The sequence below is a fragment of the Bufo bufo genome, chromosome 3, assembly GCF_905171765.1.
Source record: "Bufo bufo chromosome 3, aBufBuf1.1, whole genome shotgun sequence".
Lineage (NCBI taxonomy): Eukaryota > Metazoa > Chordata > Amphibia > Anura > Bufonidae > Bufo > Bufo bufo.
The window spans coordinates 88,238,411-88,358,621 of record NC_053391.1 but is presented as its reverse complement, the minus strand read 5'-3'; the positions used below and the strand labels follow the sequence as shown (position 1 = coordinate 88,358,621).

Below are 120,211 nucleotides of genomic sequence, written 5' to 3'. Positions count from 1 at the left end.
GGCATTATGACAAATGCAAGCAAATCCAAGGGCAAAGCCAGTACAGATGAAACTCGAAAAATTAGAATATCGTGCAAAAGTTCATTTATTTCACGAATGAAAAAGGCATTAATGCAACTTAAAGGGATCCTGTCATCAGAAATGAGCCCTATAAGCTAAACATATGGCGATGTCCCTTGTAAAACACTGAATCCTAAAGTGAGTTTATCAAATGCCCCTGTGGCTCTATATTCATAACAAAGCGGTTTATATCACCTGTCAATCACTTCAAAATGTGTCCAAGGGGACGTCTCATGGTGAAAGGTGCCCGGCTGTTTAGGTGCCCAGCGCCGCCTTCTGAGCTGAAATCGCCGCCCTCCCTTTCATTCGATCCGTCTACCTCAGGTGACTAACCTTTCTTGTGCCCAGCCGTGCAGGAGCCCAGCACTATGTCTCCTCCTTTCATCAACGATAGATAGCCGTAATCTCGCGATGCGCGAGCTCGCGCATGCACAGTTCTTTCCATGAGGCTGATGCCAGCACAGGGAAGGAACACTATACCGGCACTGCGCATGCGCGAGCTCACGCATCGCGAGATTACGGCTATCTATCGCTGATAAAGGAGGAGACATAGGTGGTGCTGGGCTCCTTCACAGGCGGGCGTGGCTGGGCACGGCTGGGCACAAGGAAGGTTAGTCGCCTGAGGTAGGCGGATCGAATGAAAGGGAGGGCGGCGATTTCAGCTCAGAAGGCGGCGCTGGGCACCTAAACGAGATGGCTGCAGCCGGGCACCTTTTACCATGAGACGTCCCCTTGGGCACATTTGATTGACAGGTGATATAAACCGCTTTTTTATGAATATAGAGCCAAAGGGGCATTTGATAAACTCACTTTAGGATTCAGTGTTTTACAAGGGACATCGCTATATGTTTAGCTTATAGGGCTCATTTCTGATGACAGAATCCCTTTAAAATTAGAATATTGTGAAAAGGTTCAATATTCTAGGCTCAATGTGTCACACTCTAGTCAGCTAATTAATCCATACCCCCTGAGCAAAGGGGACCTGAGATTGTGACTTTGGGGTTTCATAAGCTGTAAGCCATCATCATCAAAATGATAACAAATAAAGGCTTGAAATATCTCGCTTTGCATGTAATGAGTCGATCTCATATGTTAGTTTCACCTTAAGTTGCATTACTGAAATAAATGAACTTTGCACAATATTCAAATTTTTTGAATTTCACCTGTATATAATGAGATGAGGATTCCTATTTTATTTTAATTTTATATTGCATAAAATGCATAAAAATTAAAATGCTTCATTTAAACATTATTTGTTCATGGGGGAGGGGGGGGGGGGCTTTAAAGAAGATTTCTGACAATGGACGTTTATCACCACTACAGTCAGGCAAGTTGCTGTGATATCTCAAAAGTGTTTCCATCAGGTGATGAGTTGTGACATCATAGGCTGGTTTCAGTCAGCTAACTGGCTGTGATGTCACAAGTATGTGTCAGACAGGGCAGTCACTGTGACATCATAACCGGTGTCGGGAAATTTCAGGTGTGAAAATGCCATCATTTGATCAGTTATGCCACTTTCACACAGTCAGTGTTCGGTCAGTGATTTCCATCAGTGATTGTGAGCCAAAACCAGGTGCGGGTCTAAACACAGAACAGGAGCAAATCCTTCCCTTATACCGTATCTGTGTGTAGCCTCCACTCCTGGTTTTGGTTCACACTCACGGATGGAAATCACTGACCAAACACTGACTGCTTGAAAGATGCCTTCATGACCCAATATTCGGGCAGATTATCAGGAATGAAAGTTCCTGCAAACGCTCGTTCCCAACATTCTGCCCATCTAAATGTGCTTCCTTCCCGACAATCGGCTTTAGCTCGCCCTGTATAAACCTGCCTTTAGGTTGCAATACACATTAGATTGGAAAGTTTTGAAAATATTACTACACAAATAAAAGTGCCATACTGTGAATAATACTACCCTAAAAATACTGTCTTATAGTAAAAACATAATACAGTAAACACATAACGATGCCAATATAATAGTTCCAATGTAAGTCTACTTTCACACTGGCGTTTCGGCTTTCCGTTTGCGAGATCCGTTCAGGGCTCTCACAAGCGGTCCAAAACAGATCAGTTTTGCCCTTAATGCATTCTGAATGGAAAAGGATCCGCTCAGAATGCATCAGCTTACCTCCGATCAGTCACCATTCCACTCTGGAGGTGGACACCAAAACGCTGAATGCAGCGTTTTTCTGTCCGCGATGTGGTGCAGAGAAAAATGGATCCATCCTGGCACACAATGGGGATGGATCAGTTTTCTCTGACACAATAGAAAACGGATCCGTGTTTATCAGTGTTTATGGTGTTTAGGACAGATCCGTCCTGGCTATAGAAGACATAATACAACCGGATCCGTTCATGACAGATGCATGCGGTTGTAATTATTATTATTGTAACGGAAGCGTTTTTGTAGATCCATGACGGATCCGCAAAAAAAGCTAGTGTGAAAGTAGCCTAACACCAAAGTCCAGTTCAATCTGCCAACGAGGAACTCTCCAGGCTAATTTTCTTTTTCCCCCATGACTATGATACAGTAATGTTTTTAGGCTCTTTCAAGATAAATAAAGCAGTACTGCTGTGTGAACATGTCGCCTGTACTGATGTGTGAGAACATGGAAATTAATTGGTCCCATGAGAAATCAGCTCTCTGCTGGCCAGATAACGGGAACCACGGTCACATTATTTGTCCAGTCCATAGACCTTAATTCGCACATTGCTTGTTTTTGTCCACTATAGTCAGAAAAGTCAGAAAACGACCAAAGGTCGCGGCTCGTCACTATTATCCTGAACTGTATGAATGGCCATCCAGCATTTCCAGAAGTATTGGGAGGATTTGTTAATGTTTTTATGCCACAATAGTGGTGAAAGAAAGTTGTAGATAGATTATGGCGCACACCATATTTGCACCATAATTTGTGACTTTTGAGTTTATCGCCACTTTTTAAAACTGTCAAGAAAAGGATAGGGCTTAGCGGGAGGGGAGTGGCCTTCCATAGCCCCCTCTCCCCCACATTTTCTATAATTTACACCAGAACCTGATGTGTTATAGATGAAATCTACTCCAGCTCTTAGATTTCAGGATAGCCAGAAGATGCACCAAATTTATTAAGAGGCCTGTGCCTCATAATACATTTGGAGCATCTTACCCCAGTGCACTTTTTATTAAGGCTGGCATAGAAAACGCAGCCATATATGTCTCCAGCTATGTCAAAATTACTGACCGCCCCAAAAAATGGCCAGGGCACAATTATTATGTGTGTTTTTTAATGGGTACTATTATTGTCTGGGAATCTGGACACATTAATACAAGTGGGAAACTGTAGGAAACGGAAATATTTAGCCACTTAGGATCTGTTCACACTGGCTTCCCTTTTTTAGGGACCCATGAAGAATGTGCAGTATTTCTACATCACATCTTGTATAAGAACTGTGTAGCTAGGAATCAAGATTTTACAATTGGTGCTCCAAAGCTTTAGTAGGATTAAAGTTATACTTTAAGACTTTGAAATATCAATGATCCTCTTAAACCTCACAAAAGAAAGAGTTGCCAAAACGTTAATCTCTCAGGGATTTATATAGATTATACTACTATAAGGTGATCATATAACATAAACATCTTTGATAGTCCCAAATCCTTTGAAGCTATAAGACTTCTACAAGCCATAAAATAGATACGGTAAGCAGCCCCCTAAAAAATATTTACTCCCTTCTAATGGTTCCCTTTTGTCACACTGGATGATTTATGATCATTAACCAAAATGTATTTAGGGAACAAATCTAATACCAGTATTAGGGGCTGTTCACGTCGCGTCTTGGCTGACCACTGAGCTCTCCATGTGTGAAATATGGTAGAATAACTGAAAACGGTATTCACGCCTGCTCCTCAGCCAGGAGCGGATTGGAAATTTAAAGTGGCCCTGGTAAAAAAAAAAATAAGAGTGTCCCCATGTTGTAGGTGGGTCCAAACCTAAAGAAGGTGGGGTAAGAGAAGTAGACGGGGCCAGCAATACTGTAATGCAGGACAAAATGCTGCCCCGGAAGAACCAAATACCACAGTGCAACATGAAAAATTAACCTAGTACAACCAGATACTACAGTGAAGCACAATATACTGCCCTAGCAGAACCAAATATTACAGTGCAGCACAAAATACTGCCTCTGAAAAGCCAAAAACCATGGTGAACCACAAAATACTACAGTCCATGTCACAGTATGAAACTATATCTTCATCATGAGGATGGCAATACAGCTAAATTCAGGAGGAGACGTGTGGCCACTGGCCAGGAGCACAAGATTCCTGAAGCCCCTACATTAATGCTGAGAGCAGCAGATCTTTATGTACCTGGCTGGAGGCCAAAAGGAGGACTTGGGTGGTCCCATGTGCATCAACCCACCGGGAAAATTCCCTGTGTGGTCTATGGCCAGTCAGTGGCGTAGCTATAGGGGTCGCAGCGGTCGCAATTGCGACCGGGCCCCTAAGTCAGGGGGGCCCACGGGGCCCCCCAGGAGAGACAGAGTCCCAGACCCAGTAAACAATGAAAGCGCTGCTTCAGAACTGTCTGCAGGCAGCGCTAGTGATTTACATACAATTCCGGCTAAGTTCACATAGTGGTGGGGGCAGAGGCAGAGCGTGTGTACGTGCAGGCACATTCAGGAGAGGGCGTGGCTCCGCTCCCGTTGTTAGTGTGTGGTAGAGTTGTGTGCCGGACATCGATGTGAAGCTGTGCATGCCTGCTGCAGGGAGTGAGTGAGGTGAGGCGGCGTGACCAGCAGAGCTCTTCAGAGCAATGGTGCTGGGTGGGAAGGAATGGGGACTGACTGGGAGATACCAGCACAGCAGCCAGCATGAGCAGAGGCTTGACTGTTGTGGAAGGGTCGGCCACTCCTGCTACAGGCTGGTAGGGCCAGGGGCCCAGGACCTAGTTGCTAGTAGTCTGTGTATAAACTAACCAGTTTCTACTGGTTTCCCCAGATTGTGATGGCTTGGGATGGGGCTGGGTTCTACTTGCACTGGGTGAGTGACACTGCTGTAATGTGGCTGTACAGCATGTCACCTCAGTTTGGGGGGTACACTGCCACTACCTTGCCTCCTGATGTATCCCCGTTTTAGACTTGACTTAAAGGGATTCTGTCACCTCTCCTAACTCAAAATCGGATTTTAAAGCAGTCATGCAGCACAGCTTACCTTGAATCGGCTGTGCTCTTCTATCTTGTAATCCGTCCAGTAGTTTAGGAGAAAAACGACTTTTAAGATTATTCAAATTAGCCCTGAAGGTGCCCAGAGGGGCGTTTTGTTCCCCTTAGTGTGCCCAGTAACGCCCCTCTTACAGTGCCCAAAACGCCTTCCTTCAGAATGCCTAACCGCCCACAGCCTCTCATCCCGCTCCTCCCCCTCCCTCACGGCCGAGCGGAGTCTCGCGCAGACGCAGTACCCACTGAGGGCTGCGCCAGTGCGATTTGCTGGAGACTGAGGGCAGGAGCTTCATCCTCATCACTGGGCATACGCCGAGTCCAGTGACGTCCGATGCTCGCTCTTCCCTCAGTCTCCTGCAGATCGCACTGGCGCAGCCCTCAGTGGGTACTGCGTCTGCGAAAGACTTCGCTAGGACGTGAGGGAGGGGGAGGAGAGGGATGAGAGGCTGTGGGCGGTTAGGGATTCTGAAGGAAGGTGATTGGGCACTGTAAGAGGGGCGTTACTGGGCACACAAAGGGGAACATAACGCCCCTCTGGGCACCTTCAGGGCTAATTTGAATAATCTTAAAAGTCGTTTTTCTCCTAAACTACTGGACGGATTACAAGATAGAAGAGCACAGCCGATTCAAAGTAAGTTGTGCGGCATGACTGCTTTAAAATCCGATTTTGAGTTAGGAGAGGTGACAGATTCCCTTTAAAGTGTCAACTACTGTACATTCACATAGCTGTGGTGCCACAGGCACGGCAGCGCCATAGCCATGTGAACGTAGCAGCCTAACCTTAAGTCAATTATCACTTTAAAGGGGTTGTCTCATCATAGACAATGGGGGCATATTGTCTTATAGGTGCGGCTCCCACCACTGGGACCCGCACCTATATCAAGAACGGGGCCTCGCAAGGTGGTGGCTGGAGGACTCCAGTCCGGCCATCACCAAGCCGGCTCCCCATAGAAGTGAATGGGAGCGTACCGCACATGACCGGCCACCGCTCCCATTCACTTCTACGAGCTCAACGGAAATAGACGAGCCAGCACTCGGCTATTTTCACCGGCCCCATAGAAAATGAATGGAGAGCAGCTGTACATGCACTTATTGCATTAAAATGTATTTTCTCGGTGAGATTTTAGTTCTGCCATTGGGCATGGTGGGCGTGCAGGGGTCTGGTGGTGTTAGAAAACGGTATTGAGGTAAGGGGGGCCCAAACTGAACTCTTGCACCAGGGCCCATGAGCCTATAGCTACGCCCCTGTGGCCAGTCCACCTATGTCCTCAGCGTATCCCTTCACATTAATGATATAAAAGGTGTCCAAACAATTAAACTTTGGACTCCATTTGACCGGCGCTCTGTCTAATTTTTTGGGGGAGCATGCAATAGCATAGTCTACCACACTATCGTATCTTGCAACAAGAAAAAATCTACATAGACAGAAAGCAGGTCAAATGGTGTCCGAAATAAAAGTCAATGAATCTGATGAGGGATATGTCTGAAAACTGTTTTTGATTTTTTAGACAAATCCCCCCAATAGAATGCTTAGTGGACAGCTGAGACAACGGCCGCTTATCTTGGTTAAAAAAAACTTTTATGCCCTCCATCAATTAAATAATTGTTGATACCACTTTCAGCAGTAATAAATACTACCACATAAACCCTTGCTCTGGTGTTGGAGTACAATGTGGTACAGAGGACTATCTGGCACTTTTATGGTTATACTATGGCTTCCCTGTGATGGGGAATTGTTGTTTGCTCTGTTATTGGTGGCACTGTGGCAGTGGTTGTATGGAGAATTAGCTGGCACTGTTATGGTTGCACAATCGCTTTCCTGTGATGGGCAACTGTTGTTTACTGTCTTGTTGGTGGTACAGTGGCTGAGGTAGTATAAATCTCTAGCTGCCACTGTTATGGTAGCACTATGGTTGTCCTTGTGATGAACTATTGTTTGCTTGGTTACTGAAGGCACTGTGTCTGTGGTGGTATAGATCTTTATTTGACAATGTTATGGTTGCATTATGGCTTTCCTATGATGAACTGTTGTTTGCTATGATATTGGGGACTCTGTGTCTGAGATACGATTAAGCTGTACCTGCCAATGTTTTTTGTGCGCTATGGCTACCTGATGATGGAGAACTGTTGCTCTCTTATGGCACTGTGGCTGTGATGGTATGGTTCCCTAGCTGGCACTGTTATGGTGGCCCTGCTGCTAAGACCTATGGGAATTCATCATAAGGACCCTATTTTATGATTGTACTGTAGCTGTTTAATAGTTTCGCTCTGTGTCTATGAGCCCTCACACATACACCCCAGAGCCAAAATCCTGACCATACCTAGTTAGTAGCACTAGATATGTACAATTATGTATGATGACATATACATCACACAACAACATGCAACCAATACAATGACAATGATAATATTATATACAAACATAGCAACAAAGGGGATAATAACACAAGGAAAAGATAATCCTGCCCACAGGGAGCTCACAATCTGGACAAATACATGGAAGGAAAACACATGGTAAAATCTGCTGAGAGTTTAACACAAGTCCAGAAACCTGAAGCTGAAGGTGAATCAGGTGCAAATCCGTGTGCTCAGGATTCTCCAGGGAGAGATGGAGACAACAGGATGTGAGTTCATATTCAGTCATTAAAAAGCTTGTTAGTCAAGAGGACATGCAATATAAGGTGCAAAATCTAACAAGTATAAATCACAGATTTACTTAAATACATAATAAATATTATCAGTATGTAGCCACATAACCTAGAGTGATACTTGTCAGTACATATGTTACACTTACTTACAGCTGCATTTATTTATAATGCATGGTAGGTCTAGATCCACAGTGATGGCTAACCTCCGGCACTCCAGCTGTGGTGAAACTACGACTCCCAGCATGCTCCATTCATTTCTATGTAGTTCTGAGAATGTAATGACCCGGAGTGCCATTACCTGTCACGATCAGTGTGGGGGGGGGGGGGGGGGACGACTCCACACTGAACACAGGAGGGAAGGGGAACAGTAACTGGGCCTGGAACCTAGGGAAGAAACAGGTCACCTCCTAGACAACCCTAATCCGAGCCCTAACACTCTATCAATATGAATAGACCCTGAAGGTAGGAATATTTATATGCAGGATACCTAGGCCTTCATATCCCTATAAGGCCCTGGAAAAGGTTAGGACCAGAGACAACACATTCCTCCCCAGATGGATAAATGGAAGTCTCTGTCTCAGGCCCAGATACAAACAACAGGAAATATAACAAACACAGCACTTAACTTCTGTAGAGACGGACAAGCAGGAACACCAGAGACAAACTCACACCAGCTCAGCCAAACCCAAATGAAGCTATCTACCACATAGTCAGAAGGGTGGGGTCAGACTATAAAGGGTTGATGTGATGAACACTGAGCAACAGCTGAGAAAAGGGAAGTGGTCATTAACTCTATCAACACTGAATCAAGAGAAATCAAGGAGGCTGTTAGAGTCCTCAACTGGAGGGATCTACAGAGAATTCGGGAGTCCACAATCCTGCTGATTTGAAATTCTAAATTACCGTCCACCATGACAGGAGAGGGAGGCAAGGAGGATGGCTCAACAGGTTCGACACATTTCTTCAATGACTTATGAAATACATAATTAATTTTCAGAGCCTGAGGAAGTTCAAGACAGAAGGCTACAGGATTAACAATGGCAGTGATCTTATATGGACCAATAAATCTTAGGCCCAACTTCCAAGAAGGTACCTTAAGCTTAATGTTTCTTGTGGACAGCCACACAGAATCACCCACTCTCAGGTCCGGACCATTCATACGTTGCCCATTTTTTTCAGGTTATTTTGAATTTTCCGCCAAATCGAAGACAAAGAAGAGGAAAATCATTATTCCTCAGGAATACCAGAAGTTTGAGAACCAGGAAATGTGCCAAACTGTGGATGGAATCCATATGCCCCCAAAAAACGTCAACTTATTAGTGGACTCCTGTCTACGGTTATTAATGGAAAACTCAGCTAACGACAAGAATGAAGACTACTCCTCCTGGTTCTCCGAAACAAAACATCTCAAGTAAGTCTCCAGATTCTGATTGGTGCGCTCAGTCTGTCCGTTCAACTGAGGATAAAAAGCAGAAGAAAAGGACAATTATACCCCCAGTCGAGTACAGGACGCTTTCCAGAATCTGGAAACAAATTGAGTCCCCCGATCAGACACCACATCAGAGGGAATGCCATGTAGTTTCACAATGTTATCGACAAACACCTGTGCAAGAGTTTTGGCATTAGGTAAAGCAGGCACTGCTATAAAATGCGCCATTTTGCTAAACCGATTAACTACCACCAGGATCACGTTCTTTTTCCGAAGAATTCGGTAAATCCGTGATAAAGTCCATGGACAAATGCGTCCAAGGTCTGGACGGGATGGGTAACGGAAGAAGAGATCCAGAAAGCCGAGTATGTGTCACCTTAGCATGAACACAGGTACAATAGGCTGACACATAGTCCTCAACACACTTACGCAGCCCCGGCCACCAAAATCTGCGCGAGATGAGATCGACAGTGGATCTACTCCCAGGGTGTCCTGCCAAGACAGTACAGTGATGTTCCTCAAATACCTTGCGATGTAAGTCTGAAGGAACAAACAATTTCCCTGGAGGACAAGAGTCTGGTGCATCCTCTTGGGCCTCCAACACCTTAGCCTCAAGATCAGGATATAGGGTAGATATGACTACCCCTTCAGACAAAACAGGACTAGGATCTTTAGAATCAACCCCCACCCCCCCCCCCAGGTAAGCTGTGCGACAAAGCATCCACCTTGACATTCTTAATCCCAGGGTGATAGGTGACAATAAAGTTAAATCTGGTGAAAAACAGCGACCATCTGGCCTGCCTTGGATTCAGTTGTTTAGCTGATTCAAGGTAAGCCAGATTTTTGTGATCAGTAATTACCATAATAGGATGAATTGCTCCTTCCAACCAATGGTCCCATTCTTCAAAAGCCAACTTAATGGCCAGCAAGTCCCTATTACCCACGTCATAATTTCTTTCAGCAGTCAAGAGTTTTTTAGAGAAAAAGCACATGGGCGCCATTTACTTGGTGAAGGACCTTGCGACAAAACTGTTCCCACCCCTACCTCGGAAGCGTCAACCTCTACAATGAATGGCTGAGACACGTCCAGTTGCACCATAATAGGGGCCGAAGCAAAACATCCCTTCCTAGTCATGTCTGTTAAAGGTTTAACCACAGTTGAATAGTTCAAGATGAATTTACGGTAGTAGTTGGTGAATCCCAAAAACCGCATAAGCGCTTTCAGATTTTTGGGTCGATCCCAGTCCATTACCACACAGACTTTCTCGGGATCCATATGAAAACCTCAGGGTGAGAGCAGGTAACCCAGGAATTGCACTTCCTGAACAGCAAAAACACATTTTTCCATCTTCGCATACAATTTATTCTCTCTTAGAATCTGTAACACCTGTCTCACATAATCCTTCTGAGTCTCCATGTCTGGAGAATAAATTAGTATGTCATCTAGATATACAACGACAAACCTCCCCACCAGATGATGGAAAATGTCATTGATAAAGTGTTGAAAAACCGCTGGAGCATTGTTTAACCCAAAAGGCATGACCAGGTTTTCAAAATGACCCTCAGGGGTATTAAATGCGGTCTTCCACTCATCCCCCTCCCTGATCCTTATTAGTTCATATGCCCCCCTCAGATCAAATTTAGAGAACACCTTGGCACCGACAATCTGACTAAGCAAATCCGGAATCAAAGAAAGGGGGTAAGGATCACGGACGGAAATACGGTTGAGCTCACGGAAGTCCAGACATGGTCTAAGGGTACCATCTTTTTTTTTTTTTACAAAGAACAACCCAGCAGCCACTTAGGATTTGGATGGTCTGATATGACCCTTCGCCAAGGTGTCGGAGATATACTCTCGCATAGCCTTTCTTTCGGGCTACGAAAGATTATACAACCAAGATTTGGGCAGTTTAGCTCCAGGAATAAGATTGATGGGACAATCATACTCCCGATGCAGGGGTAACTCCTGGTTACCACTCTCAGAAAACACATCAGAAAATTCGGAAATGAACAAGGATACAGTTTTAGTGGTGACCACAGAGAAAGACGCATTAAGTCCATGCAAAAATCACTCCAATCGGGAATCTGTCTTGCTTGCCAGTCGATAGTAGCGTTATGTTTGCTTAACCATGGTAAGCCCAAAACCATCGGAGCAGGCAGACCCTCCAACACATAACACGAGACAGATTCCTGATGAAAATCACCCACTCTTAAATGGATGTCATTAACACTTGCGACAGGCATTTTTGGGTAATAGGTGCAGAATCAATTGCAAAGACAGAAATGCTTTTCTCTAGTGCACTAGTAGTCAACCCATGAATACGAACAAACTGTCCATCAATCAGGTTAACCCCAGCCCCACTGTCGATAAATACCTCGATTTCCACAGTTTTGGACTCTAGCGCCACCTCGGCAGACAGGAGAAATCGGGTACTACCAGTAAATGACAAAAGTAAGTTTTCTTGCTCCCCACCCACACCACCAATAGTAATTTGGGGATTAAGCATTTTTTGTTTTGTTTACACCTTGACGGCGTAACCACAGGTGTCTCTACCATAAGTGTCAAGGGAAGCCACCACCTTATTTGACAGTACGTCCTGAGGGTGAGGACCCTAAGATCTCCCCCACAAGCGTCTTTACAGACGTACAGCTAATGGTTCTCATGACCTGTGCTGCTACATTATTCCCCATGTGGATTACAAATGACTCTACTACCCATGTAGATTACAAATGACTAGGTGCCTTGTGGATTACAACTAATGACATTGTTCCCATGGATTACAATTATTTCCCTTGGATTACAAATACATTTTATTGCACTTAAAGTGACAGTGTAATGCACTTTATCATCAAGAACAGATTATTTGCACTATTTGCATTATTAAAAATGTGATTCATATATTTGCACTAATGTTTTACCTTTTCAGCAACGTTTAAGAAATGTACCTATTATGCACTTATTGTCCAACTTATGCCTTTATATCAGGGGTCTCCAAACTTTTCAACAGGAGGGCCACATTGAAGATTTTACAAGTATTCGGGGGCCGGAAAAAAAAATCAGTTATGTATTAAATTAAATGTATATATTTTACATGGATCGTTTTTGTAATCAGCATGATATGACTGAGAACAAAAGAGAAAAAACTTTAGCAAAACAACGCAAAGACACCCGTGTCCCTATCAGCGGTGTCCCCATCAGCACAAAAATGTCCTCATCAGCACAGCAATGTCCCCATCAGCACAGCAATGTCCCCATCAGCACAGCAATGTCCCCATCAGCACAGCAATGTCCCCATCAGCACAGCAATGTCAGCATCAGCACAGCAATGTCAGCATCAGCACAGCAATGTCAGCATCAGCACAGCAATGTCAGCATCAGCACAACAATGTCCCCATCAGCACAGCAATGTCCCCATCAGCACAGCAATGTCAGCATCAGCACAACAATGTCCCCATCAGCACAGCAATGTCCCCATCAGCACAGCAATGTCCCCATCAGCACAGCAATGTCAGCATCAGCACAACAATGTCCCCATCAGCACAGCAATGTCCCCATCAGCACAGCAATGTCCCCATCAGCACAGCAATGTCCCCATCAGCACAGCAATGTCAGCATCAGCACAGCAATGTCAGCATCAGCACAACAATGTCCCCATCAGCACAGCAATGTCCCCATCAGCACAGCAATGTCAGCATCAGCACAGCAATGTCAGCATCAGCACAGCAATGTCCCCATCAGCCGTGTCACCCTTAAGCACAGCAATGTCCCCATCAACGATGTCCCCATCAGAACAGCAATGTCCCCATCAGCGGAGTCCCCATTAGCAGCTGATAGGGGCCACCACTGATGGGGACACTGCTGTTGGGGACGCGGCTGATGGGGACACCATTGATGGGGACACCCGTGTCCCTATCAGCGGTGTCCCCATCAGAACAGCAATGGCCAAATCAGAACAGCAATGTCCCCATCAGAAAAGCAATATTCCCATCAAAAAAACAATATTCCCATCAAAAAAACAATATTCCCATCAGAAAAACAATATTCCCATCATGGGGACACCCACTGATGGGGACGCTGCTGTTGGGGACATTGCTGTGCTGATGGGGACACCACTGATGGGGACGCTGCTGTTGGGGACATTGCTGTGCTGATGGGGACACCACTGATGGGGACACCATTGATGGGGACACCCGTGTCCCTATCAGCGTTGTCCCCATCAGCACAGCAATGTCCCCATCAGCGGTGTCCCCATCAGCACAGCAATGTCCCCATCAGCGGTGTCCCCATCAGCACAGCAATGTCCCCATCAGAACAGCAATGTCAGCATCAGCACAGCAATGTCCCCATTAATGATGTCCCCATCAGAACAGCAATGTCCCCATCAGCGGTGTCCCCATCAGCACAGCAATGTCCCCATCAGAACAGCAATGTCAGCATCAGCACAGCAATGTCCCCATTAATGATGTCCCCATCAGAACAGCAATGTCCCCATCAGCGGAGTCCCCATTAGCAGCTGATGGGGACACCACTGATGGGGACACTGCCTTTGGGGACGCGGTTGATGGGGACACCCGTGTCCCTATCAGTGGTGTCCCCATCAGAACAGCAATGTCCCCATCAGAATGGGGACGCTGATGGGGACATTGCTGTACTGATGGGGACACCATTGATGGGGACACCTTTGTCCCCATCAGCAGTGTGCCAATCAGCGGTGTCCTCAGCAATGTCCCCATCAGCACAGCAATGTTCACATCAGCAGTTTCCACATTTAGCAGCGTCCCCATCATTGCTGATGGGGACGCCGCTGTGCTGATGTGGAAACCGATGATGGGTCACCGCTGATGGGGATACCCATGTCCCCATCAGCGGTGTCCCCAGCAATGTCCCATCAGAACAGCAATGTCCCCATCAGCAGTGTCCACCGCAACATCCCCATCAGCACAGCAATGTCCCTGTCAGCGGTGTCCCCAGCAGCATGTGTCCCCATCACCGCTGATGGGGACACCTCTGATGGGGACATTGCTGTGCTGATGGGGACATCGATTATGGGGTTACCGCTGATGGGGACATTGCTATCCTGATGGGGACACCATTGATGTGGACACCCATGTCCCCATCAGCAGTGTGCCAAACAGCGGTGTCCCCAGCAATGTCCCCATCAGAACAGAATTGTCCCCATCAGCAGTGTGCCCATCATCGCTGATGGGGACACCTCTGATGGGGACATTGCTGTGCTGATGGGGACACCATTGATGGGGACACCCGTGTCCTCATCAACGGTGTCCCCATCAGAACAGCAATGTCCCCATCAGCACAGCAAAGTCCCCATCAGCAGTGTCCCCAGCAGCACAGCAATATCCCCATCAGTATGTGTCCTCAGCAGCTTGTGTCCCCATCAGCGCAGCACAGCAATGTCAGCGTTCCCCATTGTGTCCCCATCAGCGTTGTGCAACACTTGCCTCCGCTGTAGCCGGCTTCTGCTCCTCTTCTTTTTTTTTTCTTCTTGGACTCCTGAGTCCCGACTCCCGCCCGCTGCTACACACGTGGATTTGTTATTTCAAACAGCGGGCGGGAAGAGGGGAGGTGCCGCACCTGTGACGTCAGTGGTTGCCGGGACATCGGCGGTCCCAGCAGCCAATCAAAAAGCACAGCGTGACAGCATGGGCGGTTGTGCGGCTTTCGTTCCTGCAACCTGTCAGCTGCGGGCGGGCCGGATCGAACGCACAAGCGGGCCGGTTGTGGCCCGCGGGCCGGGGTTTGGAGACCCCTGCTTTATATTATTAGCCATATGGTCAGCACCTTACTTCATTGCTCACAATTAGTGATGAGCGGCAGGGGCAATATTCGAATTTGCAATATTTTGCAAATATTTAGGCGAAAATTCGTCATATATTCGCGAATTTGAGAATTCGCAGTTATTTTCTTGATTGCAAAAATCAGCAATGTAATATGCGCATATTGCGCGCCCAATACAGGCATGGGTCACTGTTGCTACATTTTTCAAGCTGCTAGAAGTTTCCTGAGACTGGAGAAAATGGTTGGCACAGCAGAACATTACAATAGCTTTATATTCAGATAGAGTGCTCCAATATATTTGCGATTGCGCAAATCGGCAATTAATGATGCACATATTTTTTGCGCAATACGTGCATCTTCACATTTTAACAGGTCTGACTACATATTACTGATTGGTGCACTAAGTATTGTCACACTACCTAACACCCTGCACTGGAACCTATCAGCTACACTATAACACTATCTAACCTACACTATCTCCCACTAACTATCTGTATTATATATATAAGCTATCTAACTATCTATCTAATGTAATTAAACAATAAAGTACAGAGCACAGCAATGACACTGCTGTCTTTCTCAGAACTCCATAAAACTACAGAAAATGGCTGCTGGGGAGGTTCTTATATAGTAAGGGATAGGCAACTTTCCTATTGGTTGCTAGGGATGTTGCTAAGCTCAGACAAAGACATTGCAGCCTTCTCATTGGCCCACAAGCAAGAAGGGAGGTTACTGATGAAAAAAGAATCTAGAATATTCAAAAATACGAATATATAGTACAATATTATAAATATTCGCGAATTCTCGAAGTGGCGATATTTACGATTAAAAATCGTGTGTCGAATATTCGTGCTGAATACTACTCACAATGGACTGCCTCTGAGTGCGTCTGGTACGTTCCAAGCGATATTTCACGAATATTCGCATGAATATTCGTCTTATATTCGTTGAAATCGAATATTCGTCATTTTTGTATTTATCGCGATTAATATGCGATTTAATCATTCGCCTATTGCGATTTTTAAGCTTAGAATTAGAAGTTATAAATTATAACTTCTAATTGCCTTATAACTTAATAATAAGGCAACTTTCCTATTCTTTAATCTTTAATCTTGTAGATCTACAGTTAACCTAAATATAGCGCTATATTCTATGTCTTTATATTAATAAAAGAATCAAGATAGCGAAGTATTCTTTATTCTACATGAACGAAGATAGCGAAGTATTCTACATCAACGAAGATAGCGAAGTATTCTACACTCTTGGCCAAAAGTTTTGAGAAAAGCACAAATATTAGTTTTCACAAAGTTTGCTGCTAAACTGCTTTTAGATCTTTGTTTTAGTTGTTTCTGTGATGTAGTGAAATATAATTACACGCACTTCATACGTTTCAAAGGCTTTTATCGACAATTACATGACATTTATGCAAAGAGTCAGTATTTGCAGTGTTGGCCCTTCTTTTTCATGACCTCTGCAATTCGACTGGGCATGCTCTCAATCAACTTCTGGGCCAATTCCTGACTGATAGCAACCCATGCTTTCATAATCACTTCTTGGAGTTTGTCAGAATTAGTGGGTTTTTGTTTGTCCACCCGCCTCTTGAGGATTGACCACAAGTTCTCAATGGGATTAAGATCTGGGGAGTTTCCAGGCCATGGACCCAAAATGTCAACGTTTTGGTCCCCGAGCCACTTAGTTATCACTTTTGCCTTATGTGCCGTACCGGTGCTCCATCGTGCTGGAAAATGCATTGTTCTTCACCAAACTGTTGCTGGATTGTTGGAAGAAGTTGCTGTTGGAGGGTGTTTTGGTACCATTCTTTATTCATGGCTGTGTTTTTGGGCAAAATTGTGAGTGAGCCCACTCCCTTGGATGAGAAGCAACCCCACACATGAATGGTCTCAGGATGCTTTACTGTTGGCATGACACAGGACTGATGGTAGCGCTCACCTTTTCTTCTCCGGACAAGCCTTTTTCCTGATGCCCCAAACAATCGGAAAGAGGCTTCATCGGAGAATATGACTTTGCCCCAGTCCTCAGCAGTCCATTCACCATATTTTCTGCAGAAGATCAATCTGTCCCTGATGTTTTTTTTGGAGAGAAGTGGCTTCTTTGCTGCCCTTCTTGACACCAGACTATCTTCCAAAAGTCTTCGCCCCACTGTGCGTGCAGATGCGCCCACACCTGCCTGCTGCCATTCCTGAGCAAGCTCTGCACTGGTGGCACTCCGATCCTGCAGCTGAATCCTCTTTAGGAGACGATCCTGGCGCTTGCTGGACTTTCTTGGGTGCCCTGAAGCCTTCTTAACAAGAATTGAAACTCTTTCCTTGAAGTTCTTGATGATCCTATAAATTGTTGATTGAGGTGCAATCTTAGTAGCCACAATATCCTTGCCTGTGAAGCCATTTTTATGCAACACAATGCCATGCAACACCATGGTTAACAATGGAAGAACAATGATTTCAAGCATCACCCTCCTTTTAACAGGTCAAGTCTGCCATTTTAACCCAATCAGCCTGACATAATGATCTCCAGCCTTGTGCTCATCAACATTCTCACCTGAGTAAACAAGACGATTACTGAAATGATCAGCAGGCCCTTTAATGAGAGCAATGAAATGCAGTGGAAAGGTTTTTTGGGGATTAAGTTAATTTTCATGGCAAATAAGGACTATGCAATTCATCTGATCACTCTTCATAACATTCTGGAGTATATGCAAATTGCTATTATAAAAACTTAAGCAGCAACTTTTCCAATTTCCAATATTTATGTAATTCTCAAAATTTTTGGCCACGACTGTCCAATGTAGAATACTTCGCTATCTTCGTTGATGTAGAATACTTCGCTATCTTCGTTCATGAAGAATACTTCGCTATATTCGTTCATGTAGAATCTACATCAACGAAGATAGCGAAGTATTCTACATCTTCCTCAATTTAAGTTATTTGACAACTACGTAATTATCGAGTAAGGCGATTTATCTCCCAATGTTTTTATGCTCCACAAAAGTTAGCATAACACCGTATTAAAGTTACTATCGCATTAAGCGATAATGACAACTACGTAATTATCGAGTAAGGCGATTTATCTCCCTATGTTTTCGATTACGATGAAAACGAATGAATATAACGAATGAATATAACACTACTCTATCTTCCTTAATTATTTCCAGCAATCCTAAACTTGCCTATACCGAGATGTTAGTTGGATCCGCAATGCGATCAATATTAGTTAATTTTCTCGCATTGCGATTACAACTTTTAGTCAACTCACCCTATAGGTTGGATTGATATCTGCGTTAATCCTGGCAATTCTAAGTTGTATTCGCAATGCGATTAATAATAATAGCAAATATTATCGTTATGCGATTTATTCAAGTTATATTATTCGCATTGCGATTGCAACTTGATTCTCAAATCCGACAGTACATTCTAGCATGAAGGCGTTCCCATGGTGATGGGGACGCTCCATGCGCACGGGAAGTAGATAGAGGCGGCAACGGGCACTGACTTGAGCGGGCAGTGAGCAGGAAATCATCTCTTAAAAGTACCGCCTTTTGAAAAGCTAGGGTAGCAATAAAAAAAAAAAAAAGAATATTTGAAATATCGAATATATAGCACTATATTCGAAATATTCGTGAATTAGCGAAGTGCCGATATTCGATAAAAATTTTTGCTATTCGAATATTCGCGCTCAACACTTCCAAGCACGTCCTATCTATTATTGCTCAATAATGTTTGCCTCTGAGTACAATTTGAACTAATGGTTCTAAACCAAGTGGTATTGTGCTAAGTTATGCTAGTACATGTAGAACTAATGGTTATAGACCAAGTGGTTATGTTCCAAGCAATCTAAACACCATTAAGGGTGATCAGCTGCTATTATCTCTGGAGTTGTAGGAGAAAATATTCCTCCTCCTAAATTACAGAATTATTGGAGTGTTTTAGGTTTGTGCACCAGGCATAGGAAAAATATTTGCTACCTGTTCTAATCATCAAGGTGACATAGCGTAAAACATAATTTGACCCTGTTGCCGGAAGGGACACCGGATAATGCTACCCTTCTATCTGCGGGCATTTTCATTGCACAGCGGTGGGTTATTGGAGTGAAGTCACCCCTGCGCTTTCTTTGGTGTTCATGGCCAGAATACACAGAGTTAGTCTGTAGTAATGGACGAACAACAGCCGGAACGTTTTGCTCACGATCAAATGTTCGCTAACCACGCGTTCGCGGCGGGCCCCATTCACTTTAATGGCAGGCGAACCTAAAAAACCTTTAGGTCATATTTGCAGCCACCAAATACTTACTAGAAGTGCACAAGTAGTCCCAAAACATGGACAGTGACTTACCAGAGGGGGATCAATGGCAAAAATTCCCACAAAAATTATGTCTTTTAATCAGGGGCCATTTTTATGCGTCTTAAAGGGAAACTCTCAAAAATGTGTCCTGCTGGAGCCTAGAAAAATTTAATTTTAGGCCACAGGAGTACAGGCCCAAAAAATTAGGCATTCACCTGACAGAAAAGAACAAGTGATTATGTTTCTGGAGGTACATTAGGTTGTCACTGGATAACAATTTTACTGTAGGCCAGTGGAGTATAGGCCCCAAAAATTAGGCATTCACCTGACAGACAAGAAAAAGTGATTATGTGGCTGGAGGTACATTAGACGGTCACTGGATAACAATTTTACTGTAGGCCAGTACAGGCCCCAAATATTAGGCATTCACCTGACAGAAAAGAACAAGTGATTATGTGGCTGGAGGTACATTAGGCGGTCAGTGGATAATAATTTTACTGTAGGCCAGTGGACTACATGCCCCAAAAATTAGGCATTCACCTGACAGAAAAGAACAAGTGATTATGTGGCTGGAGGTACATTAGGCAGTCACTGAATAACAATTTTACTGTAGGCCAGTGGACTACAGGCCCCAAAAATTAGGCATTCACCTGACAGAAAAGAACAAGTGATTATGTGGCTAGAGGTACATTAGGCGGCCACTGGAAAATAATTTTGCCATAGGCCGGTACAGGCCTAAAAAATTAGGCATTCACCTGACAGAAAAGAACAAGTGATTATGTGGCTGGAGGTATATTAGACGGTTAGAGGATAACTATTTTACTGTAGGCCAGTACAGGCCCCAAAGATTTGCCATTCACCTGACAGAAAAGGCCTTTTATGCCGCTGTATATAAATAAGACAAGGACCATTCTTTGTTCTGTGTGGTGGTGGATATGTGTGGGCTGACATGAGGAAATTCAACTACACGTAGTCGTCACAGGTGTTGAATTCCTCCGAGATCCATGCCTCATTCATTTTTAGAAATGTGAGGTAGTCTACACTCTCGGGAGCTAGGTGAGTGCGCTTATCGGTCACGATCCCCCTGATGCACTGAATGTTTTTTCGGATAGGACACTCAACGAGGGGCAAGCCAAGAGTTCCATGGAAAATTGTGCCAGCTCTGACCACAGGTCAAGCCTGCACACCCAGTAGTCCAGGGGTTCCTTGCTTCTCAGAGCATCCACATCGGCCGTTAACCCAATGTAGTCAGACACCTGTCGGTCAATGAGGCTGGAACCGGGGTGCTGCTGTCGATGGGTTGGCTGCAAGAATGATCTCATATCCGAAGTGACCAACACATCTTCAAACCACCCTCTTCTTGCAGGCACGGTAGGATTGGTACCCGCACCTGTTTCACTGTGGGAGGAAAGCCTTGGAAATGGTGCATTCTGAAAGCCGTCTGTGATGTTGATAACATGTCTGCCTTTTGGTGTTTGTACCGGGGGTCCCTCTTCAAATACTGGAGCATGAAGGCCCCCATTTGCACTAACTTGGAAGCAGTGGAGTGCCCTTGCTCTTGCTCCTCACCCATGTCATCCTCGGTCTCCTCCCTCCAGCCACAGACAACACCAGGGATCCCCGAAAAGTTTAAAGTCCCCCTCAAAGGCTGCTCTTCTTGCTTCTCCTCCTCCTCCCCCCAGCCACCATCCTCCTCTGACTCCTCTTCAGACTCCTGCTGACTTGTATCAGATGGAGTAGCCCCCCCGGGAATTCATGCGTCGCGCATGAGCAGCCACTGGCGCGGTGAAAAGAAACCAAGCTCCCCAGAACCTGTCCTGCTGCAGAGTTCGTACAGGTAGTCATTAACGGAGCAGCCTATCAAGCATATACAAGGTGGAGTTCCAGCATGTCGGGCTGTCACAAATCAGACGTCTGACGGGCAGGTGGTGTCATCAGCAAGGCAAGCCATGGCCGTGTAAGATCTTCTAAAATGGCCAGAGATTTTCCTGGCCTGCCGCAAGACGTCCTGGAGCCCGGGGTATTTGGCAACGAATCGCTGCACGACTAAGTTCAGGACGTGTGCCATGCACGGCACGTGTACTATTTTGCCCTGTTTCAGCGTGCTCAGCAGATTGGCACCATTGTCGCACACCACTTTACCAACTGCCAAATTGAGCGGGGTTAGCCACTGATCAGCCTGTGACCGCAGAGATGAAAGCAGTGCAGGACCAGTGTGGCTCTTGGCTTCCGGGCACAACAGCCACAGCACAGCATGGCAACGTCTCACCTGGCATGTCGAATAGGTTCTGGGGAGCTTGGGGTGCGCAGCGGAAGAGGCGGAAGCAGTGGAAAAGGAGGAGTCAGCTTTGGAGGAAACGGAGGATGGAGTAGGAGGAGGAGAAGAGGCCGGCCTGCATGCAATCCGTGGCGGTAACACCAAATCCACACGGGTGCCACGGGTTACATGCTTGACAGCCGTCAGAAGGTTTACCCAGTGGGCAGTAAAAGTTATGTACCTTCCCTGCCTGTGTTTTCTAGACCACGTGTCTGTGGTCAGATGTATCTTGGCACCGACACTGTGTGCCAGAGATATATTCACTTGCCGCTGAACTTGGCCATATAGCTCTGGGATGCCCTTCTGGGGAGAAATATTTCCTTCCGGGGACTTTCCATTGCGGTGTGCCAATGGCCACAAATTTTCTAAAGGCCTCTGAGTCCACCAGTTTATATGGCAGTAGTTGGCGGGCTAGCAGTTCTGACAAGCCAGCAGTCAGCCATTGGGCAAGAGGGTTATCCGGCGTCATCAACTTTTTACGCTCGTACATTTGGGCCATGGAAGCTTGCCTTCTGCCAGATGAACGCGACAACGGCACGTTGGTGGGCAAATGGGAGGAGAGAGGAGAAGGAGAAGAGGCAGGAGTCAGGACATGGAGCGCCGGGAGTGTGGCTTTGTGGGTTCTGATGACGTTGCTCACACTGGGCTTGGTGATGGGAGGCCAGGTGTCTTATTAAGGAGGTCGTCCCTATGTGAGTGTTGGGCTTACCGCGACTTATGCGTTGACAGCACAGGCTGCAGATGGCAACACTATTGTCAGCAGCTGACACGTAAAAAAAAAGCCCACACTGCGGAGCCATATGCTGGCGTCCTGGGAGCGCAAGATGTGACCGTGCATGGTGGATGGCTCGCTCCAGATACATTTGCAGTCTGTTTTTTGCCTCCTGTGCACTGCGAGTTCTGCCTGCTTCTCCTCCTTCTTTTCCCTATCTGCTTCTCCGTCTCTCCCTCTAAACTCCCCTCCTCTACCTCTCTTGTGGGCACCCACATGACGTCCATCGACACGTCATCATCCTCACCTTCACCACTACTGACATTAGAGATCTCTGAGTAGGCAGAAACAGCGGGGACCATCCTCCTTGGACTGATCTGGGTACTGTCGTCAGACCGCTGGGTGGCGGCCGTTGCTACCTCCTCTTTCTCATCAGATGCCAAGAATGGCTGCTCATCGGTAAGGTCTGGGAATGGATGGGAAAATAATTCCTCTGACTTGAGTGGAGGGGCTATGGTGGTGGTGGCTTTGGGGGTGCACACAGCAGAGAGTGAGGAGGGTGCAGAAACAGAGGATGAGGAGGGTGCAGAAGCGGAAGAACCACACGCACCTTCTCCAACGCCCCACTTAGGCTCCGGCTGGTGCACCTGCCCGACCCCTACCACCCCTGCGGAACGGCCTGCCTCTTCCTCTGCATGTCATTTTCAAAATGTCCCTGTGCCAAAGTCTCTAGAGAGGAGCAGTATTTGTGGAAGCAGGTATATCGCAGGCCTCAATCAGTATTTGGTGGAAGCTGGCATATCGAACCATTAATCAGTATTTTATGGAAGCAGGTGTATCGCAGGCCTCAATCAATATTTGGTGGAAGTAGGTATATCGCACCCCTCAATCAGTATTTTGTGGAAGCTGGTGTATCGCAGGCCTCAATCAGTATTTGGTGGAATCTGATATATCAATCCCCTTAATCAGTATTTTGTGGAAGCAGGTGTATCGCAGGCCTCAATCAATATTTGGTGGAAGCAGGTTTATCGCACCCCTCAATCAGTATTTTGTGGAAGCAGGTGTATCGCAGGCCTTAATCAGTATTTGGTGGAAGCTGGTATATCAAACCCCTTAATCAGTATTTTGTGGAAGCAGGTGTATCGCAGGCCTCAATCAATATTTGCTGGAAGCAGGTATATCAATCCCCTTAATCAGTATTTTGTGGAAGAAGGTATATCAAACCCCTTAATCAGTATTTTGTGGAAGCAGGTATATAGAACCCATTAATCAATTTTTGTTGGAAGCAGGTATATCGCACCCCTCAATCAGTATTTTGTGGAAGCAGATCTATAGAACCCCTTAATAAATATTTGGTGGAAGAAGGTATATCGCTCCCTTCAATCTGTATTTTGTGGAAACAGGTATATCAATTCCCTTAATCAGTATTTTGTGAAAGCTGGTGTATCGCAGGCCTCAATCAATATTTGGTGGAAGCAGGTATATCAATCCCCTTGAGAACCAACCAAAGGAAATGGGTCAATTAGGTACAAAAACACATATAATTCTGAAGTAATCAAAAAATAACATGATTTTATTGAGAATCACAAAAGGACATAATTGGCACAAGTCTCAAAAACACATTTAACACAGGTCACAATACATAAAAATATTAAAAACCAAAAGGACCGATGGTGGGCTGTGCACTTGCACTTTACAAATATATACCAACAGCCCACCATCGGTCCTCTTGGTTTTCAATATTTTTATGTATTGTGACCTGTGTTAAATGTGTTTTTGTGACTTGTGCCAATTATGTCCTTTTGTGATTCTCAATAAAATCATGTTATTTTTTGATTACTTCAGTATTATATGTGTTTTTGTACCTAATTGACCCATTTCCTTTGGTTGGTTCTCATGATATAGTTAGGGGTGGGTCCTGGACTTAGATTTTGGGCTACATATAGGTTTCTTATCAATCCCCAGTATTTTGTGGAAGCAGGTGTATCGCAGGCTTCAATCAATATTTGGTGGAAGCAGGTATATCAATCCCCTTAATCGGTATTTTGTGGAAGCAGATATATAGAACCCCATAATCAATATTTGGTGGAAGCAGGTATATCGCAACCCTCAATCTGTATTTTGTGGAAGCAGGTATATCAAACCCCTTTTTCAGCATTTTGTGGAAGCAGGTATTTCGCACCCCGCCCTCAATCAGTATTTTCTGGAAACAGGTATATCAAACCCCTTAATCAGTATTTTGCGGAAGCAGGTATATCGCACCCCTCAATCAGTATTTTGTGGAAGCAGGTATATCGCACTCCTCAATTTGTATTTTGTGGAAGCAGGTATATCAAACCCCTTAATCAGCATTTTGTGGAAACAGGTGTATCGCAGGCCTTAATCAGTATTTGGTGGAAGCTGGTATATCAAACCCCTTAATCAGTATTTTGTGGAAGCAGGTGTATCGCAGGCCTCAATCAATATTTGCTGGAAGCAGGTATATCAATCCTCTTAATCAGTATTTTGTGGAAGAAGGTATATCAAACCCCTTAATCAGTATTTTGTGGAAGCAGGTATACAGAACCCATTAATCAATATTTGGTGGAAGCAGTTATATCGCACCCCTCAATCAGTATTTTAGGGCACCAGGTATTTCAAACCCCTTAATCAGTATTTTGCGGAAGCGGGTATATCGCAGGCCTCAATCTGTATTTTGTGGAAGCAGGTATATCAAACTCCTTTTTCAGCATTTTGTGGAAGCAGATGTATTGCACCCCGCCCTCAATCAGTATTTTGTGGAAACAGGTATATCAAACCCCTTAATCAGTATTTTGCGGAAGCAGGTATATCGCACCCCTCAATCAGTATTTTGTGGAAGCAGGTATAACGCACCCCTCAATTTGTATTTTGTGGAAGCAGGTATATCAAACCCCTTAATCAGTATTTTGTGGAAGCAGGTATATCGCACCCCTTAATCAATATTTTGTGGTATTCTGCTTAACGTGGCCATATAGCTCTGGGATGCCCTTTTGGGAAAAATATTTCCTTCCGAGGACTTTCCATTGAGGTGTGCTAATGGCTACAAATTTTCTAAAGGCCTCCGAGTCCACCAGTTTATATGGCAGTAGTTGGCGGGCTAGCAGTTCTGACAAGCCAGCGATCAGCCTTTGGGCAAGAGGGTTATCTGGCGTCATCAACTTGAACTGCTCCGATGCCCAAGTCAGGGGGTCTACCTCGGTGAAAATGGGGATATGTCCGGGTTCAGCTTTGAACCCGGACAACCCCTTTAAGCAGCCCATGTCCTATCAAATTATTAATATGATTATTATCTGCTTGGATAATAGTAAAACTCTCTTGGTGAAATGCACAGAAGGAAGTCAGAGAGGTGACGTTATGTATTTGCAGCCTGCCTGCAGCAGTAGACTCTCTATGTACTGTATGTGCAACCTTTGTCCTCTCCAGTGAGGAGTTTACACAGTCAATAAATAGTCACGCAGAACGCCAGGTTTCCTTTAAAAGATTTATTACTGGTTTTTAAGAATACAGTGACACAGAAAAATTAGGAACAGCATACAAGTAATATATACGACGATATATACGACAAAGCATTGATTTCTATACTGTAAAGGCTACTGGCAAACAGTGCAGTTCTGTGCTATACACGTATATACTGTATGGCAAAGATGAAAAATACAATTACAGATTTATAAGCTAAGAATTCACAAAAAGACAGACTTTTTATATACAAATATAACATATATATTCTGAAAGAGATATTGAATGAAAGAAAACCTGTCACCATGAAAATGCTATGCAATACGAAGAGAGCATGTTATAGAGCAGGAGGAGTGGAGCAGATTGATATATAGTTTTATGGGAAAAGATTCAGCATAACTTATAATTTAGGGTACTTTCACACTAGCGTTTTTCTTTTCCAGCATAGAGTTCTGTCCTAGGGGCTCTATACCGGAAAAGAACTGATCAGTTTTATCCCCATGCATTCTGAATGGAGATCAATCCGTTCAGGATGCATCAGGAAGTCTGCAGTTCAGTCTCTTTAACTGTTTAGGATGGAGATAATACCGCAGCATGCTACGGTTTTATCTCCAGCCAAAAATCCGGAACACTTGCCGGAAAGACGGATCCGGCATTTCAATGCATTTGTAAGATGGATCAGGATCCTGATTAGTCTTACAAATGCCATCAGTTGGCATACGTTTTGACGGATCCGGCAGGCAGTTCCGGCGACGGAACTGCCTGCTGGATTCATCTGCCGCAAGTGTGAAAGTACCCTTATATAAATCTCTGCTCTTTCTGAGCTCAAGACGGCCCATTCAGCTATTATTAGTGATTAATAGCATTCTCTTCTTGAAGTTTTGCTGAATCTTTTCCTATAAAGCTATATATCAATCTGCTCAGGTCCTCCTGCTCTATAACATGCTGTCTGCAGACTGAACTGCGTTTATGGTGACAGGTCCTCTTAAAATTTTGCACATGCATAAAAAAATTATTTCATAAATATTACAATATATGTGCTTAAAGAGGTTTTCAGGGATTATAATATTGATCTAGATCATTAATATCAGATCGGCGGGGGTCTGACACCTGGCAACAGCGCCAACCAGCTGTTTGAAGAGAAGGCTGTCGACATCGCAGTGGTAAGCAGATGTAATTACAAGAAGCCGTCCCATTCACTTCTATGGGACAGCTCTGTAGTACACACTTGAATAGGAACGAGCCGCCCCATAGAAGTGAATGGGGCGGCTTCTTGTAATTACCGCTCACCGCTGCAATGTCAACGGCAAGCAGTTAAACAATGAAGGGAAGGCCGTGCTTGCACGGAACGCAGCCTTCTCTTCAACAAGCTGATTGGTGGGGGTCCCAGTTGATATTGAGGATAGGTCATCAATATTAAAATCCGGGAAAACTGCTGTAATTATCATATTTTTTGATTACTGGATAGTCATTGAAAGGTGAATAAATAACAATATAATGCAGACTCTGCTGCTATGTCTTTTATTTAATTTAATTTTTTCTAATCACAGGATCCTACAGTGAAATAATAGATTATAGTGCAGTGATTGTATTAGTGCCGATTATCAGGATTACCTATTTTCAATAAAAAATTGAATAACATGGAATAATGCAAGATGTGTATTACCTGGCCTACTATAATTAATTACTTCCTTTCCTTTATTCTTTACTCGTTCTCTAACAATAACTCTATTAGTTATCTCAAAAATCACCAAATCAGTGGAGACGGGTCATTCACATGGCAGCACGGGCCACCCACAGACCAGGGATTAGTTTGTTTATGATTTTAAGTAACTGAACTCTTTGCTCACTTCAGTATTTTTGTTTTTATTTACTTGAAATCTTTCAGTTTATTTTTCAAAGAGAGTCTGACCATTAACAGGGGCACATGCAGGATTATTACTTGGGGCTACATTCTTTTAACGCTTAAATAACACAGCCTATTTTGTCCCTTTTTCCATTTTTGATTTGTCGCCTTCCAATACCAAAAACATTTGCTTTTCCATTAATGTAGCCATATTATTTATTATTATTATTTACTATGATTATTATTTATTTGAACACACCATTAATTCCATGGCGCTGTACATCAAGAAGGGGTTACATATACGTAATATAACAATAATAAATACGATAAACATGAAACTAATACCAGACTGGTACAGAGGGGGAGAGGTCCCTGCCCACCGAGGGCTTACAATTTACAAGAAGTGCTTGTATTTTTGCAGGACAAGTTGTAATTTTTAATGCACTGAAAAATGTTTATTCATTTTATTTATTAAGAGATTTTTTTTTATTCGCATTATTTATTATGCAGTACAGATGACATGGCTTGTGTTTTTTTTGCAGGCTCAATTGCGTTTTTATTAATACTCTTTTGGGATACCTACAACTTTTCGATCACTTTTTATTCCTTTTTTTACAGAGGCAGATGAACACAAACAGCTGATTTACAGCTTACTCCTTAGGCTACTTAGGCTACTTTCACACTAGCGTTTTTTGTGGATCCGTCATCGAACTGCAAAAATGCTTTCGCTTTCAGATCCGGTTGTATTATGTCTTCTATAGCCATGACGGATCCGTCTTGAACTCCATTGAAAGTCAATGGGGGACGGATCTGTCCCTATTGACTTACATTGTGTGTCAGAACGGATCCGGTTGGCTCCGCTTTGTCAGGCGACTGCAGGCAGCGTTTTTGTATCCGCCTCCAGAGCGGAATGGTGACTGAATGGAGGCAAACTGATGCATTCTGAGCGGAATCTTTTTCATTCAGAATGCATTAGGGCAAAACTGATCCGTTTTGGACCGATTGTGAGAGCCCTGAAAGGATCTCACAAACGGAAAGCCAAAACGCTAGTGTGAAAGTAGCCTTATTTGGGGGCTAAGGGAGAAATCTGTCAATCAGTGGCAGGGGAATGGGGGGCACCTGCTGTCCATATAGGAATATGAACACATTTATTCTAATTTATTCTGAGGGTTAGCGGGCGCCTGCAATTCATAAAGGTATGTTAGGGCAAAACCCCTACTTCTATGATCTGCTGGGGTCCAAATCAGATAAAAGTACGAGTATACTCAGGAGAGATAAATGACACAGGCTCAAGGTTGTATCAGAATGATCTCTCTCATCTTTATTGGGCGGATACAAAATATTTATACCCTTTTTCTAGAACTCAAGCCAAACAGAGATATCGTCATTTTACGTAAGCATCACATGATTAATAATAACTTCTTTTTAATGCTTGCAAGTCAAGCACATTTAATTACAAAAAAACTTATCTTATCCTTTAGTTATTCATCCTTAAAAAGTATCTAGTACCAGTTGCACTCCCAGAACATCAGGCACACATAGTTCTGAGAACTAATAAGCAATTAACTTTCTTTGTCTTAAATACTCAGCCATTCTCAATTCTGACCTAAAATAAACCAGTAAGTAAAATGGAACCCAGGATACAAAATGAAGGTGCAATCCCTTGCAAGGTATATGAACACATTTATTAGAATTTATTCTGAAGGTGGGCTAGGGGAGAAATCTGTCAATCAGCAGCAGGGAAATTGGGGGCACCTGCAGTTCATGATTGCATCGGACATAATATAAAGGTACATGAACAGATTTGTCAGCACAGAACAGTGGACCTTAACATTACATTGTATTAAAATTGTGTAAGATTTCTAAGAAATCCAAGTGAACCCATTTAAAGAACAAAATTATATAACTGGATAGTTTGGTTTAGGAAACATTAATCAACAAATTGTTGGAATCTACTAACAGGGCTTTTTTTTTGTTGAGAATGAAATACGCCTAGAACAGTAGAAGTGTATAATGTACACTGCGTGCAGAATTATTAGGCAAATGAGTATTTTGACCACATCATCCTCTTTATGCATGTTGTCCTACTCCAAGCTGTATAGGCTCGAAAGCCTACTACCAATTAAGCATATTAGGTGATGTGCATCTCTGTAATGAGAAGGGGTGTGGTCTAATGACATCAACACCCTATATTAGGTGTGCATAATTATTAGGCAACTTCCTTTCCTTTGGCAAAATGGGTCAAAAGAAGGACTTGACAGGCTCAGAAAAGTCAAAAATAGTGAGATATCTTGCAGAGTGATGCAGCATTCTTAAAATTGCAAAGCTTCTGAAGCGTGATCATCGAACAATCAAGCGTTTCATTCAAAATAGTCAACAGGGTCGCAAGAAGCGTGTGGAAAAACCAAGGCGCAAAATAACTGCCCATGAACTGAGAAAAGTCAAGCGTGCAGCTGCCAAGATGCCACTTGCCACCAGTTTGGCCATATTTCAGAGCTGCAACATCACTGGAGTGCCCAAAAGCACAAGGTGTGCAATACTCAGAGACATGGCCAAGGTAAGAAAGGTTGAAAGACGACCACCACTGAACAAGACACACAAGCTGAAACGTCAAGACTGATTTTTCTAAGGTTTTATGGACTGATGAAATGAGAGTGAGTCTTGATGGGCCAGATGGATGGGCCCGTGGCTGGATTGGTAAAGGGCAGAGAGCTCCAGTCCGACTCAGACGCCAGCAAGGTGGAGGTGGAGTACTGGTTTGGGCTGGTATCATCAAAGATGAGCTTGTGGGGCCTTTTCGGGTTGAGGATGGAGTCAAGCTCAACTCCCAGTCCTACTGCCAGTTTCTGGAAGACACCTTCTTCAAGCAGTGGTACAGGAAGAAGTCTGCATCCTTCAAGAAAAACATGATTTTCATGCAGGACAATGCTCCATCACACACGTCCAAGTACTCCACAGCGTGGCTGGCAAGAAAGGGTATAAAAGAAGAAAATCTAATGACATGGCCTCCTTGTTCACCTGATCTGAACCCCATTGAGAACCTGTGGTCCATCATCAAATGTGAGATTTACAAGGAGGGAAAACAGTACACCTCTCTGAACAGTGTCTGGGAGGCTGTGGTTGCTGCTGCACGCAATGTTGATGGTGAACAGATCAAAACACTGACAGAATCCATGGATGGCAGGCTTTTGAGTGTCCTTGCAAAGAAAGGTGGCTATATTGGTCACTGATTTGTTTTTGTTTTGTTTTTGAATGTCAGAAATGTATATTTGGGAATGTTGAGATGTTATATTGGTTTCACTGGTAAAAATAAATAATTGAAATGGGTATATATTTGTTTTTTGTTAAGTTGCCTAATAATTATGCACAGTAATAGTCACCTGCACACACAGATATCCCCCTAAAATAGCTAAAACTAAAAACAAACTAAAAACTACTTCCAAAAATATTCAGCTTTGATATTAATGAGTTTTTTGGGTTCATTGAGAACATGGTTGTTGTTCAATAATAAAATGAATCCTCAAAAATACAACTTGCCTAATAATTCTGCACTCCCTGTACTCTAACTCCAGTTGCATTTCATCAGTATACATACGTGGACCTTTTCAGGCTATGCTGGAGTTATTCAGACAATCAATGTTCAAAATTCCAAAACTCATATGAGCTGGTGTAATAAGGCAATAGAGAAAGCTAAGTGCAAATATCATGTCTGCTGGAACAGGCATGTTAGGTTGCGTTCACATCTCCTTTTTGGAGATCCGGCAGCCTGATCCAGCACAAATACTGGCTGATGGCCAGACAAAAAGAAATGTTGCATGCAACGGTTTTTGTCTGGCCAAAACCCGGCATGTATGCCGGAAATCGTCCGGACCGCCACCGGAACTCATTGCAATCAATGGTGATCCAGAGGTGAAGTAGAAGTAGATCCGTGAGATCCGACAGGCTCCTCTGTGCCACAACAGCCTGCTGGATCTCCAAACGGAGATGTGATCGAGGCCTTAGGGTGGGTTCGCCGCACTAGCGTTACGGCATTCCACTATAGGTTCAGTTTAAAATGGAATATAACAAAATTTGCCTTTAAGAGGCATTCCGTTTTGATCTGTCATATTAGAAGTCTATGGGCAAGCATAACGGATCTGTCTGTCGACAGGACTTTTTTTTCCGTCCTGCATAACGGAAACCAGACGGATCTAAATGGAATGCCTCTTAAAGGCATCCAGGAATTCTGTTATATTCTGTTATAAACATAACCTATAACGCACAACATTTAACCCACAACATTCAGGTGCAGCCTGCCAAGCTACCCCAGCGCTGCAAGGCACCAGTGCTAACCACTGAGCCACCGTGCTGCCCATGTTTTTATTTCAATGTACCTGTATTACTAGTACTACCAATTTCCAGGTTTCCAAGATACGCCAGTCTCTAAATATAGTTTTATGGAAATTGATTCAACAAATCTTGTAATTTGTTCATTAAAATCTCTGTTCTTTCTGAGCTCACTTGCCCAAGTGGGTGGTTTCCCTTTGTAAGTGTGTATACACAGCTGTCACTGATAAGGCCGCCCACCTAGGCTACTGAGCTCAGAAAGAGCAGAGATTTCAATGAATAAATTACAATTTTTTTTTAATTCTTTCCCAAAAAAAAACTATATATCAATCTGCTCAGCTCCTCCTGCACTATAACATGCTGCCTGCAGACTGCACTACATTTACATGATGACAGGTACCCTTTAGCTGTTGTTTGCATTGCTGCAATCCAGTTAATTGTCCATGAGGTTTGGACCCATGCTTGATATTCTAGTGGGGTCCTTAGGATTCTAGTGACTTCCCTAAGGCCTCTTTCACACGAAGTGTGCGCTCTGTGGCCATATTGCGGACCGCATTTGCGGATCCACAATACACGGGCACCGTTCCGTGTGCATTCTGCATCACGGATGCGGACCCATTCACTTCAATGGGTCTGCAAATCCGGAGATGCGGAATGGTGCGGAACAAAAGCACAGAACGGAACCCTACGGAAGCACTATGGAGTGCTTCCGTGGGGTTTCGTCCCGTACTTCCATTCCGCAAAAAGATAGAACATGTCCTATCTTTTTGCGGAACGGCCGGATCGCGGACCAATTAAAGTGAATGGGTCCGCGATCCACTGCAGCTGCCTCACAGTGGGTGTTCGTGCATTGCGGCAGTACGGCCATGGGGCGCACACGTTCGTGTGCAAGAGGCCTAATACGAAACATGCAGTGCTTTGTCAGATCAAAATACCTTATGGTACAGATGGAAAAATTAAGTCTTATGGATACTGCTTGGTTTTGTAACAGGGCTTCCAGAGAAATAAAAATAAAACTATCTACTGTATCCATGTGGCTCCAATATTTTACCTCATTTGCATATTTTCCCCAAAGTGCACTGCTTGAGAAATAAGTCTCCATGTACCTCTGTGTCTCTTCAATGCCAAACAGTAACCAACCCCCAACCCCTCCCCAGGTTTAGAAGCAAATAAAAAATATCAGGATGTGCTCTATCGGACTCTATAGACTTCATACTGTACCCTAAGGGGTCATGCACACGGCCACATGTATTTTGTGGTCCGCAAAACACAGATCCACGAAAAAATACGGATGACGTCCATGTGACAGTTGTATTGCATCCGTTTTTTTTGCAGATCAATTGTAACAATGCCTATCCTTGTCCGCAAAACAGACAAGAATAGGACATGTTCTATCAGAGTAATTTCTGTTTTTTTGCAGACCCATTGAATTGAATGTGTCCGCATGTGGGCTGCAAAAAAAAAAAACGGAACAGACACGGACAAAAAAATACGGTTGTGTGCATAAGCCCTGAGTGTCATGAAATATGTGCATAATTTAGAACAAAATACTATTTCTGTAAATTGATTCAAGCAGAAAACAGAAGGTGACATAATTTAATTTGCTTCCTATTATCAGGGTAATCGTCATAGGATTTGAAGCCAGTCTTACAGGGTCCATAATGAGGTAGCGGTATGCATTACTATGTGGCCAGAGTAATTTAACGATGCAGCCTGACAACTCATATTACACAAAAGTAGTTGTACACTGACATAAAATACAAACGTCGTAGATATTCAAACATCTAAACATAAAGCATATTTTTTGTCGCAAAACACATTTTTACAATTGTTTGCAATACATTAAGCTTATGAAAAAGTTGTAGAATTTGGCACATAGTTCATCATTGAAAGTCCCTTATACAAGGCTGGAAGTGGTGACAGACGTGACATAATAGTGGACGGAGGCAGCTATAGTCCATCACACACATGATTTATTTTACACATTTAGCTGTTGAAAATTGACAGGATGCTATATAGAGACACGGCAGGGTTCCTTAAGCTTCTTTCCCAAGATAGTTCTGAATAGCGCTGAACCCCTTCAGTGCATTAGAAAGATTTTCACCACTCAGAATCTCCATCCCAGCAGTTGTATAAGGCTGGGTTCACACGAGCGTGTCCGGATTAGTTCCGGATGCGTCCCGGTGTGTTGCGGCAAACCCGCGCGAGTAGGAATGCAATTGCAGTCAGTTTTGACTGCGATTGCGTTCCGATGTTCAGTTTTTATCGTGCGTGTGCAATGTGTTTTGCACGCGCGTGATAAAAAACCGACTGTGGTACCCAGACCCGAACTTCTTCACAGAAGTTCAGGTTTGGGTTCGGTGTTGTGTAGATGTTATTATTTTCCCTTATAACATGGTTATAAGGGAAAATAATAGCATTCTGAAAACAGAATGCATAGTAAGTGATCAGTTGAGGGTTAAAAAAAATAAAAAAAATTAACTCACCTTCTCCGTTTGTTCGCGTAAGTCCCGGTCTCTTCTTTACTTCTCAAAAGATGAACTATGGGCTAAAGGACCTTTGGTGACGTCAGATCACATGCTCCAATCACATGGTCCATCACCGCGGTGATGGACCCTGTGATTGGAGCATGTGATCTGACGTCACCAAAGGTCCTTTAGCCCATAGTTCATCTTTTTAAAGAACTAAAGACCGGGAGAACTACGCGAACAAGAGGACAAGGTGAGTTAATTTTTTTTATTTTTTAACCCTCAATTGATCACCTACTAAGCATTCTGTATTCAGAATGCTATTATTTTCCCTTATAACCATGTTATAAGGGAAAATAATACAGTGTATAGACAGTCACCTAGCAACCGTGCGTGAAAATCGCACCGCATCCGCACTTGCTTGCGGATGCATGCGATTTTCACGCAACCCCATTCACTTCTATGGGGCCTGCGTTGCGTGAAAAACGCAGAATATAGAGCATGCTGCGATTTTCACGCAACGCATAAGTGATGCGTGAAAATCATCGCTCATCTGAACAGCCCCATTGAAATGAATGGGTCCAGATTCAGTGCGGGTGCAATGCGTTCACCTACCGCATTGCACCCGCGCGGAAATCTCGCCCGTGTGAACGCAGCCTTAAAAGAGTATTTCCATTTGGGACATTTATGGCATATCTATAGGATATGGCATAAATGTCTGATAGGTGCAGGTCCCATCTATAGGACCGGACCCACTCCTATCTCAAGAACATGGCCCCGAAGTGAATGATGAGCAAGCCGCAAATTCATGGCCACCTTATATTCACAGCAGTACAACTTCTGAAAATAGCCAAGTATTGGTTCAGCAGTCCCATAGCAGTGAATGGAGGGGTAGCCACACATGCACTCCTTGTTCTCCATTCACTGCTATTGGACTACCCAAAATGGCCAATTGCGCTAAATCAGCTATTATCGGAAGTCCCATAGCAGTGAATGGAGAGGAGTGAGGACACATGCAATGCTTGCATGGTGTACTCTCTAGTCACGATGGGGCCCTGTTCTTGAGATAGGAGAGTGTCCCAGAGGTGGGACCCACAACCCCCTATTGTTATGCCAGATGGGACAACCCCTTAAAAGCTCTATTAAAGGATTGTCATATCACAAACATAGAGGGCATATCATTAGGATATACCAGCAATGTTAATCTGTTTGAGTGCTATCATTGTAAAACCTCAACTGAAGTGTCCGTACCACTCTGTTTCCTGACGGGTACAGTATGCTTTTGCCAGGAGGCCGCATGGATAGACTTTATAGTCAATCACCATCACCATCTCTAAGACTGCAAGGAATCCTGTACTGACCAGACTTTGGTGCCATATCCTTTTTCTTTGTGGTGGAGATTCTGAGCAATGGAAATGTTTATGCCGTGTTGAAGAATGTTAGAATTTCTGAACATCATATTTCTTCATCAATGATATATTCAAATATATATCCACAATATGTCAGAATTCAACATCATATTTATCTGTATATCCTTTCTAACGGGGTTGACTTACATCTTCTTACCTCAAATTTTCCTTCATAATTAGTATACAATATTTTAAATTTAATAGAATCATTAGGTCATGGAAAACTTTCATGGGTTGTTGTCAGCACAACTTTTGACATGTCGTATATAGACAATAGAGAAGGCGTCAATAGTGTGGGTCATAGCACTGAGATCCAGACCAATCAACTAAGGATCGCAGGTGCTCCACTGAGCGCAGTGCCTCTTTGGTTCCTATGGTCCTACTAGGGAGAACATACTGTATGGTCTATACAGAAGTCTCCAAGTAAAGAACGCAGAGGCATCATAATGTTCAGTGATGAGCCACAGCTTCTGTAGTCAGTGGAGGCCTCGGCCCCCACACTGATGACAACTTCAGACTTGTCTCTATTACATTTCACAGTTTTACAGAACGAAGGTGAACACTTTTGTGGAACACTTTTTAGGCACTAAAGGATCTTGTACTGAAGAAGTGCGGTCAACACCTGTATGCAAAACTTATCAGGCTGGCAACTACAGTAATGGGGAAAAAAAATGTTGAGAAGACAAGAGGCTAGAATCAGTTCAAATAATGTATACACACTGAAGGTGTTAAAAGGGTTGTTCACCTCATTGATCCCCTGAAGATACATCCCAGGACCTCCAATGGTTTCTGCTTCCTGGTCACTCCTGACACAGGGAGTGGGTCCTCTCAGCCAATCACTGGCTGAGGGAGCAGGAAGTAGAGACTGGCGGGCTACCTGGAGAGCATTGGAATGGAAGCAATGGGGACATCGGAAAGCTCAGTATTTTATTTTTTAAAGGTGTTGTTTTTTTAATTTTTTAAGTTGCACTCCAGTCAGCTATATCTTTGGAAAAATCCATACTCATCTGCGCCCCTGCCCATCACTCTGTTTTAGCACTCTAGCTCATTTAACTGGTCTTCTGGTCCCCGTTCTGTAAACTTTCGTATGTCACGTGTGCCGTTGCACCAATAACTGTCTTCAGTGTCGATGTGTCCCCAAGGGGTACATCACTGTTAGGTCACGTGCTGCTTCAGGACATGTCACCACTGAGGCCAGTCATTGCTGCAGAAGCACAGATGGCCTTGTCTACATGGGGACAAGAAGACCAGTTCAGGGAGCCAAAATAGAGAAACGAGCAGCAGGTAAGTATAGATCTTTCCACATGTATAGCTGCCTGGCTGGTCAACCACTTTAAGCCATTCTGACCTCTAATGTGTGGCTGCGGCATCCAGAACTTTATGTCTATGTGGGGCAAAACCTGAGCACAGACCAATCTAAATATATACATTAAATAGTACCGGACCTTAGATTAAAAGAAGAAAACTGATGGCTAAGGGTGGGCATTCATGTTGATCTTTGCGGCACATTACATTACAGTAATTGTACAATCTGTGTAATAGATTCATTTTAGAGACGCATGATCCCATTGACTGTATAATATCCCAGAGGGCTAGGCTCTAAGAAGTGCTGTCAGTTTTTTTTTCTTTGAAAAAAAAGAATGTTTTTTCTTTACGGGATTGGTGGGAAACTTGGAAGGGATGGGCGGCATCATCCCCTACCTTCTCTCTGCAGGACGAATTCCTCCTCGGGATTGAATGCTCTCCCTAGAAACAAACACATCATGAAATTTCAGTAGATAGATAAGTATATCAGAAAGTTCAAAGCCTGAAATCCCCCTATTTGGGTGAAATTTTTCATCTCATCCTAGTTTTGTCTGATATTCTGATATTTATGGAAAAGGGAAGCTCTGAGGTGATGCTAAACTTGGGATACATACAGCATCAGACTGGGGTACTTAGGGCCCCCCAGTAAAATTCATTCTCGGGGGCCCACTATAAAGCTACATGCAAATACCACCTGATCACATAGCAGCAGGCAGCAATAAGATGGTCAATATTATTGATTATGGGGTCCGTGCAACAACTTTGAGAAGACAGGGCCCTGGCTGGCCTGCCTCTGTACCGAGAAGTCATCTCAGCTACCTAATGCATCTGTAATTACCCAGAGTGGCATTACCACTCCTACGCCCTGCTTCTATCTGTGTGTGCTAATATAATTTCATCTTGTGTATTTATTTTAGGTCCACTATAATGTGCATTCCTATTTCTAATGTAACTGTTATGTTCAAGTGTAATATGCCTGGTTCACCAGCAGGTGACAGCAAACCAGGCAGAGCTGTACTTAGCTAGAATGGAACCTTCCATTCCATTCTGACCCCCTCTGTGGAGGAGTGGGCGAGCCCCACTTCCTGCAGGAAGGGTGGGGGTGAGAGTTAGTGAGTTCCAGCTTACCCCCTGCCAAGGGAGGGTGTGCTGGGCACAACTCTGCTGGACGTGCCCAAGCTAAACCAAGCCAAGCCAGCGAGAGCACCCTCAGCTCTGTTGGTCATGGAGGCCACAGCTTAAACCTTCAGAAGCCAGGCGCATAGTTCCCTGGCATAACTTAAGAGTCAGACTACAGAGAGAAAGTGCAGCAGACAGAAGAAGCAGAGTTATACAGTCAGCCTGTCAGTACAGCAGAGCCAGAGAGAAACAGATGTAGCAGAGCAGTTTGACTGCCAGTTTCATACTAAAGACTGCTGGGTCCAAGATAAAGCTTGAAGATTGTTTCTGATGAACATTTATTCAAGTAAAGCTGCTGTTCAACTTCATCTCAAGGTCTGGACTCAAGTTATTTCTTCCAATCCCTCAATTATTCCCCCTATTTGTTTGCTTCTGAGCCAAAGCCTGGGGTCCAGCCGTATCCAGGTAGGAGCACCGTGACACTCACTTAACGTAAAGGGAAATTTTAGGCCACCCTATGCCACTCGGCCATTCCTACACCTGGGTACCCCATCCCTCTAATAGGGCTCCAGGGGGCGGCCCGTTGCACATCTATACTAATATAGTGGATAGTCTTTTACATCATTTACCCAGTTTTCATATGGATATAGGCTGGTTGAGATGCTGTGCATGGGGGCCCACCTGTTCCCTGTGGGCCAGTACAAGCCTGGATACATATTGTACATGCTTTTTTACCTTAAAGGGGTTGTCTCACTTCAGCAAGTGGCATTTATCATGTAGAGAAAGTTAATACAAGGCACTTACTAATGTATTGTGATTGTCCATATTGCCTCCTTTGCTGGCTGAATTCATTTCTCCATCAAGTTATACACTGCTCGTTTCCATGGTTATGACTACCATGCAATACATCAGCGGTGGTCATGCTTGCACACTATAGGAAAAAACGTCGACCTCTAAGGTGACCGGGACCATGGGAGCACACATAGGCTGGTGCTTTTCTTATAGTATGCAAGAATGGCCACCGCTGATAGATTTTAGGGTGGTAGTAACCATGCAAACGAGCAGTGTATAATGTGATGGAAAAATTTATCCAGCCAGCAAAGGAGGCAATATGGACAATCACACTACATTAGTAAGTGCCTTGCATTAACTTTCTCTACATAATAATTGCTATTTGCTGAAGTGACAAAACCCCTTTACACAGGATTTAATTGGCCACACAAAATATCTGTTGCATTTCTCTCGGAATTTACTGCAAATTTTGTTGTGGATTTGTAATACCCCAGAGTGGTATTATCATTCCTACACCCTGCTGCTGTCTCTAATGGGCTAACCATAATGTCATATGTGTATTTATTCTATGTCCTCTTACACTGTGCATTAATTGTTCTGCTATGTAACTGTCATTTGTTGTATTACATGCAATATGCCTGGTTCACCAGCAGGTGGCAGCGTATATCACAGAGAAATCTTTAGATAGAATGGAACTTACCATTCTAATCTCTCCCTTTTGGGCAGAAGTGGGCCAGTTCCATTTCCTACCAAGGGAGGGGCTGCAAGAAGTTTTCAAGCAGTCGCAGTCTAGTCTAGAGTTGGAAGGAATCTCCCTGACTCCTTACAGATTACCCAACAGAGTGTTGTGAAGGAGTCAATAGCCAATGGCACCCCACTCCAAAGGTACCTGAACAGCCCTAAAGTCCAGTGACCAGACTAAAGCCGAGTTTATCACAGCAGAGAGATAAAGCAGAATATTTAAGTTTGCCTGCCAGTTTATGCCAAAACCTGCTGGAGCCAAGAGAAACACCACTTCTTGTACGAATGCAAGTTGATTCAAGTAAAGCTGTTGAACTTTATAAAAGTCTGGACTTGACTATTTCTCCACCTCCACCATTACTCTCCCCTTTATTGCTTCGGAGCCTAACCTTGGGGAACGACGATATGCAGGTAGGAGCACCGTGACACACACAGAAAACTATTGAGGCCACGCCACACGACTTGGCATTGCGATAAACCTCGGACACAATCGGCCCTGGGGGGTGGCACATTGCAGATTTGTCACGGATTTCTCTCTATGATGGTGCAATACTCCAGAAGGACTACTGCAGCTAATTATTATGATAAAAGTTAATGCAATGTTATTAAGTGAAATGTTCTGATTTATTGTGTTATATTTTTCCTTAATACCAATGTATAGGCAACCGAATGGTTAAAATATTGGCAGACTGTTTAGGTTACCAGGGAAATGGACTTGGTCTGCCCCCTGGTTAGTGAGGAGACTAGTCTGAGCAGAGCAACGGAGAAGACATATGTGTGAAAGCTCCTGCTATCCAGGCCCAAGGTTAGAGAACCTTAGTCTCTCAGACCTTATCTGCCAAAGGAGCAACTCTACTACCAAGGTACCCCTGCGGGAGAGAGATAACAAGAACTTAATTGCATGCCAGTGGGAGCCAGGAAGTACTACAACTACCATCATTGTTGCTGCCTATAATCTGCTATTGGGAGAGGATTACACTGTGATATACACAGTCGAGTCACATTATTGTGACCACTTCCTACTTTTGATCTTGGCAGGGTGTAGTTCATGAAGGAAGTCATGTGTGGTGGCCTGGCTTGGTGGGTATATAAGGTGTGCGATTGGCTGTCTGCACACATATCTCTTGCTGCTGTCGTGATCACCTGCCGACCATGCATCTGTCATCCTGCCTTGCACCCAGCCAAACTGTTCATCATCAAGGGCACCCCAACTTCCACCAGGCAGGTTCCCCAACACAAGGTTGTGCCCCGAAGAAAAAAAGGGTGCGCCCATTTAGTCACTGCACAGCCCAGGGAGCAATGGGGTGGAGCAAGCTATCGTAAACTGTAAATACTACTACCACCATCATCGCCACTACTGCTCCTTGCATCCTAGCCTCCTCTTCGGGTCGCTGCAATTGCATAGGATTAAATCTGCTGTGAAAATTTGCAACATTAAGGCCCCTTTCACACGGGCGAGAGTTCCGTGCAGGTGCAATGCGTGAGGTGAATGCATTGCACCCGCGATGAATCCGGACCTATTCACTTCAATGGGCTGTGCAGATGAGCGGTGATTTTCACGCATCACTTGTGCGTTGCGTGAAAATCGCAGCGTGTTCTATATTCTGCGTTTTTCATGCAACGCAGGCCCTATAGAAATGAATGGGTCTGTGTGAAAATCGCAAGCATCCGCAGGCAAGTGCGGATGCAGTGCGATTTTCACACATGGTTGCTAGGAGATGATAGGGATGAAAGCAACCCCGGACCCCATTAAAGTGTATTCACTGTATTATTTTCCCTTATAACATGGTTATAAGTGAAAATAATAGCATTCTTAATACAGAATGCTTACTAAAATGTGGATTGACGGGTTAAAAAATAGAAAAAATTAACTCACCTTATCCAATTGATCACGCAGCTGGCATCGTCTTCTTGCTTCTTCTTTCAGGACCTGCAATTGCGCTCACCACGTGGTGAGCGCGGTGATGTCAGCGCAGGTCCTGGATATCTTCATTTAGCAGGAACTGTGCTGACGTCACCGCGCTCACCACGTGGTGAGCGCAATTACATCAAAGGTCCTTTAGAAGGTCCTGAAAGAAGAAGCAAGAAGATGATGCCAGCTGCACGATCAATTGGATGAGGTAAGTTAGGCCTCTTTCACACGAGCAAGTTTTCCGCGCGGGTACAATGCGTGAGGTGAACGGATTGCACCCGCCCTGAATCCGGACCTATTTATTTCTATGGGGCTGTGCACATGAGCTGTGATTTTCACGCATCACTTGTGCGTTGCATGAAAATCGCAGCAAGCTCTATATTGTGCGTTTTTCACGCAACGCAGGCACGATAGAAGTGAATGGGGCTGCATGAAAATCACAAGCATCCACAAACAAGTGCGTATGCGGTGCGATTTTCAAATCCGGAACGGCCGTGTGAAAGAGGCCTAATAGACTTCTGATTTAAATGTGCAGCGCAGGTCAATATCAGCACAGATATTTTTTCGCTAGCATATGGATCAGATTGTGTAACAACTCATTCATACTGCTGTAAATGCTGAGGGTTTTTATGCAGTTGTGGTGCAAAGGTTAGCACTATATCCGTCACGTAACAGGCCGACAACCCACTTCTTCTTTCAGTTAATAGCCAAACAATGACTCCCTCTAGGCCAGAAGATATGTGTCCAGGCACAAGCCACCACAATGGCAACTCTATGAACAGTACATAAGTCACATGCAGCACATAGACCAGAGTAGCAGAGACCAAGGAGTGAGAAGAAGTTTAAAGGAGCACTGCATGGGAACTGTTAATGGGGTATTGTATGGCACTATGTTATAAGGGTATTGTGTGACAATATGTGAATATTCTATTTACTATACCAATATAGAAACTCAAGCACTCCAGTAAATATAGTGATATCAAGATATATTTTTTATTTTTGGTTGGTTTTCTCTGCAGGCAACTCAAAGTGACAGTGTGACGTTTCGGTCTGTTACGACCTTTTTCAAACACAAGTTGCCAATGAAGAATTAATGATGAACAAGGAAAATTTATTGGGCTGGTAGGCATGTGTATCCACACCATGAAGGACGTATCGCCGATAGAATCCAGCTTCCTCAGGGAATCTACCGGCGATATGCGTGGGCTGTCACTTTCTTGACCCAGGACCACCTTGGAAGTCCTTTCATGCTTACTAAGTTCAGGTATTCGTTTTTTTTATGCCACATCATTATTTATCAAAAACCTATTGTGGATTTGTTAGCATATGTTTGGTGTAAATTGTCCGATGCTGCTATTTTGGACTACATACATTTTGCCCATATTTGTGGTTTTTGGTGGAAGCTGGGTAGGTGTCTGGTCTCATTTTGTACCAGCACTTGTCATATTGTATACAATTTTAATCATGTTTGTGTGTCTTTTGTAGCCTAATAAAATTTGTATACTGATTTTATATTTAGTGGATGTGCATTTTCTTGGAGTTTCTCTTGGGCCATGCGACCAGGTTTTGTTAACATAATTACCGACTCCATCACAACTGCAGCAGCTGGGGATTGGTTAGGTGGGTCTAAGTTCCTTTATTTTTTTTTACAGCATGTGGAGCCCCTGGAACAATTAAAAAATGTTTTACAGCATATGGAGCCCCTGGTCCAAATTGCATCAAATAATGAAGTTATGGTCTAATATACAGGTAGAAACCGTACAGATAGTTTAGTAAGGAGCAATTTTGTAAATTTATTAATGCACAATTAAGCATAAATTCCCCAGGTCAAAAAGAGGGACATTTAAGGATGAAAGAGGGACAGAGGGACTTTGGTCAAAAAGAGGGACTGTCCCTCCAAAAGAGGGACACTTAGGAGACTTGCATAGCACTCAGGGGCGTAACTACCATAGTGGCAGACCATGGGACTGCTATGGGGCCCAGGGCAAGAGGGGGCCCGTCTTAGTTGGGATTATCTCCTATTCATTTGGGGGTGAAAACTTTGTCAGGCTCTACCCTCTAAAGGAACAACTTTTAGCAAATAAGGACCCAAGGGTCACTAAAAGGGGTTTAGGCAGAAACCCTTCTGTCCTGTGGGGGGGGGGGGGGGGGGGGCTGGTTTGATCCTTGCTATGGGGCCCTTACTTCTCTATGTATAGCACTAGTAGATTAGTTCTCTACCCTTAGAGTAAAATGCACTAGTGTCATTAGAACAAGTTCCAAAAACAAACTCATGAAATCCTACTCATATCAAGGAAAACCTAGATCATTCACAGAGATTTCATGATCTTTGTTGTACTAGTACAGAGAGAAATATACTTTGGTGTATGCCAGACTTACTGGACTTCCTGTATAGATGGTTATTTCTGCTGCCAACCCACTTGATATGGAAGTCACATTAAAGTCCTGAAGAAGGCTGATTTTGTCTGGGAAAGTCCCAGCCAGTCTGCCAGCTCCAAGTTAGGGTAGAGGCTATATATCTGGGCACTGCATGACATAGCTGGGCACTGTGTGATGATGGGCACTGTGACATCCAAGCAGTATAGTGCTGTATGGGACTTGGAGAGTCGATTAAACAGGAGGTCATGACTGGAAGCAATCTAATACATCAGATCATAAGGACTTACTAGAGAGGTGGAGCGCTTGGTCCGGAAGCGCAGCTGCTTTTCAAATGATTCAGAGAATTCTTGTATAGAATTTGATCGCTTTTTCTGTCCCTTGCTCTCAGGCACTGAGGAATCAACTGAGAATAATTTGCTTAATTTGGAGTGGTTGTTGCTTTTGATGTCTTTATCCCCATGAGGGTCTTTGCATCCCTTCAAATATACAGGAGACGGTACTTTGGAAGAAGAGTGGAACCTGGCCACATGCATGGCAGAGAGCTGGGCCTGGAGAAAGAGAATGAAATTTCAGTAACCATAAAATAATGTAAATAAAGAGTATCATCCCTGTAGTAATCAATGTAGACACAAAGCTGCATCAAAAATGATAAAAAAGAAATAAAAAAAACACTGACAAATTTAAAAGTTTAGGAACACCAGGAAAACTTAATGTCATTGAGCTGAGATTGACTAGTGGTGCTTGGTCAAGGATCTCACAACCAAGATGGTGCCCCCTTTTTGGGGGTTCTGCAGCAGGGTTTATGATGAGGCAGGATCACAAATACTGGGAGGCATCTCCCCTTGCTGCAATACAGGCTGGCACTCATGGTTACAGTCATACAAAGGCTGGATGTCCTCCAGTGGTATGTTATTCCAAGCTCTTTCTACTTGGACCCGTAGTTTAGCCAAGGTGGTTGCTGGTTGCTGTGCATAGGAGATCCGTCGCCCCATCCGGTCATCAGAGTTCACAGGAGGGCTTGACAGCACCTACTGCCATCATGGATAGTGCAGAGACACACAGAACCAACACTAGGTGTCATGGTGTGGGGCGCCATTGCTCCCCCCCCCCCCACTCACAGAGCCCCTGGCAGACTGTTTCTTTGCACAATGCCCCCATCTGTTGCTAATGTCCCCTCCCCCAGAAATTGGACCCTTTGTGTCCCACTACCCTTCTAACACTGTATTGCCACATCATGTCTTCCCTACTCCTCTGCACTGCTTCTGTAGCCTGTGCGACTTTCTGTTCCCCTGTCCCTACTTCCCCCATAGAATCCTGCTAAGTAGTGTCTCCCCCTTGCCCCTATCCTCCCATAGAGCTCTGCCATGTAGTGCTAACCCTTACAGGATGCCCTGTCTGCTAAGAGACTTTTGTTTCTAGGTAAAATGCATTAAAGATACTATGGACTGACTTACTGCAGAATTTACACTAGACTATGGACTGACTGACTGCAGCATTTACACTAGACTATGGACTGACTGACTGCAGCATTTACACTAGACCATGGATTGACTGCAGCATTTACACTAGACCATGGACTGACTTCAGCATTTATACTAGACCATGGACTAACTGCAGCATTTACACTAGACCATGGACTGGCTGACTGCAGCATTTACACTAGACTATGTACTGACAGACTGCAGCATTCACACTAGACCATGGACTGACTGACTGCAGCATTTGCAATAAACTATAGACTGACTGCAGCATTTACACTAGACTATGTACTAACCACAGTATTTGCATTACACTATGGACTGACCGCAGCATTTACACTACACTATAGACTGACTGACCACAGCATTTACACTAGACTATGGACTGACTGCAGCATTTACACTAGACTATGGACTGACTCACCACAGCATTTACACTAGACTACGGACTGACCTCAGCATTTACACTAGACTATGTACTGACCGCAGTATTTGCATTACACTATGGACTGACCACAGCATTTACACTAAACTATAGACTGACTGCCTGCAGCATTTACACTAGACAATGTACTGACCATAGTATTTGCATTACACTATGTACTGACTGCAGCATTTACACTACACTATGGACTGACCACAGCATTTACACTAGACTATGGACTGACTGCAGAATTTACACTAGACTATGGACTGACTGAACACAGCATTTACACTAGACTATGTACTGACCGTAGTATTTGCATTACACTATGGACTGACCACAGCATTTACATTATACTATGTACTAACTTACTACAGCATTTACACTAGACTATGGACTGACCGCAGCATTTACACTAGACTATGGACTGACTGCAGCATTTGCACGAGACTATAGACTGACTCACCACAGCATTTACACTAGACTATGGACTGACCTCAGTATTTACAGTAAACTATGTACTGACCGCAGTATTTGCATTACACTATAAACTGACCACAGCATTTACATTATACTATGTACTGACTTACCGCAGCATTTACACTAGACTATGGACTGACCGACCACAGCGTTAAGGGTACGAACACACAGCGCGGCTGTAATTCATTCAGGTCGCGGTCACCTGGGGTCAAGAACCTTGCAGCCAAATAGGCCACAGATGCCTTTTATTTAACTAAAGAAGAGCGCATTGTATAGCCGGTCATCATTGTTAATGGCCATGTGGCACCTTCAATACCACGCATCCATTAACAATAAAGGCTGACTATAAAATACAGTCTTCATTAGTTAAACAAAAGGCAGCTGCAGCCTAACTGGATTGTATACAAAAATCATAGAGCCCCATAGCAAAATGTAGACTAGCCACCTCCAAAATGAATGCCAGTTTTTTGTTTTTTAAATATATTTTATTACATTTTCAAATAAACATATGGTACATTCAAGATAGCCAATGAGTTAAATGACAAATGTTTTAATACAACATTCCAGATACAGATAAACCATAACTCCAACCCTCAATAATAATCCCCAGTGTGTCCCCTTTATACTAATAATCCCCATTGTGTCCCCTTTATAGTAATAATGCCCACTCTACCCCCTTCATAGTAATAATTCCCATTGTGCCCACTCCACAGTAATAATGCCCATTGTGCCCCCTTAATAGTAGTAATGCTCACTGTGCTAGTAATGCTCTCTGTGCCCCCTCCATAGTAGAAATCCCCATTGTGTCCCCTTCACAGTAATAATGTCCACTGTGCACCCTTCACAGTAATAATGCCCTCTGTGCCCCATTCATTGTAGTAATGCCCTCTGGCTCTGTGCCCTCTCCATAGTAGAAATGCCCATTGTGCCCCCTTCACATTAGTAATGCCCTGTGTGTCCCCTCCATAGTAGTAATGCCCTCTGTGCCCCCTCCATAGTAATAAAGTCCTCTGTGCCCCCTCCATAGTAGTAATGCCCTCTGTGCCCCCTCATAGTAATAAACTCCTCTGTGCCACCTCCATAGTAATAAACTCCTCTGTGCCCCCTCCACAGTAATAAAGTCCTCTGTGCCCCCTTCACTGTAATAAAGCCCTCTGTGCCTCCTCTGTATTAAAAAAAAACTACTTATCTTGTCCCACTCCTGAAGCTTACATACCTCTCTTCCCTGCAGTCACAGATCGCTCTGCAGCACTGTGTAGGCGCTGCTTATGCAGATTTCTGGGCTTCAGGCCCGCCCACAAAGGCTGGCAGAGCGATCTGTGCCTGTAGGCTGAATGGTGGAGCGGGGAGAAGTCTTCCTGCTTCAACATTCTGTCTGCCGCTGGCCTGAAGGAGGGGAGGAGTGCTGGGAGCTGAGCGATGAGTGACAGGACCCAGCTTCCAGTGCCCCAGCAATGAGCACTTCCATCTGTATTGCTTCTGGCAGCCCCCTGAGAGCTGGAAACTGGAGCGGACTGCCCCCCCTTAGTACGGCACTGGCTATGGAGATTGTGGTGTGCTTGGGTAAAATCATGTCATCAAAATCATTTGGAGAGAATTCCAAAGTATTGTCTATCTTCCCTTCAGGAATCCTAGGAGTTGGTGGTAAGCTAGGTAATGTTTTTTGTCCAGTTTATACAGAGTGCATACGTCTGCAAAGGAGTAGTATTGTGATTTTTGCATTTCCTATAAATCTCTTAATGATTTAATGCCATTTATCTGCCACTTCAAGAACTGTTTATTCAAGAATCCTGCCAGGGAATTCCGGGTGTCTCCATGGGGAGAGAAAGGGTAAACGATACAGTTTTCTGGCAGCTTTCCAAGATGCCACTGTGTCCTTAAGGCTAGTTTCACACTAGCGGCAGGGGAGTCCGGCAGGCTGTTCCGGCAGGTGAACAGCCTGTCGGATCCGTCCTGCCACTAGTTCACGTGTGCCCCCGGACTGCTGCTCCGTCCCCATTGACTATAATGGGGGCGGAGTTCCGGCGACAGCGCTGTAGCGCATGGCGAGAGGCAGCCAGACTAAAAGTACGACATGCAGTACTGCCGAAACAGCCTCCCCTGCCGCTAATGTGACAGTACCCTTAGTAATACACTTTTTTTTAGATGTGTGGGAAAGGCTGAATATTTAGTGTGTAGTAGTGCATTAAGACTCCATGGCTGTATCAGTTGTGCCTCTAAGGTGAAATTGGAGAATTGGGATGGCCCCTTGATCCAGTGTATGCCATGTCTTAGCAAGCTGGCTACATTGTTGTAGCTGGCCAGCTAAGACCTGTCCTAGGTTGCTAATATAGCTAATATGTTTATACAGCTAGACCTGCCAATAACCTTAATACAGTTCCTATGTTTGTGTGTTAAAGACAAGGACAGAGTTATTTACAGTGACTTCATGTTTGGATGTCATATAACTGTTATATATTGTGTTCACAGACGCAGAAAAGATAATATGCCTTTAAGATTCATTATATGGATGTGAGGTGAGCTCAATGACACAGCAGAAACAACAGAAAGCATAGAGGTAAACTGTGGAGGCTGGGCAGGAGTCTAGACCAATCACAGCCAGCCTCACACACAGCAGGAGTTTTGACCAATCACAGCCAGCCTCACACACAGCCTGTGTGGGAAACTCCCCTAGCAGGAGCTGCTAGAAATCATTATTCACCAGAGAGAGAAGCTGAACAGACATTCACTCCACTAAGAGCTGTGTTTTATGGAAGCAGAAAAGCCAAAATAGGTATTTAAAACAGTTATATAATGTGCCTACTGTTAATATAGTGAACTGTATACTGAACCAGTTGTATGTGTGTTAACTTACAGTTCCACCAATTGCAAACTACAAATACCATACAAACAATTGCAACCATTCAAATTCCATATTGCAATCCAAATTGCATACAACCATACCAGATCATACTCACCCAATCTGCAAATAGTTACTGCTAACTGCATATTTCAAATTGCGACCAAATTCAGCAAGTGAACTATTAGTTAGACCTCAGCTATACCTCTCAGAGAGATAATAAAGTGCTTAAATAACTTAAAGTGAGAGTACAGATACTCAAGAGAGAAATATATCCACCATTTTATGTTGAATGACAAGATTGAACAGTTGAACCACCATCTTATGCATACCGCCATTTTATGAATCTTTATGCAACACGTGTTTTGTACATGGACTATCTGCTGCGGAGGCGGCAGTGTTATATATGTAGAAAAGTTGAAGTTAATGAAGAAGTTATTTCAAGCATTTGGTATGCTCTTTAAACCTACTATTTCCATAGAACGGCGCGAGAGGAATTACAGAGTAATAGACAGTCTGGTTAGACGAAACGTCAGAGAGATCAAAATTCTTCTCATGCCACAGCGCAAAAGGCACTTCATAGTGCTGCGCCTGCCACAGAGAAACTATTTACCCTCAGAGGGTGAAGTGATAGCGCTCCTCAACTTGCACAGTAAAGAGCGCATTAGAGCAGCGGAGCGCCAGCATATACCGCCACGCAGCAACTGCTCCCTGAGTGAGAAAACAAAGACACCTCAGCGGAGCTACCATAGAGGCCATAAAACATGTGCATTAGTCAAACTGCAGCCAACTCTTAAAGTGGCAGAACGGCAAAGGCAAAATAGTCAGAGAAAGAGCGCCAACCCTCCTGCAATCCCTAGAGAGAGAAAGAGATGCATGGTGGGAGGACAAAGTCCAGAGCTAGTGCCCGCACCTCTATCCACAGAGAGACCATGTACTGCAGCCAGCTAGTTTCCCGCCACTAAGTCCAAGGTCTGCAGCAGCGTATCCAAGCCAGTGCATCACAAGTTAGCACAAAGAATCACAAGTCAGCACAGAATATTGCAAGCAGTGTATCCAAGCCAGTGCATTGCAAGTCAGCACAAAGAATTGCAAGTCAGCACAGAACATCGCAAGCAGCATATCCAAGCCAGCGCATCGCAAGCATTGCAAGTCTGCACAGAGCATCGCAAGTCTGCACAGAGCATCGCCAGTCAGCGCAGAGCATCGCATCATATTAAGAAAAGGCACATATCCTTTAAGACTGACATTTGTTCCTGCTCTTCTGAATAAGCTTTCCTTTTATTACTTATCGATGCATATAGGCTTTGGCATAAAGAGAATTTTTTTTGTGTTCAGAAATAAGAGACTTTAAAGTAAAAACAAAGGACAGTTTGTAATATATGGATTTTAAAGTATTTAAAGTGAAAGTCATTTATTTCTGCATTTGTCAGTATTGCATTTAAAGTGAAAGGCATCTTATTATTTGTATTGATTGTAATAGCAAGTAAAATGTCTGAGCCTAGTATTACCATGCCACTGTTAGAGGATACAAAGATAGAGTAGAAGTTGAAGAGCAAGGGAACCTGTCTAAAGTAGAAGAGTCTGATGCAGCATTAGTCTTGCCTCAAATAAATATAGCCCAAACAGATGAACTAAGACGTTGATCACGTGCCAGGAAACCGACCTCAAAGATGCTGGAAAATTTCGAGCAAGAAGCAGCATTAAAAGAGAAAAAGTTTGCCCGGATGTATGATAGGTGGAAATCATACATTATAGACTTTCGTAGAAAGCTAAAGCAAGAAAGTATAAAAAGGAACTTGAGTGATATGGTAGAGATAGTAGAAGAATCTGAATCAGAGCTTATGGCAGCATATGTCAACCTGCGGTCGTTTATGACACCTTCCCAGGATATTGTAAGAAACATGGACACATGTACTGCAGTCACTTAAGATTTAGTAAAGCTCATGAGAGAACTTTCATCTGCAGCTAATTATGATGAAGTTAAAGCAAGAAGTAGAATGAATGAGCTTTTTATCTCAAGTGTGACTTCCTTCGCTAGCAGAAGTGCCACCCATATATCAGAGTCCTCAAATACTTTAACCAAAAGAAAGGAATTAGCTGAACTACTTGCTGTCAAGGGAGCAGAAATTTAAATGGAAGCTGCCATCGAGGCACAACGCTGTCAAATGGAAGCACAGCGCCATCAAATGGAAGCTGAAATGGATGTACAACGCCATCAGATGGAAGCTGAAATGGAGGCACAGCGCCATCAAATGGAAGCTGAAATGGAAGCACAGCCCCAACAGATGAAAAGTATGGAAAGGCAGAAAGAAGTTAAGATCATAGAAGGAGGAGGATATGAGTCCGGGTAGTCATAGGTTCAAATCTGTACTAAGTGAAGAAAAAGACTACTATTTTCCCTCTCCTTCCTCCTTCTCCTCACTCCAGCTACTCCATCTACTCAACACACACTCCCTCCTAGTAGGCCTGACCTGTGGTATATATATCCTAGTGCTATCCCCATCTAGTGGTGAATGTGGTGTAGTGCACCCTAGGAGCCTGTTAACAGAGATTTGAGAAGCAAAAATATAAAACTCAGCATAACATGTAATGCAAAATACAATACAACAATTTGGCAGTGCCCACGTTCACTAGTGTGACAGCAATGCCATTCCACATGTTCAAGGTCTAGAAGTACTGGACGACTATCTGGAAAACCACAGGATGCTAGCCAAGCTACCTGAAGAAGTGGCTTCTAGATGGAATCGCTATGTGACTGAACAGTTAGATCTAGGCAAGAACTTCCTAAGTTTTAAAGAGTTCTCTGAGTTCGTCAATAAGGAAGCACAGATAGAATGTAATCCAGTAACATCATCTTACGTCTTAAAATCCTTAGACGAAAGGCCTGCAAGAGAGATAACACGTGCAAGAGCAACTAGCTTTGCAACCAACGCAGCAGCTAAAGGTCCAGATACCTACAAGAGCAAGTTCGAAGTCACCACTGGGATCAGTAGAGAGACAGAACCGACAAATCTTCAGACTACCTTCAAATGTATGTTCTGTAGAGAGAACCACTCCATACACAAGTGCCAACAATTGAAGGAGAAGTCCCCAGAAGAAAAGAAAAAATTTGTACTGGATAACCAACTGTATTTCGGCTGTCTAAGAAAAGGCCATGTTACTAAGGAATGTAAGAAAAAAGCCACATGCAGCATTTGCAAAGGACGCCATCCTACACCACTACATGAAGAACGTCCAAAGAAAGATAAATCCTCAATACCTATAGATATTGAGGAAGGAAAGAAAGTATCGGTATTCTCTTGTAGAGTGAGGGAATGAGAAAGCAACGGCATATCAATGGTTGTACCTGTGTGCATTTCAAATCCTAAAAGGAGGAACAATAAGGTATATGCCTATGTGCTACTGAATGCCCAGAGTGATGCCACCTTCATTGACCAAGAAATCTGAAAAAAATTACAAGTGGCTACAGAACCAGTGAATCTCAAACTCGCCACAATGATGGGGAGAGACACATTAGTGAACAGTCAAAGGGTCAAAGGACTGAGAGTTAGAGGACTTCATTCAAACTTCACATTAGATCTACCTCCAGCTTATACAAAAGACAATATATCTCTAAGATCAAGATCACATACCTACCTGTGAAACAGCCAATGAATGGGAGCACATATTTGTCATATCTCATGAAATGTTCCCGCTGAAGGAGTTTGGTGTTGGACTGTTGAGAGGTTACGATTGCCCCGAAGCCTTGGTACCACGAAAGGTAATCACAGGAGGAAAGGGTGAACCCTATGCTGTTAAAACTGATCTAGGATGGGGTGTTGTTGGAGGAAAACAGCAGATCGCAAACTCAGGACAGGTGATAGGATTGTGTCATCGAATATCTGTCCAAGAGTTACCAACTGTAAGTCCAGCAAAAGTAATCAAGATACTTGAATCTGACTTTGCAGACATAAGTTCTAAAGAAAAGAGTGTATCCCAAGAAGACATAAAGTTCATAAACACTTTAGAGGAAAGTATTCAGCTGAATCAACAAGGTCATCTTGAAATGCCCTTACCTTTTAGAGAACGACCTCGTCTGCCAAATAACAGAAATCTTGCCCTAGCAAGATTGGAATGTTTGAAGAAAAAGATGGGAAGAGATCACAAATTCAAGCAGGATTATTTGAAAATAATGGAAGACATCCTCAAAGAAGGACATGCAGAGAAAGTTAATAACCAATCTAAAGAAGGAAAAGTTTGGTACATCCCACATCAAGGTGTGTACCACTCAAAGAAACCAGATAAGATTAGAGTAGTATATGATTGCTCAGCAAAGTACAATGGTGTTGCATTGAACGATCATCTACTAAAAGGACCAGATTTTACAAACAGTACTCTGCCTGGAGTACTTTGTAGATTCAGAAAGTATCCCGTAGCGGTCATGTGTGACATTGAAAAGATGTTCCACCAGTTTCATATGAAATATGAAGATAGAGACTTCCTGAGGTTTCTATGGTGGGAGGACGGAGATACAGATACAGAGCCAGCAGAATACAGAATGAAAGTACACTTGTTTGGAGAAGCATCATCTCCAGGTTGCGCCAATTATGGTATGAAGTACCTGGCTAATCAAAATGAAAAGGATTGCCCTTATGATGGTCTCATAGGTCTAGAGTCTACAGAATCTGCAATCAAACTAGTGAAAGAAAGCCAAGAGTTATGCGCAAGAGGAAACCTGTGCCTTCACAAATTCATCTCAAACAACAGAGAGGTACTGGAATCCATCAGTGACTCTAAACATGCAGCAACAATGAAGAATGTAGATCTCAATTATGATCATCTTCCAGTTCAGAAAGTACTTGGATTGGGATGGATTGTAGAGAACGACAAGTTCTTCTTTGAAGTATCTATTGAAGAGAAAGTTGCAACTAGACGAACCATTCTTTCCGCAGTGGCTTCTATATTTGATCCATTGGGATTCTTGGCCCCAGTAATCCTTAGAGCAAAAGAAATACTGCAAGAATTATGCAGACAGAAGTTAGGATGGGATGAGCCCATACCTGAAAATTTGAAGCCAAGGTGGGAGAGTTGGATAAGAGACTTGCAAAACTTGAGAGAAGTTCGGATACCCAGATGTTTTGTACCTCATGATTTCGGAAAGTACAAGAAAATAGAACTTCATCATTTTTCAGATGCCAGTAGTTATGGTTATGGTCAGTGCTCCTACATCAGAGTAATAGGAGAAGAAAAGATACACTGTGCCCTGGTTATGGGGAAGGCCAGAGTTGCACCTACCAGTATTCAGACAATACTAAGACTTGAACTGACAGCAGCTGTTTTAGCATCACTAAGCAAGTTTCTGAGAGAAGAATTGGAATTGAAAATAGATGAAGAATATTTTTGGACAGACTCACAAGTTGTCCTTGTTCATAAACAACGAAGCTTCCATATCTTTGTTGCCAACAGGGTTGAGAAAATTCGGGAAATAACAAATCCGGAACATTGGCATCACATTGACACAAAGCATAACCCAGCAGATCATGCTTCAAGAGGCCTGAATGTAACAGAATAAAAAAATTCTAACTGGTTCACCGGTCCAGAGTTCCTTTGTGAAAAGAAAATCACACCCAGTAAAGATTACACAGAATTGTCTATGGGTGTTCCAGAAGTAAAAGTTGTACAAACATTGAGCACTGCTGCCAAGTGTCAAGATGAAATACTTGAAAGACTAGCCAGATGTTCAAAATGGAATCCAGTCATAAACGTAGTAGCTCAAATTCAACATTTGGCAAAGGGAATCAGAAAGAAGGAATTGTTGAATGTAGAAGAAAGAATGAAAGCTGAAGAAACAGTCATAAGACTCATTCAACAGAGATTCTACAGTGAAGAGTTAAAGAGACTTAGGCTGGTTTCACACGGGCGTTGCGGGAAAAGATGTGGGTGCGTTGCAGGAACATGCGCGATTTTTCCACGCGAGTGCAAAGCATTGTAATACGTTTTGCACGCGCGTGAAAAAAACGGCAGGTGTTGTGTAGATTGTATTATTTTCCCATATAACATGGTTATGAGGGAAAATAATAGCATTCTTAATACAGAATGCATAGTACAATAGGGCTGGAGGGGTTAAAAAATTTTTTAAAAAAATTTAACTCACCTTAATCCACTTGTTCGCGCAGCCTGGCTTCTCTTCTGTCTTCATCTGTGAGGAAAAGGACCTGTAGTATCGTCACTGCGCTCATCACATGGTCCATAACATGATCCATCACCATGGTGATGGATCATGTGACTTACCATGTGATGATGAGCGCAGTGAAGCCACCACAGGTCCTTTTCCTACTGCACAGCAAAGGTGAAGACAGAAGAGAAGCCGGGCTGCGAGAACAAGTGGATTAAGGTGAGTTAAATTATTTTTTTATTTTTTTAACCCCTCCAGCCCTATTGTACTATGCATTCTGTTTTAAGAATGCTATTATTTTCCCTTATAACCATGTTATAAGGGAAAATAATAATGATCGGGTCCCCATCCCGATCTTCTCCTAGTAACCGTGCGTGAAAATCGCACCGCATCCTCACTTGCTTGCGGATGCTTGCGATTTTCACGCAGCCCCATTCACTTCTATGGGGCCTGCATTGCGTGAAAAACGCAAAAAAATAGAGCATGCTGCGATTTTCACGGAACGCACAAGTGATGCGTGAAAATCACCGCTCATGTGCACAGCCCCATAGAAGTGAATGGGTCCGGATTTAGTGCAGGTGCAATGCGTTCACCTCATGCATTGCACCCGCGTGTAAATCTCGCCAGTGTGAAAGAGGCCTTAGTCAAGAACCTAAAAGGCTTCCAAACAACCACCCATTGTACAAGCTTAATCTTGTTCTGCAGGATGGTATACTGAAGGTGGGAGGGAGACTGGAAAATGCATCGTTACCTAGCAGAGTGAAGCATCCAGCAATTCTACCCAAAAACTCTACATTCACAAGATTGATTATTGATCACTACCACAACATATCCTTGCATCAAGGAAGAAGCTTTACCCAAAGCTGTTTGAGAGAAGGTGGCTACTGGATTGTGAAAGGAAGCAAAGTTATAGCAAAGTAAATAAGTAAATGTGTAGTCTGCAGAAAGGCACGTAGACCTACCGAAGAGCAAAGAATGGTAGATTTACCGGCAGATCGTGTAAACCCATCACAACCATTTCTTTATAGCGGAATGGATTGTTTTGGCCCATTCATCACCAAGCAAAACCGCAAGCAGTACAAGAGATATGGACAAATATTTACATGTCTGAGTTCCAGAGCAATTCACCTGGAAATGTTAGAAGATAATTCAACTGACGCATTCATCAGCGCCTTACGATGTTTCATAGCCATTAGAGGTACCGTTAGAGAGCTAAGATCTGACCAAGGATCTAATTTTGTCGAAGCAAAGAATGAAAAAAGCTCTAAAAGAGATTGATAAAGAAAAAGTGACTGGGTATTTGCTAGAGAAACAGTGTGATTTTCACATGAATGCTCCACATACAAGCCATACAGGAGGAGTTTGGGAAAGACAAATCAGAACTGTAAGAAATGTGTTAAAGAGGACCTTTCACCGATTATTACACTATGAACTAACTATACAGACATGTAGAGCGGCGCCCGGGGATCTCACTGCACTTACTATTATCCCCGGGCGCCGCTCCGTTCTCTTGCTATGCTACCTGGTATCTCCGCTCACTAAGTTATAGTAGGCGGAGATTCCAGTCACTAAGTTATGGTAGGCGGAATCTGCCCTTGTTCTGCTCTAGCGCTGGCCAATCGCAGCGCAGAGCTCACAGCCTGGGAGGTTATTTTCTCCCAGGCTGTGAGCTCTGCAATGCGATTGGCCAGCGCTACAGAAGAACAAGGGCAGACTCCGCCTACCATAACTTAGTGAACGGAGATACCGGAGGACATAGCTGGAGAACGGAGCGGCGCCCAGGGATAATAGTAAGTGCAGTGAGATCCCTGGGCGCCGCTCTACATGTCTGTATAGTTAGTTCATAGTGTAATAATCGGTGAAAGGTCCTCTTTAACACATTTCTTACAGTTCTGATTTGTCTTTCCCAAACTCCTCCTGTATGGCTTGCATGTGGAGCATTCATGTGAAAAATCACACTGTTTCTCTAGCAAATACCTGTCCTAGGTTGCTAGTGTAGCTTATATGTGTATACAGTTAAACCTGCTAATAACCTTAATACAGTGCCTGTGTTTATGTGTTAAAGACAAAAGCAGTGATATCATATTTTGGATGTCATATAACTGTTATATTTTGTGTTCACAGAAGAAGATAAAGATAATATGCCTTTAAGATTCATTTCGTTATGTAAGGTAAGCTCAGTGACACAGCAGAAACAACAGAAAGTATAGTGTTAATCTGTTGTTGCTGGGTAGAAGTCTAGACCAATCACAGCCAGCTTCTCACACAGCAAGAGTTTTCACCTATCATAGCCAGCCTCACAGACAGCCTGTCTGGGAATTCCCCCAGCTTCTGCTGCTAGAATCATTATTCACCAGAGACAGGAGCTGAAGAAACATTCACTCCAATGAAAGCTGAGTTTTATGGGAACAGAGGCCAATATAGGTATTTAAAACAGTTATATAATGTTCATATTGTTAGTATTGTGATTAGAACTGTATACTAAACTAGATATATATGTGTTTACTTACAGTTCCACCAATTGCTAATACAATTGCTGACACAATTGCAAAGTACAAATTCAAATTGCCAGATACAAATTGCAAGTTTCAATTGCAACCATACCAGATCATACTCAACCAATCTGCAAATAGACACTGCTAACTGCATACTGCAAGTAAACTATTAGTTAGACCTCAGATATACCTCTCAGAGAGATCATAAAGTGCTTAAATAACTTAAAGTGAGAGTACAGATACTCAAGAGAGAAATATATCCACCATTTTATGTTGAATGACAAGATTGAACAGTTGAACCACCATCTTATGCATACCACCATTTTGTGATATCTTTTCAACACGTGTTATGTACATGGACTATCTGCTGCGGAGGCGGCAGTATTATATATAAAAGAAAAGATGAAGTTAATAAAGAAGTTATTTGAAGCATTTGGTTTGCTCTTTAAACCTACTGTTTCCATAGAATGGCGCTAGAGGAATTACAGAGTAATAGACAGTCTGGTTAGACTAAAAGTCAGAGATATCAAAACTCTTCTAATGCCACAGCGCAAAAGGCACTTCATAGTGCTGTGCCTGCCACAGGGTGAATGTTCTTTCTGTGGCAGCAGAGATCTTCATCACAGCGGCTCGGGGATATTAATGTCCAGGCTGTCTCGCGCTTCTTCGATGGAAGTGTAGGTTGTTGTGGTTCCATCCGCGTGGAAAAATTTCAACAGCGCTAGGTATAGGAGAGAAAATCTGATATGCCTTTCATTCAACTCCGAACATGTGATGGAGAATTCCTGCCTTCGTCTTTGCACCTTCGCTGAGTAGTCTCTGAAAATCAGGAGTCTTTGGCCGTTGATCTTCACCTCTGATTGTTTTTGTTTGTAAGATCACAGAATCGCTGTTTTATCTGTAAAGTCCAGGTACTTCACTATTACTGGCCTGGGGCGCCTAGCCAGTGCGCTTGAAACCTTCAAGTTATGATCTTTCCTGGCTCGTAGATCAGGTCTTGGTCTATGCGCCATTTGAACTTTACAACTGTTTGGTATCCCAGGCACCGCTGGTATATCACACTCACATATGTGTAGAAGATCTTGGGCAGGAATCGATTCTGGGATGCCAATGATCCGCAGGTTGTTCCTGCAAGATCGATTCTCAAGGTCATCTACCTTGTCTTTCAATAGTCTATTATACCGCAGCACTGAGTCTAGGTGAGTTTTCATTATGTGGCAGGAGCCTTCCAGTATCTGGACTCTGTGCTCGACTCCATCGAGTCTGACAATATGTTCAGCGGTGGTGGCTTGGAGCGTTTGCAGCGTCGACCCCACCGTAGTATTTTGTAGAAGCAGGAATATTGCAGCCCTCAATCCGTATTTGGTGGAAGCAGGTATATCAAATCCCTTAATCAGTATTTTGTGGAAGCAGGTATATCGTAGGCCCCAATTAATATTTGCTGGAAACAAGTATATCAAACACCTTAATCAGTATTTTGTGGAAGCAGGCATATCGCAGCCCTCAATCAGTATTTTGTGGAAGCAGGTATATCAAACCCCTTAATCAGTATTTTGTGGAAGCAGGTATCTCGCAGGCCTCAATCAATATTTGGTGGAAGCAGGTATATCAATCCCCTTAATCAGCATTTTGTGGAAGTAGGTATATTGCAGGCCTCAATCAATATTTGGTGAAAACAGGTATATCAAACCCCTTAATCAGTATTTTGTGGAAGATATATTGCAGCCCTCAATCAGTGTTTTGTGGAAGCAGGTATATCAAACCCCTTAATCAATATTTTGTGGAAGCAGGTATATCGCAGCCCTCAATCAATATTTGGTGGAAACAGGTATATCAAACCCCTTAATCAGTATTTTGTGGAAGCAGGTATATCGCAGTCCTCAATAAACATTTGGTGGAAGCAGGTATATCAATCTCCTTAATCAGAAATTTGTGGAAGCAGGTATATCGCAGCCCTCAATCAATATTTGGTGGAAACAGGTATATCAAACTCCTTAATCAGTATTTTGTGGAAGCAGGTATATCGCAGCCCTCAATCAGTATTTTGCGGAAGCAGGAATATCAAACCCCTTAATCAGTATTTTGTGGAAGCAGGTATATCGCAGGTCTCAATCAATATTTGCTGGAAACAGGTATATTGAACCCCTTAATCAGTATTTTGTGGAAGTAGGTATATCGAAGCCCTCAATCAATATTTTTTGGAATCAGGTATATCAATCCCCTAAATCTGTATTTTGAGGAAGTAGGTATATCGCAGCCCTTAATCAATATTTTGGGGAAACAGGTATATCAAACCCCTTAATCAGTATTTTGTGGAAGCAGGTATATCTCAGGCCTCAATCAATATTTGGTGGAAACAGGTATATAAAACCCCTTAATCAGTAATTTGTGGAAGCAGGTATATCGCAGGCGTCAATCAATATTTGGTGGAAGCAGGTATATCAAACTTTTTCATCAACATTTTTTGGAAGCAGGTATATCGCAGCCCTCAATCAGAATTTTGTGGAAGCACGTATATCAAACCCCTTAATCAGTATTTTGTGGAAGCAGGTATCTCGCAGGCCTCAATCAATATTTGGTGGAAGCAGGTAAATCAATCCCCTTAATCAGTCTTTTGTGGAAGCAGATATATTGCAGCCCTTAATCAGTATTTTGTGGAAGCAGGTATATCGCAGCCCTCAATCAGTATTTTGTGGAAGCAGGAATATCAAACCCCTTAATCAGTATTTTGTGGAAGCAGGTATATCGTAGGCCTTAATCAATATTTGTTGGAAACAGGTATATCGAACCCCTTTATCAGTATTTTGTGGAAGCAGGTATATCGCAGCCCTCAATCAGTATTTTGTGGAAGCAAGAATATCAAACCCCTTAATCAGTATTTTGTGGAAGCAGGTATATCGAAACCCTCAACCAATATTTTTTGGAAGCAGATGTATCAAACCCCTTAATCAGTATTTTGTGGAAGCAGGTATATCGCAGGCCTCAATCAATATTTTTTGAAATCAGGTATATCAATCCCCTAAATCAGTATTTTGTGGAAGCAGGTATATCGCAGCCCTCAATCAATATTTAGTGGAAACAGGTATATCAAACCCCTTAATCAGTATTTTGTGGAAGCAGGTATATCGCAGGCCTCAATCAATATTTGGTGGAAACAGGTATATCAAATTCCTTAATCAGTATTTTGTGGAAGCAGGTATATCATAGGCCTCAATCAATATTTGGTGGAAACAGGTATATCAAACCCCTTAATCAGTATTTTGTGGAAGCAGGTATATCGCAGGCCTCAATCAATATTTGGTGGAAGCAGGTATATCAAACTCTTTAATCAGTATTTTTTGGAAGCAGATATATTGCAGCCCTCAATCAGTGTTTTGTGGAAGCAGGTATATAGCAGGCCTCAATCAATATTTGGTGGAAACAGGTGTATAGAACCTCCTAATCAGTATTTTGTGGAAGCAGGTATATCGCAGGCCTCAATCAATATTTGGTGGAAACAGGTGTATAGAACCCTTTAATCAGTATTTTGTGGAAGCAGGTATATCGCAGTCCTCAATCAATATTTGGTGAAATCATGTATATCAATCCCCTAAATCAGTATTTTGTGGAAGTAGGTATATCGCAGCCCTTAATCAATATTTGGTGGAAACAGGTATATCAAACCCCTTAATCAGTATTTTGTGGAAGCAGGTATATCGCAGGCGTCAATCAATATTTGGTGGAAGCAGGTATATCAAACTCCTTAATCTGTATTTTGTGGAAGCAGGTATATCGCATGCCTCAATCAATATTTGGTGGAAACAGGTATATCAAACCCCTTAATCAGTATTTTGTGGAAGCAGGTATATGATAGGCTTTAATCATTATTTGGTGGAAGCAGGTATATCAATCCCCTTAATCAGCATTTTGTGGAAGCAGGTATATCGCAGCCCTCAATCAATATTTGGTGGAAACAGGTATATCAAACTTCTTAATCAGTATTTTGTGGAAGCAGGAATATCAAACCTCTTAATCAGTATTTTGTAGAAGCAGGTATATCGCAGGCCTCAATCAATATTTGCTGGAAACAGGTATATCGAACCCCTTAATCAGTATTTTGTGGAAGCATGTATATCGCAGCCTTCAATCAGTATTTTGTGGAAGCAGGAATATCAAATCCCTTAATCAGTATTTTGTGGACACAGGTATATCGAACCCCTCAATCAATATTTTTTGGAAGCAGGTGTATCAAGCCCCTTAATCAGTATTTTGTGGAAGCAGGTATATCGCAGGCCTCAATCAATATTTTTTTTTATCAGGTATATCAATCACCTAAATCAGCATTTTGTGGAAGCAGGTATATTGCAGGCCTCACTCAATATTTGGTGGAAACAGGTATATCAAACCCCTTAATCAGTATTTTGTGGAAGCAGGTATATCACAGGCCTCAATCAATATTTGGTGGAAACAGGTATATCAAACCCTTTAATCAGTATTTTGTGGAAGCACGTATATCGCAGGCCTCAATCAATATTTGGTGGAAGCAGGTATATCAAACTCCTTAATCAGTATTTTTTGGAAGCAGGTATATCGCAGCCCTCAATCAGTATTTTGTGGAAACAGGTATATCAAACCCATTAATGAATATTTTGTGGAAGCAGGTATATCGCAGGCCTCAATCAATATTTGGTGGAAAGGTATATCGAACCCCTTAATCAGTATTTTGTGGAAGCGGGTATATCGGAGTCTTCAGTTAGACCAACCTATAAGAAAAAACCCGTGAGTTGCACGAGTTCAGTTGCCGCGATGTTCCTTCCGGTGACGTCACTTCCGGGTAGCGGTAAAATTTCTCGCGGTCGGCGTGTCACGTGTTCAAATCACCACGGTTGGCATGCCACGTGTTCTGATGAGCTGGATCTTACAAAAATGGCGGATTCTTTGTGTGTTCCGTAATCCTTTAATATATTGGCCAATATAGTAGAAAATATGGGACTTATGGCTGCTCTCTCCCCATACGCGTTTCAGAGCTACCAGCTCCTCCTTCAGGAACATCGCGGAGGCTGAACTCGTGCAACTCATGCGCGCACCTACCACCCCGACGGCCGTAGAAAGACACAGGAAGACCGTACACAGGAGTGGTAACGTACCTATGTGAGATCTTTGTCTTCCAGGTTGTGATCCGGCCTCAATACGAGTTGAAGCTCCTATAGGGAGTATATACAGAAACTATTACCTACTTGTATTTACAACTATTCATACCTATTTCTTACCATAAGGGATCATCAATTACCTTACATCTAGAGTGACCAATATTGGGATTGTCCAACGACCTACATGAACTACTTTTTTGTGATTTTTATATATTTATTCTTGTTTTGCACTCTTTTTACATTTTTTATGAACTTTTATATGGCCTCTTTTTGATTATATGAACCTATATATGGACATATACTGACTAGATGAATTTTTATATGGACACAAATTAATACTTCTTTTTTTATATGGACACAAATTAATACCTTTTTATATGGACATAAATTAATATCCATTCATTATCTATTTATCTATTCCTTAAGGAGTGCGTACATCCTAATTTTCATCAAAATTTTAAATTTTAAAGAATAAACATAAAACTACATGTTAAATACCATCTGGTATTTTTTAAACAACCTTATTTTCATAACCTAATAAATATTATCCATAGACCCTATTTGCTGCGAGTGCCGTCCATTTATTCTATTTTTACTCCACTACCTCCGAAGCTTTGGGTTAGCTTTATCGGACTGAACACCGCCGCGATTCTACTACTAGAAGTGAGCCACCATAACTGTATATCCGACATTTAATTTATGACAAGGTGTGAGCCTCGTCATACATTAAGTGCCTCCTCCCATAGAGCAGGAGATATCAAGACTGGTGTAGAAAACACTGGTCCAGATAAATTTCCTCCATAAGGTTAATGTCCAGGAGTTCACATTCCACAGTTTAGAGGGCATCTGTCAGCGGTTTTGTACCTATGAAACTATCTGACATGTTGCATGTGCGTTTGGCAGCTGAAGGCATCTGTGTTGGTCCCATGTTCATATGTGCCCGCATTGCTAAGAAAGATGATGTTTTTAATATATGCAAATGAGCCTCTAGGAGCAACAGGGGCGTTGCCGTTACACCTAGAGGCTCTGCTCTCTCTGCAACTGCCGCGCCCCCTCTGCTTTGATTGACAGGGTCAAGTGTGATGATGTCATCCCAGAGGCTTATTTTCATATATTAAAACATCATTTTTTTCAGTATTTAAGAACATGGGACCAACACAGATGCCTTTAGTTGCCAAGTGCACATGCAACAGGTCAGACAGTGTCATAGGTACAAATCTGCTGACAGATGCCCTTTAACAACCTAGGATCTAAGCAATACCCTATAATCTCTAAACACACATCAGCAAAATCTTACTCCCATCCTTAAAAAAAACAGGCTGAACGATTTAAATTACATTGTAACAAATCAGGATGGACTTTCAGCTTCTGACGGTAAATAATGAATGTTTCATATCACTGACATTAGAGATCCTGAAACCGGAGAGGACCTGGAGCATACAGAGTATTAGAGAGTTGCATACCTTTTCATATGCAGTAAATTAAAGGGGTAAATCAAGGTTATGATAGGCTGTGAATGTTTGACCATAAAGGGGGTGGCCCTCCAGGACCCCCACAAAAGAAGACTTGTGACGCCAGCCTCTCCTCCTTTCGATGTTTTTGATCTATTTCATAATACACATAAAAAAACACAATGTTTCAGCGATATCCTAGCCTTTCTCAAGCACAGTCAAGGGGCAATTAAAGGGGCTTTCCAAACCCATGACTTTTTTTTACAAACAGTATAAAATAACATAAAGAGTAAGACTAGATGTCTGTGTTTAGGCTGATGGAGTTTGTGAAGTGAAATCCACAAGTGGATTCAAAAAGAGGAGAAGACTCTCATGTAATAATTGGCAAAACCCAAAAACGGCATCAGCGCCTTCTGATTCTCAGGAAGCTCCCAATCAAGCACAGCGCGGACCTTCTCAGGGTCCATGCGAAAACCAGAAGCGGAGAGAAGAAAACCAAGAAATTGAATCTCCGGAACCGCAAACACACATTTTTCCAGTTTAGCGTACAATTTATTCTCCCGCAGAATGAGCAAGACCTGACGTAGGTGGTCCCTATGAGTTTTGAAATCAGGAGAAAAAAATCAAAATGTCATCTAGATACACCAGTACAAAGTTCCCCATTAAATGATGAAAAATGCTGTTCACAAAATGTTGGAAGACGGCCGGAGCATTCATCAAACCAAAGGGCATAACCAAATTCTCGAAATGACCCTCAGGGGTATTGAAGGCCGTCTTCCATTCGTCCCCTTCCCTGACCCTGACTAGGTTGCATGCCCCTCTTAAATCCAACTTAGAAAAAACTTTAGCCCCAACAATCTGGTTAAACAGGTCCGGGATCAGAGGAAGTGGATATGGGTCACGAATTGTGATACAGTTCAGCTCCCTGAAATCCAGACAAGGTCCTAAAGAACCATCTTTTTTCTTAACAAAAAAAAACCCAGCGGCAACAGGTGACTTCGAGGGTCGGATGTGTCCCTTTCTCAGGCTCTCAGAGATATAAGTACGCATAGTGACTCTTTCAGGTTGGGAGAGATTGTATAAACGTGATTTTGGCAGCTTGGCACCTGGGATGAGATTAATAGGGCAATCGTACTCCCGGTGAGGGGGCAGCTCCTGGACACCACTCTCGGAAAACACATCCGAAAATTCAGAGAGAAAAGATGGTACATTGTACAAAAAAAGAGCAAGGATTTAACAAGGTAAAAAAATCTCATTTTATTGAATATAAATCACATAATCCTTACAGGTGAGACTCAAAAGGGACAGAACATGGAGACTGGGCCACAAAAGGGCTCTGCAATGTGGAGAATCACAATGGGGGATAATGTGACCATATACAGCAGGTGACAGACAATTAACAGAAGCTGTGAATATTGGAGTAGTTGCGGGTGCAAATGCTGTCCCCTAGTGTTGAACAACTACCTAGCTCTTATTCACAGCGTCCAAGCAATGGATGCTGTAGGGTATAATTGGACAGTGCAATACTACTCATAAAAATAGCATATAACAATAACTGTAAGCCACCCTAATCCAGATACCATGTTACCTACCCATGTTGCTGCTGAAAAATGGTGACACGGTTCCCCCACTGCATCAACCTCGACACGTGTTTCGCCACGTAGGCTTCGTCAGGAGGTACAAGAAAAGATGGTACAGTCTTGGTAGAAACCTCTGAAAGAGACGACGTGAGGCAATTCTCTCTGCAAAAGTCACTCCAACCATTTATTTGCCTTGCTTGACAATCAATGGTGGGGTTATGTTTAGTGAGACAGGGTAGCCCCAACACTAGAGGAATTGGTAATCCGCTTAGGACGAAACATGACATATCCTCAACATGAGCATCACCCACAGTCAAACGGATATTGTGAACTATGCCCTTTAACAATTTTTGAGAAAGTGGAGCGGAATCGATAGCAAAAACAGGTATATCCTTTTCCAAAGTGCATACCTGGAAACCATGTCTTATAGCAAATTGATTATCAATGAGATTGTCTGCTGCTCCACTATCTACAAAAATCTCACAAACAATATTCTTGCTATCTAGCGCCACCCTGGCAGGTAGGACAAAACGGGAACTACAAGCAAACGGCAAACCTTCAATTTCCGCATCAACCTTGCCAATAGTAGCAAATGGAAAGTTTTTAGAGTTTTTTTTTCTCTTTGTTTCCTTATTACCCTCAGAAAACTCCCTGAATCTCCTAGATGGGCAAACATTAGCCAAATGATTTATACCCTCACAACAGAAACAAACCCTCCTCTGAGAGCTGAATCCTCTACTATCAGAGGCAAGCAAACCCAGCTTGCATGGCCTCCTGCTCAGAGGGGATTGAGAGAGACTGAGGCCCCTGCACACTGAATGATACCGCCCCACTGTCCTTGGACTGAATATGACAGGAAGGAGTGGTCTCTCCTCTCTCTCTAAGACGCCTGTCAATACGAACAGCTAGAGACATGGCAGACTCCAACGAGGCTGGTCTCTCATCAAAAGCTAATGCATCTTTCAATCCCTCCGAAAGACCATTGCAAAATTGACTTCGGAGTGCAGCATCGTTCCAACCAGTATCAGCTGCCCATCTCCGAAATTCAGAACAATATATCTCTGCGGACTGTTTACCCAGGAATAAAAGACGCAGTTTAGATTCAGCCAGAGCAATACGATCCGGGTCATCATATATCTGCCCAAGGTCTACAAAAAATTCATCCATCGATCGGAGGGGCCGTGCCCCCACCGGCAGCGAAAAGGCCCAAGACTGAGCGTTATCCCTGAGCAGCGAGATGATGATCCCCACCCTCTGCTCCTCATCACCAGAGGAATGGGCAAGTAGGCGAAAATAGAGTTTGCAAGCCTCTCTAAAGCGAACAAAATTATCACTACTCCCGGAGAAGGTGTCAGGAATCGGGATCTTAGGCTCGGAACAAACTCCATGAACGCAAGCAGAACCGGTCACCTGAAACTGAGACACAGTTTTACGGAGATCTGCTACCTCCAGTGAAAGACTTTGCACGCAGTCAATCAAGGCTGAAACCGGATCCATGCTTAAGACGGTAATGGCGGTTTATAATGTCACGGATGATGTTGCAGATAGCTGGAAGTTATGGATAAACATCCAACTGGCTTGATCCCAAACTAAGGAGCATAAAGGTGACCCCTATAAAACCCTAAGAGCTCACCCTGACTGCTAAGCACATACAAGGGTCTCAGAGGTAGACGATTGCATGCCCTTGTACCTGGGCTGTGTGACACCTGAAAACCCTATAATAGTGAGGGGACACGACCACCGGCTCCCTGCATTTAATACGGAGGGAGTCAGGGTCACCTAGTATAAAGCCAGCAACGAAACACAATACATGAAAGTACTTATCTGAACAAGCAGTAACAGAAGTCTCCAGCAGTGAACAATTTCAATCCAGGAAGTAGTATAAACCGCAAAGTAAGGCAGTATGGGAGGGGATATAAAGGGAGGCAATTAGTGTAAATAGGTGACAGCTGGGAGAAGGAAAGGAGATGACAAAGTGAAACCAAAACAAAGAACATCATGCAAGAGGTACAGAAGAACGTCTGCCAGACCTTCTCAGAGAGCTGACAGTGACAACTACTTCATGGGGGGCAGTGTGGGGGCAAATTACTTCATGGGGGCAGTGTGGGGGCAAATTACTTAATGGGGCAGTGTGGGGGCAAATTACTTCATGGGGCAGTGTGGGGGCAAATTTCTTCATGGGGGGCAGTGTGGGGGCAAATTTCTTCATGGGGGGCCATGTGGTTCAAATTACTTCATGGGGGGGCAGTGTGGGGGCAAATTACTTTATGGGGGGCAGTGAGGGGGCAAATTACTTCATGGGGGACAAATTACTAGATTTGTCCCCCATGAGCAGTGTGGTGGAAAATTAATACTGTGTGGGCAAATTACTATATGGGGGCAGTGTGGGGGGCGTTGCTATTGGGGAGGCAATGTAGGGGCATTTCTATTACAGGGACATATTAGGGGACATTATTTTTGGGCACACTATACAGGGATTATTACCTAGAGCACAATATAGGTTGTTGTTATTATTATTACTGGAGGCACTCTAGCGGACATTATAATTGTTGTAGACACTATAGGGACCTTTGGGGTCATTTTTCAAACTGGTGTAAATTAGAACTGGTTTTGTTGCCCATAGCAACCAATCAGATTCTACCTTTCATTTTCACAGCTCCTTTGGAAAATAAAAGATGGAATCTGGTTGCTATAGGCAACTAAGACAGTTCTAATTTACACCAGTTTGGTAAATGACCCCAATTATGTCTACTGGGGTCATTATTTGTTCAGCAGTATAGTAACTGGGGCATTGGGGAGCATAACGGGCACAGCATTGGGGGTGGCAGTAGGATGACACTGTCGAGACACCAGGATGGGGAGGTTGATGGAAAAATTGAGAAATCGAACGTGTCTGTGTAACAAACTCTGCAGAGACGAGATGCGGCTGTAAGAATTTGTCATGGCGGTCTGGGTCAAACGGAGTAGAAGAGGAAAGAGAAAGTCTATATGACAAAAGATGTCACTGGATATAAGAGGTATGTGGTGCTGTATTCTGCTATATGCAGAGTTGGCTCACTACTGTGACCTGTGTCTCCTCCAAGTCATTTTTTATTATAATCATATGTATTTTAAATTTGGTAACTAAAAATGTAATTTGTAGATGTCACCTGTAGTCCTATGTAACAGCCCAGATAACATTGATAACTTTCTGTGTGCAGATAATGTAGTAGATGTTCCCTGCAGTCCTATGTAACACCCCACATAACACAATAATTCACTGTGTTATGTGGGGTGTTACATAGGACTGCAGGTAACATCTATTGACATCTGTACTCAGAGAGTTATGAGATGGCGGGGGTCTAACTCCTGGCACCCCCACCACTCAGCTGTTTGAGGAAACCGCAATGTTCCAGTGAGCGCCGCAGCCTCTTTGCTCCTTACCAAGCACAGCTCCTTACCAACACTTGGATGGGACTGAGCTACACCTAGGCCATGTGAGCAATGAATGTGACGTCATATGGCCTAGGAAGAGACTGTGGCACTCACGAAGCACCGCAGACTCTTCATACAGGAAAAAATTTAACTAAAATAGAGGGAGGGGCCCAAGTTGGGTAGACAGCCCAGGCCTATCATGCACTTAATCCGCCCCTGCCACTAGGGGGTGTGCCCCTGCCAGTCTTACACTAGCAGCACTGATTAAACAGAGTCAGACACACCCACTACTGATAACACCCAGCAGTACCTTTACTGCAGACTGCTGGCAAGTTATTTGTAAACTTCTAGCAGTAATAATACAGGAATGGCACAACATAGAGTCATAAGAATAGATGCTCCAGAATTGTTATGACATGGGGAATGCAAGTAGATACTAAAACAAACAGGAGAGGATAATCTACCAATTATCTGTCAAATATCTGCACAGTTTCTAAAACTACTCCTAAAGCATCTGTGTTTAGCACAGGGTGACGGATTTACAGCCTGAATATAGCACGGACGTGAAAAATGGATGCCTGGCATAACAATGCAGGAATCAATAGATAATTAGATGAACAAATGGGCTGCACGGTGGCTCAGTGGTTAGCACTGGTGCCTTGCAGAGCTGGGGTCCTAGGTTTGAATCCGACCAAGGACAAAATTTGTATAGAGTTTGTATGCTCTCCCTGTTTGCATGGGTTTTCTCCTACACTACAAAGACATACTGATAGGGAACTTAGATTGTGAGCCCCATAGGGGACAGCATGATGCTAATAGCTGTAAAGTGCTGCGGAATATAGTGGCGCTATATAAGTGCATAAAATGAATGAATGAATGAATAAAAAACACATCTTGCACATTCAGGTGAAGGAAACCTGAGGACTCATTCCCCTCAGTTTATGGTTTTCTCACTGCAGGTTTATTAGTCTATATAATCATCTCTGATCTCCTGGCGAGCCTGTGATAGACCAACAGCCAATCTGAGGAGGCAAAGGGGGAGGGAGGGGGCAGCAGTCTGAACCAATGATGAGACAGGGGGTGTGTCTCAGACTCCCTCAGACTCCCTATAGACACTGCAGACAAACTGTAGTCACAGATCACAGCTCTGTCCTAACAGCCAAGGAGCAAGATCAGAGGAAAACAAATAGCAGGAAGATATACCCTATAGGTAGTGACTTACATATCATGTTTGAACTCTTGGCTGGACAGTCACTTTAATGTCAGTAATGATCCAAATTTTACTTCAAGATATTTTTACTTAAATTATTTGAGGAATTTAAGTTGGTTAAAATTCCAAGGTATTTTTCTTTACGATATCTAATTTTTACACATAATATTAAAGGGGTTTTCCAGGACAATGTGGTACCTAAAGAAAAAAAAACACACTCACCTACTACCGGCTACCTTTTCTGCTCTGACAGCCTGTTGAAGGCTCCTACCAGTCCCTGAACTATGCGCAGCTGGAGTCCGTAACTGGTCTCAGTGTTGATGTGTCCCTAAGTGGCACATGACCCAGCAGTAAGTGACACTTGGGGAAACGTCAATGTCATGTGACCCTGCAGTGACATGCTGCTTGAGGACACATCACCACTTGGGCCAGTGAATTGCTGCAGCAGCACAGAGTGATAGGCAGCAAGTGAGTGTTTTTTTCTTTAGATGTCACATTGTCCTAGCCATATTACAAAATGGACTTTAACACTGGGCGTACATGCAGTGACCCAGTTATCACTTCAAGAGGGATTTATGACACTGTGTAATGCACTTTCCTTCATAAGGCTGTGTATAGAGGGATGGGGTTAATTGGCTAGCCTCTTAGATGTAGTTTCTGGGTGTGGATGAGCCCCACCCCACCTCTTTATCTGGAAAAGGCTGTAGCCAAAGTGGGGAGGAGGAGACTGGGATATACCAGCTGTGTGAGCCAGCAGAAAGAAAAGAGAAAAGTGTCTGTAACATGTGCCAGACCCTGAAGGAGAGAATAATTAAATTTACTAGTAGGTAGAGCAGCTATTACAAGGGACAGTGCATGGACAAAAAGACAGTGAATGTAAAACACGTGTCAGGCTATGGAATTCACTGCCATTTGGATTGGATTAGAAGCTTCAGGCACCCCTCCATACTTAGGAGACAAACTGGCCATCTGATAAAGGACTGCACTCTGCAGCCAGGTATTGTAGAAATACTGATACAAAAGAGAGAGAGAATTTTCACCCCTTTGGCCGGATTGGGAAGATTGCACAGTTTATCTGGAAAGGGATTCAGACATCATACTGTCCACTCCTAAATACAGCCTCAGAAAAATTTCATGCAAGGTTTAAGACTGTTTGTACTCTTGCATGTATGTGTATGTATCAACTGCCATGTTCTTTCAGTAAAGTTTTGTTTACTTGTCACACCAAGATCAGCCTCATCCTTTCTCTGTATCACCACCTGCACTATTACAGGGTTACACTACCAGGTATCTCAAGGGATCCCTGCCCTGCACACCAAAAACCAGTGACACCAAGGCCACATACCACCTACCACCAGGCAGGAGACCCCAAACCAGGGTGTGCCCCGAGGGGAAAAAAAATATGCGCCCACTCTTTACTGCATGGCCCAGTGTGGACCACCACTGTGAGTACTACTACCACCATTCTTTCCACCACTACTCTCTTCTCCTTTCCCCACTCTTTGTTTCTTCTGAGCTCATGGGCTCGCTTCATACACACCAAAGAAGCCAATGTAGCTACTATAATTTTCTGGCAAACAATGGTGCAGACCTGGTTGGTCCGGGCCCCTGTGTTATTGGCGGGTGAGCACCTATGCAGAGCCTTTCTCCAGGGGGGCACCACAAATGAGGTAAGGTGAGGTGATTGCTTCAGGCAGCACCAGGTAGGGGCAAGAGCGGAAGGGCCATGGGCAATGAGCGCTTTCATTGTGGAAACGTTCATCTCTACATATTCACCTTGAATGCTGCGACAGGGCACAGGAGCAATGTCCCCCTCGCCCACAGTTTCCTCTAATAGGCTTTAGTCCTAGTTCCTGTAGCCTATCAGAGGCCGGTGTCATCACTATCGCGCTGCCTGAGCGTTTCAGTTTTCGCCTCAGGCAGCAGAAAGGCTAGGTGCACCCCTGCCTTCCCCTGTGGAGAAACTAGATTGCTAGCAAATAAAGGCGTAAGGAGTTGACCTAGGGGTCCTGGAAAGGATCATAATAGTGGGGAAAAAATGACAGAACGTTCTGTTGGGTGTGGCAGAACATGACACCATAATGGAGGGATCCCTTTCAATCCTATATATACGCAACAGTGCCGGGGTCCAATATCATGCAAAGTGCTGGTCCCAATTTCATTAAAGGCCTTAGCATTGTTATTTGCCGTCATGATGCTAGGTTGACACTTTTGCCTGTAATTGATCAAAACTAATTTAAAAACTGGTGACGGTTTGTATCAGGTTCTTGTGTTCATCCACTGATCTCCATCCTAAAATGGAAACTGTCAGTTTGTAACCTATTAAAATAAATAAGATCTATCATTCTTTGTATATGACATATAAGCCTATCCCCACTAGCAATGCATGAGCTACAAAACCGATAATTTAGTCTCCTAATGTCGTTACCTAACAATACTTTTGATCTGCAGAATTATTTCATCCGTGAAAGCCAGTAAACCATCGCCCACATGAGACAATGGTATGACTTTAATCTGATAGATTGTATTCTCTTTCTTTAGGATGCAGAAGAATGAAGCGAGATCCCATTGGTGCTGTAAGTGGAGCACCGCAAGATTTGCAGATTATCCTCTTTACAGATGACACTACACTGTGGAGTGATAAAAATGCAGAATGTAATATTTGTTCTGAAGGATTTAGTACGCTGGGGACATGGCATTCTGTCATAATATCTCAGCGATATGGAAGCTTAATAGCACTAACACGGAGAATGCTTTCCAGAGGAAGATTAGTGAAGTGCTGCCTGATAATGTTGTCACGTTACGGGAATGTAACAAATGCAAATTTTGGACGGTGCATCTGGGTAATTATTGCAGTATCACAGTCACTAATCCCTTAAACTTCTCAGTTTGCAATCGAAAGCGACATGAAACAGACTGAGCACTTAGGTATCATTCATGTCTATTGGGGAAAAAAATCTGATTCAGTTTATAACAGACTTTGTGGATCTGTGTTAGAGTTTTTAGTTTTTTTCTTTTGCTTTATGTAAATACCTGTCACCTCTCCTGACTGATCTATTTTAGTAAGTACTCGTATTCCCTATAAAATAACAATTCTGGATCACCTATTCTTGGATAGTTGCATCTTTCTGTGTCTTGGTTATCCTGAATTTATGGGGGGGGGGGGGGGGTGTCCATATATAAATTGAAGAGTTTTTGGATAGCATGGAAATCAGTCAGATGGAGGCATGTACATTTATGTAGTAAACACAAAACTTGAATGTGCATATCTACATATGGGCTTTCAAAGGGGGGCGCTCACACTTGAACCGTTGCATAAGACCCATTCACAGGATACACAGTCTGATGCCTACAATTTACTCAGTATGAGGGCATGTAACTTATTGTTCCCTCAGTATATTTACATAGGAGGGTATATAGCTTAGGCTACTTTCACGCTGCGGTTCTTGTCCGCCGCCCGCCCCTCGGCATGTTTGCCGTGCTGCGGCCGGAAATACGGCCCGCTCCTATTATAGTGAATGGAGCCGGAGCAGACCTCCGGCTGCGCGGTGTACTTGCCATAGCACGGATCCGGCAGGCTGTTCTCCCGCCGGAACAGCCTGCTGGAAAAGGCTGCCGCAAGTGTGAAAGTAGCCTTAACGGTTACACTACAAGAGGCTCATATGCTTGGCGGTTGCACAGTACACATAACAGTTCTCCTAACTCCTAGTCTCCAAACCACATACACTTCATCTATACAGTCCACATTTACATAAGTGTTGGTCCCAAGGGGGGCCTCCCTGATACAGGAACAATTCTCAGCCACTAGGCCTCAAGTGCCCTGGCCTGGGGCCTCCACTCTGCAGTTGTCACATTTCCTTTGGAAAAATACTACATCTGCTGCTTCCGTGTTCCAAGGGGCTGACGCACAGACTAGGGCGTTGGCTTTTGTTCGGTATGGCAGCACTAGTAGCAGGGGCGGACTGGCCATAGACCCTACAAGGAAACTTCCCAGTGGGCCGATGCCTAGGGGGCCACCTAAACCTTCCCCACTGCCGCCAGCCATGGTAAGTGATGATCTGCTGCTCCCTTCCTGAACTCAAATATAATGCCATCCTGAGGCAACTGGAGTAGGAGGACAGAACGTGACAGCTTCTTGGGCAGTATTTTGCGGTGCACTGTGGTATTTGGCTCTGCTGGGGTGGTATTATGTGCCACAATATGGTATTGCTGGCCCCACCTATTTGTGTTGGCCCTGGCTTTCGCTAATTTGGACCCGACTACAAAATGTGGCCACTTTTAGTTTTTTCCAGAGCCACTTTAAGATTGCAGTCCTCCCCTGACTAGTTCTAATGCTTCTTCTCTCAAGGACCCAGCTTCTCATCTGGCAGTTTAGTCAAACTTATCTCTGATCATCGGTCATTACATCTGTAGCCATTGGCTGTAGCTTTCCCAAATGCAGGACATCGCCTCTCTCATCTGAAGACCATGACGGTTATTCCCTCAACTCCCTTTGCCCTTCTGGCAGATAAAAATTAGTTTAAGGATTTAAGTTGGTTGTTTACATAGGTAATGTTAGCCAAATCTTTTTTTGCCCATAAGTAGTGGATGTGGCTTTACTTCGCATTTGAATTTGAGAGCGCCACTCAGCTAGCTAACTACCAAGCGGCTTGTGGCTGGCTCTTTCTCCACTTGCAGCAATACTTTCTAAACACACACTCTGCTGCTGTACTCTAACTGTTCTCTCTGACCACGCAGTTATCGGAGATCTAAGGCGTCTCTATTTATAAACACTACTTGGCAAAAAAAAACTACACTGCCACTCAGGGGCATAGCTAAAGGCTCATGGGCCCTGGTGCAAGAGTTCAGCTTGGGCCCCCCTTTCCCTCAGTGATTTGTTTGCAGGGGCAGGGAAGCAGATTGCCTTCGTGCTATCTGAGGCAAAAATTGAAACGGCAATACTGGTGTCTTCTTGTGTGGCACAAGGTTCTTTGGGCCCCCTCAGGCTCCTGGGCCCGGTAGAGACTGCTACCTCTGCACCCCCTATAGCTACGCCCCTGCTGCCACTAATGTACACTATATTCAATGCAGTATTTTCACAATATACTTTGCGTTTCTCATTGTCATAATGCACTTTACCCCTTACATAATTAGTTATAACACCCATCGACATCCTACATCTGGTGTATGGCTCACATGGTGTAACTCCATGCTACAGGCTACCTGTCATTATCAGTACAGCTTATTCATGGCATTGATATACAGGGCATTAAATCCACAGTACAAAAATATTGCTAAATACCGCTCTGGCGTCTCTCAGCGTTATAAAGCACATATCAACTATTATTATGGAACAAAACATTTGCATTAATAAATATAATATATGGTCTAACAATTGTGCCTTCACCAACTCTAGCTGTATTACAATGGGGAATCCATTCCCTGCTCCACCTACCCTTTTCTCCCATCTTACTGCCATAGTTAAATTATTAATTGCCCATAATTGGAAATCACCTATAGTAGCCACAATCTACGAAATAGTACTACATAGTAACATAGTAACATAGTACATAAGGCCGAAAAAAGACATTTGTCCATCCAGTCCGGCCTGTCATCCTGCAAGTTGATCCAGAGGAAGGCAAAAAAAAACCTGTGAGGTAGAAGCCAATTTTCCTCACTTTAGGGGAATAAAAAATTCCTTCCCGACTCCAATCAGGCAATCAGAATAACTCCCTGGATTAACGACCCCTCTCTAGTAGCTATAGCCTGTAATATTATTACACTCCAGAAATACATCCAGGCCCCTCTTGAATTCCTTTATTGTACTCACCATCACCACCTCCTCAGGCAGAGAGTTCCATAGTCTCACTGCTCTTACCGTAAAGAATCCTTTTCTATGTTTGTGTACAAACCTTCTTTCCTCCAGACGCAGAGGATGTCCCCTCGTCATAGTCACAGTCCTGGGGATAAATAGATGATGGGATAGATCTCTGTACTGCACCATGATATATTTATACATAGTAATTAGATCTCCCCTCAGTCGTCTTTTTTCTAACGTGAATAACCCTAATTTTGATAATCTTTCAGGGTACTGTAGTTGCCCCATTCCAGTTTTTACTTTAGTTGCCCTCCTCTGGACCCTCTCCAGCTCTGCTATGTCTGCCTTGTTCACAGGAGCCCAGAACTGTACACAGTACTCCATGTGTGGTATGACTAGCGATTTGTAAAGTGGTAGGACTATGTTCTCATCATGGGCATCTATGCCCCTTTTGATGCAACCCATTATCTTATTGGCCTTGGCAGCAGCTGCCTGACACTGTTTTTTGCAGCTTAGTTTGCTGTTTATTAAAATTCCTAGATCCTTTTCCATGTCAGTGTTACCGAGTGTTTTACCATTTAGTATGTATGGGTGACTTGCATTATTCCTTCCCATGTGCATAACTTTACATTTGTCAGTGTTAAACCTCATCTGCCACTTATCTGCCCAAGCCTCCAATCTATCCAGATCCCTCTGTAGTAGTATACTGTCCTCATCAGTGTAAATTACTTTACACAGTTTAGTGTCATCTGCAAAAATTGATATTTTACTATGCAAGCCTTCTACAAGATCAATAATAAATATATTGAAGAGAATAGGGCCCAATACTGACCCCTGAGGTACCCCACTAGTGACAGTGACCCAATCTGAGTGTGTACCATTAATAACCACCCTCTGTTTTCTATCATTGAGCCAGTTACTTACCCACATACAGACATTTTCTCCCAGTCCGAGCATTCTCATTTTATATACTAACCTTTTATGTGGTACAGTGTCAAATGCTTTGGAGAAGTCCAGATACACAACATCCATTGATTCGCCGCTGTAAAGTCTAGAACTTACCTCCTCATAGAAACTGATTAAATTAGTTTGACATGACCGATCCCTCACGAAGCCATGCTGATATGGCGTTATTTGCTTATTTCCGTTAAGATGCTCTAACATAGCATCTCTCAGAAAACCTTCAAACAGTTTACCCACAACAGATGTTAAACTTACCGGCCTATAGTTTCCAGGCTCTGTTTTTGGACCCTTTTTGAATATTGGCACCACATTTGCCATGCGCCAATCCTGTGGGACATTCTCTGTCAGTACAGAGTCCACAAATATCAGAAATAAGGGTCTGGCTATGACATTACTTAATTCCCTTAGGATACGGGGGTGTATGCCATCCGGTCCTGGCGATTTGTCTATTTTGATCTTTTTAAGTCGCTGTTTTAACCACCTCAGCCCCCAGTGCTTAAACACCCTGAAAGACCAGGCCACTTTTTACACTTCTGACCTACACTACTTTCACCGTTTATTGCTCGGTCATGCAACTTACCACCCAAATGAATTTTACCTCCTTTTCTTCTCACTAATAGAGCTTTCATTTGGTGGTATTTCATTGCTGCTGACATTTTTACTTTTTTTGTTATTAATCGAAATTTAACGATTTTTTTGCAAAAAAATGACATTTTTCACTTTCAGTTGTAAAATTTTGCAAAAAAAAACGACATCCATATATAAATTTTGCTCTAAATTTATTGTTCTACATGTCTTTGATTAAAAAAAAATGTTTGGGTAAAAAAAAAATGGTTTGGGTAAAAGTTATAGCGTTTACAAACTATGGTACAAAAATGTGAATTTCCGCTTTTTGAAGCAGCTCTGACTTTCTGAGCACCTGTCATGTTTCCTGAGGTTCTACAATGGCCAGACAGTACAAACACCCCACAAATGACCCCATTTCGGAAAATACACACCCTAAGGTATTCGCTGATGGGCATAGTGAGTTCATAGAACTTTTTATTTTTTGTCACAAGTTAGCGGAAAATGATGATTTTTTTTTTTTTTCTTACAAAGTCTCATATTCCACTAACTTGTGACAAAAAATAAAAACTTCCATGAACTCACTATGCCCATCACGAAATACCTTGGGGTCTCTTCTTTCCAAAATGGGGTCACTTGTGGGGTAGTTATACTGCCCTGGCATTCTAGGGGCCCAAATGTGTGGTAAGGAGTTTGAAATCAAATTCTGTAAAAAATGACGAGTGAAATCCGAAAGGTGCTCTTTGGAATGTGGGCCCCTTTGCCCACCTAGGCTGCAAAAAAGTGTCACACATCTGGTATCTCCGTATTCAGGAGAAGTTGGGGAATGTGTTTTGGGGTGTCATTTTACATATACCCATGCTGGGTGAGAGAAATATCTTGGTCAAATGCCAACTTTGTATAAAAAAATGGGAAAAGTTGTCTTTTGCCAAGATATTTCTCTCACCCAGCATGGGTATATGTAAAATGACACCCCAAAACACATTCCCCACCTTCTCCTGAGTACGGAGATACCAGATGTGTGACACTTTTTTGCAGCCTAGGTGGGCAAAGGGGCCCATATTCCAAAGAGCACCTTTCGGATTTCACTCGTCATTTTTTACAGAATTTGATTTCAAACTCCTTACCACACATTTGGGCCCCTAGAATGCCAGGGCAGTATAACTACCCCACAAGTGACCCCATTTTGGAAAGAAGAGACCCCAGGGTATTCGCTGATGGGCATAGTGAGTTCATGGAAGTTTTTATTTTTTGTCACAAGTTAGTGGAATATGAGACTTTGTATGAAAAAAAAAAAAAAAAAAAAAAAATCATTTTCCACTAACTTGTGACAAAAAATAAAAAATTCTAGGAACTCGCCATGCCCCTCACGGAATACCTTGGGGTGTCTTCTTTCCAAAATGGGGTCACTTGTGGGGTAGTTATACTGCCCTGGCATTTTCCAGGGGCCCTAATGTGTGGTAAGTAGGTAAATGACCAGTGAAATCCGAAAGGTGCTCTTTGGAATGTGGGCCCCTTTGCCCACCTAGGCTGCAAAAAAGTGTCACACATCTGGTATCGCCGTATTCAGGAGACGTTGGGGAATGTGTTTTGGGGTGTCTTTTTACATATACCCATGCTGGGTGAGAGAAATATCTTGGCAAAAGACAACTTTTTCCATTTTTTTTATACAAAGTTGGCATTTGACCAAGATATTTATCTCACCCAGCATGGGTATATGTAAAATGACACCCCAAAACACATTGCCCAACTTCTCCTGAGTACGGCGATACCAGATGTGTGACACTTTTTTGCAGCCTAGATGCGCAAAGGGGCCCAAATTCCTTTTAGGAGGGCATTTTTAGACATTTGGATACCAGACTTCTTCTCACGCTTTGGGGCCCCTAGAATGCCAGGGCAGTATAAATACCCCACATGTGACCCCATTTTGGAAAGAAGACACCCCAAGGTATTCAATGAGGGGCATGGCGAGTTCATAGAAATTATTTTTTTTTGGCACAAGTTAGCGGAAATTGATATTTTTTATTTTTTTCTCACAAAGTCTCCCGTTCCGCTAACTTGGGACAAAAATTTCAATCTTTCATGGACTCAATATGCCCCTCACGGAATACCTGGGGGTGTCTTCTTTCCGAAATGGGGTCACATGTGGGGTATTTATACTGCCCTGGCATTCTAGGGGCCCTAAAGCGTGAGAAGAAGTCTGGAATATAAATGTCTAAAAAATTTTACGCATTTGGATTCCGTGAGGGGTATGGTGAGTTCATGTGAGATTTTATTTTTTGTCACAAGTTAGTGGAATATGTGACTTTGTAAGAAAAAAAAAAAAAATCCGCTAACTTGGGCCAAAAAAAAGACTGAATGCAGCCTTACAGAGGGGGGGGGATCAATGACAGGGGGGTGATCAATGACAGGGGGGGTGATCAATGACAGGGGGGTGATCAGGGAGTCTATATGGGGTGATCACCCAACTGTCATTGATCACCCCCCTGTAAGGCTGCATTCAGACGTCCGTATGATTTTTACGGATCCGATCAGTCTATCAGTGGATCCGTAAAAATCATGCGGACATCTGAATGGAGCTTTACAGGGGGGTGATCAATGACAGAGGGGTAATCAATGACAGGGGGGTGATCAGGGAGTCTATATGGGGTGATCACCACAGTCATTGATCACTCCCCTGTAAGGCTGCATTCAGACGTCCGTATGATTTTTACGGATCCGATCAGTCTATCAGTGGATCCGTAAAAATCATGCGGACATCTGAATGGAGCTTTACAGGGGGGTGATCAATGACAGAGGGGTAATCAATGACAGGGGGGTGATCAGGGAGTCTATATGGGGTGATCACCACAGTCATTGATCACTCCCCTGTAAGGCTGCATTCAGACGTCCGTATGATTTTTACGGATCCGATCAGTCTATCAGTGGATCCGTAAAAATCATGCGGACATCTGAATGGAGCTTTACAGGGGGGTGATCAATGACAGGGGGGTAATCAATGACAGGGGGGTGATCAGGGAGTCTATATGGGGTGATCACCACAGTCATTGATCACTCCCCTGTAAGGCTCCATTCAGACGTCCGTATGATTTTTACGGATCCGATCAGTCTATCAGTGGATCCGTAAAAATCATGCGGACATCTGAATGGAGCTTTACAGGGGGGTGATCAATGACAGGGGGGTGATCAGGGAGTCTATATGGGGTGATCACCTCCGTCATTTATCACTCCCCTGTAAGGCTGCATTCAGACGTCCGTATGATTTTTACGGATCCGATCAGTCTATCAGTGGATCCGTAAAAATCATGCGGACATCTGAATGGAGCTTTACAGGGGGGTGATCAATGACAGGGGGGTAATCAATGACAGGGGGGTGATCAGGAAGTCTATATGGGGTGATCAGGGGTGATCAAGGGCTAATAAGGGGTTAATAAGTGACGGGGGGGGGGTGTAGTGTAGTGGTGCTTGGTGCAACATATTACTGAGCTGCCTGTGTCCTCTGGTGGTCGATCCAAACAAAGGGGACCACCAGAGGACCAGGTAGCAGGTATATTAGACGCTGTTATCAAAACAGCGTCTAATATACCTGTTAGGGGTTAAAAAAATCACATCTCCAGCCTGCCAGCGAACGATCGCCGCTGGCAGGCTGGAGATCCACTCGCTTACCTTCCGATCCTGTGAACGCGCGCGCCTGTGTGCGCGCGTTCACAGGAAATCTCGCGTCTCGCGAGAGGACGCACCGGCGCGTCCACCCAGAACAACAGGACTGCCGCAAAGACGCAATCCTGCGTACGGCGGTCCTGAGGAGGTTAAGTACTGACAATTAATACAAATTACATTTAAGAGAAAATGTTAGCACTCCATTTAAACTATGTACATTTTTTCCCAATAAATGGAACATTTGGGAGCTTATTATTTAACTCATTAACCCATATCCTATAAACACTGCTTACATATAAATTATTTTCATTCTATAATTTATTAAAATATTAATATACAAATTATATTAAAGGGGTTATCGGAGAATTGATATTGATGACCTATCCTCAGTCAGGATAGGTCATTAAAGAGGTATTCCCATCATAATGATCACTGTTAAATCTGTTAATGATTTGACAGTGATCATTTTTGTAAAATATATTTGATTAACAAGGACTCGGACCCCCGCCAATGTGATGTTGATGACCTCTCCTGAGGAAAGAACATTAATATCAAAATCCTGGATAACTCCTTTAACATTGGTATGATTCTGACCTTGCTGGAAACCATTGTTACCCTAGTTTGTAGGGTAAGTTTTCTTTATTTGATTGGAGGTTATTCACACTAAACAAACTATCTGGCTACAATGGATGAATTTATGCAATAAACACCTGAATATTCGTTATCTTTAAAACATTGACATATTGGTATTTTTGTGGAATTTTATTAACACTATTCCTCTTGAACTATTAACTCACTACTGATGGTCGATACCTATATCTACATTAATGGGCTTTATTCTAGAATGCCATGTTTCTATGGAAGCCTTGATTAGGCGCTGCACAGGTCTCCCAGGCAGCAGACAGCTGGTCTCGGCTCTCACACCTCACCTGCTCCTATGGCCAGGCAGGCAATAGCGCCAATAGGGGCTGTTTAACTGCTGAGATGCCATGGCCAATAGTGACTGCGGCATCTAAGGGGGCTCCCTTTGTCTCCCATAGGCACCCTGTGAATGAGATCGAGGAAGTGGGGAAGACTTTGCATGGCAGCCTGGGCCTGATAAAGGCCCCAGTTCTGCCTGCAGTATATGCCCATTAGGATGTGCCTCTCTGGCACATCTGATGGTGCCTGTCAGTATAGAACTGACCGTATAATACACTGTAATGAATAAGCAGTACAATGTATTAAGGACGTATTCAAAAAAATCACCTGTTAAAGGCCCCTTGTGAGACTAGTAAATAGTAAAAAATATGAAAGTATTTATAAAAAAAATATCTCCAAATAAAAATAAAATCACCTTTTTTTCATTGGAAAAAAAAGGTTTATCAGTGGAGAAAAATTGCTAAAATAACATCTCATTCATATATTTGGTATTGCCTCGTCCATACCAACCTCCGTTATATAATTTTCAAGTAAATTATCCCACACTGTGAACGCCATAAAACAAAGAAAATTGCAGATTTGCTGTTTTTCGATTATTCACCACCCAAATTTTTTTAATAAAAATCGCTCGTTCTGCTATTTTCGGAACTCCCATAGAAATAAATGTAAAGCTACCAATGTCTCAGACGAGACAACCGCTTTAAAGACAACCAAGGATGCCTCACACTTGCATAGATGAAAAAGGATTTATCCCAGGACCAGGCAATATTGATGTGAAGTTCCATTTTTTGAAGGATCTTTAAGAAGAAGGACTTCTGAACCTGCACTACTGCCCAACTGAGGACATGATTGCAGATATATTCAAAGCCTCTGGCGATCAAAGTCCCAGATGACACAACCCTTTGGAGACCTTTGATGGTTCTGACTGCTGTTGACCTAAATCTGCCAGCAGTTGTCATCCACATGACTTCCCGCGCTGCTGCTACATACCCTGCTTCTGTTGATGAAATGGATACAGAGAGTTGTTTTTCTGCTAGTCCAAATGATGGCACTTCTGAAAGTAGGAGCAGATATCTGCTGGTAGACTTTCTGTCACAGGGGTCTTCAGCCCAATCAGCATTTACATATCCAGTCAGGTTACATTTGTCACTTGCTGGTAACCTTAGCTTGAAATGCAGGGTTCCCTTCAGATAGCGTATGACCCTTTTTACAGCATTCCTGTCCATCTGATTTGGCACGGAGACCTTTCTACATAAGGATTCCAACTACTGCTGCCATGTCAGGTCTTGTAACAGTCACAAGAACCACCCCATATATGCACATCCAACAATAAGTCAATATAAAAATATATATAAAGTTTATTAGACACACCAACAGATACAAATTAAAAATTGTATACAATTAGAACAAAGTGCGGTATGCAATATAATATATGTAACCGACACATGCAGGTCCACTGGGTTGCCACAGAATGGGCATATACATTATAAACCAGCATATAAAAATCTTTATATGGTCTTTCCCACGTTATATTTTACTTAGCAAGTCTTCACCTCACTATCTTTTGTATTTCAGGTTTTATAAACAAACACGTCTTGGATCATAGATTAGGGTCCTCTTACGCTTATATCATTGTTCATGATTATTTATTATCAATTTGTCCTGCAGGAATATATGTTGATGTTATGGATACAACATACATGTATATAGATATTTAATCACTGATGACCGTTTCATGTTTTGTATATAGGATTGGTATTATGTATCTGCTGTTCATTGCCTGAGCCCTGACATATATGTATACACTCTTCTATCTGTATTTACGTCCATGCAGCTATATGGTTGCTTTATTATCTGCACTTGTGTATCTATTTAGGTACAACAAACACGTTTTTCAGTGTAGGCACAATCACACTACATCACACTGCATGACATTACCGCACTTTGTTCTAATTGTATACAATTTTGAATGTGTATCTGTTGGTGTGTCTAATAAACTTTATATATTTTTTTATATTGTAATAGGAAAATGAGCGAGCACTCATACACTTGGCAACCAGATTGACATGTGCAGAAAATATTTATTAAATCCCCATAAAATGCAAGTAATAAAATTTATAAGAACAATGTAGCAATAATATACAACATTACAGTCACATATATTGTGGTAGATATGATCGATACTATATTCAATAAAAATATATTCGATAGAAATATTCGATAAATTGAATAGTAGAAAATTCAATGTTGAAATATTCGATAGAATATTCGATACCACTCAATAATGTCGATAAATTTAATAATATATATCACACCAAAAAACTTCAAGTATATGCTGTTATTTGGGAAAGAGGGGGTATTATCTTCTAGCGCTCTATCCCAATTTGGGAAACTGAATGTCACTGAAAATGCTGTAGGTGTATTCACTGGGAGTGAAATATGTTCATAAAGTGTCCACAGGAATCCTGATAATGTGAAAAGTCTCTTATAGCATATCCTTTTAAGGTCGATATGAGCTTTGAATTGAAGAAAACTTTAAATCGATGTTTGGCTTACCGTCTAGCGTCTGCTGTCTCCCTATTGCTTCAATAGAGCTTTAAATATTTGCCGGCTTATTCAGTCGCTCCATACAGCAAGCTGGTTTAAATTTCGCGGGAGTTCCAAAGATCGCGGGAGTTGCCACTCTGTTCCGCAATTTCCTTTGGTGCAGCTTTCGACGATAAGAATAGTTAATCCTTTACTGTAGAGATTTTCTTCTGTATGGCCATACAGTATTATCGGAGGCTTTTCAATGCAGGTACATCACTTGTTTCACCATACGCGTTACGGGTAGATTCACTCTCCCTTCCTCAGTGGTCCTGACTTATTGTCGGATGTGCATATATGGGGTGGTTCTTGTGACTCTCTCTTGGGTCCGGTGATATTGTTTCATGCTCTTTTCACCACCCTTTGCACTCCGCGTATTATTTGGAGTGCCCCCTGTTTTCTCAATCCATAGGTCTTGTAACAGTGGCAATGTATAGAAATTTTCCTATTGCCTTCCTGTACTGATTGTCATTTGCTAACAGCGTACCTTGTTCATCTCCGTCAAAGAGTTGGTTTCCAAATCCAGTCTGAGCTCTGCCTCAGGTCTTGTCTCCAACATGTTGATCAGTGCACAGTTGGATTTCTTTCGACTTGCATGTTGGGGTCGCAGCAACCATGCGAGTCTCACTGCAATCCCATTCATTTCTATGGGATCACCGCTAAACTGCAATGCACCCCATATCCTGGCCATGACAACTGTTGCACCAGTGTAGTCGTAGCCTTAGGAACAGCTTAAGACATTGTGAGAGAACAGACTGGTTTGCTTTATTTGAAACAAACAGCAGCCATGATCTGTGACATCATCAGCATGGAGAACACAAAAGACAGCATCTTACATCATAAACAGACACTAGAATAAGCACCGATAGTTAACACAGCGCCATCTACTGTTGGGTTAACATAACTCCTCTGTTATTAAGCTGCTGCTGTTGCTATGCTCCAACAATTGACACCAATCAAACATTATAATGGTGCGTAGGTGTAAAAGATACCTTTTTATTGTAAGAGGAGATGTTTTTATTTTCAACCTTCTTACAAATCCACCAATTTCAGCAGAACAAGGCAACTATTTAGTGTGTATGCAAGCCTCCCGGTGGCAAATGTCTGGGGGGAATAGGACCAGGCAATTGGCTTTTAACTGCCCAAAAGGAGGCATCTGACAGCGGCCTTCTCCCCTCTCCCTGTTCAGGACACATGCATGCTTACCAATGTTGAAAGAGGACCAGTGAGCTGTCCTAACGTATGTTTTAGTAAATGTTCTGGCTCATAGTGGAGTCCTGAGCCGGGCTTATTAGGACATTTCCAGGGGGTTAATTATGTAAGAAAAGCTCTTTAACATTAAATATAATGTAATAATCGAACACATTTTAGAGTCTCACTTTATACTGTATCACTGTAATGTAAGACCGCAGTAGAAATCACACAGAAAGCCGTACTGGAATTTAACAGAAATGTATTTAAAAGAAAACTGTGCAACCATTGTAAAAACACAGGCAGAGTCCAGATGAGGATTCCGGTGAAGAATATCCCACCACATGGTGAGGTCTTGCCAAAAGGTTAGACCATTGCAAGGCCAAAAGGAGATTCTCTTTTCAGATGGGTTCATTTCATCATTCCAGGTAAATCACCCAGGTGAGTGAAGAAGGTATGCCTGGCACCTCAGCCACATCCATGCTGGGGCTCCTTGGTACTTCATTTGTTCTTGCAGAAGGAAACAAAGGAGGATCGGCATACATTGTTTAATATCCTGTTTTTCTAACAAGTATTGGAGGAGACTGTGACATTATGTTTCCTCTCAAATGGAGCCGACTGGTGCCTGGGTTCAGATATTGCTTGTAGAGTCGGTGGCATTTCTAATGCTTGTTGATAGATGGAGATGTTTGGTTAGGCTGGTGTATGATGATGGAGATGATGGTGATGACAACTGTGACGTATTTGCCTAACAAAATAATAAAATGAGAATAGGTAGAATTTGTCCCAGTCTTACTGATGGCACATGGAGAAGACGTCTTCCTTACACTGCAGGACGCTGGTGGTGATGATGGTGGTTTTGCCAGTGAAACACATGTAATACATGAAGAATTCTGTCCACCGTCCTGTCCATGCAGGCCACATCACTGAGAACATCCAAGAAATCGTTCTTCTTTCTGTGATACTTTTCTCTGTGACTCTTTACTTTGTCTCTGTATTCTTGGTTATTTATGAGGCCTTTCAGCTTCATCAAAACGTACTCTGAAGAGATATCAATGGCAGTCTTAAGGACGTACCTTTCCAGCCAGAACATTTTTATCCAAAATAAACGCAGTCAGTCGTGAGAATCAACCAACCAAATCACCTGCTGAGCAAGAAGTGATTGAGGAACTTTGGTGATTAAGAACCTTCAGAGCTCACAGCAGTGACATCACAATGTGGGTGACATCACAGGGTTTGTTACCATAGCAACCAAATAGCTAAATCTCATATTATTTATGGTAATCTACTTATACCCAACAGTATATTTTCTACTATAGTTAATCACACATCATTCTGATTTTATGTCAAATGAACATTGGTGGCTTCAGTCTCTAGCCGCTAACGGTAATATCAGAAAAGCATGGCGGGCAGCACTTCTTCCTTACCTTCCATAATAATAAATCTTTTATCAAATGATCATATATTAGGTGAAGATTGCATCCTTTGCATCAAGTTTGGTCTGAGCATGGGATACGGGGAACTGCTGTTATTATTTAGGGTAGATGATGTAGATGAAAGCTCTGGTGCACATGCGGACAATACTCATCTCTCTATTACACTCATTTTGGGCCATTTTTTCATTTTATTTTTAATCCTGATAAAAACCCCTTTTGAGAGGACCGGTTTGCCCTTTTGACATGTCTATGAACAGATTGATGGGGAGGGGATGTGCCTCTATACGAAGTGCCAGAGGTGGACTTACCTTTTTTCAGCAAACACAAAACATTACTGTACATATGATTACTGCACAGGAGGGCCTCACACCTGAACTATTGTACATATGACACATATTCACAGGGTACACAGTCTAACAGTTACAATTCACTCAGTATGACTCCATGTAACTTGTGGTACCTCTAAAATATGTACAGTCTCTCACAGGAGGGCACATAGTGGGTATAGGGGAGAGCCCTCAAACTATATACCGCCCATATCTGCAGTCTTTACATGTCTACAGTCCATATTTTCACTAGTGTTAAGCTGGCCATACTCATCACTGCTGATTATTCATCGCTTAACCATTGCATCTGCACCCATCACCTGCAGTTATCATCAGGAGGACATTGTACCCGGTGTAGCCATCTGATCTCTAGCCGTCTTCATCGGCACGCTTTGTTGACCATCACTTACACACATGGTCCTCTTCAGGTCACAGTGACTGCTGTTAGCATCCAGGCAGTGATATATTTCCGGTCGGTTTAGTTTGGGCCTGTTTCTTTATGAGCTGGTATGTGACCCTTCTTTGTCTGCACGCTCCCAACTCACACCACACTTGCTGCCCAAGATGGGGTCCTCAGAGTGCTTTATAACAGGGCCCCTTCTTCCCTCTTCTCAGCTTTACTGCTTGTGATAGCAACAGGGCCCAGGTCTTCCTTACTCTGCCTGAGCTGAGTTCAATTTTAGGAGGCCAAGGCTGCCATTCCTTCTCTCCAGCAGTGCTGCCCGGCTTGTATGTAGGGGCCACGTTGTCCAGTGGCAGGGGAACAGCAGCACCACATATTTCATCTCGGGAACAGAGCCTCCTCTAAGGTGGGTGCAAACCCCCACCCACCTTACACCCACCAGACCGTGCTGACAGTACCGGGCCAGACTGTGAAGGGACTCATGCCTCTGACAAGTGGAACAGCAACATCCATTTGTCAATTCATGAATATTCAGGAAGAATACCAGAACTAGATGGATGGCACAATGCAGGGTTAAAGTGGTTGTGCAGCACCAGTATAATGATAACCTATCCACTGGATAGTTCATCAATATCAAATCAGATCAGAGGGGTTCAACTCCCGACACCCCCGCCGATCATCTGTTTGAAGAGGCAGCGACACTCACGCGAGCGCAGCATCATCTTCACTGTTTAACTGCATGCAGTGTGACTACAACTGCTCGTCCCGTTCACTTCAATAGGATGAACAGTTGTAATCACGGCACCGCTGTTACAAGTTAGATGGCGTGCAGTTAAACAGAGAAGGGGACGCAGCGCTCGCATGAGCACCACAGCCTCTTCAAAGAGATGATCGACAGGGGTGCTGGGAGTCTGACCCCCGACAACAAGGACAGATGATGTTCCATAATTCTTATTTCATGGGGAATATAGTTATTACTAAAAATATATATTATAAGCAGTGATAAGTCCTCTTTAAAGGGGTTGTCTCATTTCAGCAAATGGCATTTATCGTGTAAAAGTTATTACAAAACACTTACTAATGCATTGTGATTGTCCATATTGCCTTCTTTGCTAGTTTGATCCATTTTTCCATCACATTATACACTGCTCGTATCCAGGGGTTAAGATGACCACCCTGCAATCCAGTATCGGTTGTCGTGCTTGTACACTATAGGAGAAAGCGCACTCCTGCCATCCCAGGCACCAGAAAGGCCAACACTTTTTCTTAGTGTTCTATAGTGTACAAGCACGACCACCGCTGATGGATTGCAGGGTGGTCGTAACCCCTGGAAACAAGCAGCGCATAATGTAATGGAAAAATGAATCAAGCCAGCAAAGGAGGCAATATGGACAATCACAATACATTAGTAAGTGTCTTGTAATAAGTTTGCCTACATGATAAAGGCCATTTGCTGAAATGAGACAACCCCTTTAAGCTCTATATGAATAAAAAGGTCTTCACCTTTTTAGTATACCGTACTTTCATATAATATAACGTCAACGCTTTAAAACATTTGTAGCATTTAAAAGTCAGAAATTATGGTGGATGCCATATTTGCACCATAGATAATTTTTTAGTTTCCCCAACCTTTTCAAGTGGTGAGAAAATATCATAACCCACGGTGCACCAGATTTGCTATAAGTCTGTCATAAGTTATAGCTCTAGTCTCCTCCAACCCTTAGCTGGCATAGATTTGAGTTTCTAGTGCAGAGAATAAATACTGATAGTTAACACAGCGCCATCTACAGTTGGGTTATCTTAGTTCCTCCAGTATTATGCTACAGGTGTTGCTATGTTCCAACAATTGACACCAATGCAGGGTGAATGGTAACAGCAGGGTGCACCTTGCCTTTCTACTGCCTGAAGCGAAAATTTAACCGGCTCCACCCCATCCTCATTCCAATTTCTCAACCTAAACTCTTCTCTCCTAACATTACATACAGGGTAATACAGCGCCACATACCTCTTACATCCAGTGGCATCTCCATTGATGTAGATGTTCTCGTTCTTCATCTTCTCCTTTCAGACCAGACCACCATGATGATTTCTTTCAGCCTCATCTCATCTCTGCAGAGTTTGACAAACAGACATTTTAGTTTACTACTTTTCTATCATCCTTCTGAACACCCCATCCTGTCACCCCAAATACTGGGCCAGCTGTGCTCCCCAATACTATACTGTAGAAACAGTCCACCTAAAAATACTAGTGCCACACAGATAGTGCCCCCTTCAATAATTATTGGCACGCAGTGCCATAAAAAATAAATTATAACAAAGCACATAGTGTCCCTGACACTAATAGTGCCGTAAACATAGCGTTCCCCAAAAATAATTGTGCAAAGCTGATACTGTGCCAGATAATTATCTGCCAGAGTGCACATAGTAGTAATAGTGCCCCTACAGTGCCCCCAACAGTGCTAATTTCCCAACTGTGCTCCAGAAGTAATAATGCTCCCATAGCGCCCATACTGGCTATCATGTTCTCCATAGTCCCCAAGTAGTAATAAAGCTCACCATAATGCCCCTCAGTAATAATTCTCCTTATAATGTGCACTAGTACAAAAAAAGGCACCTTATAATGTGCGTCAGTACAAAAATGCCCCTTATAATGTGTGCCAGTGCAAATAATGTCCTCGTGTCCCAATACAAAAAATTCCCCCTCTTAGTGCCCCCAGTAGAGCCAATGTCCCCATAGAGCCACCATAATGTGTGCCAGTACAAATAATACCCCCTCTTAGTGATCCCAGTTGAGCTAACATCCCCACAGTACCCACATAATGTGTGCTAGTATAAAATACCACTATATAGTGCCCCCAGTAGATGTCCCTATAGTGCTCTTTTCCCTCCACCTTCCCCATAGTACCCCCCATAATATATGCCAGTATAAATTGTCACTGTATACTGCCCCCAGTAGAAGCCCCCATAGTACTCCTCTCTCCCTCCCCCATAGTATATGTGGCAGTATAAAATGTCCCTATAGCCCCAACAGGGGTGTAGCTAAAGGCTCATAGCCCCTGGTACAAGAGTTTAACTTGGGCCCCCCTTTCCTCAGTGCTTTGCAACTAGGGGCAGGGGAGCACATAGCCTTCCTGCTGCCTGAGGCAAAAATTGAAGTGCCCCTTCCCCCCATGCCAAATTCTTGACCTAACTCTTTCACTCCAGACAGAGGTGTAACCTGCATGCACTTTCTATAATACTAGTGTCTTCTTATGTGGCCCCACAAGGGTCTTTGGGCCCCCTCAGGCTCCTGGGCCCAGTTGCGACTACTACCTCTGCACCCCCTATAGCTACGCCCCTGATCCCCAATAATGCTTTTCTCCCCCTGCCCCATATTGACCAAACAGCATGGTATCAAATGAAAAAGAATAAACTCTAATACTTACCTCCATGCGGCTGTCAGTGATGCAGTGCAGGCCTCTTCGAGCCTGTGTCCCGCGCTGTAGACTACCCAGCTAAGGCAGTGTGATGATGATGAGCACCACCTGCGCCGGCCTCAAATAGTCTACAGGCACTAGGCCTGAAACCTATCAGGGGGAACGGGGAAAGGAGACATCACTCCTGTGCCTTGCTGCAACATTCAACTGTATCGCTCTCCTGAGGATGGCGATACAGTTGAATATAGAGAGATGAGCGCTTCCATAATGGAAGCACTCATTTATCTCGGACCTGCCACCGCCCCCACTTATCTCCAGGGCCACGCTGCCTTAGGCAATTGCCTCACCTTGCTTAATTGGCAGTGCGGCCTTGGGTAGCAGATAGCAATGAAACATAATTGTAGGTGCAAAGGATAACAGCCCTGTAACAAAGCCAATTTAAGCAGAACCAGGTGACCATCTAATGTATATGTACACCTCTCTGGCAAATGTCTGTCGAGAAAACGATCCAACAATTGGATTTTAACTGTCCAAAACTTTATTCTCGAGGAAATGAGCCACCACCAGAGGTGTCTAACAGCGGCCTTCTCCTCTCTCCTTGTTCAGAACACATGCATGCTTACCAATGTCGAAGGAGGACCAGTCACCTGTCCTAACATGTATGCTTTAGTAAATGTTCTGACTCAGAGGAGGGTCCTGAGCAGTGGCGTAACTAGAAATGATTGGGTTCCGCAGCAAATTTTTTAACGCCCCCCTCAACCCGAAACTTCTTTGCAACCCCTCCTCCCTGTGATTAGTCAAGAGCTCTCTCTCTCTCTCAGACCAGGCCCAGTAGCTGCCCTGTCCGTTTCCTACAGTTTAACTGTATATATCCTCACTGTATAATACTGTTGAGGGGACCCTGACAATAAAACCTTTTAGTCCTCATTCTTGGTGAGCCCCTTCTGAGTTTAGGCCTTAAATCAGCTGCTTCCCCTATAGCTAGGCCCCTGGTCCTGAGCCGGACTTATTAGAACAAATGTCCAGGGGGTTAATTATGTAAGAAAAACTCTTTAACATTAAAAATAATATTACAATAAAGAGTTTCACTTTACATTGTTCTCACTGTATCACTGTAATGTAAGATCGCAGTAGAAATCACACAGAAAGCCGTACTGGAATTTATCAGAAATGTATTTAAAATAAAAAAAATAAAACTGTGCAACCATTGTAAAAACACAGGCAGAGTCCAGATGAGGATTCCGGTGAAGAATATCCCACCACATGGTGAGGTCTTGCCAAAAGGTTGGACTATTGCAAGGCCAAAAGGGGATTGTCTTTTCAGATGGGTTCATTTCATCATTCCAGGTAAATCACCCAGGGGTCCTTGGTACTGGGGGTCCTTGGTACTTAATTTGTTCTTGCAGAAGGAAACAAAGGATCGGCATACATTGTTTAATATCCTGTTTTTCCAACAAGTATTGTAGGAGACTGTGACATTACGTTTTCTCTCAAATGGAGCCGACTGGTGCCTGGCTTCAGATATTGCTTGTAGAGTAGGTGGCATTTCTAATGCTTGTTGATAGACGGAAATGTTTGGTTAGGCTGGTGTATGATGATGGAGATGATGGTGATGACAACTGTGACATTATCTAAATTTGCCTAACAAAATAATAAAATGAGAATAGGTAGAATTTGTCACAGTCTTACTTATGGCACATGGAGAAGACGTCTTCCTTACACTGCAGGACGCTGGTGGTGATGATGGTGGTTTTGCCAGTAGAATACAGGTAATACATGAAGAATTCTGTCCACCGTCCTGTCCATGCAGGCCACATCACTGAGAACATCCAAGAAATCGTTCTTCTTTCTGTGATACTTTTCTCTGTGCCTCTTTACTTTGTCTCTGTATTCTTGGTTATTTATGAGGCCTTTCAGCTTCATTAAAACGTACTCCAAAGAGATATCAATGGCAGTCTTAAGGACGTACCTTTCCAGCCAGAACATTTTTATCCAAAATAAACGCAGTCAGTCGTGAGAATCAACCAACCAAATCACCTGCTGAGCAAGAAGTGATTGAGGAACTTTGGTGATCAAGAACCTTCAGAACTCACAGCAGTGACATCACAATGTGGGTGACATCACAGGGTTTGTTACCATAGCAACAAAATAGCTAAATTTCATATTATTTATGGTAATCTACTTATACCCAGCAGTATATTATTTCCTACTATAGTTAATCACACATCATTCTGATTTTATGTCAAATGAACATTGGTGGCTTTGGTGTCTAGCTGCTAGTAGTAATATCAGAAAAGCATGGCGGGCAGCACTTCTTCCTTACCTTCCATAACAATAAATCTTTTATCAAATGAGCATATATTAGGTGAAGATGGCATCCTTTGTTTGGTCTGAGCATGGCATGCAGGGAACTGCTGTTATTATTTACTGCACATGATGTAGATGAAAGCTCTGGTGCACATGTGGACAATACTCATCTCTCTATTCAACTCATTTTGGGCCATTTCTTTTATTTAATTTTTTTTAAATCCTCAGAAAACTCCTTTTGAGAGGACCTGTTTGCCCTTTTGACATGTCTATGAACAGATTGATGGGGTGGGAATATCCCCCTATATGAAGTGACTTTATGGCTTTTTTGGGTGGCGTCAAAATAAGGCAGATGGAGGCACATACCTTTTTGCAGCAAACAAAAAACATTACTGTATAACACATATTCACAGGGTACACTGTCTAACAGTTGCAGTACCACGTAACACTTATTTACAGTCTCTCACAGGAGGACACATAGTGGTTATCAAGCTATATACAGTCCATGTCTACAATCCATATCTACACTAGTGTTAAGCTGATCGTACACATTAGTCTTTTAATATGTGTATGGGGAAGCTGGGAAGGAGTCGGGAGAGGTAGCTGTAAGCTGGATTATTCAGCCGACAGCTATTGAATGTGTATGGGCAGCTTTAGTCCCAATGGGGACCTCCTGGTTCTAGCGTAATACTTGACCACTAGGCCTCAAGTCCCTTAGCTTTTCAGCTGTCACACCTGCCTGGGGCATTGCTCTTCCGGCTACTCCAGTTTTCCCAGGAGCTGGTGTACAAACCAGTGTCACTTCAGTGCAGCAGCGATAACTATGCTTCTTCTTCCGATGGCACAGCTTCTCAACTAGCACTTTGGTGATGCTCATCACTGGTGATTGGCCATCGCTCAACCATTGCATCTGCACCCATCACGTGCAATTATCATCTAAAGGACATTGCACCCTCTATAGCCATCTAATCTGTAGCCATCTTCATCGGCACGCTTTATTGACCATCACTTACACACGTGGTCATCTTCAGGTCACAGAAGAAATAGGTGGTAGGACAGCACCACTTACTTGGATCAACTCAAAAGATTTTAGATTTTTTTAGATACCCTGCAGGGAATGGTTCCTTCGTCGCTGTTAAATGCAATCATATTTTGATTAATTGATATTACCACCTCTGACATTGTACCCGTGGTGATCGGCGTCCGTATATTTAGATATGCGCATCCGAATTAGCATTATTCAAAGAGGTCCATACAGTATAATTAATTATTTTTGTAGGACCTGTGGTTTCCATGACAGTGACCGGACGCTTAGGTGCGTCACCTGTCAGGAGACCAATAGGAGCGTCACTGATCATGTGACCGCTTAGTCGAGCATGTGATGCATGTGAATCTCGTCTGGATACTCGCGCAGCCGCAGTTACATGCGGAAGACGCCGAACACCATGGATTCATGACAGAATGGGAGCCTTCGTACGAACACTTGGTATGCCTTATATTATCATACACTGTGGTTGTTAATGTGAATTGATTATGGACATTGGATTATATGATTGTCTGTACCTGTGAGGGGGAGGGTCTGTTGTTTGGAGCACACCCACTAAGTAATTGGTATGGATATGTACCCTTATAAAATGTAGTGTGAGTCACTTGTAAACTTTTATGTAGCTTGATAAAGACTGTATTGTCGAAACGTTGCTGCTGTTATTTTGGTGCAATAAAGAACACTGAATAAGGAAGCTACTAGAGTGCCGTGACCTTCTTCATCTCTACATCTTCAGGTCACAGTGACCGCTTCTCACATCCAGGCAGCTATTTGTGTTCAGGTCTGTTTCTTCGTGAGCTTCTTTATTTCTTCTTTGTCTGCACGCTCCCTCCTCACACCACACCACTGGCTGCGCAAGAGGGGGTCTGCAGAGCGCTTTATAAAAGGGTCCCTTCTTCCCTCTTCTGAGCAGGGATACGCTCATGATAACAACAGGGGCCAGGTCTTCCCTGGCATTCCCTCTCTCCAGCAGCATTGGAGCGGCAGTGCTGTCTGATTGGATTATAGGGGTCAGCGGCAGGGGAAAAGCATCGCCACATATTTCATCATGCACCTCCTCTAGGGTGGGTACAGGGCCCCACTCACCTTATGCCTACCAGACTGACACTGTCCAATCAGTGCTGACAGTGCCAGACAAGACTTGTCCGTTTGACAAGGGGAACAGTAACGCCCATTTGTCCATTCATAAATATTCAGGAAGAATATCAGCTAGATGAATGGCACAATGCAGGGTTCAAGGGGTTGTGCAGCACCAGTATAATGATAACCTATCCACTGGATGGCTCATCAATATCAGATCAGAAGGGTTCACCCCCTGCTGATCAAAGCCTTTTTAGTAATAGATATGTTCCCCATGAAATAATAATTATGGAGCATCATAACTTAAAGGGGTTGTGCACTGTATTGATATTGAAGACCTATCCTCAGGATATGTCATCAATATCAGATCGATGGGGGTCCGACTCCCGGCACCCATACCAATCATTTGCATCCTCTTCACTGTTGAACTGCACGCCATCTAACTTGTAGCGGTGGTGCAGTGTAACTACAACTGCTTATCCTGTTCGCTTCAACAGGATGAGCAGTGCTAATTCCACCACAGCGATGCTACGAGATAGATGGTGTGCAGTTAAACAATGACGAGGACACAGCGATTGCATCAGCGCCACAGCCTCTTCAAACAAATGACTGCAGAGGTGCGGGGAGTCAGAACCCCCACCAATCTGATATTGACCTATACTAGTTAGGCTACTTTCACACTAGCGTTCTGCTGTCCGCTCGTGAGCTCCGTTTGAAGGGGCTCACGAGCGGAGCAGAACGCTTCCGTCCAGCCCTGATGCAGTCTGAATGGATGCGGATCCGCTCAGACTGCATCAGTCTGGCGGCGTTCAGCCTCCGCTCCGCTCGCCTCCGCACGGCCAGGCGGACAGCTGAACGCTGCTTGCAGCGTTCGGGTGTCCGCCTGGCCGTGCGGAGGCGTGCGGATCCGTCCAGACTTACAATGTAAGTCAATGGGAACGGATCCGCTTGAAGATGACACCATATGGCTCAATCTTCAAGCGGATCCGTCCCCCATTGACTTTACATTGAAAGTCTGAACGGATCCGCTCAGGCTACTTTCGCACTTAGAAATTTTTCTAAGTTATTAATGCAGACGGATCCGTACTGAACGGAGCCTCCGTCTGCATTAATATGATCGGATCCGTTCAGAACGGATTCGATCAAGCGCAAGTGTGAAAGTAGCCTTAGCTAATTTTTTTAATTCCCAGCACAGAGGGCCAGAGATGCGCCTAATTGAGATGCATCTGCCTCTTAAAAAATTAGGAGCATCTCACTCCATTGCACAAAGATTAAGACTGACATAGGAAACGCCAGTATTGATAAATGTCTCTCAAATGTTTCAATTTTGCACCATTTCGAAGATATTATTTGCTGTCTGTGGATGAGAACACTCATTTACATTCATAGGCTTCAAGATGGTACACAGCAGGTCCTGGTATCCAGGGGTGCACCACCAATGAGGCCAGGTGAGGCGATCACCTCAGGCAGCACCAGGTAGGAACAAGAGGAGGGCAGCGGAAGGGCCATGGGCTTTCATTGTGACAAAAAGGGTTCGGTTAAGAAATTGGCACTGGAGGGGTGCCATTTCCGTTTTCGCCTCAGGCAGCAGAAAGGCTAGGTGCACCCCTGCTGCTATCAGCTGAGATATGGATATTCAGTCCAGGCAATGCTCTGTGAGCTCAACAGATTAGCAGCCATTGCACAAATCTCTGTGAACTCAATTTGCTACAATGTATCAGTCAGCAGTGTGGGCTGTTTGGCTGAGAGAGTATTGGCTAGATTGGATATGACTCTAGCCACTTTTCAGCTGATGTTTCTGAATGTAAAAAACTGTGTAAGAGTAGGTTCACACCTCCATTTAATTGATCCGGCAGGCTGTTCCATCATAAGTGCCGGTTTTCGACCAGGCAAAAAACATTGCACACAATGGTTTTTGTGCAGCCACAAACTGGCATTTCACCAGCCCATGATTATAATTAATGGGGTCCAGCGGTGAACGGCAGTATCCAGCTAAGCCAGACCCTGTGAGCTCTGGCAGGCTGTTCTCCAGGGGCAGACTGGGAACCTAAAGTAGCCCTGGAAAAAAATACTAAAAGTTGCCCCATTTTGTAGCCTGGTGCAAATTGATGGAAGGCAGGGCCAGCAATACCATATTGCGGCACATTGTACCACCCCAACAGAGCCAGATACCACAGTCCATCACAAAATACTGTCAGCAGCACAAAATACATCCCCAAAATCTTCCACTGGCTGGTTGTGAGAAGGGCTCAGGAGGCTCCTTGGGCATTATCCCACCCAGCAAAATTTCCCTTCAAGGTCTATAGCCAATCCGCCCCCTTCTGTTCTCTGCCTGATCAGTTAAATAAAGGTGTGAACCTACCCTAACATCTTATTACTCATCCTCTGTGCTGAACAGAATGACTAACTGTGACCACAGCTATTGTACCCAGATCAAAGGATCTTCCAGTCATTCCAGGTACTAACACAGTAATAGGCCCCACATGTCCAACAGAAACCAATTACTTGATACTAAGGTCTACAGTTTAGGAATTGGTTCACAAATAATTTGACTTAATAGATACTATATGAAGAATGTTTAGGGTTATAAACAGAGATTATAATGTGGAGATCTCGGGGGTTTTCCTCACTTGCTTCTGTTTTCATGAAAAGCTCCATCCACTGGATGATGAATGACTCCTTCTGCTAGATATTACAAGATCCAGCATAAGGAATTGGTTATATGCAAGCAACCAACTGGGCCATGACAACCCCGTGCAGGTGCAGATGGTGTCCTGAAGCTGAAATGTTTGGTCTTGGGGAGGCTTGTGAATGTAGAGAACTGAGAGCCTCTACCTAGAGAATTCTTTGAGCAATTCTTTTTGTTAGAAGGGTGCCCCAATGCTAAGCTGTAATACACCAGACAACCCTTGTTGGATTCTCCTTGCTGCTTCACATCTGATAAGGTTAAAGAGATATTTCTATCCGGGACATTTATAGCAAATCGCTAGGATGTGCCATAAATGTCTGATAGGAGAAGATCCCAGAGTTGGGACCTATCAGAGCAAGGCTCCAAAGGGAAGGAAGTACAAGATGAGCATGCGCAGCCACCCTCCAATGACAGCTATGGGACTTCAGAAAAGCTATTTTTAAAAGTGACACAGTAGTGAATGGAGAGAGCTGCACTTGTGTGGTTTGCTCTTCATTCACTGCATTGGGTCTTCCGAAAATAGCCAAGCACGTTTGCTCAGCTATTTTCATAAGTCCTATAGCAGTGAAAGGAGAGGACAGTGCTCAAGCTAGGGTGTTCCCCATTCACTTCAGGTCCCTGTTCTGGAGATAGGAGTGGATCACAGAGGTGGGACCACCTATCTGACATTAAGAATATTCTGATTCTGACCAATGCCATTGAAAGTGAACATAACATAAAAACAGAACATAATAGAAGGAAAGACAGGACAATAAAAATCTATAAAAGATCTTGCAAATGTAGCACGAATAGTAGAATTGGTCATTTTCAATTTACCAAAAAGATTTGATTTTGGAGAAATTATTGGCCTCATTTACACATTAAGAAGATGTAATGGCTAGCGTCATTGTGCAGTTAATTAAATAATTTGACACTTTGGAACGATCAAGCATCTGTACCATATATAAGGCCTCTTGCACACGACCGTATGTATTTTGCAGTCCGCAAAAAAAGGATCCGCAAAAAATACGGATGACTTCCGTGTGCATTCCGTATTTTGCGGAACGGAACAGCTGGCCCCTAATAGAATAGTCCTATCCTTGTCCGTAATGCGGACAATAATAAGACATGTTCTATTTTTTGGCGGAACGGAAATACGGACATATGGAAACGGAATGCACACGGAGTACCTTCCGTTTTTTTGTGCGGACCCATAAAAATGAATGGTTCCGTATACGGTCCGTAAAAAAAGGAATGGACCACGAAAAGAAAATAATAAATTTGTGTGCAAGAGGCCTAATGGTGATATCAATACCACCAATTACGAGGGGTTACGAGTATTACAGTTTTAAAAAAATGAAGATTTTTTACATTATTTCAAATTTTGCTAATGTGATTTATTTGTCATCCTAAAAAATGTACAATCTAAAAAAAAAAAATTTATACAATAAAAAAAAAATTACTTTCACATAGATTTGGCTAGAATCTGCCTAGAATAATTTTTTTGCTTACTTTAAAAAAAAATTTTTTTGCAATAAGTGAAGCAAAAGAATAAAAGCACTACAAATTTTATTGTGAATTTCTCAAAGACATGTTAATTTACTGTTTTTGCTACTTGTCTCATGAAATACCATTTTCAACCGAAATTATTGTAAACCAGATGTGTAACTTCAAGCTTCCAGACCCAGTGTAACAAGCCCTCCCCCCTTCCCCCTTCACATATCATGTCATTTCTAGTACTGTTCTCTTTATATAAGACAATGACGCCAGTTGCCATCACAACTTGTTCATGCCATATAGATTTTTACTTTATTTTTTAAAGTGTGTCTTTATATTGCCCTGTAGTTGCATCCCTTGTAATCACACATCCTTATAAGGCCTTATGCACACAGCTATTGCCCGGCCATGCCCATATTGTGGCCCACAATCAGCGGGTCCGCAATATACTGGCACCGGCCGCGGGCAATTTACTTAAATGGGTCCGCAATCCGGATGGTCTGGTGCGGAATGTAGACACGGAACCCCAGTGGAGCACCATAGAGTGCTTCCGTGGGGTTTCTGTCTGTGCCTCCGCACCACAGAAAAGTAGTGCATGCACCTACTTTTCTGCGGTGCGGACGGATCACGGACTCATTCAAATTGCGGTCCCCAATGCACGGAGCGGCCGATCAACGATTGTGTGCATGAGGCCTAAAAATGCACTGATATAGTTTATACTAAGGCCTCCTGCACACAACCCTATCCGCAAAATAAGTTTTCATTGGGTCCATGATCCGTATTTTGCGGACAAAGTCTATCTTTTTGCAGAAAGGACATACGGATGTGGAAAGCACACGGATGATCTGTGCTCTTTCCTCATCCATATGTCCATTCTGCAAAATGTCCTATACTTGTCCACAAAATGCAGTCAAATGATATGGTCGTGTGAATGAGGCCTAAGAGATACTTTAGACTGCTATAATTCAAATGAAAAAAAAAAAACATTATTTGATAGTAAATTGGTAATATAAAAGTTGGCATCTACAATCGCAATTAAGAGATTCACTTGTATGTTGCATTACAGTAGTTGTCCTGAGGAGCTTAGGGCCTTTTGGTCACATTAAAGGATCCAAACAAATATGCTTACTCTATCGGAAAAATGTTAGAATAGTAAAATACTATTTGTGCTATGTAAATAAAGATTCATTGGTTTCCGAAGGTACGCTATTCATCCGGTCATCAGGGTTCAAGACCAGTTTCTGGTTTCTTAAAGAATAAAAAAATAAATAAAAACATAATAAAATAAAGTGGATTTTAAAACCTATACAAACCTTACATGACGCATTAATAAACTTTCACGTTCTAAGCATATATTCCTAAAACTTTGCCTGATTCCTTCGAATGCAATTGGGATTTTTTTTTACACATGCTTCAATCTTTTGGATAATGTTGTGTTTAAAAAAAAAGATACATAAAAACAAAATCGAATAATTGTCTCGAAGATTGCTCTCTGAGTGTGAACTCATTCTCAGGACCTTTAGTTATGATTTACCTACATTTATGTTCTATTTTAAAAAAGTTATGTTCAACATACCGGGCAGGGAAGCGATGCTCTCCTCTCTGACAGGGCACGGGATTGTTTTTTCTTATGGTTCCTTAGATCCTTCTCACTTTCTTCGACCCCGCTATGTCCCCAGAAACTACTCATCCATTTGGCAAAGTGAATGTCATCATCGTCTTCCTCGTATTCCATGGAAGAGAGCGCCAAATCTGGGATTCTCCTACCAGTGCCGTGGAAAGCCAGGACAAGTTGTTGAGTGCTCCTGTCAACTACAGAGCAGCTATAGCTAGTGAAAGGTTTAGATCATTTCAAGCCGCCCCCCTCTTAAGCTGACTTTAAGGAAGAGAAAAAAAAAAAAACAACAAAGCAGCAGTACAAGCCATGGTTTTTATATAAGCCAATCCCTTGTAATCTATTTATCAGAGGGGAAGGGAGAGGTCTTTTAATCTTTCCATTACATTGATTCCAAAGTCACACAGCCTAAAGGGTGCTAAATGCAAGTGGCCGCCCTGCGTTGTCCTGCTCCCCTGCTGTCCGTTGTATCTAGATGTCAATAGCTGTCAGGTCTGCCAGACAAGAACATGCCTTCTAGGTACAGCATGTGCTATGATTTCAATAAGGCAGCGGCTATGAAAATTGGAATGGACATATTGACAATTACCAGAAACTGGCAGAGACGTTATGGAAGTTTATCAGGCATAGACGAGGGTGACAGCTATTACCGAGCTGCTGCTACTGCTCACAGACGCTTTTTCCCTGCTCCATCCAGCAGATTATATCACTGAACACAAAGCTAATAGCTACTGCCGAATGTGAAGAATAACTCTGGGACATGGATGTGACCTCTTGATGCAGTACCCCAGTGGACTACTGCATATGGTTGATTTGCTATTTTACGGTTTAATCTCCATGGTTAATGTTTAGGCATTTATTTCTGTGTGATGTTTGTAATCCAAGAGCTGAAATGGGAACACCGTTCAGTTATGTGGCCCTGCTCAATGGGAGGAGATGGGCCCTTCTCCTCTGGGTCAGGAGCTTAGTCTAAGAGGCAGAAGGTATCTGCATGTGCCTGTGCAGAAGTGAGAACTGCTGTAAGGAACCCTCATTATACAGAGCGAGATAAAGAGTCAGCCGTCTTATCCCATGCTCAGCCTTGGAAGTATTGTGTATGTACTCTGCAGAGTGTGAACTGAATGCTACCAGTGTCTCGGTTTATGAACTGCCTAAACTACACTGGCCTCATTACTGCCTTGAACCACTGCCATTATCCGGCCCTGCACTTGTGCTCCTGCCTTGTACCCTGCCAATCACTCACTATCAAGGGCAACCCAACTACATTCAGGCAGGAGCCCCAAAAAGTCAAGGGGTTTCCCGAGGGAAGAAAGGGTGCGTCCTCCATTTACTGCTGTGAGGACAGCCACTCCTATCAATGCCACGACTACCCATCCGTCCACCTCCCAGTTCTCTCTCCTGTGGGCTGCCCTCTGCAACCTCACAACACATGCAGTCTATTGATGATCCGGCATTATCCTATCCTTATATACAGGGTCTCAGTGCTTTGTGGCCAGGGGCAGGGAAGCACATAGCCTTCGTGCTGCCTGAGGCAAACATTGAAATGACAACCCAAATTCTTGACCTAACCCATTCCCTCCAGCCAGAGGTGTAACTTGACCTGCTTGCACTTTCTATAATACTGGTTTCTTCTTATGCAGCACACAGGTCTTTGGGCCCCTCAGGCTCCTGGGCCCGGTAGCGACTGCTACTTCTGCACCCCCTATAGCTACGCCCCTGCTTATCTATTACAGAAGAGCAGAGTTTTCACCAGTACATGTCAATGACACTATGGTGCAGAATGCAAAAATATAGTCAGCACATCCTATGAAATGCAATAAATGTATATGGGCGCGCGTCGCTGTGACTGAAATACCCAAACCCACAATGGAACAGCACTCTGCGACACACTGAACGCATGGATTATACATTGTACTAATGCTACAGTCACTATACTACTATATGAAGGCTTAGCAAAAAGTTGATACAATCAAGGTATATCGTGCAGAAGACAAAGGGAAGTCTAGAATCTGGAGCAAATTGGTACAACTAGGGTTTCTATACTTTTTTCCAACATGCTCAAATAGGGATGGGGCTTATCATGAAGGGGCAGGGCACCACTGGGAAGAGGCCTGGCCTAAGATACAACCTTTTTGGTAAAATTCTGCCTTAATTCCGGCATAAAATTCTGTCTCAGAGCAAACCAAACATGTCTATCCCTGCATCAGATTTATCCTTCAGCCTGAGCCCCCGGGATAACTCTGGTGCAGGTCTATACAGCCTGTCTAAGCTTACACCATCTATAGGATTAGTAAATCTGGACCAGTCTGGTGGGCAGCCTTCAAGCCACACTGCTATTATCTGGTAACTTCCTTTTGTGAACACGGTGGGGGACATTTATCAAACTGGTGTAGAGTAGAACTTGCTTAGTTGCCCATAGCAACCAATCAGATTCCTCCTTTCATTTTCCAAGAAAATGGGAAAGATGAGATCTCATTGGTTGCTATGGGCAACTAAGCCAGTTCTACGTTACACCAGTTTGATAAATCTCCCCCTGTAAATCATATAATAGACTTATATTTGGGAGTGCTGGTAACTTTATGCCCTATTCCACCAAAAGCACATGGATATATTTATGGTCTGAAACGCGTAACCGAACTGTTGCTGTCTGTTGAAAATTTTATGCCGCAATAAAGCTACAATTTTTTCCACCATCTCTGAGCTGGATTTTCCTATTTTTCCTGATCCACCAAAAGCACTATTGAAAAGCTTCTTTACTGCATGTTAAAGGGGCAAGGGCGCTTGGGACACCGTCAGTTATGCAGGGAGTCGCTAAATAAGGATGTGTCTATCAGACCTGGTCCATCAATTTATCACATGGTGATCTATTCATTTAAATGGTTGGCATGTGATCCAATATTACTTAGGCAGTGGTCCAAGGAGCTGGACCCCCAGCCATTTGTGTATTTGAAGTGTTTGTCTTCATGAGACGTTCCCCTTTACAAATAGGAGAACTTTTTTTCTTCACCTTATTTCTTTGTGGTGATGCAGCTCCAGTTTCCACATGACAACACTTTCTGTCCTCTGAATATTGTCATGGGGATAACCCACTAAACACGTAGACCGCAATGTGGATACTGATCTTGTTCCACACAATCGGGGCGATGTCTAGAATTCTTATTACAGCATACCACAATTGTACAAATATTCAGCAAAAAAGTCAAACTAAATATACTTACAATCGAGTTGATTACCTTGGTAACAAGCCAGTTCAGTACATGTTATTTCTGTGCAGGATGGGGAGACGAGGGGCCGTCACACACCCCTGGTGCCGCTTATCTTGAGGAATAGTAATAGTGCTGGACAGAAAAAAAAAAATCTTATCATTCCAATCCATGATTCCAGATTGTTGACAGACCTGCAAAAAGCAGTAAGATCTGCGGGGTACTTTCAATCATAGGCTCGTACGCAGTAGTACAGAAGAGTGTTCAAGAAAAGTGTTAAGATTATAATCTGTAGTCATAAATACATTTTATAAAGGAAGTTTATACCATAGTAAAGCATTCCAGTGACAGCTAACAGCTCATTAAACATATGAGGGATTGCACGCTGCTCTCTTACATTCTCTCTCCATTTATAACTGTAAAAATGACAACCATTACATGCACGGGGTGGAATTTACAAGGAAGGGTGAGCTAAATACATGATCCCAGGAATATAAAACATCTGCTCTGATGCCTGACGCGCCAAGAATAGGACAGGTTATATTTTTTTTTGCGGGGCCACGGAACGGAGCAACGGATGCGGACAGCACACGGAGTGCTGTCCGCATCTTTTGCGGCCCCATTGAACTGAATGGGTCCGCATCCGAGCCACCAAAACTGCTGCTCGGATGCGGACCAAAACAACGGCCGTGTGCATGAGGCCTAAAAAGAATATAATATAATATTATGTATTTATTTTTAATATTTAAAACTTAAGAAAGGGAACCAGGGTAATGTTTCCCCTTAGGGCTCATGCATATGGCCGCTGCCCGGCTGTGCCCGTATTGCGGGTCCGCAATATATGGGCACCGGCCATGTGCACACCGTATGAGAGATGCGGACCCATTCACTTTAATGGATCCGCAATCTGGGAGATACAGTTCGGTGCGGAACAGTGGCACGGATCGGAAGCCCATGGAAGCACTACAGAATGTCTGTGCCTGCACTACTTTTTTGGGGTGCGGACCGTCGGATGCGGATACCATTCAAGCGAATGGGTCCGTGTCCGCAGACAGCGGCCACACGGTTGTGCATTGCGGGCCGCAATTTGCGGTCCGCAGCACGGGCAAGGCTGGCACACATTCGTGTGCATGAGCCCTTAGGTCTTAAGAATCACATCACGAGAAAGGGATCAGATGGTGCAATATTACTATTATTTCAAACGTTGACAGGATTCCATGTACCCCTTTTTTGGATCAGGAAAGAGGTATGATTGTCATTGAGGGAGATAGATTAGTATGTATAATAGTTTTTGAGAAAAATTTAGCTGGGCGAAGCTGGCCCCCCTTCAATCGGCACAAACAAAAACTCCAGTGTGTTTCTTTAGGGCTACGTTTGTGCTGTTTTGTGCCGCAAAAATTTACATTTGTGCTGCTTTTATTTTAAAGATAAAAGCAATTGTTTGTTTCAAGATGAGGACATCAACAGCCCCCCTACAACAGCAAAAAGACATGAAACGTTTGTGTTGGTTTGTGCCATTTACCGTAAATCTACATTCTACCTCCTTTCGTTTTCGAGTTATTAACCATTTATTGAAAGGTCACCAAAGGTCACCCAGCCCCCCGCCACAGCCAAAAAACACGAAACCGGGCTGGTTGGTTAGTGCTACGTTTGTGCCATTTAAATCTCCATTCTATCTCCTTTCATTGTCAAGTTATTAGGGTTACTTCTGGCACATATCATGGAGTGCTGGTGACTTCTAATGTGGACTGTATCTGACTATTCGGATTATTAGCTGCTTTTAGTTCCCAAATACCATTTGTTAAGCGTAGGTAGCAAAGGTTTTAGCTTGAGATAATCGACTTTTTATGCACTTCCCATGGACACGTGAAGTTACCGTTTAATGAAAACTGTGAAAAAGTCAGAACTTAATATGGATATCTCTATGTTTTGGTTTATTTGTTCTTCATTTGTCATTGATTTTCATCAAAACTTTATGATCTACAGTTTGTAAAATGATTTGTAGAATAAAAATGTTTAAGACACATTTTACTATTCTACTGCTTGATAGTTAGTATTTATTTTTTTGGCTGTAGCTATAATTATTCTTACCTCAAGTGTCAGTCCATATTAACTTGTCTTAGTACCTGTGTAAAGTGAGTATGCGTCAGCCCTGTTAATGGAGTTCATAAAATTAAGCAGCACAAATGATAATGGTGATGTCATCATCTTAATAAAAAAAAAAGCAATTGCTATTATCTTACAAATAAAAGCAGCACAAATGTTAATTTTTACAGCACAAACCAGCACAAGCGTAGCACTAACCAACCAGCCCGATTTCGTGTTTTTTGGCTGTGGTGGGGGGCTGGGTGACCTTTGGTGACCTTTAAATAAATGGTTAATAACTCGAAAACAAAAGGAGGTAGAATGTAGGATTTAAATGGCACAAACCAGCACAAACGTAGCACTAACCAACCAACCAGGTTTCGTGTCTTTTGGCTGTGGTGGGGGCTGGGTGACCTTTTAATAAATGGTTAATAACTCGAAAACAAAAGGAGATAGAATGGAGATTTAAATGGCACAAACGTAGCACTAACCAACCAGCAAGTTTCATGTCTATTTGCTGTTGTAGGGGGGCTGTCGATGTCATCATCTTGAAACAAACAATTGCTATTATCTATAAAATAAAAGCACAAATGTTAATTTTTGCGGCACAAAACAGCACAAACGTAGCACTACAGAAACACACTGGAGTTTTTAAACTTAAACCTGCACCAATGTATCGATGCACCTGTGTTTCAGGTGTGCGCAGGTGGTGGAGCGTCAAGGGTGATTGAGTGATGGGTCAGCTGACCCTCCCCCATATGATGCTATAAACTAGCGCACACTTGACTCCCAGAGTGGATCAAACAGCCGGAGGAAGCGGTCATACCGCGAAACGGCCGTCGCTGTGGATTGATACTCCATGTGAGTCTGCCCCCGCAACATACCCTACAATAAAGAAGCGTGAACACGAATGGTGAGTGCGGCTTATCTTTGCATCTTGTTCTCTACTTCATTCTGTTCAAGCCTTGCACCCCGATTTCTTGGACGGTCGGATTAGGCCAGGATTGTGTTCCTTAAATTCCCAGGTGGGAGGACGGTGCCCTCAGTACCTCTTGTTATGTGACACTGGAGTTTTTGTTTGTGCCGATTGAAGGGGGGCCAGCTTCGCCCAGCTGAAAAATGTAGGTAAATACCTATTTGGCACTTTTCCTTGCAAAATGATGAACCTCATTAAGTGTAATATTTAGTAACTTAAGCAGCCACATAAAAGAAACACAAAGTACAAAATCAACAATAAATCCCACAAATAATAGCATATATTGGGCATAGTAAGGTTACAAGTGGCTCAGAATCACAGTCTGTCTTGGTACAGCCTAATAATCAGCTGGAATTCTATCACATACAGAGTGCCACATAACCAGTGATAAAAGTTATGCTTGTTGGCACTTCTCATGTCTTACTGGAATGTGAGGGCAGCGTCAGTGTGTGACTGCCTGGGAGAAGAAAACACAACCCATCTACATGGTATAAAACTTCACAGCTGCAAAACATTTATAATTCTGGCTGAGTTGGACTAAGTGTGTGTTAAAGGGGTTATCCCTTGATTAATGTAAAAAATGAAAACACCATATAGTACATGACAACCTCTTTCTAACAAAGCTAGAACCAGCCCTGTGCCACTCATGAGTAGGGTTATTGGCTACGCTCGGGTCCACTACCCCATCATTTAGCTAACTAACCTTCCCCATTTCCTCTCCCAATAACCACACACAGCCACTGTTTGGATTAAATCGGCCACAGCAGCCGTCTTTTATTAAATAATATAAATAACATGAATAAACATAACACTTGATATAACAATGACATATATATATAAATATATACATGTCTAACTGACGAGGGAGGTCCTAGAAGCCGCCTAACTGCACCTTAAACGACCACAAACCACCACGGCAATTCCATCTTGCCCCCAGCCGCGTACCACAAGCTCGGGGACACCAACTGACGGACGCCATACCAAGCCAACCAGGTGCCCCAACTCTGAGAGTCCAGCCCCACCATTGAGGCCCTCTCATTCACCGTTACCATCCAGTAGCCCCAGCTTCTATGACCTCCCCCCGCCACGACTGCTGCGACAAACGCAACACTTAACGACACACTCCGTCCACCACCCCTTGTCCATTTTTTTTTTTTTTTTTTTTTTTTTTTTACTTTTATTTATTTATAAAATACACATTTTTTTTTTTTTTTTTTTTTTTTTTTATATATGCATCCCCTCTATAATATACCGTTGCCGCCCTGAAACATCCAAGTACACACTACGGGAGGGAGGGAGGGAGATGCTGGCTCTCTGCTCCTAAAATGGCGGGCGCTGACCTGCCTCACCACTACTTCAGCCTGCCGCTCCCCGCCCCTTTCTAGCTCCTCCCCCCTTTTCCTGCACTCATCCACTTAACCCTTACCTTCCCTGACCCTTGCTCACAAAACCCCTCATGCCGGCCTCCCCTGAAGCGTGCCGCTTCGTCCGGCCTCACTTGAGTAGGGTTATTGGCTACGCTCGGGTCCACTACCCCATCATTTAGCTAACTAACCTTCCCCATTTCCTCTCCCAATAACCACACACAGCCACTGTTTGGATTAAATCGGCCACAGCAGCCGTCTTTTATTAAATAATATAAATAACATGAATAAACATAACACTTGATATAACAATGACATATATATATAAATATATACATGTCTAACTGACGAGGGAGGTCCTAGAAGCCGCCTAACTGCACCTTAAACGACCACAAACCACCACGGCAATTCCATCTTGCCCCCAGCCGCGTACCACAAGCTCGGGGACACCAACTGACGGACGCCATACCAAGCCAACCAGGTGCCCCAACTCTGAGAGTCCAGCCCCACCATTGAGGCCCTCTCATTCACCGTTACCATCCAGTAGCCCCAGCTTCTATGACCTCCCCCCGCCAACAACGCGCAGCTTGACAGCCCTTAAGCTCGCGCGTTCCGCCACACCCGGAGGGCTGTTTCAATACCTCCCTGCAAGTCCAGTGACCACAAATCAATGCCCACCGCATTGAGGTGGACTCCATCCTGTCTCCAAAAGCCTCCTGTTCCTGCTTCCAACTCGGGGTGCCTCACCACCACCGCCCCATGTTTGGCACAGAACCGCCCAATCACCCTGTTCAGCTTAATCCTAGCCTTATTCAGCCTTTCAACCGATCTCGCCTCCCTCCAGACCTTCCTGGGGACAATATCCGACCACACAGTGACAACTGACGGGAAGAGGGACCACAAACGCAAAAAATCAAAACGTATATCCCTGATCAACTCTCTGCAAGGTCGGACCCCTAGGTCATTTCCCCCAACATGCAACACCAAGATATCTGGGACTCTATCTAACCTGGCTTGCCGATGAACCTCCTGCAAAACACTACCCCACACCATACCTCTGCGTCCGATCCATCTTACTATGGCTGTCCCCCGATCAAACCCCAGCTGCCGCCCATTCTGCCGAACATCCGCTCGTAATGCCCCCCAGAACACGAACGAATGGCCCAGGATCCAAACTAATAACGGGGCATCACCTGAAAAAAGAACGAGACAAACATGGTTAGACACAGCCTTAAACTGCCCCTAAACGCACATACAGCCGAAAACGCTCCGACTCCCACCTCCCAATACGCTTAATCACTTCATCTCGCACCCCCAAGCGAGCAGCCTCCGTGGCAGCACCTATCCTGAAGGAATGACCCGTAAACTTGCCAGAGTCCATTCCTAGATTACGCAAACATTTCTTGAATACCGCTATAAATTGAAATCGCGATAAAAAGGAGCCATCCTCATGTCTGAGAATCGGGCCTGCCGCGACCCCTGCCCTTCCTTGAAAATCACGCAAACACCGTACTGGACACACTAGACATCCCGGCACCTCAAACAATGAGACTAAATGACCCCTCCCCTCCTGATCCGTCTTTGAAAATCTCAGATAAATCAGCACCCTGTCGTCATATAACGTTACATCCTCACTCCTCAGACCCCCTTCCCGCTGCACACTTGCACACACTAACTCCCCTAAACGAAAGGCTCCGAAAAAAGCCAGAGCAAAGGCTAGTCTAAATAAGCTCACCTCCCAAGCCGAGCGACACACTCCAGCTACCTGCTCCCCTAACTGTAACAATAACGAAAAGGACACCGGTAGGCGGGAATCTTTGACACGCTGAAACCTTCTATAACCCTTCAAAATTTGTCGGACCAAAAAGGACTTAGTAATGTCCGGGGAATTCCGCAACTTGAATCCGAAAGCCAAGCCCGCCATGCAACCATTGATCTTGGCAACCGACCAACCTTGATCCTTCACGTGGCCAATGAACAGTAACAACGGAATTTCCCCGTCCAGTACCTCGACCCCTAGGTCATTACACCACTGCTGCCACCTACTCCAAGCCCTATCGTACATCCTCCACGTGCCTTCACTCAATGATGCCTGCAACAGACAAGCTACGGTACCTCCAGGATCTCCCACAACGACTCTGGACACACCAATCCGACCTGACTCGCCTCCGGGGCCAGCTGGCGAAACCGCTCCCATTGAAAACGAGAAAGTGCGTCAGCTATACAGTTAGAGGAACCAGGCACATGCACCGCAAACACCCAAGCATTAAGGGACAAGCACCGGAGAACCAACTGCTGCAATAGGCAAATAACTGGGGGGGAAGAAGCCGTTACACTGTTGATGGCTTGCACAACTCCCAAGTTGTCACAATGGAAACGAACCTTCTTGTGCCGAAACTTCTCCCCCCAGAGCGTGACTGCCAACACAATGGGGAAGAGTTCCAACAATGCCACGTTTTTTACCCACCCTTTTCGTACCCAGGACTCAGGCCACCGACCCGCACACCACTGCCCTTCACAGTACGCCCCAAAACCCGCTCCACCCGCAGCATCCGTAAACAATTCGAAATCAAACGCATCAACCACCCCCCCCATAACTAATGCTCTGCCATTAAACTGTTTTAAAAAGGAATCCCAAACTTTCAAATCCCCTTTCAACTCACTGCCTAGTCTAATAAAATGGTGGGGAGACACCACCCCTCCTGTCGCCGAAGCCAACCTCCTACTAAAAATGCGGCCCATAGGTAGGATTCTGCATGCAAAATTTAATTTGCCCAACAAAGACTGCAGGTCCCGCAGACGAATCTTTTTTGCTGTCAATGCCGCCGCCACCTCTGTTCTTAAATCTGACACTTTGTCTACTGGTAGCCTACACTCCATCCGCTGTGTATCTATGACAATACCCAAAAAGCTTAGCTCAGTAGCCGGCCCCACCGTTTTGTCCACCGCTAACGGGACTCCAAAACACTCAAAAACAGACTGTAATGTGGATAACAACAACGAACAAACCCTAGATCCCCCCGGCCCCAAACACAGGAAATCATCCAAATAATGAATGACAGAGTGACAACCTGATTCCTGAACCACCACCCACTCCAGAAAAGAACTAAAACGCTCAAAATATGCACACGATATTGAACAGCCCATTGGCAAACACCTATCCACAAAATATGCGCCATTCCAAAAACAACCCAGTAAATACAAACTATCCGGGTGAACTGGCAACAACCGAAATGCCGCTTCAATGTCACATTTTGCCAACAGGGTACCCGGACCCAGCTTCCTTACCCATTCCACAGCCGCATCAAAGGAAGCATAAACCACAGAACAAAGTTCCGGGTCAATGCCCTCATTGACCGACGCACCCTTAGGGAATGATAAATGGTGGATGAGCCTAAATTTATTAGGCTCCTTCTTAGGGATCAAACCCAAAGGGGAAACTCGCAATTTACTGATGGGTGATGTAACAAACGGACCATCCATCCTCCCTAGGGAAACCTCTTTAGCTAACTTTCCTGTCACTATGTCCGGGAACTGCAATGCCGAGCGCAAATTCTTCCGCTTCTCTAAGACTGGTAACGGGTGTGAAGGTATATGAAAACCGAACTTAAACCCTGAATACAAAAATTCAGCTAACTCCTGGTTCGGATATCTATTTAGATGCCCCACCATCCTTTCCACTCGCACTGGGGTCTGCCCCTTTTGCAAAACTATCCCCCCCCCTTTGTCTACCCCCTCTAAAACATCTGCTAGCCCCATGGCCCCCGCCACACACGGAACATTCATGCCTAAATTTGCATTTTTGGCCGAATTTGCAACTTCCCTCATTGAAAAGGAAGCAGTATCCTCTTCCAACTGGGGGCGTCCCTGTACCTTGCTGTACCCCAACCCCTGACTCACTCCGAAAGGACTGACCACTCCTACCTGGCGCTGTCACCCTCATCCATAACGCAATGTCCTTATGGTCCCATCTCATATTAGGACGGACTGCTTTCCTCTGACGAAACTGCTCGTCATACCGTAACCACCCGGAACCCCCATACACTCTATAGGCTTCCCCAATAGCATCCAGATAGCAAAATAAAGGGGAACAGCATTCCGGACTCTTCTCCCCAATCACACTTGCCAAAATAGCAAAGGCCTGTAGCCAATTACTAAATGACCTAGGGATAAGGCGATAGCGACGCTTATCATCATCCTCCTTTCTTACTCCGTCCTTTTTTACCACATCAAGGTTGAACCGCTCCAACGGAAGCAGCGAAAAAATTTCTATATACTCTCCCTTCCAAATTTTCTCACGCACCTCCGTTTTCAAATGCGCTCCCAGGGGACCCTCAAAGCAAACATACACCTCCCCTTTTGCGGCGTCATCTAATCTGGGCCTATCCTCCTCACCTCCCGCCTGCGTCTGCACTGACACTGATTCGGCTACACCTGTGCTATTGGCCACTGCTACATTACTATTGTTAGCGGTCGCCGGTACATTGCTATTTTCTGCCCCCAACCCCCACGCTGCTAAGGGGGTAGCCCCCATTGCCCCCCTATCCTGACTAACCCCAGCTAAACCACACAGCAAGCGCCCCAAACCACCGATAATAGCACTATTGCTCCCCCCCGCCCCAGGCGCCACATTAAATATAGATAACAGTGTTCCCAGTGATGTCTCACCTAACTGCCCGGGTGCTGTGAACCCGGCAGCCGCAGGTCCTGATTCCTGACGGACGACTCCTGGATCCACGACGTTCCTTTGATGGGTACTTGCGCTGTTCGACGGCAGCACCCCAGGCGGATCACTGCTGGGTGCGTTAGGAATGGCTCTGGGACGCACTCTGTCTTCCACGGTGTCAGGACCAGTAGCAAACTGTCCGCCCTCAGGAAATGGCCTGCGCAACTCCCTGTCCTCCATATAAGCATCTGCACGCCTGTCTTCATGCCCAAGAGGCCTGCTCTGGGGCGGGGAGCCGTCCAGAACAGCCTCGTCCTCCTCCTCTGTAAGAAGCGCATCATGGCAAGGCCTGCGCCCGTCCCTGGCACCTACAGGCGCAGCCTCGTGTGCCACTGAAAGGGGCTCATCCTGTAAGGGCCTGCGCCGGGCCGCCCTGGCCGACCGCGCAGCCCCGCTGCTGCCTCTGCTGCCACTACCTCTCCCACGCTGAGCAGGCCTCCGACTCCTGGGGACAGGAGGGGATCCTGCAGAACCAGGTCCTGACTCCCCTGTTGCTGCCGCGATGGGCTGAGGGGAAGGCCCCACAGCCTCTGGAGGGTCCCGCCGGACATATGGATTCCTCCCACGCCGGGAGGTCGCAGTAGCCTTAGAATGCTCCCGGCGTGGAGGGTCCCTTGTGGGGCTCCTGACACGGCGCCGGACCCGGGGGGGTAAATCAGGGCTCAGGCGCGCCGGCGGCCGTACCCGCCGCGGCCGTGTAGCTGCTGGAGTAGGGCTAGACGTACCCACCTCCGCCCCCCCTAGCAATGCGGTCACCTGCTGCTCCAGCCAGTCGCTGCCCCTGGTGTCCGCCGCTTCCCTCAAGCGCCGCAGCATCACCTCCACTGCTTCTGCCATTGCTGAATCCGATGCTGCAGTTCAGAAGATGTTGGCTCTCTGCCAGATGCTGGCTCTCTGCTCCTAAAATGGCGGGCGCTGACCTGCCTCACCACTACTTCAGCCTGCCGCTCCCCGCCCCTTTCTAGCTCCTCCCCCCTTTTCCTGCACTCATCCACTTAACCCTTACCTTCCCTGACCCTTGCTCACAAAACCCCTCATGCCGGCCTCCCCTGAAGCGTGCCGCTTCGTCCGGCCTCACTTGACTCCAGAGATCTCCCCATTCATTGCTCTGCTAGATTTATTTCGGGCTGGCTTCTCAGGGATCATGTCCTTTCTGCTGTAACTCTCTCCCTGTCACAGCTCAGGGGCATGTCCTTTCTCAGGGATAAGTCCTTTTGCTGCTGCTCTCCTCCTGTAACTGTCACAACTTTGAACAGTAGATGCAGCTGGTGGCAGTTGAAGGATGGAACTGAGCATGTGTGACCACCACAGTGATGTTACTGAGGTGGACAGAGAAATAAGGAAAAGAATCGACAGCAGGTGGTGCAATTCCGATACATTTTATTGACTAAAAGTGGCTGTATTTAATGTTTAATTACATGCAATTGCAAAAGTATTCTAATGCAGGTGCTGCATTTAAAATAGTCCTCTTCAGACCTGGAGTTTAATCTCTTCACTTACCAGCGCCATACATGTACAACGCTGGAACATGCAGCAGGCGCCATGGCCAGTGGGTCTCCGCTGTTTCAAACAGCAGAGACCCGCGGCTAATAATGCCAATTGCGGTCATTAAAGCCTTTAGATGCATTGATTAAGTGTGAACACAGGATCTAAAGGGTGAAAACCCAGGAAGCTCGCACTTCCGGGCTTCTTTCCTGCATCCTCTGCAGCCAATGAGGATGCCGGTAATTGATTTCAATACGCTGGGTCTCTCTGAAAAGACCCAAGGTATTGAAGCTGCAATTCTTATTTGGGCCAGCAGGTGGCAGGCCAACATAAGAAATGAGCAATTATGTACCAATATGGATACATTTTACCAATATAGATGAATAAAAAAAAAATACAGATCAAAACTATAAAAAAGTTAGAAAAACTGTTAAAATATATATATATAAAAAAAAGTTTAAATCACCCCCCTTTCCGTAGAAAAATATATACATAAATAACAAAAAATATAAACATTATGAGCATCACCGCGTCTGAAAATGCCCGTATTATTAAAATATTTTTCCAATACGGCCAATGGAGTAAAAGAAAAAAGGGTCAAAATGGCCGATTCACAATTTTTTTCCATTGCTTCTCTTACCCCAAAAAATGTAATATGGTATCAATGAAAACTAAAGATTGTCCTGCAAAAAATAAGCCCTCACACAGCTCAGTAGATATAACTATAAAAAAAAGTTACAGGGGTCATAATATGGTGATGTAAAAAAAAAAAACACTTTTGTTTAACATTTTAAATAATTTTTACACTATTTAGACATAATAAACCTATACATATGTGGTATCATTGCAATCATACTGACTCAGAGAATAAAGGGCACACGTCAGTTTTGCTGCAAAGGGATAGCTGTAGGAACAAAATCTGTAAAACGGTGGAGGAATTGCGTTTTTTTCCAATTCCACCCCATTTGGAATTTTTTTTACTGCTTCCCACTACATTGTAAGCCATATTAAAGGGCTTCTGTCACCCCTCATTTAGCAATTTTCATTATCGGACATTAGCTATTTGCTAATGTCAGATGAGTCCATATATATCACTGTTACCTGTCTTTGTGCTGTAATTTCAGTAAAAATCATACTTTTATAATATGCAAATTACTTCACTACCAGCAAGTTGGGTGGTTACTTGCTGGTAGCCGCCGCAACCTAGGGCTATAAATATGCCCCCTCTTCCACTTGATCGACAGGGCCAGCGAGCGCTCTCCTCCTCTCGCTGGCCCTCTCTGCCCATAAAATCCTGCGCCTGCACCGTACCGGTCCGCATTCGGCACAGGCGCTCTGAGAGAAGGACGCTCGCTTGCCCGCTCCTTCCTCAGTGCGCCTGCGCTGATGACGTCAGCCTACACCCGGAAAAGAACCATCTTCTTTTATGAATCGCAGGCGCAAACCGGATACTTATTCGTGTCCCAGTGGCCATGATGAACATGCCCATGGTCATAATTTGATGGTGGGATGCCAGGGATCTGTTGGTCCCAGAACCATCCCCCTGTGACGTTCTGGTCTGGAGCTATGAACCCTAAAGTGTTTTGTGGGTCAGTGAGCTGCCAGGATCAGCAGGGAGGGGGGATCCACTCCCAGAGGCCGGGAGGGGATGGGCCGGCTACAGGTTAAAAGGCTTGTGCCAGCAAGCGGGCGTGGCTTTTCTGAAGGGGGTTACATCGTGCCAATGTGTTTGGAGAGACCGGGAACCAGCTGAGATCACTGCTACCCCGTGACTGCAGCCAAGGACTATTCCACCTCATAACCCACAGAAACTTTCATCTACCCGGTAACTGACTTTTGCCCTGCTTAACCCTGTTGTACCTGTAACCTCAGACCACTGTATATATTCTCTGTGTATATTGTGTTATATCTAGTGTGCCCGTAAGGCGATTAAATATATAATTTAATCTTGTGCTATCTTGAATCTCGATCACGAATCTGTCACGGCGGGGACTGGGGGAAACCCCCCACCGTGTGGTGTCAAAGGGTATCAGCCAGGCCAAAAAGGAGTAATAAGGGAGCAGGTCACCTCCTACAACATCCCTTATCCTCTCCCTGACTCCTCAACATATGAGCGGACCCCGATGGTGGGACGGCTTATACCCTGGATACCTAATATCCTGAGTCGCCCTGGAAATCCCTCACTTAGGGGAGAGACAACCTGTTCCTCCCAGTAATGGAGGAACAGGAGTCTCTATTTAAGGCCAGGCTGCAAGGAGAGGGGAACACATACAGCATATGGAGATGGCAGGTAAGCGACACCCATAACACACTTACCTGCCACAGACACACTGACTGGAACCCGTGCTGATGTCCACACCAACATAAAAGGACACAGCACACACCACAAACCACACAGAAACCCAGGACACCATAGCTGCAATAACGTGAGACACCATAAGAACATCTATGACCACAAGGGTGGCCCTCACTGGAAAGATGGTAAAGCCAGGAGCGGTGAACCACCAGCACACACCAAGCCTGGAGGAACAATCTGCTACAGGCTTCCAGCAGAGACTAAATAGCCCAAGCAGCCACACCCACACACACACACATACACAAACCCAGTGTTCACAAAACCTTAGGAAGGGAGTTAACCCTTCCAACACCAGACAGGGGAAGGAAGCCACTTAAAGGGGAAGTGCCCACACAATCAAACAAAACCACACGTAACCACCGGCAACAGCATGCGTGTGTCATGGCTGAGGATCGGGAAAACCCTCAGCCGTGCGATGACTGAAGATGGTGGTCGCTGCTAGGCCAGGACAGGAATCAGTCCCTAATTCTGACCCTGACTCCTAGCTGTAGGAGCCGACCCTAATGGTAGAAGGGCTCATACTCCGTAACCTTGGGGTCCCTACTAGCCCTCAGGGTGGCCCTGAACTAGGAGCAGGGTAAGACGACCTGTTCCTCCTAGATACAGGAGACGAACAGGAGTCTCACTGGCCAAGCTGCAAAGAAAGGGGAACATAAACAGCTTATGGCAATGGCAGGTAAATGCAACTAGTACAACACCTACCTGCCACAGACACACAGCCTGGAACCCATGTACAAGTGCTGCTGTCCACAACAATACAAACGGACACAGCACACACCACACATCACACAGGAACCCAGGAAACCATAGCTGCAATAAACAAAGAGACCAAAGAAACATCTTCATAACATCATACATAGACTTATGACCACAAGGGTGGCCCTCACTGGAGAGATGGTATATAATCAGGAGGATGACTCCAGCTAACCATGGCTGAAGTACCCCTCAGACTTCTGGCATCCAGCAGGAGCTAAATAGGCCAAGTAGCCACACCCACACACACACACAAGGAAAGGAGTTAACCCTTCCATCACCAAACCAGGAAAGTGTCACTTAAAGGGAAATGCACACACAACTAAATCCCGTGCATACCAAACGTAGACAGTGAACACATTCAACCACACGTTGCCAGAGGCAACCGCATGCTATGACAGCGAGCAGCCTAGCGACCAGCTCCGGCTGCTACACTGCCAACCACAACACATTGCCAGCGGCAACCACACGTGAGGCAACAAACACAGAGCCCTCACCTGTGATTGAGAACAAAGAACAAACCGCTGACAAGTGCATGCGACCAAAGAGTCACGACCATAACAACCATGTCACGGCAATCACTCAGAAGGCCGAGACACTGCCACCTCAGGCTCTCACAGCAACATGTTGCCGCGGGCAACCGCAAGTGTGGCAACAGTGTTACAGCGTACACCATAGGCCGTGACAGAATCCGCACGTCCGTCTTTCGGCCTAGTTATAAGCTACCGCAGGTTGGTTTCTCCCCCTATATAATCCCGTTAGCAGACCGGGCTTATAGCAAACGAGAAGCTGGTGGCAGATTTCCCGGGCTGAGAACGCGCTGTTTCACTGTGGCAGTGAAAAGGCTCTCTCAGCTTGTTGCCTCTCTGTGCCGCGTGGACAAGAGGTGTCTGTGTAAACTGT

At 43.9% G+C, this 120,211-nt stretch overlaps 1 protein-coding gene across 1 annotated transcript; it reads right to left on the bottom strand.

The window, feature by feature from the left end:
• Window positions 1-36,934: 36,934 nt before the first annotated feature.
• On the bottom strand, window positions 36,935-102,787 carry LNP1 (leukemia NUP98 fusion partner 1). The gene is made up of 3 exons (XM_040421781.1): window positions 102,322-102,787; window positions 44,516-44,776; window positions 36,935-37,726 (listed from the first exon to the last, which is right to left on the bottom strand). Exons 1-3 carry the CDS (start codon window positions 102,478-102,480, stop codon window positions 37,580-37,582), a joined length of 567 nt encoding a protein of 188 aa, XP_040277715.1. The 5' UTR covers window positions 102,481-102,787; the 3' UTR covers window positions 36,935-37,579.
• Between the last annotated feature and the right edge of the window lie 17,424 nt (window positions 102,788-120,211).

What these genes read in the sequence shown, in the direction of transcription:
- LNP1 (XM_040421781.1), bottom strand. Translation starts at nt 102,480, where the DNA reads ATGGAATACGAGGAAGACGATGATGACATTCACTTTGCCAAATGGATG. An exon ending in GAGCATCGCTTCCCTGCCCG is followed by an intron (nt 44,777 to 102,321) that starts GTATGTTGAACA and finishes CTCTTTCTCCAG; the next exon opens with GCCCAGCTCTCTGCCATGCA. An exon ending in CCAAGCGCTCCACCTCTCTA is followed by an intron (nt 37,727 to 44,515) that starts GTAAGTCCTTAT and finishes GTTTGTTTCTAG; the next exon opens with GGAGAGCATTCAATCCCGAG.